The sequence below is a fragment of the Primulina eburnea genome, chromosome 2, assembly GCF_022965805.1.
Source record: "Primulina eburnea isolate SZY01 chromosome 2, ASM2296580v1, whole genome shotgun sequence".
Taxonomy (NCBI): domain Eukaryota; kingdom Viridiplantae; phylum Streptophyta; class Magnoliopsida; order Lamiales; family Gesneriaceae; genus Primulina; species Primulina eburnea.
Genome location: NC_133102.1, coordinates 6,500,216 through 6,635,125, shown reverse-complemented (window position 1 = coordinate 6,635,125; position 134,910 = coordinate 6,500,216). Strand labels below are relative to the sequence as shown.

The 134,910-nt window shown below is 33.4% G+C and overlaps 14 protein-coding genes, 3 long non-coding RNA genes and 1 pseudogene across 21 annotated transcripts in view; 13 read left to right on the top strand and 5 right to left on the bottom strand.

The window, feature by feature from the left end:
• The first annotated feature begins 27,167 nt into the window (after positions 1-27,167).
• LOC140822820 (probable boron transporter 2) lies at positions 27,168-33,005 on the top strand. The gene is made up of 12 exons (XM_073183716.1): positions 27,168-28,507; positions 28,932-29,014; positions 29,103-29,295; positions 29,366-29,504; positions 30,087-30,252; positions 30,427-30,593; positions 30,693-30,866; positions 30,979-31,074; positions 31,347-31,484; positions 31,588-31,907; positions 32,008-32,278; positions 32,503-33,005. The coding sequence occupies exons 1-12, from the start codon at positions 28,404-28,406 to the stop codon at positions 32,815-32,817; spliced, it is 2,166 nt and encodes a 721-aa protein (XP_073039817.1). The 5' UTR covers positions 27,168-28,403; the 3' UTR covers positions 32,818-33,005.
• Positions 33,006-43,224: 10,219 nt separating this feature from the next.
• LOC140822819 (GDSL esterase/lipase At5g62930) lies at positions 43,225-53,597 on the top strand. The gene is made up of 6 exons (XM_073183715.1): positions 43,225-43,376; positions 43,469-43,546; positions 51,327-51,467; positions 52,037-52,113; positions 52,664-52,828; positions 53,282-53,597. The coding sequence occupies exons 1-6, from the start codon at positions 43,278-43,280 to the stop codon at positions 53,454-53,456; spliced, it is 735 nt and encodes a 244-aa protein (XP_073039816.1). The 5' UTR covers positions 43,225-43,277; the 3' UTR covers positions 53,457-53,597.
• Positions 53,598-56,845: 3,248 nt separating this feature from the next.
• Positions 56,846-58,023, top strand: LOC140824043 (uncharacterized). Its single transcript, XM_073185645.1, has 2 exons — positions 56,846-56,911; positions 57,445-58,023. The coding sequence occupies exons 1-2, from the start codon at positions 56,846-56,848 to the stop codon at positions 58,021-58,023; spliced, it is 645 nt and encodes a 214-aa protein (XP_073041746.1).
• A 409-nt stretch (positions 58,024-58,432) lies between these two features.
• Positions 58,433-62,715, bottom strand: LOC140822818 (phosphoenolpyruvate/phosphate translocator 1, chloroplastic-like). Its single transcript, XM_073183714.1, has 9 exons — positions 62,168-62,715; positions 61,186-61,308; positions 60,930-61,082; positions 60,429-60,514; positions 60,235-60,319; positions 59,992-60,111; positions 59,768-59,836; positions 58,878-59,007; positions 58,433-58,782 (listed from the first exon to the last, which is right to left on the bottom strand). Exons 1-9 carry the CDS (start codon positions 62,525-62,527, stop codon positions 58,706-58,708), a joined length of 1,203 nt encoding a protein of 400 aa, XP_073039815.1. The 5' UTR covers positions 62,528-62,715; the 3' UTR covers positions 58,433-58,705.
• An 8,023-nt stretch (positions 62,716-70,738) lies between these two features.
• On the top strand, positions 70,739-73,488 carry LOC140822815 (uncharacterized). The gene is made up of 9 exons (XM_073183713.1): positions 70,739-71,609; positions 71,870-71,903; positions 71,984-72,053; positions 72,094-72,200; positions 72,303-72,392; positions 72,502-72,567; positions 72,652-72,743; positions 72,879-72,926; positions 73,068-73,488. The coding sequence occupies exons 1-9, from the start codon at positions 71,230-71,232 to the stop codon at positions 73,183-73,185; spliced, it is 1,005 nt and encodes a 334-aa protein (XP_073039814.1). The 5' UTR covers positions 70,739-71,229; the 3' UTR covers positions 73,186-73,488.
• A 4,764-nt stretch (positions 73,489-78,252) lies between these two features.
• On the top strand, positions 78,253-81,886 carry LOC140822814 (M phase phosphoprotein 10-like). Of its 4 annotated transcripts, none has more exons than XR_012116036.1 (10): positions 78,253-78,696; positions 78,937-79,326; positions 79,709-79,805; positions 79,946-80,056; positions 80,127-80,264; positions 80,792-80,860; positions 80,961-81,002; positions 81,171-81,239; positions 81,444-81,652; positions 81,737-81,886. XR_012116036.1 is itself a non-coding variant. In XM_073183712.1 (9 exons), the coding sequence occupies exons 4-9, from the start codon at positions 80,009-80,011 to the stop codon at positions 81,472-81,474; spliced, it is 456 nt and encodes a 151-aa protein (XP_073039813.1). In that variant the 5' UTR covers positions 78,253-78,696; positions 78,937-79,326; positions 79,709-79,837; positions 79,946-80,008; the 3' UTR covers positions 81,475-81,597. The 4 variants fall into 4 exon arrangements, 1 of the variants encoding a protein (XP_073039813.1); XR_012116034.1 differs by having other exon boundaries at positions 79,709-79,837; XM_073183712.1 differs by lacking the exon at positions 81,737-81,886 and having other exon boundaries at positions 79,709-79,837; positions 81,385-81,597.
• Positions 81,887-81,993: 107 nt separating this feature from the next.
• On the top strand, positions 81,994-82,521 carry LOC140822816 (uncharacterized). Its single transcript, XR_012116037.1, has 2 exons — positions 81,994-82,037; positions 82,142-82,521. It is a non-coding gene; the product is annotated as an uncharacterized lncRNA (long non-coding RNA).
• A 418-nt stretch (positions 82,522-82,939) lies between these two features.
• Positions 82,940-84,849, top strand: LOC140824042 (uncharacterized). The gene is made up of 2 exons (XM_073185644.1): positions 82,940-83,700; positions 83,748-84,849. The coding sequence occupies exons 1-2, from the start codon at positions 82,940-82,942 to the stop codon at positions 84,847-84,849; spliced, it is 1,863 nt and encodes a 620-aa protein (XP_073041745.1).
• Positions 84,850-87,096: 2,247 nt separating this feature from the next.
• On the bottom strand, positions 87,097-87,621 carry LOC140824041 (uncharacterized). Its single transcript, XM_073185643.1, has one exon. It carries the CDS (start codon positions 87,619-87,621, stop codon positions 87,097-87,099), a length of 525 nt encoding a protein of 174 aa, XP_073041744.1.
• Positions 87,622-90,254: 2,633 nt separating this feature from the next.
• Positions 90,255-93,348, top strand: LOC140824040 (M phase phosphoprotein 10-like; annotated as a pseudogene).
• A 107-nt stretch (positions 93,349-93,455) lies between these two features.
• LOC140822813 (uncharacterized) lies at positions 93,456-93,983 on the top strand. Its single transcript, XR_012116033.1, has 2 exons — positions 93,456-93,499; positions 93,604-93,983. It is a non-coding gene; the product is annotated as an uncharacterized lncRNA (long non-coding RNA).
• A 418-nt stretch (positions 93,984-94,401) lies between these two features.
• Positions 94,402-96,311, top strand: LOC140824039 (uncharacterized). The gene is made up of 2 exons (XM_073185642.1): positions 94,402-95,162; positions 95,210-96,311. The coding sequence occupies exons 1-2, from the start codon at positions 94,402-94,404 to the stop codon at positions 96,309-96,311; spliced, it is 1,863 nt and encodes a 620-aa protein (XP_073041743.1).
• Positions 96,312-98,557: 2,246 nt separating this feature from the next.
• On the bottom strand, positions 98,558-99,082 carry LOC140824038 (uncharacterized). Its single transcript, XM_073185640.1, has one exon. The coding sequence runs from the start codon at positions 99,080-99,082 to the stop codon at positions 98,558-98,560; it is 525 nt and encodes a 174-aa protein (XP_073041741.1).
• Positions 99,083-108,585: 9,503 nt separating this feature from the next.
• Positions 108,586-110,769, top strand: LOC140824037 (uncharacterized). The gene has a single exon (XM_073185639.1). It carries the CDS (start codon positions 108,586-108,588, stop codon positions 110,767-110,769), a length of 2,184 nt encoding a protein of 727 aa, XP_073041740.1.
• A 336-nt stretch (positions 110,770-111,105) lies between these two features.
• Positions 111,106-121,662, bottom strand: LOC140822812 (uncharacterized). Its single transcript, XM_073183711.1, has 5 exons — positions 121,604-121,662; positions 113,037-113,149; positions 111,777-112,032; positions 111,597-111,674; positions 111,106-111,399 (listed from the first exon to the last, which is right to left on the bottom strand). The coding sequence occupies exons 3-5, from the start codon at positions 111,952-111,954 to the stop codon at positions 111,365-111,367; spliced, it is 291 nt and encodes a 96-aa protein (XP_073039812.1). The 5' UTR covers positions 111,955-112,032; positions 113,037-113,149; positions 121,604-121,662; the 3' UTR covers positions 111,106-111,364.
• Positions 117,633-121,642, bottom strand: LOC140824035 (uncharacterized). Its single transcript, XM_073185638.1, has 6 exons — positions 121,604-121,642; positions 120,530-121,427; positions 119,115-119,596; positions 118,867-119,052; positions 118,265-118,756; positions 117,633-118,001 (listed from the first exon to the last, which is right to left on the bottom strand). The coding sequence occupies exons 1-6, from the start codon at positions 121,640-121,642 to the stop codon at positions 117,633-117,635; spliced, it is 2,466 nt and encodes an 821-aa protein (XP_073041739.1).
• A 3,461-nt stretch (positions 121,663-125,123) lies between the features above and the next one.
• On the top strand, positions 125,124-125,907 carry LOC140824534 (uncharacterized). Its single transcript, XR_012116365.1, has 3 exons — positions 125,124-125,316; positions 125,511-125,564; positions 125,693-125,907. It is a non-coding gene; the product is annotated as an uncharacterized lncRNA (long non-coding RNA).
• Positions 125,908-134,728: 8,821 nt separating this feature from the next.
• Positions 134,729-134,910, top strand: part of LOC140822810 (anthranilate phosphoribosyltransferase, chloroplastic-like) — an 8,907-nt gene continuing 8,725 nt past the window's right edge. Inside the window, exon 1 of one of the 2 annotated variants that reach the window (XM_073183708.1) lies at positions 134,729-134,910. This exon is cut by the window's right edge and continues 338 nt beyond it. The gene's annotated coding sequence lies outside the window, so the exon portion shown is untranslated. The other variant, XM_073183707.1, reaches the window with a different exon arrangement.

The window sequence follows — 134,910 nt, the reverse complement described above, 5'->3', positions numbered from 1 at the left end:
TTCTAACCGGTACTTCCACTTGCTCTGTAAAACCTTTTTACCTTCAGGAAGTTCTGACAACCTCCACATGTGATTGGATGACAGCAAATCCATCACATCTTCCATGGCTAACTCCCACTGTTTAAAGGTCTCATAAACATCCGATTTATTTTTCACAAAATAAACCCAAAATCTCCTGCTCGAATCGTCAACAGTAGTGCCATAATATCTTGAGTGATCTCCAAGGAATGTCACAGGAGATGGTCCACATACATCAGTATGTACCAGCTCCAAATCCGCCGATATCGGTTCTCTGACCTCTTTTGAAAAGCTCACCTTTTTCTGCTTTCCAAAAAATACAGCTTCACACAGCTTGTGCTCAACGATCTTTAATCCCGGTAGCTTTCCGTTTGAAACAAGCATCTTCATTCCCTTTTCACTCGTATCCCCAAGCCTACTATGCCATAGACTTGAATTAGCTCCAGCATCCACAGCCGCTAATTTATTTCTCAAACTGGAAGTCATATAAAATGTTCCAGTTTTCTTTCCTCGAGCAACAATCATGGCTCCCTTTCTCACTTTCCAGGAACCATCACCAAAGGTCACCTTATGGCCTTCGTCGTCAAGCTGTCCCACTGAAATCAGATTGTGTGTCAACTTTGGTACATGCTTTACTTTGTTGATTTTCCAGACAGATCCATTTGTCATCTTCATCCGTATATCACCCATACCAATTATTTCCAAAGGTTTTCCATCAGCCAGGAAAACTTTTCCGTAATCTCCCGCAATGTAATTATCGAATACATCACGATTACCAGTGGTATGAAACGAAGCTCCCGAGTCCATAACCCAAGAATCAACAGGGCTTTCCATGGATAATAGCAGAGCATCATGTACCTCCTCAGTAACAACATTAGCGTTGTTCTTTGTTGATTTGCAATTCTTTTTCAAGTGACCAGTCTCACCACAGCTCCAGCACTTCATATTCTTTTCAAAGTTGCTTTTGTCTTTTCCATTTCTTGACTTGGACCCACCATGCCATTGGTTTAAACTCTTTTCGCCACTCCTGCCCCTTCCTCTATTCTCGAGATTTAGAGCAGAACTTGATGATGTTCCTTCACCAGAATCCATCTTGCGAACTTCCTCGGCAAGAATTTGATCTCTGACATCATTAAATTGTAGCTTTCTTTTTCCAACAGAGTTGCTAACCGCTGCCCGCATTGGTTCCCAATTGTCTGGTAAAGACGCCAAAAGAATAAGTGCCCGAATCTCATCATCAAATTTAATTTCAACAGATGTTAGCTGTGAAACAATCGTGTTGAATTCATTGATGTGTTTAGCCACCGAAGCACCTTCTCCCATCTTCAAGTTGAATAATTTCTTCATGAGATGTACTTTGTTATTTGCCGATGGCTTTTCGTACATGTCCGACAAAATGGACATCATCTCCTCAGTTGTTTTTGCCTCCGCCACGTTATGTGCCACGTTCTTTGTTAGGGTCAATCGTATTACACCTAACACCTGTCGATCAAGAAGCTTCCAGTCATCATCCTCCATCTTTTCTGGCTTCTTTCCAGATAGAGGTTGATGCAACTTCCTGCTATACAGATAATCTCTAATCTGTAACCGCTAGAACGAAAAATCTGTTCCGTCGAACTTGTTGATTCCCGGTCCCGATCCATCATCTCCGGCCATCACTTCTCTAGCCTTAACAGAAAATCTAAAAAATCTTTTCTGATGTGGAAGATCAGACAAAGCTGCAACCACAGAGCATACTCAGAATTTTTAAGAATTTTCACAACAAGGCTCTGATACCAGTTGTTGGGGAATTACCCCCCCGAAGCGATGCCGATCACGATGATAATAGTACCCAAAAAAATTGCGGAATAAAACAACCAACAAGAACACAAAGATTTACGTGGTTCACCCAATATAGGCTACATCCACGGAGCACTGCAACTTTTATAACCGGGAGAAATATTACAACAAGTGTATACACCAATACACTCAATATCTCACGATCCCAACCCCGAGTATACCGAGAAAATATTTTCTCTAACTCACAAAAGAGAATTCCCGCACTCAAGAAAAAAATACTCCTTTTTTCTATGCACTCTCTTTTTATCAAAGCTGAAAAGCTTTTGATTTTGGGATACAATAACTGAAGGAATTGAGCTCTATTTATAACTCAATTCCTCGTTCAATTTTATAACAAAACCGATGTGGGATATGTGAGAAAGCATGTTTTATATTATTTAATTTAATGCGGGTCCCATCCCATTAAATTCGTACCTAACATTATAAACTTCAACGGACAATAGCAAGCGTAGAATACATTTAATTTTTTTAATTTTTAAAATTTACATTTTTTAAGCTAAATATCTATTATATAATTCAATTTATCTCGTTAATCAGGATATTTGTTAAGCTAAATATATCTAAGGTAAAAAATTGTGTGATACAGTCTCATGAGTCGTATTTTGTGAGACATGTCACTTATTTGGGTCATCCATGAAAAAATATTACTTTTTATGCTAAGAGTATTACTTTTTATTGTGAATATCGATAAAATTGACTCGTCTCACATATAAAGATTCGTGAGACCGTCTCATAAAAGACCTACTAATATAAAGGTGCTTGAAAAACAAAGTAGCCCTAGTGTTTCAAACCCTACAACTATTTGTTTTTCACTTAGAAGTTAGATCACAATAAAAAATAATAATTTATATGAATACACAAGTAAACACAAACACTATATATATATATATATATATATATATATATATATATATATACAGTTTTGTTATCCTGCACACCCACCGTGCACACCTCCGTGAGCACCTATGAGGTGTCACTCACCCATTGGATGCGCAATTTTTCTATATTCCATCACATCCAATAGGTGAGTGACACCTCATAGGTGCTCACGGAGGTGTGCACGGTGGGTGTGCAGGATAACAAAACTGTATATATATATATATATATATATATATATATATATATATATATATATATATATATATATATTGGAAATTGAAGATCTTATTAGTCGTGATAAGAACATGTAGGGGCCAAAAAAAAATCCAAAATTATAACCGTACAAAAATAGCGATAATTTATTTAAATTTTTGTCATTATTATTTTTTATCTTATTTAATCCCTATACCTAATTTAGTGATTAATTAGTGAATGTACATCGCCACTGAGAAGGGACCCCCGCTTTCTCTAAAAGGGCTAGCCAAAGAAAAGTCTATTAATATGAATAAAATAATAATTAACGTTTTTAAATATTAAAATTTCCCCTCTTTCAATGGATATTATTATATTATTATAAAAATGTACTATTATAATGGATATTATTGTATTATTATAAAAATGTACTATTAGAAAATGTAATTGACTTCTACTCAGCAAACAAATGGCACTACGGTCCACGCGATCAAGTATTTATACAAAATATGTTTACTTATTGATCCAAGGTAACTTAATATATATAGAATAAAAATATTCATTACGTTTTTTTTAATAAAAAAAATGCCGGTTCACCGCATTTTGAAAATACATAGATCGAATCACGAGTTAGATCTTCGCGTTAGTGTTACCATTGGTTCGATCGATTTTAGGAACGGTTAGATCTTGAAGGTCGAAAAATCGCTTCTAAAACTCTGATTTCTTATACTGCATGGTGTGAATCATGTGTGTAATTTACAAATCTACTGTTGTAACCAACTGTTTAAATTTTATCACTGATCCAATGTTATTTTTATGAATATATATTAGCAAAGTTTATGTAATTATGATAGTGAAACTCATTTTTCTAGAAGGGGAAATGGTTAATGTGCGACCTTTTTTCTGGTGAATAAAATCATGAAAAGTATTTGTGTTATTACTTAATTTTTTAAAGAAATTAAATCTTCGATGAGATATTCGAATCTAGGGATCAATTAAATTTGCAAAATTAAGAAGTTGGAGAGATGTATATATTTTATAATATAGTACCAATGTGGAATTTTAGGAAGTGGAATCGATAGATAAAATTTCACTTTTTGGCAGCATCAATCTTAATCCTCTTTATTTTTTTATTTTATTTTTGCAAATGGGCTATGTGTAATCCATGAAAGCCACTTGTCTAATCCCAACCAATAAAAAATTCACAGCCAAATAATTAGAGATCTCATCTATTTGCTAAAGCATCAGAGACATGACGTATCTATCGACATTTAGTCAATAAACTTAACCTAATTAACCTATTTATGTAAGTATTACCTCATCATTATGCAAAGTGCGTGTCGATTCGCCGAAATCTTTTTCAGTATTCGAAATTATCGAATTCGAGTACATAAATCTTGAATTTGTTAGAGTATATTTGATTTTACTGCTCTTCCTTGATATTTTGTTACTGATATTTAACGAGATCAGGAAACATTTGATAATAAATAGAGTAAAAATGGATACAGGGACGGACTTTAGTACATTTGTCCGACGGATATTTTTTTGAAACTAATATAAATATATCTATGAACTTTTCTATTTTGTAAAAAAAAAAATTATATAAAATATGTAGAAATAATTAGAAATTTATATTTTGCTTATTAAAAAATGTATTTCAGACTGTGTTTACCTGACTCTGAAATCCTTATTAGGCATAAATGAGTATCAGGACCGTTTCTAATTGGAGGAAAAAAAGTAGTCTGAAACGGGTAATTTTTTTCCCATAATTTTGAAAAAAATATATATTATATTATAATATATATTGACCCAATATAAATTAATTTATTATTCGTTGGCATGTTTTACTTAGTATCATAAAATTTTATTTTCATGTGTCCAGTATAATTTTTTTTTTATCATTCATGAGACTTTAGATAAATTTATTATTCATAGATCTCATGATAGTTTTTTTCCCAATATAAATTCTTTTCATATGCTCAATATAAATAAATTTTTTTATTCCCTAAATTTACTGTATAATACTGTAATTAGATTGATATAAAAACATATTTTCTAATTGATGCAGTGGATTACTTGAATAAAATGGATGGATATTTCTTAAATGCTCATATTACATATAGAATCTTGTTGACTATCATAGTTACAGTAGTAAATGCAAAACAAAGTTTATCAAAATTAAATCTCATCAAAAAATTTATTCGATCATGTCATAAGAAAAGATTGAATAAATTGACAATATTATTAATTGAGAAAGAAACACTGAATAATTTTATTAGTATTTTTAGCTCTAAAAATGTTAAGAGCGGGACATTGATTTAGATAGAGTGAATAAACAATCTGAATAATTACGTAAATTAATTCGGTTAGTTTAACATCACTAAATTTTAATTCTTGTCGGTTGGGTATCAGTAAACCGACAGTTGGGTACTGTGCCGGAAAAAGCCTACTAAAACGATTTGAACACCCAAAATGGCTGGTAAAATATCAGTTAGGCTAATAAACTGAAATTGAAAAAGTAAAATGCGGGAAATTGTTTTTGAATGTTCGGAGAATTGATAACTCCTGCGCCACTTCATTTCCACCCAGGAAGGATTCCACTTTGATAATTACATGTAATTTACAACAACTCAATTCAGTAGGGCTTATCTCTAGTCAACTGAAACTCCTAAAAATCTCACAACTTAAACAATATGATCAGCAAAACTCTTACCGTCAACTACAAGTATTGCTCAAGGAAAAAACTAGCACGAATTTGATAATTAATGATTAGATAAAAACTCTTTAAGTGTGTGTTGTAAAATACTTAGATCAGTCTGGCTTTCAGAAACTTGATATTCAAAGTAATGTGTGTGTGATTCAAAATTATGGAAGAGATTTAAAGTACATCCAAGAGATCTATTTATAAGCTTCAATTGCAACAATTGTTTTTTGAATCTGATAGTCGCTTATACATAGAGAGGTCATTGTGTCATGTCATCGAATTTTTGGACAAATAGTACGATTCGATAGTGTGCATGGACTCTAACATTCTAACGGACTGACTAGGCTGTGATCTTCAAAGAATGCTCTATAAATATTAAGAGAATATCCGATAAAAAGTTTGACTAATTGAGTAAAATGAATTGTTCAATGATCTTTGAATCAGTGGACTTTGATCAACATCTTCCATCATTTGTGCTTTGAGATCGGTTAGGCTGGGAAAATTAGTTAGAAGTGATTGTTCGGTTTCCCTTATGAATTCTATTCGATTAGGCTCTAAAAAGTTTCTTTTAGTTCAATAACCTTGTTAATTAACCAAAACTTAATTGATTCAACAAAAAATTTAAGAAATTTTGTTCTTTAGTGATCATTTCGTACATTTTTTGATCTTGTTACTCAATTATAAAATAAATATTTTGATTATCAAAGCTTAATTGATTCACAATATATCAAAAATTAACGATGATACTCTTTAAAAGTTCAAAAACTTGATATTATATATAAAAAAAATTATATTTCATTAAAAATGTTAGAGTAGTGAAAACTAAATATATAAAAGTAACAGAAAACTCAATATCAACCACTATGCCAAAAATCACTTTTTACTTCAGATAATATCTGAAGTAATAGGGTACTTAAGTGCCGAAGTATATGAACGTGAAGTAATAGATGTACTTTTTACTTCACATAATACCCGAAGTTGTAGTATTGAAAATACCGAAGTCTTTTGGCCGGTTTTGGGAGGAAAACCGATCCAGAATTGGACCGGTGTCGAAGTAATAAATGTGTTTTACTTCATCGATTATAGTGAATAATGAAGTAGTATATTATATAACTTCCTCTTAATTATTATTTAGCGACGGAATACATGTTAAAAACCGTCGCTAGGTTGCGACGGAATTCATGTTAAACCGTCGCTATATTGCGACAGAAGTCATTTTAAACACCGTCGCTAATGTGCGACGGAATTTATATCACAAACCGTCGCTACCTAGCGACGGGTCTCAAATGAGTTCCGTCGCTAATATGTTAGGTAAAATAAAAAAAAATTTAATAAGTCTGTGTTATGAATTGGTGCGGTAAAATATAAAAAATTTAATAAATCTGTGTTATGAATTGGTACAATCGTGTAAGAGATAAAAATTTTAAGTATTGTAAAGTGGTAAAATCGTGTAAGAAATAAAAATTTTAAGTGTTTTGAAATTGTAAAATCGTGTAAGTGATAAAAATTTTAAGTGTTGTGAAGTTGTAAAATTGTGTAAGTGAGAAAAAATTTTAATTGTTGTGAAGTGAAGTGGAATAAATTGGAGAGAATTTGTATGTATTTATAGAGAGTGGTGGAAGAAAGTAGAGGGAAAAATAGACGGGATTGAATTTTTTTGAAACTAGCGACGGTTTTAGTAAAAACCGTCGCAACATTTTAAATCGGCGACGGTTAAAAGGGAGGGAAATATATGCGGGGTGGAATTTTTTTGAAAATGGCGACGGTATTCTTTTAACCGTCGCCAAATTTTAAATCGGCGACGGTTTATTTTAACCTGTTGCTACTTTTAGCGACGGTCAAATAACAACCGTTGCTACAGATAGCGACAGTTTCTAAACAACCGTCGCTAGTTTTAAATATGCGACGGGTTTTATTTGACCGTCGCTAAATTTAGAGACGGGTGAAATTAAACCGTCGCCGATTTAAAATTCGGCGACGGTTTAAAAAACCCGTCGCATGTTTTAATCTTTTTACTTCATTAAGACGTATTTTCATTATTTTTTACTTCATCAAAATTTATATGCCGAAGTAAAATATATAAAAAAAATACAGTGAAGCCCGTGTTTTTAAACATCCGAAGTAAAATATATTATTTTACTTCGCTTGTGTTATTAATGAAGTTATTGGTAATATATTACTTCGTAATTTATTTTTGCCGAAGTAACGCCTGGCGAAGTAAAATGTCATTTTTCACATAGTGAACCGATATTAAATGAAATGATATGAAAAATATAGATAACTTAATGTAGTTTATATTTTCAAAAGATATCATAATCAAATTTGAATTTTAAAAAAGAAATTTAAAAGACTTCATACTTAATTTATTACAAAAATACAGTTGAAATTCATAAATCCAAACTCAAAATGAATCTGTTGAAAAATATATTTAAAATGTGTGTATTGAATATTTGAATGTTGAATATTTGAATGTTGAAAATAAGAGTTGTAAATATTGAAAATTAGTGTGTGATGATGTAGGTAATGATGTATTTTATTTTTGGATTATTTGCAAAGATTTCCTATAAATAGATCTCTCATTTGTGAAGAAAATCACAATTGAGTAGAGAGAAAAATATTATAAAGTGTGTAGTTTGGTAAATTTTGAGAGTTTGAGATTTTTACTTTTTACCATAAATTTTACTTTTTCACAACACGTTATCAGCACGAAGCTCTAAAAGTCCTACATACTTTTCCAAGCTCCAAACAGAAGAAAAAGGTAACAAAAGTAATTATATTTATTTTACTGTTATTTATTTATTATGTATTTATTTAATATACAATATAATGTTATTATTAGAAATAATAAAAATAAATTTTTCATAAACTTGTTATAAATCCTGGGAGGATGTTAAGACGACATCCCACACTCCCGGTAAGGGATACGACAAGTATAAAAGCCTATAAGGTTTTTAAACAAAATAAATTATGACACTCATTATAATATTATGATATGATATACATAATTATTTAAACATGTCTAATATTATATACATCATATTATTACCATAAAATTATACAAATACATACATTTATTTTTTGTACACCAACGGTCATAAACGGTAACAAACGACTAGTTTTTGCCCTATAAATATCATCTCACAAACACATTCAACACTCCAACTTTCTCTTCTTCTCTAAAAATTATTCATCATCAAATTTTTCGAAGAAAAAAGAAGATGGCTTTCTCAAGGATATTTTTAATTATTTTGGTTATCATACTCACGAGTCTTGTATTTATAGGAGAATATTCTCCTCGTGCGTTTTCTTTATTTTTACAAATACTTGTACTTGTTGTATATCCGTTACTTTGTATTGCAATATTTATTAACTAATAAAATGCATCGTAATTTTTTTAGTACCACCATGTCAAATCTAACAAAGCTCGAATTTGTTGCGCTCGACATCACAGGAAAGAATTATATGCCATGGACTCTAGATGTAGAAATGCATCTTGAGTCATTGGGTCTAAGTGAGACCATTAAAGAAAATGGCATATGCACGTCACAAGAAAAGGCAAGAGCCATGATATTTTTGCGTCGACATCTCGACGATGGATTGAAATGTGAATATCTGACTGAAAAAAATTCCATGACTTTGTGGAATGGATTAAAAGAAAGATTCGAACATATAAGAGAAGTTATACTTCCGACCGCCTGGGATGAATGGAACACATTGAGATTCCAAGACTTTAAAAAAGTCAGTGATTACAATCGGCGATGTATAGAATAATCTCGCAATTAAAATTTTGTGGACATGAGGTCACAGAATCTGAGATGCTTGAAAAAACATTTTCCACGTTTCATGCATCAAATATTATTCTACAGCAACAATATAGAGTACGTGGATTCGCGAGATATTCTGAACTCATCGCCTGTCTTCTTGTGGCGGAAAAAAACAACGAGCTATTAATGAGAAATCATCAGTCCCGACCCACTGGATCAACAGCATTTCCAGAAGTAAATGCTGTAAGTAAAAATGAATTTAAACCTCGGAACCAAAATCAAATTCAAAGACAAGATTTTGGTCGAGGTCGAGGTCGTGGTCGTGGACGTGGACGTGGAATTGGTCGTGGTCGTGGACGCGGCCGTGGTTTTGAAAATAATAGAGATAGTTATTTTTATAAATCATCTCAAAAGAGCGTCCCAAACCATCCACAGAAAAGGCATCATGAGAATACAAGTGTTAATGAGAATCACTCAAAAAGAATGAAAGTTCTTGTTACAGATGTGGTACTCCAGGACATTGGTCCAAAGTTTGTCGAGCCCCTGAGCACCTTTGTAAACTTTATAAAGAATGATTAAAGGGGAAAGAAAAGGAGACCAACTTCACTGAACGCAGTGACCGTTTGAGTGATTCAACTCATTTTGATGCTGGTGATGTTATGAATGATTTCTCTGGAAATGATCAACATGTTGGTGGGATAGAAATGAACAATTTTGATGCTGCAGATTTTCTCAATGATTTTTCTGAAAATGAACAATAGAGTGGTAGAATATAAATGTACAATAATTTGTTTTTCATGTATTCATATAATAATGTTTATTGTACAATTATGATATGTGTTATATTTATATATGTATTGTCATTAAATTTTAATTCATTGCATATTTTTTTGAAGTTCAAATATGGAAAATGCTATGAGCAAAGATGAAGTTTGCATACCTGATAGTGGTACAACGCACACTATCCTCCGAGATAAAAGATATTTCTTGGAACTAAAACCAACAAAAACGGTGAATACAATATCAGGTCCTGTAGACTTGATTAAAAGATGTGGTAAAGCACAATTTTCATTACCTAATGGTACAAAATTTTTGATCAATGATGCTTTATATTCACCACAATCGAAAAGAAATTTGTTGAGTTTTAATGATATATATATTCACATGGGTTTGATACTCAAACAATGAATGAAGGGAATGAGAAATACATGTGTCTTATCACATATAAATCAGGAAAGAAATATGTGATTGAAAAACTACCAATGCTCCCTACTGGATTGCATTATACACATATAAGTCCCATTGAATCAAACATGGTAGTTGATAATTCTTCAATATTAACAAATTGGCATGACCGATTGGGACATCCTGGTTCAACAATGATGCGAAGAATCATAGAAAATACACATGGTCCTCCACTAAAAGACCAGAAGATCTTTCAGAATAATAAGTTTCAATGTAAAGCATGTTCTCTTGGAAAACTTATTATAAGACCATCACCAGTCAAAATCCAAACTGAATCACCAATGTTTCTTGAACGTATTCAGGGTGATATTTGTGGACCAATCCATCCACCATGTGGACCATTCAGATACTTTATGGTATTGATTGATGCCTCCAGCAGATGGTCACATGTATGTTTATTGTCAACTCGAAATGTTGCCTTTGCAAGATTACTTGCTCAAATAATAAAATTGAGGAATCAGTTTCCCGATTATACAATCAAGAAAATTAGACTTGATAATGCTGGTGAATTTACTTCCCAGATTTTCAATGATTATTGTATGTCTATGGGAATCATTGTTGAGCATCATGTTGCTCATGTACATACACAGAATAGATTGGCTGAATCATTGATTAAACGTCTGCAAATGATTGCTAGACCAATGATTATGAAAACAAAGCTCCCTATTTCTATATGGGGACATGCAATTTTACATGCTGCTTCATTAATTCGCATCAGACCAAGTGCATATCATAAATACTCCCCAGTACAGCTTGCATTTGGTAAAGAACCAGACATTTCTCATCTGAGAATTTTTGGATGTATGGTGTATGCGCCTATTGCACCACCACAACGAAAGAAAATGGGACCTCAAAGAGAGGTTGGAATTTATATCGGTTATGATAGTCCATCAATCATTCGATATCTTGAACCTCAGACAGACGACGTGTTCACAGTACGTTTTGCTGATCGTCATTTTAATGAGGAAATCTTCCCAATGTTAGGGGGAGAACAGAAACATACCGAAAAGGAAATTACATGGTATGTATCATCATTGTTACATCTGGATCCAAGAACAAAACAATGTGAAAAAGATGTACAACAAATTTTACACTTGCAAAGAATAGCAAATCAAATACCATATGCATTTGCAGACACAAAAGGGGTAACTAAATCATATATACATGCTGCAAATGCCCCTGCTCGAATTGAAATTCCAAAGAAACAAATGGAAGATACTCATGATGTCATTAAACGCCTGAAGCGTGGAAGGCCAGTCAGTTCCAAGGATAAAAATCCTCGAAAAAGAAAATTCATAGAGAAACACGATGATCACAAAATAAAGAATGATGTTTCTGAAGAAACACATGAAGATCACAAAATAGAGAATGGTGTTCCTGAAGAAACACATGATGATGAAAATGTTCTGTCAGAACCACAAACTGACGAGAATCATGAAATCTCTATCAATTACATTAATACTGGAAAAATATGGAACCGAAAAGATATAGAAGAAATTGATGATATATTTTCTTATAATGTGGCAATCGACATCATAAATGATAATGAAGATCATGAACCAAAATCTTTTGGTGAATGTAAAAATCGGCAGGATTGGATAAAATGGAAAGATGCCATCCAGGTTGAATTGGATTCGCTAAATAAACGTAATGTTTTTGGACCTATAGTCCTTACACCTAAATGTGTAAAACCTGTTGGATACAAATGGGTTTTTATTCGAAAGCGAAATGAGAAAAATGAAATAGTAAGATATAAAGCTCGACTTGTTGCACAAGGTTTTTCTCAAAGGCCTGGAATTGATTATGAAGAAACGTATTCTCCTGTGATGGATGCAATTACGTTTCGGTATTTGATTAGCTTGGCAGTATCTGAAAATTTAGAAATGCGTCTTATGGATGTTGTTACAGCTTACTTATATGGATCACTTGATAGTAATATATATATATATATATATATATATATATATATATATATATATATATATATATATATATATATATATATATATATATATATATGAAAATCCCTGAAGGATTTAAGATGCCTGAACCACAAAGTTCAAAACCCAGAGAATGTTATTCTGTGAAATTACAAAGATCATTATATGGGTTAAAGCAATCCGGTCGAATGTGGTACAATCGACTAAGTGATCACTTGATGAAAAATGGATATGTAAATAATTCAATATGCCCTTGTGTTTTCATTAAGAAAACAACATTCGGATGCGTAATTATTGCTGTATATGTTGATGATTTAAACATCATTGGAACGAATAAAGAAATTCAAGAAGTTGTGTCATACTTGAAGGAAGAATTTGAAATGAAGGATCTTGGAAAAACCAAGTATTGTCTGGGTTTACAAATTGAACAAAAAGAGTGTGGAATGTTTGTTCACCAGACAAATTATACAGAAAAGATTCTTAAACGTTTTAATATGGATAAATCAAATCCTTTAAGTACTCCAATAGTTGTTAGATCATTAAACATAGAAAAGGATCCATTCCGTCCATGTGAAGAAGATGAAGATATTCTTAGTCCAGGAGTACCATATCTAAGTGCTATCGGTACCCTTATGTATCTTACAAATTGTACAAGGCCTGATAAATCTTTTGCCATAAATTTGTTGGCAAGATTTAGCACATATCCAACAAAGAGACACTGGAACGGAATTAAACATATATTCCGTTATTTACGAGGAACGACAGACTTGGGACTTTTGTATTCAAAAGATGCTAATCCAAGTATAATTGGTTATGCTGATGCTGGATACTTATCTGATCCACACAAGGCACGTTCTCAAACTGGATATGTATTTACTCGTGGAGGCACTGCAATATCTTGGCGTTTACATAAACAAACTCTCGTAACAACTTCATCAAATCATGCCGAGATTATTGTACTACATGAAGCAAGTCGTGAATGTGTGTGGTTAAAATCAATGACCCAACATATCCAAATTTCATGCGGATTATCATTCGATGAGAAGCCTATGATACTATATGAAGATAATGCTGCATGCTCAAATGAAAGAATGATACATAAAAGCGACAGAACTAAACATATTCCTCCTAAGTTCTTCACATTCACCAAGGAGCTTGAGAAGAATAAGTGTATTGATGTTCGTCACATTCAATCAAGTGAAAACTCATCAGATCTCTTCACAAAGGCACTTCTTGTCAATATTCAGAAAGCACATATATAATATTGGGATGCACAATCTACGAAATTTGTGAAGAATTGTTCATGTCAACAACAGGGGGAGTTTACGTGACTACACTCTTTTTCCCTTACTATGGTTTTTATCCCAATGGATTTTTCCTAGTAAGGTTTTTAACGAGGCAGTATAAAAACACATAATGAAGATAATCATTATGATCATCATCACAAGGAGGAGTGTTGAAAAATATATTTAAAATGTGTGTATTGAATATTTGAATGTTGAAAATAAGAGTGGTAAATATTGAAAATTAGTGTGTGATGATGTAGGTAATGATGTATTTTATTTTTGGATTATTTGTAAAGATTTCCTATAAATAGATCTCTCATTTGTGAAGAAAATCACAATTGAGTAGAGAGAAAAATATTATAAAGTGTGTAGTTTGGTAAATTTTGAGAGTTTGAGATTTTTACTTTTTACCATAAATTTTTACTTTTTCACAACAGAATCAAATATATAACCATATATATGATATTAACTTAAGTAAATGAAATTAAGATTCATGAAACTTATTTCATTTCTTAATAGAATTTAGTTACTTCCTATCAACATAAATATTGTTCATCAATTTTATATTTATAATATATTATTGTCAAAAATTTGTGTTAGACAATCTCACATGTCGTATTTTGTGAGACATATATCTTATTTGGGTAAAAAAATATAACTTTTTGTGCTAAGAGTATTACTTTTTATTGTGAATATCGATAGAGTTGACCCGAACGTTTCACAGATAAAGATTCGTGAGACCGTCTCATAGGAAACCTACTCTATATTATTACAATAAACATGTATTCATTACATACTTGGGAAAGGGAAGTCCGATTCTATCACCACAAATTTTTTTGAATAATATTTATTCCGGGGAATAAGTTGATTCAACTTTTTTCAGAGTTTTAAAAAAATCCGACGAACTGGATTTTTAAAATTTAAAATAAAATATAAATCGATTTTTTTTCGAACAGAGAAATATCGATATCGGGATTTTATATATAATACAAGATGGGGTAAAGAAACTTATCTTAATGGAATCATCATCTAATGGGGATATATGAAGAGAGATGAACCAATCTTATTAGAAAATGTTATCTTTCATACGTAGAAAAATGGAAAATGTTAGATCTTAAAAATGTCATCTTTGTAAAATACATATCGAGCTGCTAAATTGGATAACAATCGTATAAAAATTTATTTTTTGTCTTTTCAGTTTATTTGTCTCTGTCTATATTTGCAATTTGCATATATAGAAGGGGCTCCCTTTTCTAAATCGTGAATAAAAATTGATCGAGAACACGGCCAAATGGCATGGTGTGCTTGAATCTAATAAAAAAGTATACGATAAAAGAAGAAATGAAATATTAAATTGTGAAAATGGTCAGAGACCAGTTGATCTAGATGTGCACGAATAAGTAGAGATATGATGGAGAGGACAACAAATATCGATACCTAAAACATACATCTCATAATATTTCAGTAAGGAATATGCTCCACACAAAAATCGATCATGCAAAGCCAGATAGTATCAATACACGTCATCCCAAGTCTTACCAACTCGCTTACGCCCCTAGGGGCGGAAAGCTGTAATTTTGGTTTTATATATATTTAATTCTTTGCGATATTGATCTGTTATATCTTTTCAATTTTGCACATATCGGCATTATTTCGGAGTCATATAGATGTCGTATTGATAATAAAAATGAATAAATTAAAATTGGAAAAAAAAAACCCGCATAATATGCTGCAAATATACTAGACTCTAATGTTACAGCTTTCCTAATTGAAAATAAGACCAGAACTTCTCTTTCATTAATTGATGATGAAATATCGAAATTAAATGGCAATCCCTATACTTGACAATTAGAAAATCAAATCGTTCGATGGAAGAAAAGACGAAGTAGGCTGTTCAATTAATATGTAGGCGCAAAATAATTCAGTCGATTAAATGTTTAGACGATTAAATATAAAAGTCAAGGCTGATTAAAACCCAAGCATTGAACTCTACCGCATTTTTAAATCTATTCTTTTCATGAAGGAAAAAAAAAGGCACTTTCGTTCATAATTAATTTTCTAAAAAAAAAATGAATCTTTTCCTTTATTTCATATATCTATAACCTGCTAATTTTATATTTTAATTAAGTTAATTTAAGATGTTAATCCACATCACTATTTGCACTTTTTAGATTTAATTAGTTTTTTTCTCACAAAAAATGCCTGAAACAACATCGAAAAATGAAATTGGTATGCTAAGACTGTGAACCGACGACAACACGACCAAAAATTAAAACGTTGAGATTACAAGATCAAAATATAATTTTCTTATTCCATGTATTTATTTTCTACAAAAAATTATTATTATATATCATACATGCGTCATAATAAAGGAAAAACGAAGAGAGGCTATTGGCACGTACTCGTAGACCAAATTTAATTGAGCATGGGTGATAACATCAGCCCGAGACTTTTTTTAACATTAGTTTCGGGAGCAACTTGTTCTCGACGGTCGGAGAAATTATTTTCTTATTAAAATCAATTATTACACAAGATTTTGTTAGTCAGCTCTAATTAAATTAAATGTATAAACACCACCACTTGAAACACTATATCATTTTTTTTTGTGAATAAATAATTATAAATTTAGCGTAGTTGTTTGGGATGCATGTTTAATTTGTGGAAAAGTCTACGTACGTATACATCGACGATCGTACTTAGTATGTACTTGATATTGCAAAACACCACCATTTTGTGAGGGACCCTACAAATTTTGCAAGGTTCAGCTGCAACGTTCGTTGTAAGTGTAAGGATACGCTGTTGGAGATTTAATAAAAATAAATCTATAAATCATGTAATTGAATTTATATATCACTAACACGTCAAGAATTCATGTCGAGTTATCAGAAAACATAAATAACAGTAAACACGTACCAGAATCCATCGATTGATATAACATCGAAATTATGGATATTCCAAGACAACAGAGAATCGATCACCTTATTCTTGTCTTTGATGAGAGAATGAGATAGATCTAGAATATTTGTGTTGTATGTATTCTTGTTATTCCTCATGACTTGAGGGTCATAACCTTATATAACTTAACATTCTTCAATATATCATAGAAGATCTAATCGAGATGTGTTTTCTACACATAAGGTGGACCATACCAATTTATTTAATATTTTGGAAACACATAATTAATTAGATCATTTTATGACATTTATTATATAGCTTGTTCATATACAATTAATTAAATTATGTGAACTCACAAAATAATTCCAACATACGCGGCTTCAATAATTTCACCAAATTTGTTCAAATCTTGATTCTATGGTTTGTTCAAATCTTGATTCTATGGCAGTGTCCGCTATTTTCTCTGGCGTTTTGCTATTTTTAAAATTACATTTTTTAAAATTATTGATAAAATAAACCCATTTGGTCAATGCTTGCAGTAAGATATTAAATTAAAAGAAAAACAACTTCAAACAAAAATTTTAAAAGAATAACGAGACACCCTCTCCATGTTATTGTAATTTCAAAATGCGTGTGACGATAAGTTTAGTTGTCAACTCCGCAAACATATGTAATTAAAGAAAGCATGGATGTTTACCATATCCTTAATCACAAGATTCTTTCAAAAACTCCCTTACGTTTTTACTTCATAATATTGATCTCTCTTCGACGGATTCCATAATTATATAATCGGAGACACTATCTCAGATACTGTGGATCTTACATGTATCGATAAATGTCCACTGTTAGATCATAACAATCACATCAACTAAATATATCGGCAATAATTATTGTATTTTGTTAGGTTTTGATAACCCGAAGGTAGGCCGAATTCCAGTTCAAGTAATCGACAATTTGCAAGTTTATCGGATATATGTGACACAATTCCTTGTATAAACTTTTCGATTGGATTTTAATTAATGATTACGTCGCAAAGCTCTGCGGTCGAAAGACTTTAGGTGCATTACTTTAATTTCTTTATTTTTGAGAGCAAAATGTCAAAAGTTTGGTGCATCAATCTTCCAATATTCTAATGGGTTACTATAATATCATGCATGACCTAATATAATGTCAAAAGTCACGGACTCTTCTATCGAATTTCGATTTTAGTCTGTTACTTTTATTTTTTTGGAAATTTTGTTTTTTTCTAATGTTGACGTATATATAGTATCGCATAAGCAATCTCGATGAAAAATGACTAAATTCATAAAAATCGGAAAATAAAATATTAAACTGAAATTTGATACAAAACGTAACTGTGTGATCGGATAATGCAATTTTTCCATCAATAAATCATGATTGTACATGCTTGATATTTTTAAGTTTCTTGATATTTTTAAGTTTATATTTCCTATTAAAAAAATGTAAAAACTTGTGTGAGACGGTCTCACGAGTCGTATATTGTGAGACATATATCTTATTTGGATCATTCAGGAAAAAAGTATTACTTTTTATGCTAAGAGTATTACTTTTTATTGTGAATATCGGTAGGATTAACTCGTCTCACAGATAAAGATTCGTGAAACTGTCTCACAAGCAATCTACTCTTAAAAAAAATTTATTTCGACATATTATCCTAGTATTAATGTTGAAACCTAGACATAGTTAAAGAGTACATGTCATTTTATCTTGCATAACATGAAAGTATCACGGAAAAAGAGCCAAAGTTGGAATTCTATTTAATTTTAAACTAAAAATTAAATAAATGTCCATAAAAAGATTTAAAATAAATTATGTAAAATATATAAGGGTGTAAAATAACTGAATTAGCCGAATATAACAAAAATTTAACACTCGAATTAGTTCTATTCGAGTTTGAACACAATTTGAAGTTCAAAATTAAAGCTCAAATTCAGTTTAAATTAAAGCTCGAGTTCGAATTCGAGTTCAACTCAATAAATTCATAATATTCGTGTAATATTCGACTGCCGCTCAAAAATATGTAGTCATAATGCTCAAAATATTTTTATTCAATCTATATTTGAATCATATTAATAAAATATTAAAACTCGCAAACCATCGAATGAAATAATTGAGCTCACGTTTGACTGGAAATACGTTTGAATATATTCGAGTTCAGCTCAAATTCGTTAAGCTCGAAATATGGATCAAATATTTTTCGGGTCGGCTCGAAAAACTTACGAACCGACTCGATTCGTTTATAAAATAATGCTTAACCAATTATTTTAAAACGACATTTAATTTGTCCTTGTAATTAAAAAAATGTATACCAAGCCTTTTGTATAATTGAAATGGATAGATACATTTAATCATAAATGGATTTGAATAATGAGAATTATGATCAATTATTACTGACCACGATAATTGCTTCCTTTTCATCGTCTTAGGTTGCAATTTCCATTACGATTATAGTTAGTTCGACTCACTTCTCGTGGTCGAGAATCTAAAGTGAACGTAGAAAACACACACACACACATACACAAACATTTTTTATATTAGTACAAAATAAATATAATTTATGATTTATTTATTTATTTTTTTGGGGTGGGGTTGGAGGGTTAATTATATAATTTTTTTTTAAAAAAAATATAAGAAACATATAAGTGAGAATTCTCCTTTAAATTTATTATCACTGGATGTAGCCTAACTATACATTTATTATTTTTAGTGGTTAAATTAAACATGAGGAAGTTGAAACATTTAATTAATTCATGTATTAATACAAAAAAAGGTAGAAAATTAAGAATATGTCTCATGTGAGACCGTCTCACGAATCTTAATTTGTGAGACGGGTCAACCCTACCGACATTCACAATAAAAAGTAATACTCTTAGCATAAAAAAATAATTTTTTTCATGGATGACCTAAATAAGATATCTATCTCACAAATACGACCCGTGAGACCGTCTCACACAATTTTTTGTCGAAAATTAAATATAAAAATTTCAATAAAATTAACATAATATATATTTCACTAGAACTTTAAATTTGAAAAATGGAGCAGTTAACGTAAATAATTTAAAGAAAGAAATAAAGATGACAAAAACTTGTGTGAGACGGTCTCACGAGTCGTATTTTGTGAGACATGTATCTTATTTGGGTCATCCATGAAATAGTATTAATCTTTTTGCTAAGAGTATTAATTTTTAGTGTGAATATCAGTAAGGTTAACATGTCGCATAGATAAAAATTCTGAAACCATATAACAAGAGACTTACTCAATAAAAATCGACCCCCGGTAGACCAAGGGCCAAAATGAAGCCGACCCTATCTTTTTATACATTAATATACGAGCTAGGTGTCGTCAACCTACACGTACGCTTATATAAATATTGTTCTCTTTTCTTCTCTTTTCTTTTCGTTTCTTTTCGTTCAGAATATTTTTGAATCGTGCACGGGACGGGATGACTTAACTAAACCAATTCTGTACGGTTTGTTCAAATCGTTTAATTTTTATTATCACTTTGATTTCTTAAATATATGAAAAGTCTAATCTTATTTATTATTAATAAAAGTATAGTGTACAATTCAGTACATGACATAAAAATAATAATAATTATTATTATTATTAAAAGTTTAAAATACGATTTTTCTGCTGAAAAAGTTACTCTAACTTCAATTGCTGACCCAAATATATAATACATTGTTTATAAATGATAATTACTCACCACATGTAATTTTAAATAAATTAATTAGTAAACGTAAATTTCTTAATGCATCATTAACCATATAGGTAGAAATATTTTATTTCTGCGTATTCGGTCTATATATTTTATTTGACCCAATTAAAGAAAATTAAATTTTCTGGTGAAATTTTTTGAGGCAAGTTAATATTTTGTGTATCAAATTTGATGAAATTTAAATTATATGTTGTTAAAGTGATTTTAAAATATCAGTGTATTATTAAATTTCAAAATAAATTGTGTTTCAATTTATGCAAAAATAGTCGTCCGAATGAAAACTATTTTCTGGCCGAAATGCAAACACAATAAATGATTTTAAAGTGCATCTATATCTATGCGGAAAATAATCAACCAAAAAACAATATTATTTTATGGTAGATTTTAGGAATATATCTTATTCAAATACATTTATATCTATGTGAAAAATAATAGACCAAAAAAGGTTTTTTTAGCCATATTGCAGACACAATAGTGATTAAAAGTGTGTTTATGTCCATGCATAAATAAGCGGCTCAAATGAAAATTATTTTTTGTCAGATTATAAGCACATAATTATATGGTCTTAAAGTGTGTTAAAGTTATGTGGAAAATAGTCGACACAAAAGAAGATTATTTTCTTGCCAAATTGTAGACACATAATGTGATATTAGATTGTGTTAAATTTATGCGAAAATTGATCGGACCAAATGAATGTCATTTTCTAGCCAAATTTTAAGACAATATATAGTATTAAACATGTCATAGTTAGGGATGACAGCTTTCCCCATGGGTTTGGGGCCCCGCGGGGAAACCCGAAACGTGGATGGGGATCCCCGATTTTTTTGGATTTGGGTTCGGGTTTGGAGATTTTTTTGAATCCCCGATATAATTCGGGGCGGGTATGAGATTACTATCATCATCCCCGAAATCCCTGAACCCGTCCCGAAAATAATATCGATAATAAAATAATAGTATTATTATTTTTTAAAATATTAATAATAATAATATTATTATTATTATTATTATTATTGATATTGATATTGATATTATATCTAATATTAATAGATAATAATAACTTTTGGTTTGAGAAAATCTCCGAATTTGTCATCGTCTTGCCGATTTAATATTTTTGAAACGGGGACGGGGATGGAAAGTTAATCCCCGAAGTTTCGGGTTTGGGGATTCCCCGAACCCGAAAAAGCGGGGATCGGGACGGGTATGAGGGTGGGGATGGAATTCGGGGATGTGGATGGTTATGGCAAACCCGCCCCCGCCCCGGCCCATTGTCATCCCTAGTCATAGTTTTGGATTTATCTATGCATGTAATTGTCGGTCTAAAGAAAGATATATTGTTAGTCAAATTTATTATCAATATTTAATAACCATGATATTTAAGTGTATCATTTACAAATTGTTATTTATGCTCAAATACTAAATATCAATGTTGTGTTATGTACTTTTTATGGGCCCACCACCTGTATACGTATATTTGTTATGATTTTGTTCTATATATGCACATACTTTAATTTATTGTTAGTTTTTGTTCTATTTTGTCATAACATCTTTTATATTTGCTCATTTGAATTACCTTCAAATACTTAATAGTTCAAAGTTAAAGAAATGACAAGAGTATGTCATGATAATGTTCGACCGTATGGATTTGGACTATGCACTAAGGGAATATCGTCCCGTACTTTTGACCAGCGCAAGCATTACTGATCAAAAGGGTTTTTTGGGAAAGTGGGAGTGATCAAATCACATGAGTATGATGATTATGAAACATTCTATATATTTCAGATACTATATGGGGTGCAATTCTTAAAGAAAAAGATGCCAAAAAGTTTTTAACTCAAATAGCATATTGTTTTGCGGCAAACGAAAAAGTCGAGACAAGTACTATTCTGACTTAAATTATATCAATGTGGTACGAAGAGAAAGAGAATATAAAAGAGTACATGATGGAAATGTCGAATCTTGTGACTCGACTAAAAACATTCAAGTTGGAGTTTTCAGAAGCATACTCGTGCATTTAGTTTTAATCTCTTTGTCTGTGCAATCTAATAAAATAAGTTATAATACCCAGAAGGACAGATGAACTTTGAATGAGCTTATTGCACATTGTATTCTGGAGGAGGTAAGATTGAAACAAGATGTGATTGAAAGTGCTAACTTGAAATCTAATTATTAAGGTAATTGAATCAATAAGAAAATGAAATGAATTAATAAAGAAGGAAACTCTGGGGCTTCACAGCATATGAGGCAACATAAATAAGATAAAATAATCACTTGTTTTTTTTGCAAAAAGATTGATGGGTATGTGAAGAATGATTTTTCCAAATACGCCAATTGACATGCAAAGAAATGGTTGGCCAACGAGATGGTTGTCCACTGATGGTGAAATATGCATCATATGAAAAATGACAATAAAATTGTTGGTGTTTTAAAAACTTATTTAAGAATTATTTTTTATTTCTTATTATTTGAATTTGGAAAACAATTTTGTTGCACCGCATTTTAGACGAAATTTGATTTTAGTTCAATGTTTAGAAAAATCAAGTTTTTCTTTTACCCATGTGGTAATGAAACTTTTCAGTTTTCCGGAATTCAAATATGATTGGTATTGGTTCATCGATTGAATGCTTCATCAATTGAACATCATTGTTTTAAATAACATCAATGATATGCATGCATGTAATTATGAAATTAAATGTAAATTAATTTCATATTTTGACTTTAGTGGAAGTGAGTAAATGAGAAAGTCATTATTGAGAAGAATATATTGATGTTTATTTCCACACGTCTGGTAGTATAAATTTGATCATGCAGTAAGTTCGTTCGGATTTATAGAAAACACAGTTTAGATATTGTGTACATCAATACAATGTTGAGCAGATATTTAATAAACCCGATATTGAATCATTAAACGGGTTATACGGTATATAAAGTGAACTAAAAAATTTATGATCACATATCGGAGTTCTAAAATTAGGAAATAGTTGGATATTTGGACCCCGAATAAAGTTGCAGAGTTTTATCACCGACAATGATCATTGACCTAAGAAACCATTGATGATCAATTATGATAATAAAGCCGTTATATTATATTTAAAGAAAAATCGAAGCTTATCAAAGTCAAAATATATTGACATGAAGTTTCAAGTTGTAAGGAAATAGTTCAGAGTGGTTGTATATCAATTGAGCATTTTATTACAAATTATATAATCGTGGATGCATTTGTCATGGGTCGGTCACCCAAGATGTTTATGGGTATGTGACACACATTGGAGTTGTTCATATAGAAGATATGCATGGACAGTGAGAGTTTGTATTCGGCTTGAGCATTGACTCGTTTGAAATTATTTAAGTTTATGTGTAGATTAAAGTTTATTTGAATTACTCTTAAATAAAGTAATGACTTTAATCATGGTTTAGCATCTGGTTGAAAGTTTATTATCGTGCTCTCTGAGTCATTAGAAGACCAGTTGGAAATGAATGTTTTATTCTTGGAACACATTTATGTATTTTCACGCTACATATTCATATTCGATCTATGTTATTCATTATGCTAATACTGTGATAATTGATGGGTCTAGAGAATTGAAATGTAGCGATGATCACTTTGGTTCAATATTGGTATAATTGATTGACCATATTATTAAGAAATATTTTAGTTTAAATAACAAAAACTCAATCCAGTTTTGCATGTATAATATCTGGATAACTTATATAGCTCAAGTGGGAGATTGTTGGAATTATTTTGCGAGCTCGAATAATTTAGTTAATTGTACATAGACAAACTATCTATTAAATGATTCAATAAGGTAATATAATTAATTATGAGTTTCCAAAGTATTAAATAAATTGATAGGATCTGCTTTTATGTGTAGAAACTCATCTCAATTAAATCTTCTACAATGGGTCGAAGAATGCTAAGATATAAAAGGTTATGGTTTTCGAGGCACATAGAATAATACAGAATATACATGATACACATTCTAGACATCTCTCATTCTTCCATCTTAGACAAAGATAAAGTGTTCGTTTCTATTTTGTCCTGAAAGATCTATAACTATAATGCTAGATCAATCAATGAATTCTGGTAAATGTTACCGTTATTTATATTTTTCTGATAATTTGATACGAATTCATGGCCTAATGTGATATATGGATTCAATCACATAATTTATAAATTTATTTTTATTAAATCTCTAAGATCTCACACTTAATTAATAATCATTGAAGATACCAAAAGGAAACTTACATGTTACTCGTCCACTTTATCAACCAGATAATCTAGGAACTACATTTTTTAACTACGATGTTAAGAAGCTCAGCGTAATCACTATTTAATTAGATTTACTTTCATATCAGTTTTTATTTTCATTTTCTACTTTTTAAAATAATTTAGAAACAAAAAAATATATTTTCACATCGCTTCCTAACGTTGTAAAACCTATCATATTCGTGCATTTGTATACCTATTGGGGCAAAATTATTATTTGAATTAAATAAAATTAAAACTATTTGAATTTATATTTATTTCATAAAAAAATAAAATATATAGACTTTCGTTTTCCAAGCAAATTAGGAATATCACGAGAAAATTCAATTAAATAAACAAATTGTCTTGTCCTTTATTTAGTCGGTCTTTGAACGATAATACAAGGACTTTTTTTTTGAGTTTTGCAAATGTCTTTTTGCAATTTTGGTTCTATATATTGTCGAATTTCGGTATCTTTCTTTGTTTTGGGCAATTTTTTGGTTGCGCAAATACTAACAATTTTGATTTTGATGATAACAATACTTATTATTGTGTTTCTAGCATATTTAATCAAACGTGTAGTTGCTAGATCAAGTTGGAAGCTGAAACTCAAATTTAACCAAGTTGAAAATCAAGCGAGCTAAAGTTTTTTGATGATATCTCAAAACTCGGTGATGCAAATGACCAGCAACCAAAATGGATGAAAAAAAAATCAAATTTTTACAAATCATATTCCGTTCATTTGGGCTGATTCGGATGTTATCGAGACAAGCTGATAGTCGCAATATCAAGTTGAATGTTGCCGAAACAAAAATCAACTTGACATATGTAGTTCTGGTATTTTAGTCATATCTATAAGTTCGTTAATTGAAATAGAATGAATCAACATGCGTTACAAATATAAGACGATGATCTATAAATCATATTCACGAGTAAAAGTCTGAATCAGAGCTTAAGAAGGTAAAAAACCATGATGAACTTACTGGTTCTGAACATGATAAAATCAATAAAGCTGAAATCATCAGAGTTGAATTCAACGTACCCCAAATCACCAGATCTCATATCAACATATCCAAATCAGCAGAACAATTCGACAGCGATGAATCCAGCAGCGGTCGATAAAAATGGTCAGCAACACGAATATGATTGTTTCAATGTCAGAAATCGTACAAAAATTTTCCAAACAATTATATTATTGTATTCTAATGTTAATATAATTATTGGATACTATAAATACAACATCTTAGAGATCAAACAAGAGCTTTTGATGAAAATTCAAAGCATAGACAAAGTATAAGAATAAAACAAGCTAGAATGAGAGCAATCTCAAGAAGAGAATATGTAAGGATATATTTGAGAGATAAATACAATGTAAATGATTAAATCTTCACACACAAATCACTCACACAAAAGAGAGTTCGAACTTCAATAAATAATTGAATGATATTCTTTATACAAAGGCATAAAAAATCGTGTTTGTAGTCTTAGCATATGAGATGTTAAATATTATACGGATTGTGAGGTTGTGCCCTATAATCGAGAGTGTGCTAGAAGTTTTGATTAGTTAATTGATAAGTCCTAACTTGAAATGAGTTTATATAAGGTGTTGCAAAAATCAAAGTCTTCTAGTGAATCCTTCCTTACTAAAAAATGAGTGACGTGAGAGTTGTTAATCTCCGAACATTAATAAACGAATTTGTGAATATTTACTTTATTGATTTAGTTATTGTTGTTGTTTTTAGATCCATTTTTAAAGTATTTTATGTATATTTAAAATATCAAATTTTTGTATACAAAGTGTTTAATAAATACTACAATCACACTATTTTTATATATTCAACTCCATATATTAAATGTTTTACAAATATTTAAATCAGTTTTAGAGAGATTATATTAGCGTCTTCCGTTTGATTTGAAAATCAAACTCGAATTAATTATATGTGTTCAATATTTTAGCTATTGTAGCTCAATACTTGTCTCCAACCAATCCTAAGTCTTTTTTCGAAGTTACACTGATATATACAGTGTCACAACAACTCTCGATAAAAAGTAAAACTAACAAAAACGAGAACAAAATAACATACATAATCAAAATTACAAAGTGACAACATGACATACCTAAAATACAATTTTTGTCCAAAAAATTGTTTGAAGTAACCAATATATTAAATAGAATATATATTAGTAGAAGAACAAAATGAATACTAGTTAAGTAAACACTTATTATTATTGGATGAGAAGGGACAAATTAAATATTATTTATAAATAAAAATATATAATATTTGGGTTCCCCTTCCTGTCCGCTGCAGCTCTCTTCTGCACCCTGCATGTATATTCTCTCGCTTTAGACCATGAAATACAGCTAGAACAAAGTAGCGTATTAATACACTCACACGCCATTTTTGATTTCCTTATAAAATACTACTTTTTCCATCTTCAATTATTTTCTGTTTGTTTGCTTGCTTTGGGCATCACAAAGAGTTATTTATTCTTACTCACCGCTCCACTACCTTTGCTCACTCACACCAATTATCCCTCCTCTCTCGCAGAGTTGTTTCTCTCAAAATTTTTAATAATATTTATATAAAAACGGAAGGAAAAATTATAATAATACCTGCTGCATTTCTCTCTCTTTGCCTTGATTTGCTCATTCCTAGCTTCGTTTGTTCGTGTGGGTACATTGTGCGACTTTCGCTTCCTCGAAACCTCTCGAATCCCATTAAATTTAAGGTGTTTACAGCTGTGTTGTTTGATCTGTCCGTTTCATAAAAAGGGTCTTTGTTTCTGAGTAATGTAATTCTGAGGAGATACCATTTCTCAGATCTTACTCCCTCTGTTAATGCCCATTTGCTCAAAACTGGTTTAAAGAGTTTGATTCCTCTTCATGAATGATGGGTTCTCGCTAATTTTTCGGGTTTTTCTTGTTGTGCCGTTCTTCTTGGACTTGTGCTCAAGTGTTAATTCAGTCTTTTAGTAAATGGGGTCTCGCTAATTATTCCTGGAGTTCACTTTTGTCCCTTTTCAGTTTGCAAAATTTGAGACTTTTGCTGTAAGAATTTGGAGGTTAGGTATAATTGTTTCTACCATGTAACTGATCTTTAAGTATTCAATATTCCCTTTTTTCATCTCATTCTGTGAGAACTTGGCAGAGAGTATTTGACCTTTAATGTAAAAAAAAGGGTGCTGAATCCATGGATCTGAGCTTTTCCGAAGTCAACCGTTAGTTTAAGTTTCTAAAATAATGAAAGGAACCTGTTCATTTCGTTAATCGGAATTTTCGATCAGCTTTTAGTTCTTTTCTTTAATAATGTAAGCAGGCCAATATCCTTTCTCCGAAGGCTAATTCGTCGCTAACCCAATTCTTTTGTTCTTTCTAGTTTCCGTATAGATTAAAAGAAATGTAAAGTTTCTGATTTTTACATACAGTTATGAATTTGGACCTCTTGAAAGGTCCAAAGCATCCATAGTTACTTTATAGTCATTTTTTTGAATGATCAAATAGGTATTGTATTTATACCAACACATCTTTGTATTCTTGGATGATATTGACCTCTCGAGTCCCTTCAAATTTGTGTTTTAACGTCACTTTTAAATACTCCTTTTTGTCATATAAAAAAGAGAAAAGAATTGCTCTTGTAAGAGTAAATTTGGAATCATCATGGAGGAAACGTTTGTTCCATTACGAGGAATAAAAAATGATCTTAAAGGAAGGCTTCTCTGCTATAAACAAGATTGGATTGGTGGATTGCGTGCCGGTATCAGGTACCTGTAATTAACTATAGCTCAAATATAAATCCATCTTAATGACGCTAGTTATTATCTTTAGAGATGTATAAGTAGTTCATTATATGCACTGTACTTTTTCTTGGAGAACTGATTCTTGAAGGTTTTCCGATTTTCAATATTCTTTATTCTTGCTATCAATTTGGCGGTAATATAATGCTGTGGTTAATTTAAGTAATATCTACTGAAGTGAAGGAAGAAGTCGGTTGTTATCCTTTTAAGTGAAAAATATAAAATTATATGCGTAATTTTTCCAAAAGTTCAAGTTTGGACCCGTGGAGATCGGACCTTTTCTCGTCTAGGCTTCCTCTATGGAATTCCTAGGTCCATCCGTGACTTAATTCTTCCTTATACAACTTGAATGTGGATGCATGTAAGTTACTAACATATTATGGTTTTGAAGGATTTTGGCTCCAACAACATATATATTCTTTGCATCAGCAATTCCAGTTATATCTTTTGGGGAGCAACTAGAAAGAAACACCGGTAGGCTTGATTTTTGCTTCATATCATTGCTTTGCCATTATCTCGTATAAGGTAATTGTGATCCTTGACAACCCCCCAACTTCTGCAGATGGAACCTTGACTGCAGTGCAAACACTTGCATCAACATCACTTTGTGGTGTGATTCACTCAGTTTTTGGAGGACAACCACTGCTTATACTGGGCGTAGCTGAGCCAACAGTTTTAATGTACACTTTCATGTTCAATTTCGCCAAAGATCGCAAAGATTTGGGGCAGAAGCTTTTTTTAGCTTGGACGGGATGGTATTAAGTTTAAACTCTTGAATCTCAAGCATTTGTCTTTGGTTATGAAGCTTAACCTTCTCGTGTTTAGGGTCTGCGTGTGGACAGCACTTTTGCTTTTCTTGCTGGCCATCTTGGGGGCATGCTCACTGATCAATCGATTTACTCGAGTGGCTGGTGAATTATTTGGCCTCTTAATTGCGATGCTTTTCATGCAGCAGGCGATTCGTGTGAGTATCAGTGAAAGTTTCTCATCTTCCTTTTTTTGTTTACATTTTGTTTTTGAAGCGAAGCCTATTACAAATGAATATTTATTCGGCTGAGCATATTCATGTTGTTCTGCAAATAAACTAACTGTTACACCAGGGATTCTGCAAGAAAGTTTCTAAATTTTTAACTTCCTCAAAGGAAGTTAGAATCTGAATCCCATTTTAAGTCAACCTAATGATCTGAACAATGTGGTTTACCTTTGATTTGACCAAATAGATCAGAAAATAATAATTGATGAGCAATTCATTTAAAAATATTGGTCTTTTTGCGACAATCTGCTGATTTTCTCTTTTAGACTGAGTTTTGATTTATGGATTTCAGATCTACATATTTAAAATCTGGCATCAAAAAGTCGTGAGCTTTAGATGGTCTTTCCAACACATTTGTAGGCCCTATATCAGAGTATTCATAATTTCTCTAAAAAGTAATCATTCTAAATCAATTTACTGAAAATCACTCATCAAAACCAAATCCAATGATCCTAGCTGTAGTTGTCTTAAATTTTGGAAAGTTCTTAGCAGCCTTCTTGAATTCTCTTTTAGGGAGCTGTGGAAGAATTTGGAATTCCTCAAAGAGAAAATGCAAACGAAACTGCACTGTCACAATCCTGGCGCTTCGGAAATGGAATGTTTGCACTGGTTCTGACATTTGGCCTTCTTCTTACTGCGTTGAGGAGCCGTAAAGCTAGGTCCTGGCGGTATGGAGCAGGTTTGTTTAGACACTATAAATGAAATTACGAAAGAAAAAATCAATATTTTCATTAAAAAATATTCAAGTTTTTGGTTCCGTCTTTTTTTGTGCCCATGTCATAGGTAAGCACACTATTTTGTTATTTATTTTTCATATATTCCTAGTTTGCTAACTAGTTCAAATATAATGAAGGATGGCTGCGAGGATTTATTGCAGACTATGGTGTCCCGCTGATGGTGCTTGTGTGGACTGGTGTATCATATATACCAGTTAATGATGTTCCAAGAGGAATACCACGTCGACTTGTTAGCCCAAATCCATGGTCTGCAGGTGCCTACTCAAATTGGACAGTCATAAAGGTGCTTCAAATTAGATTTCCAATATTTTGAAAGATGAGTTTTTACACTTTGTGTGGTTTTTAATTTGAAGCATTAAAAAAAAATTTGGATTGTTGACAGGATATGATGAATGTTCCTCTACTTTATATTATCGGAGCATTTATTCCAGCCACAATGATCGCTGTACTTTACTACTTCGATCATAGTGTTGCATCTCAGCTTTCCCAACAAAAAGAGTTCAATCTAAAGAAGCCTTCCTCTTATCACTATGATCTTCTGCTATTGGGATTTTTGGTGAGTAATTGCATCGTTCTTATCGAGTAAACACAGCTTTAATAGCTACTTCACATACTGGACTTGAGTGTACTTCATAGTACAGCCTTTTATTCTCAATATTCTTGGTCAGGTCATATTGTGTGGTCTTATTGGCATTCCTCCCTCCAATGGCGTTATTCCACAATCCCCAATGCATACCAAAAGTTTGGCCACTCTGAAGCATCAGGTAATATATTTAACAATTGCTTTAGCGGAAGCTGGTGTCAGTATATATTTAGTACAATACGTTAGTGAAAAATGAAAAAATTTGATCTGGGGTGCACTTGAAATTTTTAGATTTCTTACAAATGATATAGGATTCTTTGTGATATTTACAAAATATTGGTAGATTGAACAGCTTTATTATCATTTTTCTTGCCATAAAAGTCGTGGTGCTAGTAGACTTGATATCCTTCAATATCGAATAATCGAACTTGTCTCAATTTCTTACTGAATCAGCTTTTGCGGAACAAGCTGTCTTCAACAGCTAGAGAAAGCATTAAAAAAAATGCAAATTTGTCCCAGCTGTATCAGAGCATGAAAGAAGCTTACAATGAAATGCAAACACCTCTTGTTTTTCAAACTCCACCTGCTCTGGTATGTTTTGAATCAATACTCATATTATACGTCTTTTGAGTGGCTAAAACCATCTACATATATGTAAACTTAGCACGTGTCTCTAATTCAACTCTTAACGCAGGGACTGAGAGAGTTGAAAGATTCAACAATCCAACAAGCTTCAACAAGTGGTTACATGGATGCCCCTGTAGATGAGTCGGTTTTCGACGTGGATAAGGATATTGATGATCTTTTACCCATGGAAGTTAAAGAACAACGCCTAAGCAATCTACTTCAATCATTGTTATCTGGAGCATGTGTTGCTGCCATGCCCCTTTTAAAAAAGATTCCAACTTCAGTCCTTTGGGGTTACTTCGCCTTCATGGCTATCGAAAGTTTGCCTGGAAATCAATTTTGGGAGAGAATATTACTGCTCTTTACTGCTCCTAGTCGACGATACAAGTATAGTTTTCCTTATAATTATTTTGTATTGTTTATTTGTATGTACCTTTCCATTCCCAGAGTAACTGATCATTTTCTGCATATTCTTGCAACATGGCAGAGTGTTGGAAGAGTATCATGCAACCTTCGTGGAGACAGTACCGTTTAAAACAATAGCCATTTTCACCTTGTTTCAGACGGTGTACTTGCTTCTTTGCTTTGGATTAACTTGGATCCCAATTGCTGGTGTCCTTTTCCCCCTGTTGATTATGCTTCTTGTCCCCGTACGACAGTATGTACTTCCCAAGTTTTTCAAAGGAGCTCATTTAACAGATTTAGATGCTGCAGAGTATGAAGAAGCCCCTGCCATAACTTATAATATATCCTTTGAAGTAAGTTTCTATGTGTATTTCTCTACCCATACTTACTAAATATCCTGGGGAGGATCCAAGATTTATAGGAGAGAGGCAGCTTGGTGGGAGATATATAAATTTTTTAAGAAATTACACACACAGTTTGAGTCACAATCCCTTCCCGTCATCTTACTTTCCTTCTGGATCTGCCCTTGTATATGTTGATGGATTGTATGTTTTATGTTTTTAACGTTAACGTACAGGATCAAGGCACACATGGACGATCCCCAAATATTGATAGTGCTGAGGTATTAGATGAAATTATCACAAGAAGTCGTGGTGAGATACGGCATGCTCATAGCCCGAAAATAACGAGTTCCACCCTATCACCCCATGAGGAGATGAGATCCGTTTACAGCCCACGTTTATCTCAGATGGCTTCGCCTCGGCTGACTGAAGTAAGAACCGAAAGAAGTACAAGATCAAGTGGAAAAGGATTCGAAATAAAGCAGACTCCAAGTCCACGTCCATCCCCACTCGGTAAAAGCAGTCACAGTTCATCTTCGTCTATGACCTGAAAAAAATTCTCTTGATAGATCCATCATTATAATCTCAGAATGGTTCTCGAGAGGTCTTGTGTAGAGTACTATGTTTTTAAGGTATTTTATTGGGTCTAACTTTTCAGAACTGTTTATTTTTGTATTTCAGTGTCACTACTCTATTGAAACTTTTGATCTCTATATGCTTATCGAAAGTGTTTATTAAAGCACATCATTCTGTCTGCAGCTCTCTCTTTTTTCTTTTTTTCATTTTTTTTTTTGAAAAGAACATATTTATATTAGCAGTCAAACAAGTCTGAAGATACAAAAGAACACAAGAAATAAAGGAAAACAATCACTATATACAAAATCATGTCTCAAGCAAGAGCGTCATGAGTCACTTGATTGACCGATCGCGAGCAATGTTGAATGGATGAACCATGTCATTGTCTCCGATCCGGTTCTTGTAATTGCACAATGGCGGACCTATTCTATTGAGAAGAGTGAACTCTTGCCAAGAAAAGTTTCAAGACGAGAAATTTTTATTCCGAAATTTGTTCAAAGTTACAAAACTGCTAGCGAAAGTTTTATGTTTCGAAGTTAATTTCTTTACAAAAAGCGGTTTAGAAAATAATATTTAGATATTATAAACGTGAATCTTACATGCACACAGAATTTTATATTTCATCAACACTGTATTATTTAATGTGAAATATTTATTACCTAAATCCCAATAGTTTCGAAATAAATTTTGAGCTCGCTCACATAAAAATTTTAAGAATATACGGCGGGTCGACTACCTTTTTTCTACTACATACACCTTGTTCCATCACTGTCTGTCTAATCACCCCCCCATGCATACATACACACATATAAATAAATAAATAAATATATATATATGTACATATATATATAGATAGTAATTATATTTTCCCTGGATACATTGAAACTTTGAGATGTGGCGATAAATTGAATTTGAAGTGATGTGAATGTCGTTTCAGCAATGAGAAACTCAGAACTACTTTTCCCTTTCACCGAGAGAATCTTATCTCATATGTTCTTATGCACTTTTGCTTTGCTTACCATAATATAGTTGCTCCTGTCACTTCAGGAGCGTGAAGTTGTTGATTTTGATGAATTTTGCTGACCAAATAAAAAAAAAATTAGAATATAATTTTCGAGTTATGTTTGGATTGATAAATTTGAGACAATGGACTTTAAATCCCTTGATTTAATCGACCGGACAAAATTAAAGTAAATTTCAAATCCACTACACATCAAATTACGCAGTTTTAACGTTATTGATGCGATTCGGGTGAAATGGGTGAGCCGGGTCGGGTGTTCCATCGGATCTGCTAACAAGATGATGAAAGAAACTGAGCAAGATAAATGAATCTGTGAGCTATAGCTTCCACTGTGACCTGCAGACAAGGAGATAACCACGTGAATGGGCGTCGTAGGGGTGTCCGGCGTGGCCACTCCGATGCTTAAGTCAGTGAATGATTCAAGCCAAGAACCAATGTAACCAAGTGATGGTTGTGATATTGGTGTGAATGAATGAATGTAAATGTAAAGAGAGAACATGATATTTATAGTAGGAGAAGTAATGATGACCTCGTTCTCCGTGCTACCTACTAATTATAGTAGGACGGCTGAATACACCATATATTCTGACATGTCAAATCTCATACTGGTCACATCCAGTCCACCTGATTTTGTCAACTCATCGGCATGGTGTCAGAGATGAGACATTCGTCTACATCCTATTCTGCTAGTATACTTGAGTGCGGCGCTCATATCGAGGTGGCTCGGATAGAAAGTTACCGAGAGCTTGTACGAGAGCCCGAGGAAAAGGTGTCCCGGATGTTCACTGGCCTGGCCTTCTGATGACCTATCTCCATAGATTCTCCCTGTCCTTGAGTAATCCCCTCAATGTCCTGGGTTGCTTGAGATCCGGGCTTCTGTGCAGATTTTCGCTCTCTTGGCCCGGATTTATCCATGACCCGGGCACTATACATGGCTCGGGACATCCCGGGCTATCAGTTATGAATATCAATGCAATAAAACTTTCTTCCTTTCTTATACAAACATATGGTCGACCTACTTCCCTAGCCAGAATATTCAGTTTATGTGCAACAATTCACTTGTCATGTCACCATTTGTCTTAAACTAAACCATCTATATACCTATTATTCGGTCCAACTATTTTCTTTTTAAAGTATTAATAGAGCACACATGCATGGTCTCTCTATATAAATATGCAACATATTTTTAATGATTTTTTAAATAATTTGTAAAACTAATCTTGTTGTGTACAACGAGAAAATATATAAGACTAATATATGTAAGGTGATATTAGACAACATCAACAATAAGACACGTCATTTTTCGGATTCATGAGCCTAATTTTGGCTTATAGTTGACACCCTAATAGATATTGCTCCTCCTGTCCACCCTTCAACTTATATGAGGCTTTGCTTCACCACAAATATAAAGAAATAAATTGCATATATAATAAAGATCAGAGATTTTGACCAGCTGATAATAAATGTTTAATCATAACAAATATTATGATATCAATTATTTATTAAGTGATGTTAATACTTGTATATATATAATTAAATTTTTTTGAGGTTCAAAATATTTTTGGGTATTGTATTATTTTAAAACCATTCATAGACATTTAGATTTGATTTATACTTGTGTATTCAACGCATGGTTCAACTATTCTGATATTTAGACAGTAATAGCTCTTCTTGTAAATTCTACGAAATTTCTTCAATATCTTAATCAGGTTCACGATCACTAACTTTGTTCCTCGTGTAAACTGCATTAGAAATCTACACGAAATTTACGTCGAGGTTAGATCGTTGAAATTCTTAAAATCCGACGGCGACAAGGCAGTGTTGTGAAGGAGAGAGTTCGGTCAAGAATTTTCAAGAAAAAGGATGGGGCTGAAATCTCCTTCCAAGTAGAGAGATGGAGAGAATCTAGACTTGATTTTTTTTATGTGTTTATTGTATATATTTGTGTTATGTATATTATAAACTCCTTGATAACACATAAATAAATATAATATTTCAAGCCTTCTATGATTCTAACATTATCAGGATTTTATATTTTCATTATTTTAAAAAAAATTCTCATAGAGTATTTTTTATACTTGAAAATATCATGCATAGTCAAATATTGATAATACATGATATATCTTTATATATGCATATATATTTATTTACATATCCATATATACATACACACACAGAGACATATATAAAATTAAATAACTATTATTTAATTAACTATTAATTAATTAATTCAAAATTAATTTAGAATATTTTATGAGAATCTTGTATATAGTAATCACCAATATTAATAGCATTTAGTAAATATATTCTAAATTCACTAAATAAATAATTGTAAATTCATTATAATCCTGATCGATGATCAGACAACGCCGATGTATCGATGATACAATTTTTGTTCATATAATGAAAAATGAAAATTTCGAACCACTAATCCATTTTGGCAGCTGTCAGTTTGTGAACCCTTTCAATATTCACTAAAACAGACAGTTCCATTCTTATCAGTTAATTAACAGTTCAGCTAAATTTCACGATTTTCAATAACATGTCAAAGCATAAATGTATCCATAACATATATCATCATATCAACATATATTTGTTCATTTCCTTTTATTGAATTCAGATAATTAGTTGTGAGTTTCGTATCAGCTCTAGCCTCTAATCAATGGATCCATCTATGTATAACCGCGGTACCCGACGGCGGGGACATCGGCGGCATTATTACCCATCCACTGAGCCTTAACCTTACAAGTTCGTGTTCGTGTTAGTCACGATCAACTCCCATCATTCAAAATATATCATCATATGCATTACTTATAAAAATCATGCATATACGTAAATTTGTTTAAAATCAAACATGCAACGTATTTTTCGTATTTTCATAAATATTCATATTCGTAACAACATATACATTTTGAACATGCAATTTTAGTGTTCAGGGCCCTGCTCGGACTGCTAACTCGACCAGGGTGCAAAATGACCATTTTGCCCCTAGAAACCCTGATTAACCATTTTACCTCTGGACCTCGAAATTTCGACCCGAAGCCAATCAAATTCCTTAAAACACCTCAAAACATGTGTATAATCATTTCCTAGATGTAAACTCGAGCCCATTCAATAACATTTACGAGTCTTTTTAAAACTTGGACTGGGGTCCTGGTCTTAACCCGATCAACCCGAAACTCAACCAAAATTTTTTAAACTTAAACCATGACTTGAACCTACATGACCAGCACTTAAACCCCTTGTTTCAGACCACCTAAGAACAGGGGCGGATCTAGGATGTGGAAACTGGGGGGGCCGCTTAGTTTATTTTGCGACGGTTTTTCAACTACCGTCGCTATATAGCGACGGTTTTTGAAAATCCGTCGCAACATTTGCGACGGTTTTGGTCAAAACCGTCGCTAAGCCAAAAAAAGGAGCCATCAAGTTTCGAACTCGGGCGGATCAAACGTTTATAATTGGCTTTAGCCACTGAGATACATGGACGTATCATTCATTTTGGGGGGGCCATATGTATATATATCTGTTTATATATTTAGTTTAAAAAAAATTAATATATACTAAAAACTTTTTTTAAATTTTTTGGGGGGGCCGTGGCCCCCGTTCGCCCTACACTAAATCCGCCCCTGCCTAAGAACCTCGAAAATGATCATACAACTGCTGGAAAAATTCTGCACTTGCACCCACCAAACCCTAGTGCACCTATCCTTCAAATAATCGACCCTAGCCCAAACACGACCGGACCAGCCCTAAACCAGACCACCCTAGGACCAAGACCAAGACGTGTTCCCTCTCCTAGACCGAACAACCCATGCATAAAGCCCTCATGCGCACAGACGTGCATGGTTCTACCAACGACACACGTGAGTCTCGTAATCGAGCCACACCTTCCCCGATCTACCATCGGCTCGCAACCACCCATGCATGGACCTCCCTAGACCACGAATTGGACCCACCAAGGTCCGCACTACGGCCTGGTTCAACCCTTCATGGTCGTGCCCTTCTCTTCCCTTTACCCAGTCGGCCCATCATAACTAGCACCCAAATGATCCGATCGGCTCTCCCTATAGCTCGACCCCTATCCTACTCCAGCACCTTGATACCTCAGATCTCGACATGTACAACTATAAAAACCTTGATTTCGCAGCCCCTTACGCAAACAAATCAAGAACGTGAGTTACATGTAAAGGAATATGCATATTTCGTGTCAAAATAGTATAAAACCTACACAACGTGATACATCTAAGATTTCTCATGCCAAAAACATACAAACCAACTTATATTTGAATGATGAGAAAAACGAGATATAGGTGCGCTTTTGCGTATTTACGCTAGAAACCTTTGAGATAATCGCGTAGAACTTGCACCTGAGAGACGAAGAAGGAATATGATATGATTTGGCCGGGCATGACGCGCTAAATCTTGCGATTAGAAGCCTCAAAGAATTCGGCATGGATAGCAATTAAGTTGGAAGATATTTCAATGTTATTCAAGTGCTAAATTATGAATAGAAAGTCAAATCAAAACCCCGGACCCGAGAGCCCCACGCTAGGGCTGCCAAACATTACCGCCCAGCGACAAAGACACTGTCCAGAAGATGAAGTCCAGAGAGTCTCGCGCTAGAGCGGTCAAACTTTACCGCCCCAACGTGCCTAGTCCAGAAGAGTTGGCGCTAAGGCGGCCAAACTTTACCGCCCAAGCACGCTGCATGCATGAAGAAATTTTTATTTACCTAATTTAGAGCCCAACTTAGTTAGGTAACTAGATTTTGTTATCTTTAGATTTTGTTAACAATATATGCACGAATTTTATTGATTGTAGACAATTAATTATTGAGTTTATACAATTGTTCTTGAGTTTTCTCTCAAAAAATAGAAGCTTTTGCTTTGTTCAAAATCAAACTTATCAAAGTTTATACTTTGTAGCGTTTATCGATTGTTCTTCACTCAGATTGTCAAAGACGAGTTCTTTGAAGGTTCGCTTGAATTTCGATTGTTTATCTCGTTAATATTTGTTGTCAAGTTCTTTGTAATTTAGATATGAATATTGCACAATTACTTGTTTCAAAAATATCGGGACAACACAGTCGTTTCTTTGTTTCATCGAATCGAGGGCGTGATTCCATATTCGAGCACGTTTGCTTTTCGTGGTCGAAGGATCGCATCAGAGTTATTTAAAAACCTTTGAATAATTTCGAAGGAGAGGGCTGGAATTTTCGAAAATGCTGTTACTGCTGGAAAATGAGAGGGGCGGCCGAAATGTTTAGCAGTAAGTGTAGGGTTTTTGAAGGTAGCTTTAATATAATAGTTAGTGTATAGTGAGCTCTTAATTAAAAATAATGGGATTAAGTAAAATTTTGGTCCCATTATGAATTAAATAAATCTCATTAAGCCCAAAAACACTCTCGAAAAATATTTCATTTAGGTATGTTTTTGAAAATATTGTCCGAACCTTCAAAAAGTCCTTCGATTTGCTAAATTTTGCGTACCGGTTCAAAATATGACCCGAGGAGTAAAAATACCCTACCAAGGCCCATTATCGAAAATCACTTTTAATTACACCATATATTAAATAATTAAAAAATTATTTAATAAAAATATTTTTCCTTAACTGTCTTCGGTCTCCATTCTTCATTCGAGCGCGAAATACTACTAAAAGCTCTAATAAATGAAACCTCGATAAACCGTGAAATAAAACACATATCCATGCAATAATCACGTATTTAACGCATCAAAATAATTAAACACATATCTTAGTAAAACCCTAGATTGTATGCAGTCAGGTTACGTAGCTCGAATTTCTTAGACCTTACATCTTCACTCATAAGCGATGAGTGAATCCCCAACTACAATTCATTGACTTCAACTTATTTCGAAACTACACCCAAACCTCGCCACATGATGACCCTCAATGGAGTCGGTAAACAGATTAAAGTGCATGCTAGTACTCAGAGCCTTCATGTTGTACTAGGTCAAAGGACTATTGGTGAACGACTATAACCGCAAACAATTCCGTTCAATAAATTATAACAACTGAAAAGTCCGATAGATTGTTGTTCAGTGCATAGTCAAATGATCACTCCTCTGTACGAATAAAAATCTCTATGCTCTTACAATGAAACATGACGTTTACATCACCGATAATAGTCTCAAGCTCGAGCGACTTTTATCCTAATTTTAGACGACTGAATCTGCTAAGAACCAGTTTAGAATATACAATACGCTTCCTAATCATGAGTTTCATAATCTTATGTTGAGACACAAATCTCATGTATATTCAAGAGCTTTATCTATGCAATTTGCATGAGTATATAGATAAACTAAATATCATTATTGAATAATACCATAAAATATTATTAAAATAAAAATTGTTTCACATAAAATTCAATAGAGCTCAAATCACAAATTTACTCGTTAGACACCTAATCTAACATTTTCCGATACTACTGGCTTTAGCGCCTTTACTTATGAATGAGGTCTGAGACGTTGAAAGGATGGGCGACAAGGGCAGGCATCAAATCAAATTTTAGGACACAGAAATTGGTGGATTCCATACACGAACACCATTGCTGTCTCTTAAAATATAAGGACCTCTGACCTAACATCTATTATTGCAAGTCCGATCCTTCGTACAAATATTCCCAACGTGATCTTCTCCTTTTTCTTTAATCATACCTCTTTATCTTCGCATCTCTTTACAAATTTTGGCTCACAAAAATTTATTACCAACTTTCATGTACATGGTTTTCCAAAAAGTACTGGTCAAAAAGTTTAGGGACAGAAATTTCGATTGGTCGACCTAAGAATATCGATTTGAAAAAGTAAAAAAATAATCTATGGTGAAAATTTTAAATGATGATGAATATTATATATATATATATATATATATATATATATATAACACTATAATTTTAAATAATTATATAACAAGTGGCTATAATTTCTTTCTTTTTATTTACAAATGGGAGAATGCTCGAACATGAGCCGGTATAAGACAAGTGGCTTTTGTTTTTTTGGACAGTAGTGGCTAATTTTTTTTTTTTTTTTTTTTCAAAACTGTCCAAAAGCTAGAATCCTAACGAGTTTTGGTTTATTGATTAAATGGTTATATACTCGAATACATACTATATTGTAGGAAAGGCGTTTTCTTCACGTCACATTTCTACTATAGAATCTAATTAATAATGGTGTTTCAATGTTTCACCTTTAAAGTTTACGAGAAAATCTGTTTTTTAATTAATTATATAAACCCTGATACAAAATATCTAGTTACTTCAAGATAAAGTGTCGGTGTCATCATTTTCAACGTCATGCCAACACTATGATGAAAATGACTGAAAATGAATTTCTTTTTTACATGTTAGCAGATTAAGACCGTGAATTGACAGTATAACTTGATAAAAAATAACCGAAAATACCAGTATGTGTATCCTAACTCTAGAATCCTATATATAAATAGCGATTGAGCAACCGATACATGAACTTCTTTTTAGATTTTCATAGGTTGCCTTGTAGAAATAATAAAAGTTGATTTTAAATTTGAATATCTTCCAATAAAAGATATGTTAGATGAGCTAAGCGATGGTGAATCATATGTGATCCATCCATTCAAACTTATAATATGAATCATTAATTAGTTGGTGGAGATGTGCATGTTTACCAGAATTATGAAATAATCAACCCTAATATTATTTGAGCAAAACAATAATATAAAAAAGGGGTTTTGTAGTGTAGGGATTAATTTAATCAAATGTCACATGGCACACATGTACTCGAACTAAGATATATTTCAATATTAGGGTTGGTTTACTTAACATGAGTTGTTAAAAGATTATCTGTCATTACTTTTTAAGTCCTCAATTTTTACTTAGAGTGCAACCATTTACTTTTTTATATTATGTTATTTTATGCATATGAAAACTTATGATTCTTTTTAAATATGAAAACTTATGATAAACTTTGAAAAAGAATTGTCCTGCATGACACAATTAGTAGCTTTACACCATAGCATTTAGTTCGTGAGACGAGATAATAGAAAATCTATAATATGGAGATCGGAAATCTCACATACATACACTTTTTGTGTAACATAATAAATGAACGACATATGTTGTTTCTCATATTTATAAAATTGTAAGGCATAAAAAACAAATCAAGTCAATTATATTTTCAGACTACACCACTGCCAAAACTTTTTCTCACCTGTCTGGATTAGAAAATTTGTAGCATGAATTAAAAAATAAATCTGAGTACGAAAGCTTGTTTGTAAAATGAGAAATTGGGCAACATTAAAAAAAAAAAAAGAAATAAGAAAATTTGAGAAATGGTCATATTGGAGAAGAATAGATAGAGATTTTGACGGTGCAATTTGAAGTAGTGGAAAGATTATTTTTTTTTTAAGAAAAACCATTAATTTTTTTAAAAAAGATCTTACAATTTTTATATTGGGCTCACATTTTACAGCATGTGGCGATCGGGCCAGAGTATTGCATTGTAAATGGGCTAACTGAAGATTGAAAGTCCAATGTAACACGTATTCTTGTATTCATAGATCTCACGGATATTTTCTTTGACACAAATATTTTACATAATAATTAATAAAAATAGTATATAATATAACAGTACTGCGCTCTTACTATAGAGTATATTAAATCTAATATGTGTGATTAATTATTGTATCGTACGAGCCAAAGCTCGTCTCGACCAAAGTTTGACCGAGTTCATTTCAGTAGTTTTAGTTGTTCGAGTGATTTCTTGACGAGTTCAAGCTTTGACGATTTAGTTTGAGTACAAATTTAACCTGAATTTTCTTAAATATATATTATACACACACACACACACACTACTTTTTACAATTTAAAGGGATTTTTTTGATAAATAATATTAAATTCGAATAAAGCTCGGGCTAAAAAAACTGGTTGTTGTATATTAGAAGTTATCAACTATTTGCTATAACATTTATTTAAAGAAAGATTCAATATTAATGTTTTACATTTGTTTTCTTGATAAGTTTTGGATTAATTTAAATATTTCACAATGTAGTTTTTCGATTGCTCTACCAATTAAATATTGTTTTTTATATGAAAAACTGAACCAAATTAAAAAAAAAAATCAATAAATGTGTGTAACTATAAGTAAGGATGTCAAAACGAGTTAATAGAGTGGATGGGTATGTCTTTTGGTGGATTCAAAATATATCGACTCAATATATCTCTTTTAGATGACGGGACGGACCAACACGATGAGATTAACTAATTTTATATGTAAATTGGTGGGTCGAAACAGATCGCTATTTTATATGCCGTGGACCGGGACTCGGCCCATTTTGACACGACTGTGCAAAATAATGATTTTTTTTTTTTTTAATGTTGTCGGCAACTGGAGAGCGCACTGACTATTGGCGTAGGCAAACAGAATGAGGCCCCAGGTGGTGTTGTTTGGAGACTCGCTGACACAGCGATCTTTTGAATCAGGGGGTTGGGGTGCAGCTCTTGCTAACATTTATTCAAGAAAGGTGGTTTCTTTCTCTGAATCTTCAAAGATTTTCATCTGGGCGATCTATTTGTGTATATTTTTATTTGGGTATGCAAATAAATCTATTTGCAGGTTGATGTAGTTCTTCGTGGGTATGGTGGATATAACACTAGGTGGGCTCTGTTCTTGTTGCATCACCTTTTCCCTTTGGTAATCGACATTCTTGACGTTTAAGTAATGTTCATCTGGTGTTTGTTTTTTTGCTTGTGTTGATGCCGGTTATTGTTTGATGGGTGTTCTTGGCTGGCATTTGTTTATTACCGTTGTTTATATTGTGATTTGTTCCCTTCGAAGGAATTTGGTTCAAGTATTCTTTTCCAATAGAGTTTGATTGTACCTTTTCTTTTAGTACAATTTGCGGGATCCTATAAGTGATAAGTTGATGTGGATTGTTTGCACTTTCACTTTGGCCCATAATAGAATGCATTGGAATGTGCAAAGATTAAGATGAACAAGAAATTATTTTATTTAATCTCACATCGATTTCATGATCAGCTGCGCACTTGTAAATTTGAGCGTTCCCCTCCTGACGAACTATCCTTTTGATTTCTACTTTCCACTTGAACTTCTATCCTGATCTTCTCGATTTTGTTGATTTCGACACAGCAAAACTATTGAGACATTGTCAACAATACACTGAATTCTGATAGGTGAATTGAAGCCATCTGAACTAGGCCCATTTACTGAATTAATTTTTGTGTTTTGAATTCGTTTTTAGTACTTATAAGTTATATCTTGACATTCGTCATTGTCCAAGGTAAGATTTCCTTCTGTGAGGAGTTCCATTTGCGATGACATGATAAAGGGAATACTTAAATTGTGGTGAAATTAGGTTATTGGTCACTAGCTTTCTTATTATGTTAGGTTATAAATTCAAGAGGTGTTCCATACCTTTTAGTATTCAGTACATGCAACATGCACTTTAATCCAGCTTCTCAAAGGTGATTGAATGCCGTCCAGAATGAGCGCTGCGGACGTCGGCTTCTCAAGAGGTCGGCAACATTACAAATGTCTCACATCAAATATGAAAACTATTAAAGAATAGCTTATAAACCCATGAGGTAATACCACCTATCAGACAAGTCTTTTGGGATGTTACGCTTCTTGAGTATATAAACTAACATATTATTATTTTTTTTTTGATAGAAAACTAGAATATTATATATTAATAATGTTTTGGTTTACAATTGATCGCGGATAAGAAATCCGCTTTCAACTAACTCCATCATCTTCATATTCTAAACTGTAAGACCTTCAAAACTAATGACCCGACCTAACAAACTTCCAATCTCTAACTACATCTGTTACACATAAATGACTGAATTTTTGCACGCTCGTCGTCCATATTGCAATTCTGAATTTTACTTTGTCCCATACATGATCGACCGACTCTTGTTCATCTTCAAATATTCTTCTATTTCTTTCCAACCATAAGGACCAAAAAACCCCATGAATAATGATCTGCCAGAATTCCTTCAGTGATGCTGGCAGTGGGCATTCGGAGTCAGCATCTAATAGATCTTTAGCCTGGTTCGGAAATGCCCATTGAACTCCCATTTCTCTTTGAACTTTGATCCATATACACCGAGCGAAAGAGCAATGTATTAGGATGTGGTCCTGGTTTTCTTCCTCCTGTCGACATAAGCTGCACCATTGAGGCCGTAGAGCACAACTCCTCCATCTTTTTTGTACCATGTCACATGTCGGCAGCTTCCCCAAAGCGACGATCCACGAGAAAATCTTAACCTTTTGTGGTACATTTACTTTCCAGATATATTTGAAGTGATTGAAATGTGGAAATTCAGAATTGTTGAAGAAAGAGCTGTAAAAAGACTTGACAGAGAACACCCCCGACGAATCCCCCAACCAAACTCTAGAATCCCCCAAACCTAAATTCAATCTAACTCCTTGTAAGACTCCTAACAGAATGACGAACTCTCTTAACTCCTCGTCGTTTAAATCTCTCCTAAACCTAATATCCCAAATCAATGTAGAAGAACCCCCCGTATTAAAGACCTGAAAGAAATGACTGATCGTTTTATTATTTGTGATAGAAATACGAAATAATAAAGGAAATCTGACCATAAATGACTCCCCTCCCTCCCATTTATCCTCCCCAAATCTAATGCAATTACCCTGATTTGGCACCCCTCTAATTAGTTGGTGAAAAGACTCGTAAAACCGAGAGATACACTTCCACGGACTTTTGAATGTCGTATTCTCCGCCAACCCCAGATCCCACCCATTTTCATGCAAACCGTACTTGCTTTTGATAATCTTTGTCCACAACGTTCCCCTCTCTATCAAACATCTCCACCACCACTTTCCTAGTAGTGCCTTGTTTCTGAGACTGATATTCCCCAATCCCAAACCTCCTTTTTCCTTTGGTTTACACACCTGTTTCCAACCTACCACATGACAATGTTTATCGCCTTCGTCACCATCCCACAAAAAATTCCTCATTAACTTTTCCAATTTTGCTGCCACATTTTTCGGTACTTTGAATAGGGACATAAAATAAGATGGCAAGGCGCAAAGGACGGACTTAATCAAAATGAGACGCCCACCTCTAGATAGATAGGCTTTCTTCCAGCTGGCCAATTTCTTCGACATTTTTGAGATAACAGGATCCCAAAACTCCATCTTTGAAGGATTCCCTCCCAACGGTAAGCCTAAATACCTGATCGGCCAAGACCCTTTTAATCCCCCAAAAGTAGCAGCCATCTCATCCACTTCCTCATCCGGGTAATTCAATCCGAGCACAACACTCTTTCCCATATTTATCTTCAGTCCAGATTTAATTGAAAAACTTTTGAGAATGTTTACAATGACCATCAAGTCCAGCTGTGAGCTTGCGAAGAAAAGAACATCATCTGCGAACTGTAAGTGTGAGATTTGCAGCTTATCCTTTCCAATTTCGAACCCCTTAAACTCATTAGCTTCCCTTGCCTTATCCACCATTCTTCCCAACACATCTACAACAATATTGAAAAGAAATGGTGATAGTGGATCCCCTTGTCGTAGCCCTCTTTCCCCTTTAATTTTCCCACAAGTTCTCCCTTTGACAAATATCGAGAAAGAGACCGTAGATACACATCCCCTAATCCACCTCCTCCATCTCTCCCCGAATCCCTTTTTAAGTAATGCCAACTCTAAAAATTGCCAGTCGACATGGTCATATGCTTTTTCTAGATCAACCTTAAGCACCCATCCCTTTTTCCGCTTTTGACGATATTCTTCCACCATCTCATTCGCGATAAGACAACAATCAAGTATCTGTCGTCTTTTGATAAATGCACATTGGTTTTCGGCTATGGTGTTATTCAAAACCCTTCTCAATCTATTAACCAGAACCTTGGACAGAATTTTATACAAGCTTGTTACCAAGCTAATAGGTCGGAAATCCTTAATCTTTCGCGCATCTTGCTTCTTAGGAATGAGACATATGTAAGTCTCATTAGTGATTCCATTCACGATCCCAGATTCATAAAATTCCGTGAACACCTTTGACACATCCTCCCGAAGTGTATCCCAATTTTGTTGGAAAAATGCCAAGGTGAATCCATCCGGACCTGGGGCTTTTGTTCCATCACATTCAAACACTGCCTTTTTAATTTCTTCCTCGTCAAACTGTTTTTCCAGTATCTCTGCCTCATCTCTGTCGATCGGTGCCCAATCCATGCCTTCTAAACCCATCCCCGTCTCTCCTGATCTTCCCCTTTCCCTATCTTCCTTCGAGAACAATTTCTTGTAGAAATTTATAATTTCAAGCTCAATTTCTTTTTCTTCGGTGATACATCTGCCATCATCCGCTTCCACACTTTCAATCAACGCTTTGTTCCTTCGATTATTTAATATAGCATGGAAAAATTTTGTGTTTTGGTCCCCTTGTTGTAACCAATTAATTTTCGCTTTTTGGCTTCGAATCTGGAAATTTGTGAATGTTGCTTGTTCCATTTCACATTTTACCACTCTTCTCTCATCATTCAATGCCTCTGTCCAAAGACCAGCCGATTCAAGACCCTCCAGTTCCTTGATTCTGTTGCTCAATTCATGTATTCTAACCCTTACATCTCCGAAAACTGCCTTATTCCATTCTGTTACCTCTCTTTTGACTATTTTCAGCTTCTGCATGAATCTGTAGCCATCCCACCCCTGAGCACCCTCTTTGTTCCACCAAATCCTTACTAAATCTTTGAATTTTCGATGTGCAAGCCATGCATTTTCAAATCTAAATGGTGCTGGTCCCCATCTCAGCTTAGTTGTATCTAGCAAGACTGGGCAATGATCCGATGTGAGTCTTGGGAGCACCGTTTGTCTGTAATTTGGAAATAACTTCCTCCATCCGTCTGTAAATAAAAATCTGTCCAACCGACTGCAGATTGGGATTACTCTAAAATTTGACCACGTGAATTTTGCATTTAGCAATGGTGGATCAAAAAGCTCCAACTCGTTTATCAAAGCATCAAAGCAGGACATGCTTGTAGTCATCGAATTACTGTTTAGTTTTTCTCCCAAATTCCTCACCACATTGAAATCTCCTCCTAGACACCAACATTCACCACATATTACTCTCAAGCCCGCTATTTCATCCCAAAACAATTCTCTGGACCTTGGCTTAACAGGCCCGTAAATAGCGGAAAACCACCAACTTATGTCATTGGAATTAGAAATCTTGATCGAAACCGAAAACTCCCCAATCAGATTGCTGAGGACTTTGACTATTCTTGGATCCCACATGACAAGAACTCCCCCCGATCTACCCGCCGATGGCAAACAAACCCAATCGACAAATCTTGATTTCCAAACACTTGCCACAAATTTAGTATCTATCTTTTCACGTTTTGTTTCCAAAAGAATCACAATGTCCGGTCTTTCCTTTTGAATTACTTCCCGTATTAGTTGTCTTCTCCTAACCGCCCCCCCCTCCTCTGATATTCCAAGCGCAAATCTTCATCTAAAACAATTTGGACCCTTCGAAGTGGAACCTCTTTCATAACTAATTCCGCATTGAAGTCTATACATTTCCCTCTTCAAACGACCCTTCTGCTGCATTTCTCTTTCTCCTACATTTTCATCTATCCCAACCCCTGCCCCTTGTTGTTGTAGAAAGTCCTTAACCTCCCCCTCCTTCGGTGTTTGTGTATCTCTGGTATTACTAGACTTTTCATCAACATTACCTACCCCACTCCCTATAAGACCACTAGACTTACCCAAAGAAATGGAAGGAGATGATAGAATTGCATTTAACGATACGTAATGATATGGAAAGAAAGATTGATTACCGTTAAGTATCTGTCCCATTTCAGGTTTCATATTTTCTCGTGGATCATCGTTTAAATTGCTCTTTGTATGCGTTGGAGTTGAGAACAAAACCTCCAAATCAGCAGCATCATCTTCAACCTGTTCAGGTTCTTCTGAACTGAAATATCCCACACTTTCTGAGTCGATAGAATCAAACTCTCCTTCTAGCAAATCATCGTGTGAATTATCAAACTCAATGTCCTCCATGTCTTCCTTCTCATTCGCTTCTTCTTTGCTGCACAGGTACTTGGCATGAATATTTTGAGTAACACTTTCCGGTACTATCTGTGACTCAGATCTCTCAACCTCTTCTGGATGGCTTCTTCGGCGATAAGTTTTCCAGAACTGCTGAGGTTTGTTGTTGTTGAAACCGATACCCGGCCGCTTGTCACAATTCTCAGAGTTTTTGCTTTCCATGGATCCAATAGAAGAGCTTTTAAACTTGGTTACATCTTTAGGATCTATATTCCTTAGAATTTTCAGCACCTTTCCTGCCTTCATTGATTCGGATATCCTCGTGGATGTTTTTTGTGATTCTTGTGGAGAATTTTCCCTCTGATTTGCTTCTGAAATGCCCCTCCTGCTCTCCGGCCCACGTACCTTTGTTGGTGCCGCATCAATCTTTTCTTGTAAATGTAGGACCTCGAATTTTGTGTTCCCCATGTTGTTTTTATTATCCCCATCTTCAAACCTTGCTAAAGTATTGTAAATATTATTGTTTCCCCAACCTGCCAATATCTTCTTGCCATTTACGACTACTTGAGCGTAAGTCTGCTTTTCATATTCTTCGTAACCTTTAGAATCGAATGTTTCCACCCGGATTCTAATCTCTGTAAGTCTTCCTTCCAATGGTATGCTCATCTTTGTTTGAATAAAACCACCTTCAGTTCCTTTGACCTTAATCCTCGCTGCTCCCAGCATCCTGAAATGAAGAGTATCGGGGCTGATGGCCAACAATCCCCCACAAAGATCCCCAATAATTTTAAAATTAGTAGGTGACCATAGTTCCCAAGGTAGTTCTCGTATCCATATCCAACTATTGCAGCAGCTTTCAACGGAGTCCGATGTATTAATTCCTGTGGACCATCTCTCAAATTCCAAAGACACTCGTGAATCAAAATATCCTTTCTTTAAGTTTACGTAGAAGGTATACTGTTCCGCACTCGAGGGCCACCATAGAGCTTTGTCAGCTTGAAATGGAAATAGCTTAATATTTGATGTCGTTGATTTCCGGAGCACTTCTTCGATTAACTTCCACGAAGAAGTTGCTCTGCCTCTGGTAACGATAATAGCCTCCTTCCAATTCTTCTTAACTTGATTCTTGTTATTGACATCAGACTCTGGTTTAAGATCTTCTCTGCTTTGCCTCTCCTCCAAACACTTCTTCTGTTGATTCATTCCCGACATTGGATGTTTTTTGCCGTAAATAGTTCCTTTCTGAACGAATTGCCTGTGATAATCTCCTGATATCAGCTTGTCCAGTGCCTTTGATAATTTAATCCACCCGATTGCTTCTTCTCCACTTGGTACTATAGTAGTGAGCTTTTTCCCCAGCTTATTGAACTTAGACAGTTCAATAAAACTTCCACGTTTATTGTTGAACCTATGTATCGTGAAAACCGCATTCCTACCTGAATCTGCGAAAAGACAAGGCTGCTTGATTTAAGTGAATAAATTCTCTGAAGGTGAGAGTAATCCACCTAGCCTCGTCGCGATTAAAGTCCAGCATATAGCAAGCATTTCTAGTTCTTTCGGACCACCATATAGATCTGCCGTCGGAGCTCGTTCTCAACGTGAACGTTTTAAAATCGATCTTGACTGTCTCATCCCTATTAATGGATCGAGAAGTGAGGAAACCGTCCCTGAATTTTGTAAACTTATTTGCAAACATGACGACCCACCAGCTTACGACTCAAACCGGAAGAAAAAAGGCGAATTTTGAAAACTGGGTATTTCGAAATTTTGGAATTTTGATTTTTTGAAAAAGGAAAAAAGAAGGTGGACCCGCCGACGGCCGCCGACCGGCGCCGGCGACGGTGGAGAATGAAAAGGAGAAACTCAGAGGTTTAAGAATCTGGGTTGATTAAACTAACATATTATTTAATTTCTAGTGATTAGAAGAAAACTGTTTTGATGATTAGTAGTTAACTAATTTTATACTTTTGGTTAAGTAGGCCTTCCATTATGATATTACTTTCATATCACACTCTGTTAATGCTGCCACAAAGAAGCTAAATGAAATAAAAAACTATTAACTTATATCTGCTGTCTTCAACTGATTCATCTGGGAAACAAGGAGTGTGATCTCGTGTTCTTTAGTTTTTGAGAGTTTTCATTGAGAACCTTGCCTGTAGGCTATATCTGCAAGTGGTGCTGGCCCATTGAACTGGATTTTTCCATTTTTGTCTGCTCAGTTCTACTGCAAAAAGTATGTGTATTAATGTGTTTATCATATTAACAAAGATTAGATTATGAGACACCCCGGAGGAAATAAGTAACTTCGTTGGTTCTCTCATGATCACGTCAAATGTGTGATGCTGATGATATGCTAAAACTCAGTAGGGGACCCATTTTTTTATCTTCTTATTTTTAATGAATTTTTCTGATGCTTTAACATCTTATGCAGGGATCTGCAACACCTCCTATGGCTGTTACCATATTTTTCGGGGCAAATGATGCTGCCCTATTAGGAGGCACTGGTGAAAAGCAGCATGTGCCCATGGAAGAGTACAAGGAAAATCTTAGAAAAATGGTTCAACATATTAAGGTTTTATTCTCCACTTTCGTCTGTGCTCAATATTCTTTACTTATGTAGAGAGAACATCCTAATTGGAATCTTTTGCAGGTGATTGTGAGCAAAATAATACCATATATGTCCTATTATTCATCCAAAGGGAGCACAAGTTTCTCCAAATATTTTTTAAGATAATTATCATTATTGAGAAATATCTTTGAAGAAGTTTTATGCAATTGAAAGGACTTGTCTTGTATAACTTTTCCCTCGCTTAATTAGCAAAGTGAAAAATTCGCGACTCTTCACATTTCTTTCATCATTTATTTCAATAATTTTCTTGAAACTGATTAATATTTTACTCTGTAAAATATGCTGTCTATTCTGGTCTATCAGAGAAAAGCTAAATCCTTGGCGATCTTTAGTTTGTATAGTAAACTGTTTACAGGAATAACTGATCATGTAGAAATTCACATTATATGCTTTTAACCTGGTGTACATAATTAAATATTGATAATAAAAGAATTCAAGCTACAAGTTTTAGTTGTCCAAACACATACTATATCAGCAGTAGCATCACGATTCGGTTTTAATGATAACTGCAGATTTGGTCTCCCAGGACACTTGTTGTGATCGTATCTCCACCTCCCATTTATTTAGAAGGGCGTAGAGAGTTTGCAAGGTATCAAATATTTTTATTTAGCATCTTTCCACAGTCCTTTTCAGCTGCGTGAAAATTGTGAATTGTAAGATTTGCAAATATCCCTTGAGCGGATTATTTTTCTTAATGTTTGTTACAGAGGCTAGAAAGTGGAATCTATAAATTATGGTACTTATAACGCAACATTCACTTTTTATTAATCCAACCTCATAAAATCAAATTTCCAAGAACGAGTTTTAACTTCTTACTGGCTTGGGCCCAGCAGCCGAGGATGGATCACTTCGTTTTTGTTGAAGTAGTCAGATTTTACTTCGCCTTTAAGTTTTGTTTCATGAAATTGTGTAAATAGAATCTCGAGGCATGATTTGGACCTTAAACTTCCTCTTTATTATAAGAGCTATAGTCCTTGCATAGTGTTTGTTCTGTTATTTACTAACTTGCTCGGGCTTTTAGGGGAAAATGGCCGTTTTCTTTATTTTATTTAGAAAAGGAGTAATGAGTTGTATCCGAGGACATCTTGGCTGTGTAGTGCGTAGTTGGAATTAAAATTTATGTTCTATAACTTGAGCAGGTCTTTGTACGGTGACAAGGCATCAAACATGCCTGATAGGACGAATGAAGTGACAGGAGCATATGCTGAACAATGTGTTGGTTTAGCCAAAGAACTCGGTATCCCTTCGATTAATTTATGGTCCAAGATGCAGGAAACCGTGGGTTGGCAGGAAAAATTCTTAAGGTTTGTTCATCTAAGTCCTATATAACATGAGTCTGATACTAGGACACATACTAGTAAAATCGAGCCCAAATGTTACTCACTTAAGTTTAGCTTTTGTAGTGCTGGACTCCAGCTCGACTACCTGTCTAATTACTTGAGGACTTGAATTGTTATATTCGAACTCCAGTCACGCGAATATTTAGGCAATTGATCTCAAAAGGGTTGAAACTTTTTTAATAGCTTGAATTGGCTCAACTGTTACTTGATGGTTCTTGAATCTTTCTGAATTAAGTAATTTGTCAAATAATTTATAATGCAATATAATCATGTAACATCTGAGCATCTCGACGATCACTTGATTTTTAATTACATATGCTTGATTTGGATCAAGAAGCTCAGGTCTTGGCTTGGTGCACTTACAATGATGATCTCAGATCAAAACATTGTGGAAGTAATACCCATGTTTTTTTACAGTGACGGCTTACACCTTACGCCTGAAGGAAACAGTATTGTTTTCCAGGAAGTTAATAAAGTTTTCGAAGAGGCCGGATTCTCGGCCCTGTCGTATGATTTCCCCCCTCATGCAGAGATTGACGGAAAGAATCCTGAGAAAACTTTCCTCACCAACGCTATGGGGTGCAATATATAGTTCATTTGTTAAAGCCTTAAAGCCAACTTCTTTTCAGCATATGCCTTGGATTTGTTGTGTCCTGTCTTGTATTCATGCTGAGATTATACATTTGGTATATAATTAACTTTTTTTATTTTTGATTCATAATTTTCTTTGTTATTATTGTTTTTTTTCCCAAATTTACTTTCAGGTAGAGTTTGGATATGGAAATTGACAAATTGTAGCTTGAAGAACACTAAATAAGTCCGGTTTTTTTAAAACATTTTTATTAAAAAAACAATAGTGGAAAAACATTTGTATAAATATTTGGAAATGTTTTCTGTTTTTATTTTAAATAAAAGTTAAAGCAAAAGTCCCATTTTTTTTTCTAGTTTTTATAAAAATGTATTTAGTCTATTGACTTATCCAATCAAGTGACTCTACAAATATACAACACAGATTATCTTAAGTTAAAATGTTATATAGAATAATAGAAATTTCCTGATTATTTTAAATTTATTTTGAAAATTTAAAATTCTATAATTTCCAACTTTTGGGTCGTCGGTCTCCATGACAATTATTTGTGTAAAAGGATGTTACTCTATGAATGTTTTTTTTTTTTTTTCATATTTCAATATCATCATATCATATTAGTTTTTTTATATATTTTTGGAATTTGACATATATTTTGTAAAACAACGAACTAACATTTGAACATATAATATGGAGAGAAATATTTAAGTGTAGCATATAACAATCCTACAAAAATTATGGTAATATTTATGAGATAAATGACAAAATTAATAAATCTTAAACCAATTTCGGAATTAAAACACTTTGAATACCAATTAAGCAATTCTGAATTTAATGTCATTAGTAAGCAAAGATAATTTTTACGGTTACCACCTTTAATTTGTCAGCATTTCTTTGCTTCTAATTAATGTTGGGGGGAATCACTAATCACCACATTCAAAATTCAACAATTTTTAGTATCTAATTTTTAACATGTATTTACATGTTTCAAGAATAGTGGCCCATCATACATTTGGGCGATGTTCCCCTTCGAATAAATTTTTTTTTATTGAAAAAGAATTATACGTATAAGAGAAGTTAAATAATAAATTTAATAGGTACACAAAAACTAGAAAGACCTTGTATTTATACCACTAATTAATTGATTTAATTAAAGGTTTTAAAGTTCTTAATGAACAATTTCCTTACAAATTATATTGATTTTTTTTAAAGTCAAATTATATTGATTAAGAAGATAATATTCACAAAATTAAAAGAATAAAACCATATTTTTAGAACATTTACTTATATAATATTAAAAATTGTAGGAGACGATTATTCTACTTCCACATTGTTGTCTTAATGCAACTTAATTACATTTAGTGGTCAATTAATAAATTCTACTCTATCTTTATCTTTGTATTTCGTTTACTTGATAAGCATACATACATACAGATACTATATATATATATATATATATATATATATATATATATATATATATATATATATATATATAATTTTCTTAAATAAATAATAATCTTTTAAATTACGATAAAGATAAACTGCTCGTCTAAAAATATTTGAAGTAAAACAATTATAAACAAAGTTTGCAAAAAGATAAACGTCTAAACAACGTAAACAATCTCGTGAAAATCATAGTATTTGAATCAACTTACATAAAATTCTTAAAACATAGGCGGTCCTCGGGTTTAGCCTCCTGCACAGATCGAGCCGGCTCATTGGTCCCCACTCTTCGTCTCCTCATACTCATTCTCACCTGCATCGATCAAGTCTAGTGAGTCTAAAAACTTAACATATATAAACTAGAAATAATAAGTAGTATATAATAAAACCACATGCATTTTAAGTAGAGCTTACATACTGAAACTTGAACGTAATAACATAAACATAAACATAGACGTGTCATCATCGTAAACTTTTCATAAACATACTTGCATCATACATACTTAAACATGCATAAACTTCTTCATTTTACGTAAAGATATGTTTTAAAGCAAGTGAGTCATACATAAATGTGTCTGATCAGAATAAACCACAGTACTGGGCTGGTAGAGAAAATCCACTACCACATACATGAGATCCCCGGTCATGTTTTACCGGATGGATTGGTCACTGGTCATGCTTTACCACTTTCCAATCCTGATCTAAACCCGGTCATGCTTTATCGGGGTGGAGAGGTCACCGGTCACGTTCACCGACTTCCAAACCCGTTCACTCGAGACTTGACCTCATTTAATTGTCGTACTAAACCATGACATCAAACCCCAAAACAATCTCTATATGAAGTGAGAACTTTTCCCAAACATGAACTACATAAACCTTAAAATAGTGGTTTAAAACTCATGGTTTAAACCACTATTTTAAGGTTCATGTAATATATATATATCACCAACTGTACTCATTTTTGTGTTCATCTAATGGTGAAAACTAGGTGAGCAATATGTTGAAGTAAATCAAAATATATAAATTTCTTTGACTAAAGTCAATCCCCAGCGTCAGATCAACCACCGACTCAATGGTCAAGATGAATTTATGACAACATTAAATGCCCACTTTGTTCCTAAATAAATACATAAATTCGATGGAATTCCGACAAAGATTTGGCATTCTTCTTCATCCCTTCAAGTGCTCGTCAATGGAGTCCGTGTCAACGTGTGGAAATGACCATGATGACCCTTTACCAATTTGTTCATCGAACAATATTATTGACTTGAAACTTGAAATGTCAGGCCAAGATTTTTGCATGGAGAATTTCCCGTCCTCAGCATCAAGGAGTTACCTCCAAGACTTCAACCATCTCGATCATTTTTCTGTGAATTTATCGCCGTTTGAACCGTATATGGGGATCCGGATGGATGATGGTTTCAATCATTTTGATCCTTTTTTCCACTATTCTTCTTCTGATTTCGTGTTATATAAGAATGATCACGAAAACTGTAGAACTAGTACTGTTGCAGCGACCGGTTTGTTTCTGAATTTTTTGAATAAGAAGTATACACCAATGGAGGTCGAAACATCCATAATCTGTCAAGATCATAAGCCATTATCCTTTGTTTTTCATGATGATCAGAATTCACGTATTTCCACTGGCAATGCAACCGTAAGTGACAAAAAAGATGCTATTAAAAGAAGCGAAAAAGTGCGAACTCGGGATAGTGACATCAACGAGAGTGAACCAACATCGGCTAAAAACTCGGGCAGAGGCCGGAAGAAGACCAAATCAGCCAAGGGCAATGGACCACTGAAGAAGACGAGTAAGAAACGAGTAAACAAACTCGATCCCAGAAACTTACAGAAACGTGATAATTCTTTTTTAAGCTAAGGTCTGAATTATTTGTTATGTGATTGTGCAGACTTTTGATCCAATTGGTGGAGAAATATGGAGTTAGGAAATGGTCACAAATAGCGCAAATGCTCAAGGGGAGAATAGGCATAACCACTTGAGGCCTGATATCAAAGTTGGATTCCATTATTCCTCATTCTTTTAAAATTACTTTTTTCTTAAAAAATATATATTCTATATTAATCAGGCTCTGATATATAATCTAATTCAAAAAATTCTATTCTACATTCCATAGTTTTCGGCTTCATATCATTTCAAACGAAAGAAAGATCATATTATATCATCAATGTATAAATTAAAACAGTCATTTCTCTTTTAATGAAAAATAAGAATAATATCCATGTAGTTATCCTTTTTCTTTTTATGTATTTTAGAGAATCAAGATTGGCTCCCCAATTTCATAATAGTGATAAGGATTCGTGAATATTGAGATTCATCTACATGCTTTTTAATTAAGCTTGTTTTCTCGTAAATTTTGCTCGTGTAGTCTTCAGGCAAAGGTATGCAGTCTCTATGTATCTGTGGTGTACATAGCTTTTTTTCAAGATTTTACGTAAAGAAATGGATTTGTATTATCGCTCTAAATATAAAATCAATTTATACATTAATAGAATAATTAATATATTTTTTGCAATTGCTTACATCCAGAAGGACATATGGACAGAGGAGGAAGATAGAATTTTAATTGAGGCCCATGCAGAAGCAGGTAATAAATGGGCAGAAATCACCAAAAAACTACCCGGGAGGACTGAGAATTCGATCAAGAATCATTGGAATGCAACTAAAAGAAGACAGTTTTCGAGACGAAAATGCAAGACAAAATGGCCCAAACCAATTTCCCTCCTCCAAAACTATATCAAAAGCCTTAATTTCGAGAAAGAGAGCAGTAGCAGATCAAGAAACACTGCACAAACCGATCATAAGGAAGGCCTGAATGTTTCTTCATCACGGAAGTTGGAAACTCAAACAGAGTTATGCCCAGTTGGTCAGATGGTGCCTGAATATGATTTTGATGAGATCCCAGAGTTCAGTTTTGATGATGATCATGACTTAATTGACGATAGAGGTATGGAGTCGTTTATTGGTGATATACAGAGAGGTCATCTCTCAGAAATTGATGATGATCTGTGTTTTGATGTGGAGTTGTCATTTGATCTGCATAGTGGAGCGAAGGAGGTTGGTTTTTTTGACGACAGGGATATAGAGTTGATGGAATTGATATCTTGAAAGCTAAAATTTCCAAGGGAAAAAATCTTGACAGAATGCACCATAATTCAGCGTATAGCATTTGGGAACCTGAAAATGAATTGACCCAGTTAGATTATAGAACTTGGTTTAATGGGACTATGTTCGTTTTTCCTATTTCCAAAATTTGAATTAGTGAATCCTTTGGCGCACCTCGGTTTTGGCATGTATTTATATGGGTTTCATTTCCTTATGAATATAAAATCACCATGGGAGTTGAAGACAGACTCAAACCATGTTAGAAAAAGTACATGATAGAAGGGAGTCAAGCCTGACCTTCATATCAAAGAGTTCAGATTGTCACCGAATCTTATTACCGTCAACTTACGAAACTCACCTGGAATCTCAAGAAAAAATCTTGCAGGATTCAACAGTATCAACAATCTGTAAATCATTTGTATGCAAATATATTCTCGGATGTGGGTAAGAAGTAGCGAACTTTTTCGATCATTATTGTCTAGTAATTTAAGTTAAATCAACAATCACAACAATCATTATGGATTTCCAGTAAAGAATCAAGTCATACACATAAATGGGGAAATAAACATAAACCGAATAGAGGAAAATGCAATGTACTAACACAAGAGTAAGTGATCACATTAATTGCATCTAAATCTAAACCCCCAACATTACCAGGACATCAAAATTTGGTAACATGAGGCCTTCAGGCAGTTTTTGCCTTCGGCTTAATTCCCTTCACTCTCGAGTATAGGAACACTCCAGCAAGTGCTATTCCGGTACCTGCACCCAAAAATATGAAGGGTTGAGATTTATTTTGGATTCATCATCTTCTGCGATTACAAAGAATTATGAATTTATGAAAAATAAAGCTGTACCGATGGAATTAAGAGGTGAAACAGCTGTGTGGAAGAAGAGAACAGAGCTCACAATCACCACCACACGCTTGACACAGTTCCCCACAGAGTGGGTTACTGGAGATACACGTTGCAATATCATGTAAGAAACCTGCACAACCAGATCTTATCAGCATTTTCCTCGTATCAACCAATCATTTATCTTTAAATTTAGTATAATAACATCATAAATTAGGAGTAAAGGAGATCTTAAGCTCTAGAAATGAAAAACATGCAGAATTATGGCATCTTTTCAAGATAATGTGTTTATCCACCATGTGAATTTTGAAAATATTACCGACTGTTAACAAAAGATGGTAAGTCGCCCCATATTCTAGCATGCAAATCAATCCATTCAAACTAATTGGCATACTTTATTTTATTATTTTCAGCTCATAAAAAAACAGAATGATCCATGCACACAGTCCTAATTGTGATGAAAAAAATATTGCATGGTCCATCACCAAGAAGAAGAAAAATCATTGGGCAAGCAAAGAACTTAACTGTACGTTTAGTTTGTGTTCCATATCTTCAGTAGAAACATTTTTTGATGCGCAACTCTCAGGCTGAACTTGTTAACACTTTGAACTATGGCTATAATTTATTAATTAAATAAAGAGCAGATTTGTTCGTAATATCCATTACCAAGATTTTTATGGTTCCTTCAATTCAAAGTTTGCAATTTTTTATGTGAAGCGAGTTTATTAAAGAAAATAAATGCTGGTTTGAAGATTACTAGAATGCAACTCCGCTCGCACATGCCTGAAAATTTTATTGAGTGCTTAATTTGGAAGGGTACCCTGCTAAGCAAATTGTCCACATGAAACTAAGCAACGGGTTTACACAATGAAAGAAAACTCTCCAGTGCTAACCTGCTGATATGCATGGAAGCACAGAGCTGCCAGAATCGACCTAATGCATATTTCTTTCACATCCAACCCCTGTTGACAAACGAAATAAAGTAAAAAAGAAATCTCCAATAGAAACTATTCAAGTCATATAAAGCTTTAAACCAAAAGAAGAAAGATGCTCTTTTAGAAAAACAGGCAGAATAAAATATGTTAAGAAGCTTTTACTTCTTACTAAATTCACTTACAGCTGCCTGAATGTAAGAAGGCATAAACTTGATTCCTTCCGTGAAGATAGTAGGAAGCACCATCAAAAAGAATGACATAATAGTAATGACTGCAAAAAGAGAAATGTTGTCCAAGGATTCCTGTATCAAGAGAAATTGAAGCTAAAGCACCATTTCACAAAATTTATCAGTAGAATAAGCTAATTATTTCTTCTACTGTCTAAATATCATGTACACAAAGTATTATTTGATTTCCAAATATACCTCTTTCTTAACCATAAACTTTTTGCTAAGAACATTGCGAGACTGGTTTGTCAAGTTTGAGGCCATTGCACTCCAAAAGCCAGCCCTTCAAAGCAAAGATGGCAAAAACTCCATAATATGATCCTGATAAAATTTTGATACCAGACTGATTCATGAAAGCAATTGATTGACAGCATTGAGTCATGGTTCTTTACCAGTTAAAAGAGACCTCGGTCATTGATGCCAAACCAACTCCACCAACAACTGGTATAAGTGAGAAAACTACCCATACTGTAGGAAACTGTAAAAAGCGGTGCCAATTAAGGAAACATTCAGTTAAATTGAAAGCATGCTTATATTCGAAAAGATTTGAGTTTTCAGTCAATGGATTAACATGTATACTTAGCAAGTACAAGACAGGTTACGAGGAGAAAAGTTCGGAAAAAAGTTATTTTTCTCTTCTGCCAGGTTACCAAGCTATTTAATGAATCACAAAAATGTGCTGCAAGTGAAAGAAAAAAATGTCTTCTTAACAATGCAATATTAAGTATCAAGTGTAAAGTACAGATTATTTTTAAGACATGTAGAAGCGGGATGATTGATGCTTGTTTAAACAGACAACTGCTTTACATGTCATAAAGTTGCAAACTTTTGAATCACCATACAAAAAGCTTGTAACCACAAAAATAAATAAAAAAAATAACTGAATCCTGCACCTCCCCCAGAAACATTGCAGAGAGAATAACTGAGAAGAATGGCTCCATAGCTTTAACTGTGTGAGTGAATGAGACAGCTACTTTTCCAAGACTCATGTTAGTGAAGACATTTCCCAGCGTATGCGCCACTGCGAGAGGAAGAATGGCAGCAAGCTGCAATTGATTGGTGGATACAATATTATAATCCATCTCTGCTATCACTGTACTTAATGAGGAAAACGCAGAACATGTATTCTTGAACGGTTCATTAAAGTACCTGAGCACCACTGATTTTAGGCCGCTTGTAAATATTCAAGGTCCACATCAAAATGACAATTACAGTCCCAACAGCAAATTGAAATAGTGAGACCGTCACTGGGTAAGGATAAACTTTGAGAACCTGATATAAACAAGCTTCATCATAATATATCAATGCTTAATGATTATCACGTATTGCACGGTGGATAAGGTAAAACTGGAAATTTAAACATGCAATTATTAAGAAAGCAATGATGATTCCGCACAAATTCCATGCCACAAGATAATCTGATGATAGTTTTTTTCCAAATTCGCTTTCATCCATGTATCTTCTCATGAATGGCACATCAAAATCAAAATTTGAAACAATAAGAACTTCAGTCCCAAGTAAAGCAGCTGATACAAACAGCAACAAGAACTTCAATTCCAAAAAGAGCAGCTGATATTTAATATGCAAGGGAAAAGAAGCGTGAGTTAGTTATTTTGTCTCTTACGTTCTCAGTCCAGCGAGAAGATGAAACGGAATTTCATGTTCCAGTGCATTTTCTTTCATTTGATAGGATTCGTTGGGCACTCTCAAACTCTACTTTAGAAAACTTTAAGCATGAAAGAATAGACATGAATAAAATGTTTGCAGAACATATTTTAAATAAAATATTCGGAAGCAATATACCCTTTTGCATCATATATTCAGCTAATAGTTTTCAAAAGTGCTATTGACATGCTTCCGATACTTCAACAACATCATGGATCCAAACAGCGAGTGGATGTACGATGAGAAAACTAAAATCGTGCAACTTTTTCAACACAAAACAGAAATTTTAAGCATACAACCACTAAATCAGAATTTCAATAACAAAATCGCTCCCCATATTAGAAAAAGGCATCCCACAAAGCAAATTCCAAAAAATATATCGCAGACAGTTATCTCTGCGACCTACAAATTGCATAACGCTGCCCGATCTAAAGAAACTGAAAAGGAGATGTAAACAACTAACTACCTGCTTGTTGTAGATGTTGAAGTAGATGTTAAACAAGTACCAAAATCCGAACAAAATCCCGAGCACCAAAATATCAGCGCTCTTTGATTTCGGGCTTTCAGCTGCTTCCCCACTTTCCACAGTAGCCCGAACCGGAACAACATCTGATCGAGTCACTGGATTCTGACTGGGAACCCACCCACTTCGACTCAGCGAGCAGGAGATATGCGCCGAAGGACCAGACGAAAACATAGATGCGGATACGCTCGTGAGACGGCGGCGTTTAGAGTACAGAGCGAGATGCATGGGATTGAATCCATTGTTGCGGGGATCATTGGAGAGAGAACTGGCGGGGGAGAAGGAAATCGCGGCACTTTGCATGTTTCCGGATCAAGGCAGGATTTGGTGGAGGAAGGAGTTAGTGTACATATGGCGGGGGTTGGGAGGGTAGGTGGTGGTGGGGTACGCCGGAAGCTCCGTCGATCGAAGAGGCTAGCGATGTGTGCAGACCGCTAGAGTAGTTTCACACACAGTATATTCTATTCTCATTTCAGGGGGGCGGTTCGAGATTCTTTTCATTCGTGACCTGGAACGACATGAATTTGTCCTAATAAATCGACTACATTCGTTGTCGTTTTCAATTGATTGATACATTCGAAATTTGATAGCCACCCATATTTGTTTAAACAACTTGTTAACCTATACTTAGTGTTATGTTGTGGGTGTGATATGAGTCGATACAGTATGTATTTAAAGTCAAAAATATTATTTTGACATAAAAAATAATATTTTTTATCGGACAAATCGAATAAAAGATTCGTCGCAAAATTAGACACTGAGATAACATTATAAATTTTTTTGTGATTTTGTCATAGTGTAGCTCATATGTGCATATGATATTTTAATTGTTATATTTAGTAATTATGTAAGATATTGTTTGAAGTTGTACATTATTAATCAATTGATAATTTATCTTATCTAATTTCATGTTTATTTGGTCATATTATTTCTACATATACTAAATATGTATATTACATTAATCAATTCATTAAATTTAAATTACGATATTATCATTTATAAATAATATTATTCATATGTTATTAATTATTAAAAAGTCAAAATGATAATTTATCATATTATCTCAAATTTAATTAATCAACCTAAACAAACTATTATTTATCAATCAAACCAAATACTATATCACTATTTTTTTCATTTCTTTTATAAATATATTGGATTAATTATTTATCTTATCTTTAACTTCAAATGATGTCTATATTTATATACAAACACACACACACACACATATATATGTGTATATATATATATTATATATATATATATATATATATATATATATATATATATATATTGTGTTGTTAGAGTAACTATATAAATTAACCACATTATGTTTCAAATGATTTCTAATTGTTTCATTTTATGCTTTAACATAGAGGATATTATATGTTAATTTTGTCGGGCACGAACCGTGTGTTTACGAATGTTGGGACGAAATACATACTAAAGTAAAAAAATCAGTGGTGCTAATTTGATTTCATGATTTTTAATTAATATAATTTAAATATATACAAAAAATTAATATAACAATACAATTCGTTATTAATATATGTAAAATGGTGTAAGATCTGAAGTAAATAGATTGGAGATGAATGTTGTATTTGGTGCAGAAAGCACACTATTTTAGTGTAAAATTTGCACCAAAATAGATTTTATAGCTGGAGATGACCTTACATCAAGTGCAAGTTGTGCAACTCGCAGGTAGTTCAACACAAAATCTTAATATATCCAACAAAATTATGAATTTGAATGATTTTGTGTTAGAATTATTGAAAGAGAACTGCAAGCATGCATCAGAGATTGGCAAGCCGAGGAGATAAGATAGCAAGTGGAGTAGATAAAATAAGTGGAGTCGTTTTGAGATTTTTGGGGCGAGATTGACACATGTTATGTAAATTGACTTAATGACTAACTTGAACAAAATTTGTAAATATTTAAAACTAAATTGGGAACTCCGAAACATTTGGGGCGAAATCGAGAAAGAGGCCAAACATCTAAGATTGAACTGTATATCATCACTTTATCAAAAGTTATAGCTGGTGTTTCCCATCAAAAACAATTATTGCAAACAACAATCAATCTCTCGACAATTGTACTGCTTGTAATTAATAGGATTGAACCCATGACATTGACTATAATACAACTGTAAAACCGAACACTTGTTTATTTGTCAAAAGCTATAGTTGGTAGTAAATGTGCAACTCAAATATTTTAAACTGTACAGTAGCTCATGCACCACGTTTCGATTGCTCTATATTACAAGGATAATTATTGCACTCAATAAATTGAGTCTTTCTTCAATTAATTAAAACCATTATATTGACGTAAGGAATCAACTCAAACAAATTTTTGAAACGTTTAGAACTAAACTGAGAATGCCAAAACATTTGAAACCGAACTTAAAAACGGGTCAAACATATTAGAGTGAACCGGATCTTTCCCAACTATCATATCATAATTTAGAGGGCAAAAGGTTTTGATAGTGATATATGTATTTAGTAATTCACGTCATTTACTTTACGTTAAAAGTAAAACTTTACGGTAAAAAATAAAAATCTCAAACTCATAAAATATAATTAAGTTTATAAATTTTCTCAACTCAATTGTGTTTTATTTCACAAATTGAGAGACCTATTTATAGAATTTTCTTCAAAAATAATCAAAAAATAAATATATCATCATACATTAATTTTCAATATTTACAACTCTTATTTTAAACATTCAATAATTTCAACTCTTATTTTCAACACTTTAAAAGCTTATTGTGAGGAATAATTGTTATAGCAGAATTATTGTTTCGAGATTCTATATAATTTCATTTAAGTGAGATCCATAGACTTTGTCCATCATTTAATTATTTTTGTATTTCGCTTAATTTTATTTGAATGAAAAAATATCATTAGCTTCAAATAATTAATCTCTCTCTCATTTTGACATAATTAATGAAGAATAGATCTCTTGTGATATAGTCTCACGAATCTTTATCTATGTGATGAGTCAAACTTACCGATATTCACAATAATAAGTAATACTCTTAGAATAAAAAGTAATCATTTTTAATGAATGACCTAAATAAGATATCCGTCTCACAAAATACGACCCGTGAGATCGTCTCACGCAAGTTTTTAACGAACTCTTATTGTCGATTTGACACCCCAATTGCATCTATTTCTAAAGAATGTAGTAGACGATAAATTTACATCTATTTAATGAAAGAACACTTGTTATGTAAAATATGGACCTTTTTTTAATTGGAGCAGGTGAAAATGGCTAATGAATTTTAAGCTAGGTAATTGTAATTTATTTGGTTGGGATAAGGAACCAATAGTTGAACTGATATTGTTTTTCCAATTTTTTTTTCTAATTCTTTTTGTATTATTTGTAGGATGGGACATTAATATATTTGATTGATTTACATGAGTTGCAAGATAATGCAGTTATTAAGAGATTGATTGTTGAGAATCAATATTTTCTTAGTTAGGAAATCAATCAAATTAAACACGAGGTTTTAAGTACTTTTAATATTTAAAATATTTGAGTTATATCATTACTACTGTCACCTGCTATATATAATTTTTAGTAAAATAGCAAATGATTTATCCAAACCAAAATATAAATAGTCGAATTACTTATTCATTATTACGAGGTGCAACATATAACACCAAAAGTTGTGGCATTTTATGGACCTAACATATGTCACATATCTCGCGACATAATATTAAAGATCCAAACCCTGTATTTTCGGAGGAAGAGCATGAAGCTTACACTGTAACGACGGTCGAGGTGTCTACAAACAAAGCATAGTTCCTATACGATGAGCTCCCGTAAAAGTATAATAGATTTGCGATTATATTTTACTCAACATAAACATTTATTACATCTCAACCATATATGCTTTATATAACTTCAACGAAAACTATTAAATTGCTTCACAAAAATATTATAATTTTTTCAAAGTAGAATAGTTAAAGCTGCATGATTAATCTGTTCCATAAAAAAACAAGAAGAAAAATAAAAATAAAAAATAAAATAAATAAACAACCGCAGAGGTGCTTATCGCATGTCAAGCTGCTTTACCATGTTTGTTCTAAGTTGCTTGTTTTCATGATACATATTATTTTTTTTTCTCTTAATTTGTTAAATAATTAAGAGAGAAGAAAATCAATCCAAATGTTTAAATATTTCACTCAATTCTATGTAATTAATATTTTTTTTTTATAAAAAGCATTTTAGACCAAATTAAAATAATATTCTATTATCTATTTAGAGAGTATTTTCAATCACTAAAAAAAATTTATTCTTGCCTTTTTACTTTTTAATATCAATTTTATGTGTTTCTTGAATCAATATTATGCTCGTTTTTATATAATTAATTGGAATCCAGAGATTGTTCTAAAAAATGATTATAATAAGAAGTTAGTTTTAGAATCACTTATGTATCAAACAATTTATACTTATGTTTTACAAGTTTTCATTTCTTTTTTCAAACATTACCCACATCACTGTAAACACTCTCGTAACAGTTTACACACGAACGTAACACACACATATATACATACATACATATATATAGGGGCGGAGCCACCCTTGGGTTAGGGTAGGCACAAGCCCCAACTAACTTTTTTTAAAAAAAATTAGTATTTTTAAATTTTAAACTTTTTTCAACCCATATTAAAAATAGAACAAATTTTTTATCATTTTTATTTTAAACTTTTTTAGTTTCATGTTTAAAAATTAAAAATAAAATAACTCCCACAAATCATAATTCATTAATGTGTATTTGTTAGTTTATTTTCATATATTATGAAATTATGCAAATTTGAGATAAAAATTTAACGACTCTAAAATTATAGAATATTTAGTTGTGATTATTCGAGTTGTAATAATATTGTTTTATGATGTATATGAATTTTGGAGTTTGATATTTTACCCTAAAAATTTATTGTTGTAGATTTTTGGAATAATAATCAATTGGCTGAAATGTTTGATGATTATTGATGTGTAATTATTATGGAGCTTGTTTTGTGATTTTTCTATTTATAATAACTAAAAATTGAATAAGTATGAAATTTGAAAAATAATTTTTTGTTGTAAATTTTTTAAAATATTGAATTTTTCTAGTTAAGCAACTCATGAAATGAAAAATTAAAATTGTCAAGTTATTTTTAAATTAAAAAAAACATATATGAACAAATAACGGATAAACATCAATTACAATCTATGAATGAAAAAAATATCAATTTCAACCAAAATAACAGGACAAGATGAATTAATTTGAAGATTCGGTTCGGTGCTAAGGTGCAATAATTATCCCTACTAGATAAAACGATTGAACCATGATGGTTGGGCTGCTGTATGATTTTAATTAATATTTAAGTTGCACAATTACCACCAGCTATAACTTTTGGTAAAGCGGCAAACATTTGGTCCTACATTCGGTTTATTTCGGTTTAAATTTTTTAAAATCTAAGTTATTTGGATTCGATATCAGTTTTTAATATAAACTATTGGTTAACCTAACAAACTAAGTTTTTATAAATAAAATTAATATTATTAAATTTTCTAATAAAGTTTGTAAGGATATATATATATATTACAATTTTTAATAAAATTTATCAAACAATAGTACTATACTTAATTTTTTTTATTAAATAAAATTTAAATTCATTTAATACAATTTTTATATTGCACTTTTCTTTTTTACTTAAAACATGATTATTTTTTTAAAAAATTTCTAAAATTTCGATTAATTGTGTTACTAACCGAAATAATCGATTTTTTTGATTTGGTTTGTTAGATTTTCGTAGTAAAGTTCGGCTTGTCGGAAAAAAATTTCGGTTAATTCAATTTTAGAAAATTATGTTCGATTTTAACTGAATCTATTACTGTCTAATACATGATGAAGCCAGCATCAGGTACTTATGAATCCTGGTTACGCTTATATATATATATATATATATATATATATATATATATATATATATATATATATATATATATATATATAAGTGTTGATGGAGGGAACAAGAGCTGTGCCACGAAGATTTTTCGTTTGTGATGGGAACGAAATACATGAGAGTTGTTAAATAGCTTTGTTCACATTATTTTTGCCTGAAAATTGCCATCTATGTGTTCTCGTATCACGATTTTTTCCAGCATTCTGGAGATATTGAATTCCTTCATCTCATCTTCTCCAAATTTTATAGTGGAAAAATCGCAATCATCGTGAGCTTCTAAGATGCTTCGAATCGAAGGTGTGTCCTCTCATCTTACTTGTTTATACATTTATGACTTTGAATCTTTACATCCCATACTTGTTTATATATATATATATATATATATTTATATATATATATATATATATTTATATATATATATATATATTATATATATATATCTATGTAAATCCATTTGTTTTTCATGGCTTATCTTTTCAATATTCGAAATCTGATTACATTGCTGTACCTTTGTTGGGAATCAGATTTGTTTTAGAGAACTTTGTCGAACATGAATAATAATTTGGAATTCAACAATTTACAGTAATATTGGAAAATGGGTATATGTTTATGTGCATTTATTCAACTACCAAAATCTATATAACAATTTACAATTAATATTGGAAAATAAATTAATACTTCTTATGACTAAATTTAATAATAGATTAAAATTGCAAAATAAAAAATAAATTCAAGTAATTAATTTTGGACAAACTTCAGTATGGAGCAATTAGATACGATTAAACCTTCAAAATTCATGGTTCTTTGCTCTTGTGCCAGAAATATGCCAAAGATTAATATTCTTTTCACTTCTTGTATTTATACATTGAAAATTTAGTAAAAGAGACCAAATGAAATTATTTAATTCATTTCAAGATAATTAATTCTATATGGGTATAAAATCAGATTTTAAGAGAAAAATTTAGAAAATATTTTAAAATGAGAAACATGAGATAGACAATGCTTATAAGTTTGCTCATGTTATCCACTTTAATTTATTTTGGCTTTAGCAGATATTTCATGAGACAATCTCACGGATAAGTCGATCCGTTCCATATTTGAAATGAAAAGTAATACATTTTAAATAAAAAAAATAATATTATTTCATAGATCAGTTTAAATAAGAAATCTATATCACAAAATTGATTTATAAAACAATCTCACAAGAATTTTTGTGTTTTGACTACGCGACAAGTGGCTGCGAAGGAATATTGGGAGTAAATATGCACAAATTTGTATAGCTTGTTAGATAGGCCAAACGCATATACATATATACCTATATAATAAGGCTTTGCTTAGGGGTCACGTCTTGACAAAATGCACACTGCGCGTTGCCCTCTACCATGCAATCAGAACCAAACCTAAGATTACGGGAAATTCTTTGTGGGAAGACGGGCCCATTCATTCAATGCCAAGAAATATGGATGTTGCTAAAAAGAAGTTCCAAAAACTCTTGTTAGACGGATGAATCAATTTTGTGAGACTGATCTTCTATTTGAGTCATTAATATAAAAATATTATTTTTTATCGTAAATATGTGCAAGATTGATCTATATCATAAATAAATATCCGTGAAACCGTCTCACAAAATACCTAATCAAAAGAAGTTAGGTTGGCTAAACAACTAAGCTTCATTTTTAGAAAAATAGATTTTACTAAACAAAAAAAAGAGGTGAAATTTTGTCTGTTAATTCGACTTATAAGTTTTGAATTTATTTAGGTTAAGATACATTTGCTCGTCGTTTTGTCATTCTGTCTGTTGGTTCGTGGAAATGTTTAATTTCTATCTCTCAGTGAGCTTTGCTATCCCATTTTACAAAAGGTGCTGGTTATATATTTGACCAAAGACTGGTCCAAAAGCAAATGTTTTCTCACTTTTTAGTCCTTTCTTATTTTATTTCTCTGGCTTGTTGTGTGTCTCTGCTTGAGAACCAAAGGCAGAGTGCTTCAGTTTAAAAATCCATGCTAATTCTCTTTCACAAATGCTTTGTTCCCTCCCAAGAAGCATAAATTAATTTGCTTTAAAACAGAATCAAATAACACAAAGAGTAACCTGTAAAGAAACATAAACAAAGGCTAGCTGCTTCTGTACAACAAAAGAAGACTATGGATTTCGTGTTATTTGATTCTGACTGAGGCTGCTTATGTTTCTTTAGTATCCTTTAAACTAAATGTTTAAATTCTTTTCTGATTGAGATAGATGATTGTTATGATTAGATATCGAACCCCCGAAGAAATCGGATATTTTAAAAGTTTTTAATCGATTTGATTTTTTTTTTATTTGATAAAAGATGAAAGTGACACTTAGTATATGTACCTGTTTGTTGTTGGGCAAGAATAAAAATAAAAAATGTGGAAGCTTGTGATCAAAGCACACATCCCTTTATGATCCTCTCTCTTCTCTTTATTTTTTTTCCCAAGTTTTTCACTGCAAAACATTGAAGCAAAGCACATCTTCTTAAACATCCCCACGTAATGTTGGTTCCTTCTGTAAGTATTCCATCTTTTCTTAGCTTACAATTAAGAACCTTGCATTCTTTTCCAATCTCTCGTTCACACTTACACACATATATCGAATATTTTGTAATTTTTTTGTACAGAAATTGCCATGAAAGTTTGGAATCTCTTCTTACTTCAGAAGTTAACGTAGGCCAATTTTCTGGACTTGATTTTTCTTGAATCTGTCATAAAACTAAAGTTCTTGATTCCCATACTAGACTTGGTGTGGTTTCTTTTAATCTTCTTGAAACGTTGCCGTGGTTATGATTTGATTCTTGCTCTTCGACTTTGAGCTTTGCAATTTTTCAGTCTTATTATTCTCATTTTTTCGTTCTTCCTCCGTTTGAAAATTTTCACTAATTGTGGAATTCCATTCCATTCAGATTAATCGAGGGATAGAAAAAAAGGTTAACCATTTTGAACATCTGCTCCATTTTACTCAACAACCCAAGTGATAATTTTCCCATTTGAGGGAATTCTTTATAGAGAAATTAGAAACACGAAAGGTAAATGAGTTTCTTTACATTTATAACAGGATCCACAAAAAGTACATGGCAACCAGCCATGACTACCGATACAACCACAGCAGCATACTGGCTAAATTGGAGAGTCACACTCTGTTCAATATGGCTTTTAATGTCTATTGTTTTTGCATCAATTCTTATCTCGAAATCCGAAGGTCGTCGCAAAACAGAAGAAACAAATGCACATAACCAACAAAAAGATTCACCTGGGGTGTTGTATGAAGATGAAGTGTGGAAGCCTTGCCTTACAAGTATCCATCCAGGATGGCTACTTGGATTCAGAATTTTGGCCTTCTTAGTGCTTCTGTTAATGCTGATACTGAATGTTGCTGTGGATGGAGGGGACATTTTTTACTTCTATACTCAGTACGTTTGTTCTATTTCTTGGTTTGATTCTTGTCTAATATAGTAGCTTATGGAAGTCGTCTTGATATTATTCGGGGATGGAACCAGGAAATTCGAATAAGGGAGTGACAATAGGTGTAGTATATATAAAATCTTAGGGGGGAAAAACTTGAATTTTTCGACAAAATCGAGGGAACGGGGAAGTAGCTACCGCCTGTTCCTTCATTAATGGATTTACCCTTTCTATCATTTTAACGTTTCACAAAATGTTTCCTTAACAGGTGGACTTTTACTCTTATTACCATTTACTTTGGGGTAAGTGTTCTCCTTCAAACAAATCAAGAACCAATGCTTGTGTTTCTCCAGTTCCTAATCATAATGACATGGTGTTGTAGCTCGGATCATTACTTTCGATTCACGGATGTTATCGATACAAATATGAAATCAGCAGTGGTGATCGCTTTGATACTGAGCATGGATCGTACAGAACCTCCACAAACTGAACATAATTCCAATGTCTTGAATGCAACAAAAGGCATGGAACTCAACGAAGAGCATCGTCACCGTAAAATCGCAGGTTTTTGGGGTTATCTATTTCAAATAATTTTTCAGGTAAATCTTGAAAGACACTGCTGGTATGTATATATACTTGAACATATATTCTTTGTAATGAATGAAATGTTTATAATATTTCTCCCACTTGTGTGTTTGAAGATGAATGCAGGAGCTGTGATTCTGACAGATGTTGTGTTTTGGTTCATAATCGTTCCGTTCCTTACAATCAAAGATTACAATTTGAACTTTGTAAGAATTTATTCGATACAATTATTCCATATCTAAATCTATCTTATACTGGAAGTAAATGGTCTTGTTCTTCCTCTTATCTGAACAACATTCGAATTCTTTTTTTCAGTTGATTATAAACATGCACTCTATCAATGCTGTTTTTCTGATTGGTGACACTGCTTTGAATTGTTTGGTAAGTGAGAAATATGTTTTATTTATATGATAACAAAGACAAACCCAAAAATCTAATCCATTGTTGTGATCTGTATATTTTCAGCGATTTCCCTGGTTCCGAATCGGGTACTTTTTTCTCTGGACATCAGTCTTCGTTATCTTCCAGTGGATTGTCCATGCTTGCATCTCAATTTGGTAAACTTTATATATTTATATACCATCCATTTTTTTTTGAGTAAATATATACCAACCATTTATTTGAATGAAAAAAGGTTTTATATACACATATGGCATGAATTTATAACAGGGAAGTTTTTTCTCCTGAAACAGGTGGCCTTATCCTTTTCTTGATCTGTCATCTCCATTCTCTCCATTATGGTATGTGGCACTTGCCTCACTCTTATCCAATCCAGTAAACTTAACTAAACGAGCAGAAAATGTAATTTTATAGACAAAATTTTCAAAATAAACATGCGAATGACCTACCGTAAAACCGGCCTCTCATATATTGATTTGCAGGTATTCAACTGTGGCGCTGATGCACATACCGTGCTACGGCATTTTCGTGTTGATAATGAAAGGAAAACACTTTTTGCTGTCAAAATGGTTTCCCCATTCTTATAGGTGCATGAAGTGATCCATGCTGATAAATTCAAACTCAAGTACATAGGCAAGATTTATCAGATATATATATAGGTACAAGTTTTGCACTCGAAGTGTACAAATTTTTCGACATTGAGCTAAAGAAATGAGTGCAAATCAAAGATTTATGTACATTTGGAGGGCATCTGGGATGTGTAGCATACAAAAGAATTACTGCTGTTTGAAATAATAGTTTGAGTCTATACCTGTACATGTAACTGTACTTGGTGCCAAGGTAGAGTTTTCTCTAGTTTGAATGCCTCTGTTTACTTCCTCCAAACTAAAATATTAAATATTTGGATGGTAAAATATAAGTTTAATTAAAAAATATATCTGTTCCATCGGCAATGTCGGTTGAATCCCACTGTTGAGAGAAAAAAATCCACAATTTATTTCACCTTTTTAATCCATTTACATAAAAGTTTTGCTTGAGATATAGTATTGAATGTTTAAAATAATTTAGATAGTTCTCAATATAATAAACCATTGAAAATAAGAGTAACTATCTCGTGTGACGGTTTTACAGAGATATTTATATAATATTTTTAACATAAAAAATAATATTTTTCATGAATTTCATCGGATTGAAGATTTGTTTCATAAAACTGATGTGTTATCATCTTACTGGAATTTTTGCGTCAATTATAAATAGTTAGAAGATGTACAAACAAAACATTTCAATATTAACAATTTATACTATATTATTAAGTTTGAGATCTTTAGAATAATTAACTTTTAGTGTCATGATCTGTTTTAATAATTATATATATTAATAAAGTGTTAAAACTTTAATGTAAGTCAAATGTAGCTTAGTTGATATAGTCTTTGTTTCATAACCATCAAGTTGGAAGTTTAGTTCTTATTTGATTTTTTTTTTCTCTTTTTTATTTATTTATTTTTTGATTCATATCAAAATTACAATGTAGTTTCTCGCTATTTCGTATAATTATATTTTGATCTTCATTTAAATAAACAAAATGAATTATAAAAATATTATAAAAGCATGCAACGTATGTGTCGATGCTACTAATAACTATATTTTTTTATTTTAAAATTTCCCTAAATGCTCAAATACTCTTGTTCCAAATATAAATTACTTTGTCTTCTTAGGGCACCCACATTGGTGCATTAATGGGTGTTATTAACGCCCATTAATGTTCATGCACCAATGTGGGTGCATGAATTATTAATCTTGGTTGACATGGCAGTCGCAATTGGCGATGATTTTTGAAAAACCGTCGCAAATAGCGACCTTTTTTGAAAAAATTTCGAAAGTAGCGACGCTTTTGATGTTGCGACCGTCGCTAGTTAAATAAAATAATAACAAAAAAGCACTATAAATACAAATCAAATTCTACAAATTTATTCATTCAACCAACACATTTCTACTCATCAACCACACTCAATGTATATTCTCTACCATTCTCATACTTCTATTTGTAGGTTCAATATTTATTTCTTTAATCCTTATTTGTATACAATGTCTCATTCTTCGATATTTGGTGATCGATACCTGAGAAGGCCAAATGCTGATGATATTCAACGTCTTCTTCAAATGCACGAAGAGAAACACAAATTCCCTGGCATGTTGGGTAGCCTTGATTGTATGCAATGCACTGGCAGTGGAAAAATTGTCCAGTTGCTTGGAAAGGGTAGTTTACCAGAGGTCATGGGTCGCCGACAATCGTACTTGAAGCAGTCGCATCTCAAGATCTATGGATATGGCACGCATTCTTCGGGGTCGCGGGTTCACGTAATGATATTAACGTGTTGTACGAATCTCCCATATTCAACAATATCTTGCAAGGAAATGCCCCGGAGATCAATTTCACAGTTAATGGTACTCATTATACGAAGGGTTACTATCTAACGGATGGAATATATCCGGAATGAGCTACTTTCGTTAAGGCTTTTACTTGTCCGGAGGATCCTAAAAGGAGATTGTTTAAGGAAAGACAAGAGTCTGCAAGAAAAGATGTTGAACGGGCATTTGGAGTGCTCCAATCTAGATGGGCGATTGTTAGAGGTCCAGCTCGTTATTGGTACAGAAACAAATTAAAATATATTATGTTAACATGCATTATTTTGCACAACATGATTGTTGAAGATGAGGGGTGTAACGTGACAAATTGGTCTAACGACGAAGGTGACGAACCCGCACAATCTGTCCAAGGCTCAAACCGAGGATTTCATGATTATCTCCGTAGAAATTCCGAAGCACGTGACTCTCAAGTACATCACCAACTTCGTGCCGACTTAGTTGAGCATATTTAGACAGAGTACAACAACAATTAGTGAAGTCAGTTTATTACAAATTTCAAAATGTTTGATTTAAACAGTTGTTTTTCCATTTTTTAAATAATATTTTAAATAAAAGAGACCAACTTTTTTTCATTTATTAATAATATTTTAATGAATATTGGAATTAAGTTATTTTTAAAATAATAATAATATTTATTTTTAGTAATATTTGTTGTAAAATTTTAAAAATATTAGAAAGATATTGAAATAATTAAAAATAAAAAAAATGAGTAAGTGGACAGTGAGACCTATAAATAATGAAAGTTGATATTAAATGAATGTGGGTGTGTGTTAATAATGGGAAAATGTTAATGTAATGAATATGTGGCTCGTGGACCCCATAATTTTTGATGAGATGTAGAGTTATTAACATGGATTAATTCGAACGGATGCGGATGCCCTTAATGCTCATTTATTGTCATCCATTTATCAGTTAGTAATGGTTGATAATTGATTATATATCGGTTTGGTTTTTGTGAAAATAACTCGAATCAAACTAATTTTATCGGTTTTGTAAAACTGCAACTCAAATTAAACTATTAACAATTAAAATCAAAATTTAGTTTGATTCGATTCGATTTGGATGTTTTTAACTATAATTTTTTAATGAGTATGTCTCTTGTAACTTGTGAGAGGGTCTCACGAATCTTTATCTGTGAGATGAGTCGACCCTATCGATATTCACAATAAAAAGTAATACTTATGTTTGGTTGAGTGGATTAAATAAGGATAGATTAATAGTCAAATATTTATCGTTAAAATTTTAAGATGTTTTAATAATTATTTTGACCCGATTTAAGATTCAATTCTATTAATCAAATAGTTATCCATAAAATTTGATATTAAACCGTGTCAAAATGATTACTAAAACAACTTAAAATTTTAACGATAAATATTTGACTATTAATCTATCCTTATGTAATCCACTCAACCAAACATACCCTTAGCATAAAAAAATAATAATTTTTCATGGATAACCCAAATAAAAGATCTGTCTCACAAAATATGATCTGTGAGACCGTCTCTCACAAGTTTTTGTCTTTTTTAATTAAAATTTTAATTATTTTTAAAAATATTTTAAAATTTCTAAACTAGTAAACATATATTAAAATATTTTCACAGTATAATAGATGATAATAACCTTACAAATTTCCCATAACAAAATATAAATTTATAAAATAAAAACTTCCTAGGTTTAATTTAGGGTTAAAATTAAAATTTGTTGTTTTCTTTTGTTTTTGTTTTTGTTTATGTATATTTTAATATATGTCATATGAGCCACGTAAGAGGGTATTAGTGTCATATAAGTACTATATGGCGGTCTAAAGCAAAAAAAAAAAAAACAAGTTATTTGATGAAAACCAAACTATGACAAGTTACAAAACTAAAATTTAACATACATTAATACTATCGGCGAATTATTGATTTCGAGAAAAAAAAAAACAAGTATTTTGATTAAAAAAAACAAATTTTGACAAATTACCTGATTAAAACACAAAATAGATCAATTTATAATACTGAAATTGTAATTTTCCCACGTTTGAAATTAATCTTTAAAATTCGAAGTATATGATTTGAGCCAATAAATGATACTATAATAACAATAATTTCATATTTTGAAAAGTGATTAACAAGGAACAATTTCCCATACTTTATGTAAACCAACATATACCAAACAAACACCATTATGAGTATATTATATTCAGTGAATCTCAAAACAAAAATTCCAATAAAATTTTGTTTGAGCATTTATTGGAGCTATATATCTCGCATGCACGTGTGTCTATATATATATATATATATATATATATATATATATATATATATATATATATATATATATATATATATGTGTGTGTGTGTTTATGCCTGGAAGCCATCTCCGTTTATAAATATGTCTATCAATTGAGTGAAGAAAATTTGATAAAGTGTGTGGTTTAATATATTTTGTGAGTTTGAGATTTTTACTTTTTACAGTGAATTTTTATTTTTAACATTTAGAACATTATATTAGCATAAAAGTTATTAACCTAGAATATTCTAGAACGTATCAAGGGTGGGACATGTAGAAAGAGAATAAAGCATATATTACTAAAATTAAAATTAATCGGATAAAAAAGAAAAATTAAAATAATACGACCTTGATACTTCAAAATGTGAAGAAAACAATTTGGTTTTTTCTTTTATTTTTGTTTATATATATTTTAATGTATGTCATATGAGATACGTAAGAGAATATAAATGTCATATAAGTACTGTCGGATGGATTTAGTGGTTTAGATAAAAAAAAAAAACCAAAACAAAAAAAGTTATTTGATGAAAACCAAATTTTGACAAATTACAAGATTAAAAACCCAAAATAGATCAATACTAACTAGCGGATTTAGTGGTTTCGAGAAAAAAAAGACGAAAAAAACAAGTTATTTAATTAAAATCAAATTTTGAATAGTTACTTGATTAAGACACAAAACAGATCAATTTATAATACTGAAATTGTAATTTTTCCACATTTGAAATTATTCTTTAAAACTTGAAGAACATGATTTGAGCCAACAGCCCAACACTATAATAACAATAATTTTATATTTTGAAGAGGGATTGTAAACCAACATATACCAATCTGAGTATATAATTTTCGGTGAATCTCAAAACAAAAATTTCAACAAAATTTTGTTAGAGCATCTATTGGAGATATATATCTCACATGCATGTGTGTATATATATATATATATATATATATATATACTGGAAGACCATCTCCGTTTCTTTTCATCTTCTTGAACATCAAGAGAGGCGAGAGGAAGAGCCTTTCTTGTTTGTTCTCATCAATCGGTTTTCTTCAAGCTTTTATTTTCCCCTCTAAAAACCCTCGTTTCTCCCCAGTTAGAACACAAAGATTTTGTGCGTACTCCACAATTTTGATAAAAGTAGATATTGGACAAAGATTACGCAAGAAGAAATGGAGTTCTGTAAGAGGATTTCAAATACTTTACAACAGGATTTCGAATACTTTTTACAAGATTTTGTGGAAATATGATCTGCACCAGGACCATCATCTTCTTTGATGATGGTCCTTGTGCAAATCATATTTGCCTTCGTAAATACCGGATGCAGATTGGCTACAAACGACGGCATGAATCTATCTATTCTTCTGGCTTACAGATCCATGTTCGTTGCCGCTTTCATTGCATTTTTTTTCTGAAAGGTTTGCATTATATGTTTTGTCTTTTAGAATTTTCAGATTTTTTAATGTTTACGTAATCACGAAAGTAGTCTGGGATTTTAATTTGTGATACAGATTCGGTTATGAATCAAATCTTAGATAGTTCCTATTTATCTAAAATTCCACGGGATTTTCTTTTGAATCTTTATGCATGCATACTTTTTCTTTTGCTTGGATTCTGTACTATAATTTCATAAAGAGTTTTGGTATTTTTTCTTCAAGAAAATTAAATTTTCAAAGGACGGGGTACTTGGAGGAAAATGAGGCTAGAGAGTACGGCTTAAAGAAGGAGAAAAAGGGTAACAAGAGGAAGAGAGCTGAATTGATTGATGCAAATGAGGATGAAGTAGATGAAGAGGTTGACGGAGGGGAGGACGCGGATGGAGGAGATGATGAAGAGGTAGGCGTTGTAGTAGGATGTATCTGGGAAATTTTTGAGGATATTACTGTTTGCTAAACGAGCTTTTGTTGCCGACTAATAATGTTATGTGAGTATGTGACACGATTATACAGAAAGGGTCTTTGAACTGATGTTTTTCTTTGTGTATGTGAACTTTTGGAGCTTGCCGATGATGATGACGTCGACGATGAGAACAAGATGGAAAATGCAAGGTGTGACTATCTTTTTCTCCATATTCTTGTACCTGCACGCTCTCTTTTCTCCTGGAATTTATGTGTGTACATCAAGGATGAATAATGATACAAATCAATAACATGAAAAAAGAAAGCAATGGCTACTAATTGAATGTGATTCAAAACTTTTATGTAAGAACTTCTAGTTGTTTGACGGCATGCATTTGTGCGCAATGTGTAGTCATACTACGCAGCATGTAGACAGATTATTTTCACAGTTTTTCCTTAAAAATTTTGAATTTATGAGCTGCTCAACTGTTGAATTACAGTTGGTGAATAATTGGCCTGGAGGCTTGTTTAACTTATTCTTGTGTATACGAGAGAACTTGAAGGTGACATATCTCTCTGTGTGTTGACTTAGATATGAGGACTTTTTTGGTGGTAAAGGAACTGGTCAGAAGAAAAGTTCTACAAGCCATGGTGCTTTACAGGGCTCAGATATGGGTGATGAAGATCGAGTAATCTGCGTTCTCTAAGTTTTTCTCTTTGTGTATGTGCGTGTTCAAGATAGAAAAAGAAATGATTGATGTTCTGCAAAAATCAATTGCTATCAATTGATGTTCTCATTCTTTTTTTTCCCTGTTCTGATGTGCTGCAGAAGAAACAAAATCTTTATACGCATGAAAAAGAGTAAGATAATCTTCGTGCGAAGATCGAAAACATGGAGAAAGCAAACTTAGAACCCAAAACCTGGACAATGCAGGGAGAGGTAACAAAATCTATTTCTAAAGAACTTTAGCTTATTGTTTTGGTTTGGTTTATGAGTTCTGTGGGGCCAGATCACTGCATCTAAAAGACCAAAAAATAGTGCGTTGGAAGTTGATCTAGATTTTGAGCACAATGTGAGACCTGCACCTGTAATCACAGAAGAGTTCACTGCATCTATTGAAGAAATGATTCAGAAGCGTGTCCTTGAGGTAAATTCAATTTTATTTAGTGTCCGAAATTTCATGTTCTGATATGAATTTGGGGGTGCTGAGAGCGGCAGTTTTTTCCTTGTTTTTTAAAATCTCTCCTTGTATTAGTCCTGGTCAGTAAGATCTCTGTTGTTGAGAAGTCATCGTGGTAAGGGGATCATACCTTCAGAAACCTAAAAGGCTTCTAACATTCACATATCCAACCTCCCAATAACATTTAGTCTGGAATCGAATGTATGTTCAGTTGAGGAGAGGCACGTGGGTTTTCTTTACTTGTCTACTTGCAAGATGAAATGAGTGGTTACGTTTTTGTGTCGTCAACACCACCTCATTAATATCCTTTTTCGAGCTGGGCTGGGATGGTGTTGTCTGCAACATCGTCTCATGTATTTACTCGTTCTTCATTTTCATGTCTTTCGGCGAGATGTTTTACCCATTCAATTTTGACTTAATTTTGATCATGCTCTCTATTTCTGTTGTTTTGTCTTTTCATACTGAATGGACATTATTTCTGGTACAATATATAGGCCCGATTTGACGATGTGCAGAAGCCTCCTGATTTACTCCACAATGCACCTAGGGAAAAAAGGGAACTGGTAATTGCCGACCCTTTTGTTATTATTGTTATCATTAAAGTTAATTTTATCCGAACTATACGAAATTTACATTTTAAAAAAATCAATTTTACACTTGCAGGATGAGAATAAGAGCACAAAGGGACTTGCTGAAGTTTATGAGGCGAGTGTTTTCATTTGCAAACTTGGCAACTTATCATTTACTTTTTGCATGATTAATTTCTTTTTCAATGTTAGAGAGATGTATTCTGATCTGTTCACTACATGATTCCTTTTTTTAATCCATATTTTGCCAGAGTTTCTAAACAATCTTGCTCTTACTTTTATGTAGGATGAATATGCTCAGAAGACGGTTCTAGTGTCAGTGGCACTGTCATTTTCGGATGAACGAAAGAAAGAAGTGTGTCTTTAATTTCTCCTATCTTGTTACCATTTGTTGCTCACTAATTTTTTTTCACTTCATTGTATAACACAGTGTTTCAACTTGCTGCACCTTTGACTTGATGTAGTGGCTTCAAACTTTGTCATTTTCCTTTTTGCTGCAGTATATGGATAAGTATTTCCCCTTCTTTCATAAAAGACTTATACCTTTCCATGGTCTCAGGCAACTACGCCATTCAAGAAACTGTGCTTGAAGTTGGATGCTTTATCCCATTTCAATTTCACTCCCAAACTGGCACTCCTCCAGCATTCTACACCAAAATTTTTCCCATGTTTAAGCCTCTTTCTGAACATTGATTGTATTTAAATAATATGAACAGGTTTGAGGATATGTCAATACAAGTAAATGTGCCTGCCCTTGCAATGGAAGAGGTGAATATTCTGTATTCAGATTTTCCGTGTTTGCATTAATAGAAATATCCAGCAAATCACTTAGTATCATGTTTTGTGTTGCAGATGGCTCCACTGGCAGTCTCTGATGCAGCTATGCTTGCTCCAGAAGAAGTGTTTAGGCAAAGGGGACGTTAAAGACGAAACAGAACTAACAAAGGCAGATAGGAAGAGGAGAAGAGCAAATAAAAAAAGAAGATTTAAAGGTTAAACAGCGATTCGATTATCTCACTTGAGTTGATAGTGGACTTTATTCAGTACACATAGTCCAATCTAATCCCTTTATTTCGGAAAAAAAATTGACCGTGTTCAATCTATAACAGTGACCATGAAGGCACATCAAGCACATCTGTGAATCGAGATGATGGTATTTTCCTAATTATCATGATTAATTTTTACATATGTGTGTGTATGATTCTTGTGGAGCCTGTGATTAATACTCATTGTCACTGCTGCTTCATTCGATGACAGGCAACAAAGATAAGTAAATGAGCTGTAGGATTTCTTGATGGAGTGGTTCGAAACCCTTCATATGCTATGGTTGCCTTAGACTTGAATATCATTCACCAGAGCATAGATAAACGACGAAAAATCATGGGCAAGTAGAACAAAGCTAGAGATTTTGGTGACTCAGGGAGTGTGATGAAGGATGCAGGCGGTATATGCTGTGTTCTCCAATGGCGATATTTGTCTTATACTCGGCCACCATCCGCTTTACATGTTTATTGACATTCCCTTAGAAATTTACCGATTGATACATTTAGTTTGAGAAGTTGATACTCTGGGATGAAAATACGCCGAGGGAAATTCTTAATGACGACGTCAAGTAATATAAAATGATATTTTCGCTATTTTTTTCGTAACTTTAGTTTGTATTCGTTGAAATCCATGGTTCTTTATTTTGAATGTCGACAAACTTTCAAAGAACTCAACTCGAGTTCAAACAATAACCCATTTTGAGCTCGAAGAGAACGCAAGTACTAACCGGAGCTAACCTCCTGCTCTAATATATATTTTAAATTTAAAATAACATCCAGAACAATCTCAAACAATCTCAATTCGATTGATATAAACTACTCATATGCTCATCGATTTTTCAATGCAAAAGCCATTAAGACTTGGGTTTTTTTTCTTTAAATCAAAGAAGTCTGAATCTGTACCCCCAGATGTTGCTGACAGGTCCTTTTCGAGTTATGCTGAAAATGTCAGCAGGGTTGTCAGCAGGCACTTCAAATCATTGTAGTGCACTTTATGCCATCTTTGGGGTCCATGAATGATAAAGAGATTCTAACAAATGTCATCGGTTTAGGGATTTTAGTGATCACCATCAATGCTAATGTGTGGATGCAACTTATAGCGCTGGAGAGTTATGAGAATCGCCAATCAAGAACTGTTTTGCTAGCTGCCACGATTTTCTTGCTTGTTTCGTTTCTTGCATTAGTTTTTTCAGCTATCATGGTTCCGACCACAAAACGGTTTGTCGAGTCAAAGTACCAGGAAATGCATAAAGTAGCTCTGAGGGGAGAGATATCAGTGAGGGCTGGAGAGACGCATGATGAACACAGAGGGCGTGTGAAGAAATACTGGGTGATGGTAGAAACTGGCAGTCCCCAGTTCGTGGCGGCGCATTCTGTAGTGTCCATTGCTTCAAGTGCAATATGTTTTCCGGCTGCCATAATATTGGTGGAAATGACTTTTTGGGATTTTTCCTTGAAAGCCATAAGAGGAAACTACCGGGACTCTACAATTTCATATGGAGACTCCGTACGATTGATATATATTTTCCAGTTGTCTGGAATGTGTGTTGGCACATTGTCTGCTGCGGTGAAATGGTTCTTTTTTCTCCACACGAAGTGCTCAAAGAATACAGACAGAAGCTTCATTAAGAAATTGGAGATCGAAGCCTTTTGGATCCAGAGGCTGGTGGACTGGAGAGGTAGCTTGTCATCTTTACATATCCGACACTACTGGTGTGGAAAATGTCTACTTGCTGCAAAAGTTGGGATTCTGGATTTCTGTATTGGTGTTCAGTTTTTTATCGCTCTATCCAGCAAAATAATTGTTTTTATTTCTGTAGAACTTCTGTGTATACTTTTATGGTGCTTAAAACACACAAAAAAATCAAGACTCGGCATCCATCCCATGCTACTTCTTCAAATGATCACATGGAATCAGAATCGGGTCACGGCGCAGAGCAGGATATCCAGCGTTTTGTTATTCTACTTGACCGTAAGGAAAAGCTGTCAGAAGTAACCCTGAAGCGCATCTGCAACCGAGCAGATAAGATTATTCAAACCGGTACAAGGAAGAAACCTAAGAACCTGAAAGAACTCCTAAAAAAAAGTGTCAACTTTAGGGGAGTAGGAAAATTCGACCAATTTCAAAATCTACATTCTCAAGAACCACCCAGTTGCTGGACTCTAGCTGTGGTGACTCTGACAAGCATCGCCATTGGACTTCCCCACATTGAAAACCACAAAACTGATCAGCTATTGAGAAGTGTGAGAGAAGGTATGGCCCTCGCAAAACTTGTAGAGAAAACCCTGAAAACAAATGAATTTGTGAATATCAGAAATGCTGCAGATGTTACTTGGGTAGGAGTCATACTATACAGAAAGTGGCAAGACATGAATCTACAGAGGAAATCCTGCGAATACAAAAACAACAAGGAGATCCTAAACGAGCTCTCCAACAAAGCTGAAAGGATTTTGAGTGTGTTCAACGCACAAGTGAATGAATTCGACTTGGAAAATTCTCTTAACTGGCCAGTTGCGGTCGTAGCTGCTCATTCAATGTACAGAATCAGCCATACTATTTTGCTTTCCTTTGAAGAAGAAAATGAGCAACCAGATGAGGAATTGTTCGAGCAATTATCCTCCATGATCGCAGATGTACTGGCAGCATGCCTCACCAATTTACCACGTGCTATAACAGCCAAGTATCACCGCAATGCCATTGAGAAAAGGGAGAAGAGCATGCACAAAGCACTTCTCCTTCTTGGCCAAACAGAAGATATTGTTGAATTTCTCCAGCAATTTGAACGGCCTTCTCTGGATCCTGAGAAAGCTGTGTATATTGACGAGTGGCGAAATCTATTAATTCCACGACATGGTGAACATTCAGCCCCCTCGGTTTCAACTTCAAGGAATGAAACAGGGACAACTCCAGCGGCAAACTAAGAAATTTTAGTTTTATATTCGAGTCTTGAGTCCATGCTGCGCAGCTAATTCACTACCAACTTCTTTACCGCGGCAAACGATTCACATCATAATCATGAAGATCAGCTCACAATGTGCAAAACAATTCTGTAGTGGCATGTATGTATCTGTGGCCATCTAAATAGCATAGTAGATGGATGGTATGGTAGAGAAATATTTGCACCAACCTTCATGTCTTCTTCCCTGCAATTTTAAGTTATTGTCTTCTAAATTTTGTCACCGATAGATGAACATAAATTGAATCAAACAAGAAAAAACCAACCTCATGAATTGGAGCAGTTTTTCGTCGGTCATAATTTAGATGGATTTTAAAATCATCCAAACTGAAAAAATTGGTTAATTTTAACATTTAACTTAAAAAAATAAAACTGAAAAAGACCACCGCTCGGGGCCGGTTTAGTGAAAATCTGCTGTCTTATTTACGGATTTAGAAACCTCAAATTGATTTGATAAATTCCAAGGAGAAAGCTTGCTAAAATAACACAGATATGTTGTATTTTTTTATACAGTGTCCAAAAATATATATATCCGAGAACAAAAAAATAGAGACAAAAACTTGTATGAGACGGTCTCACGGGTCGTATTTGTGAGACGAATCTCTTATTTGGATCATTTATGAAAACGTATTACTTTTTATTGTGAATATGGATAGGGTTGACCCGTATCACAGATTAAGATCCGTGAGACGGTCTCACATGAGACTCACTCAAAAATAGATGTCCCTTCATTACATTTTTGCATTTTCAATGTGATGTCCAACAATCTCCCACTTGGGCCACATAAGTTATCCGGATATTGTACATGCAAAAACTGGATCGAGCTCTTGCTATCTAAACCAAAATATTCCTTAACAATCTGGTCTATTAATTATACCAATATTGAACCAAAGCAGTCATCGCTACATTTAAAATCACTAGACCCATCAATGATCACAATATTAGCATAATCAATAACATAGATCAAGTATGGATGGATGTGTAGCATGGAAATATAAAAATGTGATCCTAGAATAAAACCTGCATTTCCAACTGGTCCTCCTAATGACTCAAAGAGTCCAATAACAAACTTTCAACCAAATGCTAAACCGCAATAAAAGTCATCACTTTATTTCAGAGTAATTCAAATAAACCTTAGTCTGTACTGAAACTTAAATCATGTCAAATGAGTCAATGCTCAAACAGAATACAAACTCTCACTGTACCTGCATATTAACTATATGGACAACACCAATGTGTGTAACATGCCCAAAAACATCTTGGGTGGCCGGCCCATGACAAACGCTTCCGCAATTACAGAGTTCGCAATGACATGCTCAATTGACACACAATCACGCTGAATTTTTTCCTTCCAACTAGAAACTTCATGTCATTAACTTTTGACTTTGACAAGTTTCACTTGTCCTTTAAATATAATAGAGTGGCTTTATTGTCACAATTGATCCCCAATGGTTTCTTAGACCAATGATCATTATCGGTGATAAAATTCCACAACTTTATTCGGAGTCCAAATATCCAACTATTTCCAAATGTCAGATGATCCGATGTGTGAGCATAAAATCATTAGTTCATTTTATGTACCGCATAACCCGATTAATAATTCAATGTCGGGTTTCTTAAATATATGCCCAACATTCTATTGATGTTCACAATATCTAAACAATGTTCTCTATAAATCCGAATGAGATCACCATATGATAAAATTTATACCACCACATATGTGGAATAAACATCAATATATTCTTCTCAATGTTGACTTTCCAATTTACTCACTCTCACTAAAGTCAACATATGAAATTAATTTGCATTTAATTTCAAAATTTCATGCATGCATAATGTCAATGTCATTTAAGATATTGATGTTCAATTTATCAAGCTTATCAATCAAGGAACTCATACCAAACATATTTGAATTTCGAAAAACTGAAAATACCACATGGATAAAGAAAAAAAAATTGATTTGTCCAAACATGAAACTAAAAACAAATTTCGTTTTTTTTTCAAATTCAAATACCAGGAAATAAAAAACTCAGTTCCTAAATAAAGCTTTAAAAAACACCAACAGTTTTATTGTCATTTTCCATAAGATGTATCTTTCACCATCAATTGACAACCGGCTCCTTAGGCAACCCTTTCTTTGCACGCTAATTGACGTATTTGGGACAATCCTTCTTCACATGCACATCAGTCCTTTTGCAAAAAAAACAAGTGATCACTTTATCTTTTTTCTGTTGCTCCATATGCTGTGAAGTCCAGAGTTTCCTTCCTTATTGATCCATTTCATTTTCTTACTGATGCAATTACCTTGAGAGTTAGATGTCAAGTGAGCACTTTCAATCACATCTTGTTTCAATCTCTCCTCCTCCTGAACACACTGCGCAATAAGCTCATTCAAAGTCCACTTTTCCTTCTGGGTGTTATAACTTATTTTGAATTGATTAAATCGCGCAGGCAGAGAGATCAAGACTAAATGCACGACTATGTCTTCCGACAATTCCAACTTGAATGCTTTTAGTCGAGTCACAAGATTTGACATTTCCATTATGTACTCCCTTATGTTCCCTTTCTCATTGTACCACATTGAGACAAGTTTAATCAGAATAGTACTTGTCTCGACCTTTTCGTTTGCTGCGAAACGATCTGTTATTTGAGTAAGGAACTTTTTTGCATCACTTTCTTCAAGAATTGCACCCCTTATAGTATCTGGAATGGAATGTTTCATAATCATCAGACTCATGCGATTTGATCACTCCCACTTTTCCAAATAAACTTTTTGATCAGCAGTTCATGAACTGGTCAAAAGTACGGGGCGATCTTCCATAGTTTAAATCCATGCAGCCGAGCACTATCATAACATGCTCTTTCCATTTCTTGAAGTTTGAGCCATTAAGTACTGGAATGTTGTTCAGATTGGCAGATATAGAAGATGTTATAACAAAATAGAACAATAAATTATAGTCCATGCATATATTTAAATTAAATAAATCACAAAATATAAGCATGCAGATGGTGGTGGGCCCATAAAGAAATACCTATCACAACATTGATATTTAGTCTTTGAACAAAAATAACAATTTGTAAGTGGTACCCTCAAATATCATAGTTATTAAATATTGATAATAAATCCGGCCAACAATATGTCTTTCTTTGGACCGACAATTGCATGCATGGATAAATCCAAAATTATCACATATTTAGTACCACATATTGTGCTAAAATTGGCCAGAAAATGACCTTCCTTTGGGCCGATCATTTTCCGCATAAATTTAACACAATTTAATATCATATAACGTGTCTACAATCTGGCAAGAAGATAATCTTCCTTTGGACCGATTAATTTCTGCATAGTTTTGACACGCTTTAAGACCACATAATTATGTGCTTATAATACGGCCAAAAAATAACTTCCTTTGGGCCGATTATTTTTTGCATATATATAAACACATTTTTTTTGTCACTTACTAAGTCTGCAATTTGGCCAGAAAATAATCTTCTTTTGGGCCGATTAATTTCTGCATAGATCTAGATGCACTTTAAAATCATCTATTGTGTTTGGAATTTGGCCAAAAAATAGTCTTCCTTTGGCCGACTATTTTTCGCATGAATTGAAACACAATTTATTCTGAACTTTAACAATATCTACATATCTCAAAATCACTTTATTAACATGAAATTTAAATTTAACCAAATTTGAGATACAAGATATCAATTAAAATTTTCACAAGAAAATTTAATTTACCTTAATTGGGCCAAATAAAACATAGAGACCAAATATTCAAGAAATAAAATATTTGCACTTATGATTATTCATCCACAAATATTTTATCGAAATAAACAAGGACGATAAAATAATGAATAATTCCATATCAATTTTATTTCATGCAATTAAATTTTGAAATGGTCGAATTTAATTTTCACAATCAGAATTGCGGAAGTCAAAATTTAATAAAGGTCAAAATTCTGGATTTCAAAATTTGGACAACCAAACAAAGCCTTAAATTAAAGCAAAATCAATCCCGAAATTCGAAACCCTAAGCCCAACTCACAAGACAGCCGCCACCACCACCTCCGGCCAAACCAGTCGGCGACAACCATGACCAGCCGTCGCCTTACCACGGCCGACCACCTCCATACCATCTCCGACCAACAATCAGACACAAATCGATCTAAATCAGCAAAAAACGGACTGAATTCGCGCGGATAAAAGTTCCTAGATTAGGTAAAAAATTCGATCCTTACAGAAGCTTTTGCGGACAATTAATGGAGGGTTATTGAGAGCCTGAGTGTTGCCGGATATTCGTTACATTCACTCAAGTGAAAACTCATCAGATTTGTTCAAAAATGCACTTTCTACGACAATATTCAGAAATTATATATATAACATTGGGATGTGAAATTTACGAAATTTGTGAAGAATCGTTCGTGTTAACAAAAAAAGACGAAAAAAACAAGTTATTTGATTAAAACCAAATTTTGAATAGTTACTTGATAAAGAAACAAAATAGATCAATTTATAATACTGAAATTGTATTTTTTCTACATTTGAAATTATTCTTTAAAATTTAAAGAACATGATTTGAGCCAACACTATAATAACAATAATTTTATATTTTGAAAAGCGATTAACAAGGAACTATTTCCCATACAAAATTATACTTTTATGTAAACCAACATATACAAATCTGAGTATATAATATTAAGTGGATCTCAAAACAAAAATTTCAACAAAATTTTGTTAGAGCATCTATTGGAGATATATATCTCACATGCATGTGTGTATATATATATATATATATATATATATATATATATACTGGAAGACCATCTCCGTTTCTTTTCATCTTCTTGAACATCAAGAGAGGCGAGAGGAAGAGCCTTTCTTGTTTGTTCTCATCAATCGGTTTTCTTCAAGCTTTTATTTTCCCCTCTAAAAACCCTCGTTTCTCCCCAGTTAGAACACAAAGATTTTGTGCGTACTCCACAATTTTGATAAAAGTAGATATTGGACAAAGATTACGCAAGAAGAAATGGAGTTCTGTAAGAGGATTTCAAATACTTTACAACAGGATTTCGAATACTTTTTACAAGATTTTGTGGAAATATGATCTGCACCAGGACCATCATCTTCTTTGATGATGGTCCTTGTGCAAATCATATTTGCCTTCGTAAATACCGGATGCAGATTGGCTACAAACGACGGCATGAATCTATCTATTCTTCTGGCTTACAGATCCATGTTCGTTGCCGCTTTCATTGCATTTTTTTTCTGAAAGGTTTGCATTATATGTTTTGTCTTTTAGAATTTTCAGATTTTTTAATGTTTACGTAATCACGAAAGTAGTCTGGGATTTTAATTTGTGATACAGATTCGGTTATGAATCAAATCTTAGATAGTTCCTATTTATCTAAAATTCCACGGGATTTTCTTTTGAATCTTTATGCATGCATACTTTTTCTTTTGCTTGGATTCTGTACTATAATTTCATAAAGAGTTTTGGTATTTTTTCTTCAAGAAAATTAAATTTTCAAAGGACGGGGTACTTGGAGGAAAATGAGGCTAGAGAGTACGGCTTAAAGAAGGAGAAAAAGGGTAACAAGAGGAAGAGAGCTGAATTGATTGATGCAAATGAGGATGAAGTAGATGAAGAGGTTGACGGAGGGGAGGACGCGGATGGAGGAGATGATGAAGAGGTAGGCGTTGTAGTAGGATGTATCTGGGAAATTTTTGAGGATATTACTGTTTGCTAAACGAGCTTTTGTTGCCGACTAATAATGTTATGTGAGTATGTGACACGATTATACAGAAAGGGTCTTTGAACTGATGTTTTTCTTTGTGTATGTGAACTTTTGGAGCTTGCCGATGATGATGACGTCGACGATGAGAACAAGATGGAAAATGCAAGGTGTGACTATCTTTTTCTCCATATTCTTGTACCTGCACGCTCTCTTTTCTCCTGGAATTTATGTGTGTACATCAAGGATGAATAATGATACAAATCAATAACATGAAAAAAGAAAGCAATGGCTACTAATTGAATGTGATTCAAAACTTTTATGTAAGAACTTCTAGTTGTTTGACGGCATGCATTTGTGCGCAATGTGTAGTCATACTACGCAGCATGTAGACAGATTATTTTCACAGTTTTTCCTTAAAAATTTTGAATTTATGAGCTGCTCAACTGTTGAATTACAGTTGGTGAATAATTGGCCTGGAGGCTTGTTTAACTTATTCTTGTGTATACGAGAGAACTTGAAGGTGACATATCTCTCTGTGTGTTGACTTAGATATGAGGACTTTTTTGGTGGTAAAGGAACTGGTCAGAAGAAAAGTTCTACAAGCCATGGTGCTTTACAGGGCTCAGATATGGGTGATGAAGATCGAGTAATCTGCGTTCTCTAAGTTTTTCTCTTTGTGTATGTGCGTGTTCAAGATAGAAAAAGAAATGATTGATGTTCTGCAAAAATCAATTGCTATCAATTGATGTTCTCATTCTTTTTTTTCCCTGTTCTGATGTGCTGCAGAAGAAACAAAATCTTTATACGCATGAAAAAGAGTAAGATAATCTTCGTGCGAAGATCGAAAACATGGAGAAAGCAAACTTAGAACCCAAAACCTGGACAATGCAGGGAGAGGTAACAAAATCTATTTCTAAAGAACTTTAGCTTATTGTTTTGGTTTGGTTTATGAGTTCTGTGGGGCCAGATCACTGCATCTAAAAGACCAAAAAATAGTGCGTTGGAAGTTGATCTAGATTTTGAGCACAATGTGAGACCTGCACCTGTAATCACAGAAGAGTTCACTGCATCTATTGAAGAAATGATTCAGAAGCGTGTCCTTGAGGTAAATTCAATTTTATTTAGTGTCCGAAATTTCATGTTCTGATATGAATTTGGGGGTGCTGAGAGCGGCAGTTTTTTCCTTGTTTTTTAAAATCTCTCCTTGTATTAGTCCTGGTCAGTAAGATCTCTGTTGTTGAGAAGTCATCGTGGTAAGGGGATCATACCTTCAGAAACCTAAAAGGCTTCTAACATTCACATATCCAACCTCCCAATAACATTTAGTCTGGAATCGAATGTATGTTCAGTTGAGGAGAGGCACGTGGGTTTTCTTTACTTGTCTACTTGCAAGATGAAATGAGTGGTTACGTTTTTGTGTCGTCAACACCACCTCATTAATATCCTTTTTCGAGCTGGGCTGGGATGGTGTTGTCTGCAACATCGTCTCATGTATTTACTCGTTCTTCATTTTCATGTCTTTCGGCGAGATGTTTTACCCATTCAATTTTGACTTAATTTTGATCATGCTCTCTATTTCTGTTGTTTTGTCTTTTCATACTGAATGGACATTATTTCTGGTACAATATATAGGCCCGATTTGACGATGTGCAGAAGCCTCCTGATTTACTCCACAATGCACCTAGGGAAAAAAGGGAACTGGTAATTGCCGACCCTTTTGTTATTATTGTTATCATTAAAGTTAATTTTATCCGAACTATACGAAATTTACATTTTAAAAAAATCAATTTTACACTTGCAGGATGAGAATAAGAGCACAAAGGGACTTGCTGAAGTTTATGAGGCGAGTGTTTTCATTTGCAAACTTGGCAACTTATCATTTACTTTTTGCATGATTAATTTCTTTTTCAATGTTAGAGAGATGTATTCTGATCTGTTCACTACATGATTCCTTTTTTTAATCCATATTTTGCCAGAGTTTCTAAACAATCTTGCTCTTACTTTTATGTAGGATGAATATGCTCAGAAGACGGTTCTAGTGTCAGTGGCACTGTCATTTTCGGATGAACGAAAGAAAGAAGTGTGTCTTTAATTTCTCCTATCTTGTTACCATTTGTTGCTCACTAATTTTTTTTTCACTTCATTGTATAACACAGTGTTTCAACTTGCTGCACCTTTGACTTGATGTAGTGGCTTCAAACTTTGTCATTTTCCTTTTTGCTGCAGTATATGGATAAGTATTTCCCCTTCTTTCATAAAAGACTTATACCTTTCCATGGTCTCAGGCAACTACGCCATTCAAGAAACTGTGCTTGAAGTTGGATGCTTTATCCCATTTCAATTTCACTCCCAAACTGGCACTCCTCCAGCATTCTACACCAAAATTTTTCCCATGTTTAAGCCTCTTTCTGAACATTGATTGTATTTAAATAATATGAACAGGTTTGAGGATATGTCAATACAAGTAAATGTGCCTGCCCTTGCAATGGAAGAGGTGAATATTCTGTATTCAGATTTTCCGTGTTTGCATTAATAGAAATATCCAGCAAATCACTTAGTATCATGTTTTGTGTTGCAGATGGCTCCACTGGCAGTCTCTGATGCAGCTATGCTTGCTCCAGAAGAAGTGTTTAGGCAAAGGGGACGTTAAAGACGAAACAGAACTAACAAAGGCAGATAGGAAGAGGAGAAGAGCAAATAAAAAAAGAAGATTTAAAGGTTAAACAGCGATTCGATTATCTCACTTGAGTTGATAGTGGACTTTATTCAGTACACATAGTCCAATCTAATCCCTTTATTTCGGAAAAAAAATTGACCGTGTTCAATCTATAACAGTGACCATGAAGGCACATCAAGCACATCTGTGAATCGAGATGATGGTATTTTCCTAATTATCATGATTAATTTTTACATATGTGTGTGTATGATTCTTGTGGAGCCTGTGATTAATACTCATTGTCACTGCTGCTTCATTCGATGACAGGCAACAAAGATAAGTAAATGAGCTGTAGGATTTCTTGATGGAGTGGTTCGAAACCCTTCATATGCTATGGTTGCCTTAGACTTGAATATCATTCACCAGAGCATAGATAAACGACGAAAAATCATGGGCAAGTAGAACAAAGCTAGAGATTTTGGTGACTCAGGGAGTGTGATGAAGGATGCAGGCGGTATATGCTGTGTTCTCCAATGGCGATATTTGTCTTATACTCGGCCACCATCCGCTTTACATGTTTATTGACATTCCCTTAGAAATTTACCGATTGATACATTTAGTTTGAGAAGTTGATACTCTGGGATGAAAATACGCCGAGGGAAATTCTTAATGACGACGTCAAGTAATATAAAATGATATTTTCGCTATTTTTTTCGTAACTTTAGTTTGTATTCGTTGAAATCCATGGTTCTTTATTTTGAATGTCGACAAACTTTCAAAGAACTCAACTCGAGTTCAAACAATAACCCATTTTGAGCTCGAAGAGAACGCAAGTACTAACCGGAGCTAACCTCCTGCTCTAATATATATTTTAAATTTAAAATAACATCCAGAACAATCTCAAACAATCTCAATTCGATTGATATAAACTACTCATATGCTCATCGATTTTTCAATGCAAAAGCCATTAAGACTTGGGTTTTTTTTCTTTAAATCAAAGAAGTCTGAATCTGTACCCCCAGATGTTGCTGACAGGTCCTTTTCGAGTTATGCTGAAAATGTCAGCAGGGTTGTCAGCAGGCACTTCAAATCATTGTAGTGCACTTTATGCCATCTTTGGGGTCCATGAATGATAAAGAGATTCTAACAAATGTCATCGGTTTAGGGATTTTAGTGATCACCATCAATGCTAATGTGTGGATGCAACTTATAGCGCTGGAGAGTTATGAGAATCGCCAATCAAGAACTGTTTTGCTAGCTGCCACGATTTTCTTGCTTGTTTCGTTTCTTGCATTAGTTTTTTCAGCTATCATGGTTCCGACCACAAAACGGTTTGTCGAGTCAAAGTACCAGGAAATGCATAAAGTAGCTCTGAGGGGAGAGATATCAGTGAGGGCTGGAGAGACGCATGATGAACACAGAGGGCGTGTGAAGAAATACTGGGTGATGGTAGAAACTGGCAGTCCCCAGTTCGTGGCGGCGCATTCTGTAGTGTCCATTGCTTCAAGTGCAATATGTTTTCCGGCTGCCATAATATTGGTGGAAATGACTTTTTGGGATTTTTCCTTGAAAGCCATAAGAGGAAACTACCGGGACTCTACAATTTCATATGGAGACTCCGTACGATTGATATATATTTTCCAGTTGTCTGGAATGTGTGTTGGCACATTGTCTGCTGCGGTGAAATGGTTCTTTTTTCTCCACACGAAGTGCTCAAAGAATACAGACAGAAGCTTCATTAAGAAATTGGAGATCGAAGCCTTTTGGATCCAGAGGCTGGTGGACTGGAGAGGTAGCTTGTCATCTTTACATATCCGACACTACTGGTGTGGAAAATGTCTACTTGCTGCAAAAGTTGGGATTCTGGATTTCTGTATTGGTGTTCAGTTTTTTATCGCTCTATCCAGCAAAATAATTGTTTTTATTTCTGTAGAACTTCTGTGTATACTTTTATGGTGCTTAAAACACACAAAAAAATCAAGACTCGGCATCCATCCCATGCTACTTCTTCAAATGATCACATGGAATCAGAATCGGGTCACGGCGCAGAGCAGGATATCCAGCGTTTTGTTATTCTACTTGACCGTAAGGAAAAGCTGTCAGAAGTAACCCTGAAGCGCATCTGCAACCGAGCAGATAAGATTATTCAAACCGGTACAAGGAAGAAACCTAAGAACCTGAAAGAACTCCTAAAAAAAAGTGTCAACTTTAGGGGAGTAGGAAAATTCGACCAATTTCAAAATCTACATTCTCAAGAACCACCCAGTTGCTGGACTCTAGCTGTGGTGACTCTGACAAGCATCGCCATTGGACTTCCCCACATTGAAAACCACAAAACTGATCAGCTATTGAGAAGTGTGAGAGAAGGTATGGCCCTCGCAAAACTTGTAGAGAAAACCCTGAAAACAAATGAATTTGTGAATATCAGAAATGCTGCAGATGTTACTTGGGTAGGAGTCATACTATACAGAAAGTGGCAAGACATGAATCTACAGAGGAAATCCTGCGAATACAAAAACAACAAGGAGATCCTAAACGAGCTCTCCAACAAAGCTGAAAGGATTTTGAGTGTGTTCAACGCACAAGTGAATGAATTCGACTTGGAAAATTCTCTTAACTGGCCAGTTGCGGTCGTAGCTGCTCATTCAATGTACAGAATCAGCCATACTATTTTGCTTTCCTTTGAAGAAGAAAATGAGCAACCAGATGAGGAATTGTTCGAGCAATTATCCTCCATGATCGCAGATGTACTGGCAGCATGCCTCACCAATTTACCACGTGCTATAACAGCCAAGTATCACCGCAATGCCATTGAGAAAAGGGAGAAGAGCATGCACAAAGCACTTCTCCTTCTTGGCCAAACAGAAGATATTGTTGAATTTCTCCAGCAATTTGAACGGCCTTCTCTGGATCCTGAGAAAGCTGTGTATATTGACGAGTGGCGAAATCTATTAATTCCACGACATGGTGAACATTCAGCCCCCTCGGTTTCAACTTCAAGGAATGAAACAGGGACAACTCCAGCGGCAAACTAAGAAATTTTAGTTTTATATTCGAGTCTTGAGTCCATGCTGCGCAGCTAATTCACTACCAACTTCTTTACCGCGGCAAACGATTCACATCATAATCATGAAGATCAGCTCACAATGTGCAAAACAATTCTGTAGTGGCATGTATGTATCTGTGGCCATCTAAATAGCATAGTAGATGGATGGTATGGTAGAGAAATATTTGCACCAACCTTCATGTCTTCTTCCCTGCAATTTTAAGTTATTGTCTTCTAAATTTTGTCACCGATAGATGAACATAAATTGAATCAAACAAGAAAAAACCAACCTCATGAATTGGAGCAGTTTTTCGTCGGTCATAATTTAGATGGATTTTAAAATCATCCAAACTGAAAAAATTGGTTAATTTTAACATTTAACTTAAAAAAATAAAACTGAAAAAGACCACCGCTCGGGGCCGGTTTAGTGAAAATCTGCTGTCTTATTTACGGATTTAGAAACCTCAAATTGATTTGATAAATTCCAAGGAGAAAGCTTGCTAAAATAACACAGATATGTTGTATTTTTTTATACAGTGTCCAAAAATATATATATCCGAGAACAAAAAAATAGAGACAAAAACTTGTATGAGACGGTCTCACGGGTCGTATTTGTGAGACGAATCTCTTATTTGGATCATTTATGAAAACGTATTACTTTTTATTGTGAATATGGATAGGGTTGACCCGTATCACAGATTAAGATCCGTGAGACGGTCTCACATGAGACTCACTCAAAAATAGATGTCCCTTCATTACATTTTTGCATTTTCAATGTGATGTCCAACAATCTCCCACTTGGGCCACATAAGTTATCCGGATATTGTACATGCAAAAACTGGATCGAGCTCTTGCTATCTAAACCAAAATATTCCTTAACAATCTGGTCTATTAATTATACCAATATTGAACCAAAGCAGTCATCGCTACATTTAAAATCACTAGACCCATCAATGATCACAATATTAGCATAATCAATAACATAGATCAAGTATGGATGGATGTGTAGCATGGAAATATAAAAATGTGATCCTAGAATAAAACCTGCATTTCCAACTGGTCCTCCTAATGACTCAAAGAGTCCAATAACAAACTTTCAACCAAATGCTAAACCGCAATAAAAGTCATCACTTTATTTCAGAGTAATTCAAATAAACCTTAGTCTGTACTGAAACTTAAATCATGTCAAATGAGTCAATGCTCAAACAGAATACAAACTCTCACTGTACCTGCATATTAACTATATGGACAACACCAATGTGTGTAACATGCCCAAAAACATCTTGGGTGGCCGGCCCATGACAAACGCTTCCGCAATTACAGAGTTCGCAATGACATGCTCAATTGACACACAATCACGCTGAATTTTTTCCTTCCAACTAGAAACTTCATGTCATTAACTTTTGACTTTGACAAGTTTCACTTGTCCTTTAAATATAATAGAGTGGCTTTATTGTCACAATTGATCCCCAATGGTTTCTTAGACCAATGATCATTATCGGTGATAAAATTCCACAACTTTATTCGGAGTCCAAATATCCAACTATTTCCAAATGTCAGATGATCCGATGTGTGAGCATAAAATCATTAGTTCATTTTATGTACCGCATAACCCGATTAATAATTCAATGTCGGGTTTCTTAAATATATGCCCAACATTCTATTGATGTTCACAATATCTAAACAATGTTCTCTATAAATCCGAATGAGATCACCATATGATAAAATTTATACCACCACATATGTGGAATAAACATCAATATATTCTTCTCAATGTTGACTTTCCAATTTACTCACTCTCACTAAAGTCAACATATGAAATTAATTTGCATTTAATTTCAAAATTTCATGCATGCATAATGTCAATGTCATTTAAGATATTGATGTTCAATTTATCAAGCTTATCAATCAAGGAACTCATACCAAACATATTTGAATTTCGAAAAACTGAAAATACCACATGGATAAAGAAAAAAAATTGATTTGTCCAAACATGAAACTAAAAACAAATTTCGTTTTTTTTTCAAATTCAAATACCAGGAAATAAAAAACTCAGTTCCTAAATAAAGCTTTAAAAAACACCAACAGTTTTATTGTCATTTTCCATAAGATGTATCTTTCACCATCAATTGACAACCGGCTCCTTAGGCAACCCTTTCTTTGCACGCTAATTGACGTATTTGGGACAATCCTTCTTCACATGCACATCAGTCCTTTTGCAAAAAAAACAAGTGATCACTTTATCTTTTTTCTGTTGCTCCATATGCTGTGAAGTCCAGAGTTTCCTTCCTTATTGATCCATTTCATTTTCTTACTGATGCAATTACCTTGAGAGTTAGATGTCAAGTGAGCACTTTCAATCACATCTTGTTTCAATCTCTCCTCCTCCTGAACACACTGCGCAATAAGCTCATTCAAAGTCCACTTTTCCTTCTGGGTGTTATAACTTATTTTGAATTGATTAAATCGCGCAGGCAGAGAGATCAAGACTAAATGCACGACTATGTCTTCCGACAATTCCAACTTGAATGCTTTTAGTCGAGTCACAAGATTTGACATTTCCATTATGTACTCCCTTATGTTCCCTTTCTCATTGTACCACATTGAGACAAGTTTAATCAGAATAGTACTTGTCTCGACCTTTTCGTTTGCTGCGAAACGATCTGTTATTTGAGTAAGGAACTTTTTTGCATCACTTTCTTCAAGAATTGCACCCCTTATAGTATCTGGAATGGAATGTTTCATAATCATCAGACTCATGCGATTTGATCACTCCCACTTTTCCAAATAAACTTTTTGATCAGCAGTTCATGAACTGGTCAAAAGTACGGGGCGATCTTCCATAGTTTAAATCCATGCAGCCGAGCACTATCATAACATGCTCTTTCCATTTCTTGAAGTTTGAGCCATTAAGTACTGGAATGTTGTTCAGATTGGCAGATATAGAAGATGTTATAACAAAATAGAACAATAAATTATAGTCCATGCATATATTTAAATTAAATAAATCACAAAATATAAGCATGCAGATGGTGGTGGGCCCATAAAGAAATACCTATCACAACATTGATATTTAGTCTTTGAACAAAAATAACAATTTGTAAGTGGTACCCTCAAATATCATAGTTATTAAATATTGATAATAAATCCGGCCAACAATATGTCTTTCTTTGGACCGACAATTGCATGCATGGATAAATCCAAAATTATCACATATTTAGTACCACATATTGTGCTAAAATTGGCCAGAAAATGACCTTCCTTTGGGCCGATCATTTTCCGCATAAATTTAACACAATTTAATATCATATAACGTGTCTACAATCTGGCAAGAAGATAATCTTCCTTTGGGCCGATTAATTTCTGCATAGTTTTGACACGCTTTAAGACCACATAATTATGTGCTTATAATACGGCCAAAAAATAACTTCCTTTGGGCCGATTATTTTTTGCATATATATAAACACATTTTTTTTGTCACTTACTAAGTCTGCAATTTGGCCAGAAAATAATCTTCTTTTGGGCCGATTAATTTCTGCATAGATCTAGATGCACTTTAAAATCATCTATTGTGTTTGGAATTTGGCCAAAAAATAGTCTTCCTTTGGCCGACTATTTTTCGCATGAATTGAAACACAATTTATTCTGAACTTTAACAATATCTACATATCTCAAAATCACTTTATTAACATGAAATTTAAATTTAACCAAATTTGAGATACAAGATATCAATTAAAATTTTCACAAGAAAATTTAATTTACCTTAATTGGGCCAAATAAAACATAGAGACCAAATATTCAAGAAATAAAATATTTGCACTTATGATTATTCATCCACAAATATTTTATCGAAATAAACAAGGACGATAAAATAATGAATAATTCCATATCAATTTTATTTCATGCAATTAAATTTTGAAATGGTCGAATTTAATTTTCACAATCAGAATTGCGGAAGTCAAAATTTAATAAAGGTCAAAATTCTGGATTTCAAAATTTGGACAACCAAACAAAGCCTTAAATTAAAGCAAAATCAATCCCGAAATTCGAAACCCTAAGCCCAACTCACAAGACAGCCGCCACCACCACCTCCGGCCAAACCAGTCGGCGACAACCATGACCAGCCGTCGCCTTACCACGGCCGACCACCTCCATACCATCTCCGACCAACAATCAGACACAAATCGATCTAAATCAGCAAAAAACGGACTGAATTCGCGCGGATAAAAGTTCCTAGATTAGGTAAAAAATTCGATCCTTACAGAAGCTTTTGCGGACAATTAATGGAGGGTTATTGAGAGCCTGAGTGTTGCCGGATATTCGTTACATTCACTCAAGTGAAAACTCATCAGATTTGTTCAAAAATGCACTTTCTACGACAATATTCAGAAATTATATATATAACATTGGGATGTGAAATTTACGAAATTTGTGAAGAATCGTTCGTGTTAACAAAAAAAGACGAAAAAAACAAGTTATTTGATTAAAACCAAATTTTGAATAGTTACTTGATAAAGAAACAAAATAGATCAATTTATAATACTGAAATTGTATTTTTTCTACATTTGAAATTATTCTTTAAAATTTAAAGAACATGATTTGAGCCAACACTATAATAACAATAATTTTATATTTTGAAAAGCGATTAACAAGGAACTATTTCCCATACAAAATTATACTTTTATGTAAACCAACATATACAAATCTGAGTATATAATATTAAGTGGATCTCAAAACAAAAATTTCAACAAAATTTTGTTAGAGCATCTATTGGAGATATATATCTCACATGCATGTGTGTATATATATATATATATATATATACTGGAAGACCATCTCCGTTTCTTTTCATCTTCTTGAACATCAAGAGAGGCGAGAGGAAGAGCCTTTCTTGTTTGTTCTCATCAATCGGTTTTCTTCAAGCTTTTATTTTCCCCTCTAAAAACCCTCGTTTCTCCCCAGTTAGAACACAAAGATTTTGTGCGTACTCCACAATTTTGATAAAAGTAGATATTGGACAAAGATTACGCAAGAAGAAATGGAGTTCTGTAAGAGGATTTCAAATACTTTACAACAGGATTTCGAATACTTTTTACAAGATTTTGTGGAAATATGATCTGCAAATCATATTTGCCTTCGTAAATACCGGATGCAGATTGGCTACAAACGACGGCATGAATCTATCTATTCTTCTGGCTTACAGATCCATGTTCGTTGCCGCTTTCATTGCATTTTTTTTCTGAAAGGTTTGCATTATATGTTTTGTCTTTTAGAATTTTCAGATTTTTTAATGTTTACGTAATCACGAAAGTAGTCTGGGATTTTAATTTGTGATGCAGATTCGATTATGAATCAAATCTTTAGATAGTTCCCATTTATCTAAAATTGCACGGGACGAGATTTTCTTTTGAATCTTTATGCATGCATACTTTTTCTTTAGCTTGGATTATGTACTGTAATTTGGTTTTGTTGCGACTACCATAAAGACTTCTGGTATTTTTTCTTCAAGAAAATTAAATTTTCAAAGGACGGGGACGGGGTAAACCAGCTTCCAGTTATCGCACCACACCAACCATGAAACACGGAGATATCGAGGGACGTGCAAAGATTGGCCCTCGGAGAAGATTCAGAGTGCCTCACCGGAAAATGAGAGGCAGCGGAGTTGACGGAGGTGCGTGAAGCAGATGACACCACTGGGTAATTGGTATAAAAATATTGAACGAACAAATATGTAATTGCAGTGTTTTTAAATAATTAAATCTAATTGAGTAATGACATTTAAATACTTTTTATTGCATTATTTATTTATTTTATTCACTTTTATTATATTTTCCACACAACATTAACCATCTTATCTAATCTTATTATATATAAATAAATCAATTTATATCTCGCATTATAAATGTAATTTTATTTAAAAATTAATTGATTGAACTCATCCGAGTACTTGTGGTCAATTATGTTTAATTGATCAAAATATATATTAAATTTTAAATTATTTTTGTTGAATCTACATTGATTTATTTAAATAATTTTATTTAATTTTAGATTAGAAATATGTTCTATATTCACTTTCATGTCAATATATACTTTTATATTACTAAAATAAATATGCTATATAAATTATCTATATTTTACTAAATGGATACTATATCAATTGCCTTTGATCTCCAATATCATATCGAAATTTACATCCCTAAATACAAAATAGAAACAATAACAGAAACTCAAGCACTAACTTTTTTTAAAAAAAATAATTTAATATAATCACGTTTCACATAAAATTTACTAAATGTATAAATATATTTTAAATTCAAATTTAATCCATTTATCTATATATATATATGAAAGCATGAATAATTTGAAATGAGCCTGTTTTAGTACGGTGGCCGGTCACCAAAAATATACGTGTATTGTTCTCAGCCCTCTACCGCAACAAACAAAATGAAGAAACTTGTGGGCCCGGTTGATAAGGCTGAGCTCCTCTTTTTTCTTTTCCTTCTTTCTAACATTCTCTTCACTTGTTTATTATTTCTTGAGTTGCGTTGCTGATAATTTTGTACTATTATATGTTTGAAGCAAGAAGGTATAACAATACTTTATTCAGTAACTCACTGTAAAAGAGTTTCTGCAGTCAATTGCTTCTATTCTTAATAAGTTCGTGAGAATGTCAGTAGTTGTTTGTTAGAATAATGCATTATTACGAGATTGTAGAAATAAGCATTCTCAGAAGTAACTTCTTTTGTTGTGCGCTCAGAGCTCTCAAATTAACTCTTTTTTGGTTGTCAAACTGTATGTATGAATTTCGGTATCTAGACCTGCTATTTCATATAATGATTTCCTTCTCTCTTTAAATAGTCATGGCTATCTAGGTATGCTAGCTTGAGCTATCTTACATGTCCTTAAGGAACATAAAAGAGATAATTAGAAGATGAGATTTGTGGCCAAAGCTGATATGTCCTTAAGTATTATTCCCTTGCATGTATGAAAAATTGTTGCTCTATTTCTTCCAGTGTAATGCAAAAATGTTAGAAAATGCTTGTTTATCTTAACTTTGTTTGAATAAAAAAATTTAGGTAGGAAGAAGTAAACCTTCATGTGGAGAAGTTGTTGATGCTGTTTCATGTGAGGGAACCTAATGGTAAATGTAGCTGCTTTTTCAGCAATGATGTGCTCATGTTAGTTGTTGTGCAAAAGATTTTTGTTAGAAATATAGTTTCTGACTTGAGAACTTATTCACTTACATTCCAAGTTAAATCTTCCAGGTGCTTCAACTGGACATCCTGAAATCAATAAAGACATTTCTGGGTTAGTAAAAAGGTTCAAGCAGAGGAGAAGTCGAACCAATAACCATGCGTCAGACAGCCTTTCTGATATTGATGATGCTGAGGTATATGCTTCATTAATTCATACCCATCAATTTTGCTTACGTTCTACCACTTTAGTTAAATGTATGCATCCATTTTTACAATTGCTCATGTTCAAGTGCATTTTGTCTCTTTGATAAATTCTTCTTTTATATCTAAGCCTTTTTAAAGTCTCTTTCCAATAATCATTAAATTCAAGTTCTATTGGTGCCTAAATTTCTGGAATACTGTCAGCAACTGACTGGTCCTTACATTTAATGCTGTTTAGGTTAGTAGATATCTCAACACCAAGGAGGAGATGCTTTATAAAAGGATGTTATGGGAAGCTATCAATGGAAAATATGTAAATGTAATTTCTCATTCCTTCTTCTCTGCCTCTATTCTTTTTCATTGCCAATTTAGACATCTGATAAATTTCTCCCAAAGAAACAGGATAAGGCAGCTGAAAGAAAGAAAGGTGCCCCACTCAAGAAAGCTGCTAGCTAAAACCATGGAGAAAGTGAAGTCAACAGTTAGTTTATGCTTCACGATGATATTTTTCATAGTTTGGAGCTCCATTCTATGATTGCTCTGTAATTCATGATAAAAAAGTTGCAATCTTATAATATATTCATGGAATTAGTGGTATTAAATATCATGATGCTTATATATTTTTACTTATATTGCGGTGGATTGTGGATTGTGTTTTTTGCCAGTTTTTATTATGTTACGAGTATGACAGAATTCTTTTCTTCGGAGGCGAAGTTCAAGAATTAACTATGAAGCTTTGAAAATTCTAAATGAAGAATTGGTAAGCATGCTTTTTTATTTCCAAGATAGTTTTCAATCGCCAAGTAATTCTGGTAATGCATTACTTTATTTATTTAATTTGTATACCAATAAAGCTCGTCGGCATGTCTATGAGTCTTAAACAAAGAATGCACATGCAACATGGCACTGGGATTTTTGTAATCGATATGGAGATGAAAATCACAGCAACGATTATTTTTTGTTCGATTAGGATGAAGTCTTTTGGAAAAATTAGTTGGACCGGCGGTACCATTAGGCATACGATTTAATTGTTGATATGCTATGGGTGAGTAGCTATCATGCACGAATTCTAATAGAATGGTGTACTCGTTATCATGATTTGTCAGATGCAAAAATAGAGATATTCGTCAGATCAAATGTGGTGGTGATCATTTTTTTTTTTTATCATATCCAATGATATTATGTCTTGCCAGCGATGATACTTTTAGGGCCAATTTTTAGTTATTATATAGTTATTGCCAAACGTAAATTTTATAAAAAATGAAAATTAAGTATGACATTAGAATCCTTGAAAGAGATGATATAGATTATAAAACTCAAATCCTCGGCTTTATTAATATATAATTAGATGGTGGTAAAACTGTAAAACTATCTTATCAGTTTATTTTATTTTCATCCTTTAAATTTCTTTTGATTTCTTTTTACTCTTCCTTCCATGAAGTATTGGCATGGTGCAAAACATGTGAGTAATTTTATAGTGTCAACATTAATTTGACAATGTCATAAAAATATATAGCTATAAAAAGAGTAAAGAACAATAAAAAGCAAAATGACGGGACCAAGATTCCATTAAGAAATGGCAGGACTAACGACCAAACGCAACCTTAGTTTTTATGTAAGACTATTATAGTCTATTGTATTCAATCCACTAGGAATTCTTCAACTATCTCTTTTCCCGAATTTTAAATATCAGTTTTTGGGAATAAAATATGAATTCCACCTTTGAATATATTAAATTGTTGATTTCAATTTTATATAAAATTATTGTTATAACATAAATTATTATTTTTTTTTCAAAAATTTAAATTGATCTTGATATAATGTCATTATATATTTTTAAAATTAATAATGATATTATAACTCAAAATTTTGTATTGATATACTAAGTATTTGCAAATAGTTAAGAAATATAATTATGAAATTTTCTTTTATAAAATTGTGGTGTTGGGATTGAATGTTTAGTTATTTGTGGCGTTGCTGTAACTATAAGCACAAAGATCAATCCTTAAGTCATTCATTACCTTCACAAATTTGAAGATGAAATCTATTAAGTATATTTGTCAAGGTGTGACATTTAACTATGGGGTTCTTGTAACATTTTTATCTATCTCTCATATCAATAATACTAAAAGATAGTTACTAGTCTATGCTGATTGTTTTAGAGTAGCTGCGAACCTGGGCAAACACCTCAAGCATTGAGGTGATGATACCTAGTGTGTATCGAATGCCGGATTTGCTAGTTAAAATTAAAATTATATGAGATTAGAACAATGAAAATTCATTAGTTCTGACAAAAGAAGGCATTGAATATGACATAAATTTTTATAGTTTCGGTTAAACTTTAATTTTTTTTTGTTAGATATTGTGTGAATAATTTTAATGAATTAAAACTATATGAATAAAAAATAAATATAACTATTTTTTAAAAAAAATTAACCGATTATTTATGCCCAAACTATTTTCTCCTATGCTCATAAATCTACAAATTATCATTTTTTCACACAATTTATCAATTAATTACATTAGATATTAATTATATCGTTATTTTTTTCTAATTAAGTATTTGCAGATACAATTTCATCAGCTTAACTGTTAATGATGATTAACGACGGTGGGCCTCTCCTCTGCCTAGGGGTGGGCGCGAGTCGGGTTTTCGGATTTGGGTATCCGAAATTTCGGGTGCCCAACAAGTCGACACCAACCCGATCATGTCGGGTACCCGAAATGATCGGGTATTTTCGGGTACCCGACAGTCGGGTATTTTTTTTTTTAAAATACATATAATTTTCACATTTCACAAAAAAATCACGTCATTATATCGAGTTATAACTAGTCATTATATCATATTATGACTAGTAAATTAAAAAAACACATGTATTTTTCACATTTCACAAAATATCGTATCATTATATCATTTTATGATTAGTCATTTGACTTCACACACGTGTTATGACTAGCCACAAAAAAATAGATGTATTTTTAAATGAATAGACGTATAGACCCATAAATTTTTTTTAAAAAAAAATTCGGGTACCCGATACCCGATCGGATATCGGTATAATACCCGAATCCGAATCGAAAATTATTTTCGGGTAAATTTCGGGTATCGGGTACCCGACAAACCCGTTTTTTAAAAATATACCCGACCCGATCGGGTCGAAACTAAAAAATCCAAAGTTGAGTTGTGGGGAAAAAATCCATCAGTTTCCATGAACACACACACTAATTTAGCGGAATCATGAAGACCCATGTGACAAAGTGACCTCAAAAGCAAATCAAAACTGGATTTCCAGTGAATGATATTCAAATTAATCCTCAAATACTAAAAAAATCTAAATGCCGAACCTGGGTCTTTCAATCTATAGCTTAAATGATGAATTACGTCAAGAGCTACGAACGGATTCAAATTTTTGCGAAAATAATCAGAGTCAAAAACAGAAAGGGGCTGAGAGTGGTTAACCAAAATAGTGCCTACAACTTTAGTAAACCAGAGAGTTGATGCAGCAGCGTAGGATGGCTCTATGGAGGAGTGACCGTGGAACAAAAATGTGGATACAACCTTGGGAATGAAAACCCTTTGAGCCAAAAATTGCATTATTATCATTCAATGCAGGGATCGTTGACACAAGCAGCAACGAATCCACGACTCTCTTCTTCTTTCCACTTTCATTTTGTGTGGAGGAAATGCAAAGATTAAGTTAATCATAAAAGTTTAAGCAACACAGAAATTAGAAGAGTCAATTCGGATGAGTTGGGTCAGGTTGAGCAATAATACTATTTAAAAATTGCTCGAACCCGAGCCCCAGGTTGACCCGAACCCAACCAACCCAACCCGAGCATGGATTATATCTGATTTTGACACCCCTAACTTAAATCCCTTTCAGCCTTGACACAATTATCTTGATGCTTTCTTGTTGTCTATTAAAGATGACATCAATTGGTGCATTGAACGAGAAATGGAATCCTCCTCAAAGCTTAGTCAGCGTTTGTTTCTACTTTTAGAAAATGATTTCATTTCTCGAGACCAATCACACGCTAACTATTTTGGAATTATTTGCTCGCAATATATTTACAACTCACTTTCACATTCACAATTTATTCAGCAGAAAATAATCTTTGAAAATACTTTTTTTTAGAAAACCAAACGTAAACTCTGAATTTCAAAACAATGGGCAAGGGGGGTCAATATAATTGTCCTTGACGAATGAATATAACAGTTGCTTTTCGTATAATATGTGGATCAGCCATGCATTAAATAATATTGCATGGGACAAATACAATTATTGTAATATTTTGATACAAATGCAAGTAGGCCCACATGTTTAAAAAGCTTATTCACAGCAGTGAAGAAACAACTCAAACCCATGAGAAGTTCGAATTATTAGATAATTTCTTCATTTGAATACAGAAACAAATACACCCAAGTTTTTTCTTAAATGGTAAATGGTAATTATTCTCAAACTTTAAAAGTCCGATTCTTTCTTCTTTTTTGGTCATCAAAAGGAATTTTGTTAGTTCCCATACGGTAAACCGTGAGACAAGATAAATGTTGTGTTCATACTTCATACAATGGTAGACTAAGACAGCCAATCCACACCTAACGATTTGGACTTCTCAGTATTTAAAAGCATATAATAAGTTTCATACGTCTGTTCAATTAAGCGTGTGATACTTTATTGTCTATTTTATAATATCTATTCTCCTTTAGTCGGTTATCAAATTCATTGATCACTACAATCTTGAAGTTTGACAAAGGAGCCAAGAATTGGCCAAGAATGGCAGCAGCATTAAAGTAAACCAATCGAGAAATTTTTGACTTCCATTCAAAAAAGAGACGGCTTACCTCAAAGAAGACAGTGGCGGGCCATGCCGGGGAACTACACAGTATCTGCTGCAGACGTGGAGAAACAGCTGGATGCACCGATGCCATGGATTGGCATGTATGTTGCTGCAGCATCTTTCATCTGTACGCTTGGGATGGCAGCCGATACATTCCGTGGATTCCGAAGCAAGAAGTACTGGTTCCCAAATAAGTTCTTTTCACTCAACGCCACTTCACTGACATTGCTGGCCGTGGCGATGAAGCTGCCTCTGGATCTTACTACACGTATGTATGCTGTCACGGATAGGTTAGCGAAGGTTAGTAGCTTGATTTTCTTGTCAACGGCTATGGGAAATTTCATGACTTGTTTGGGATCCATGGATAATAAAGACATCGCGATGAATGTAACAGCTTTAGGAATACTTGTAATCACAGTGATAACTAATGTCTGCATTCAGATAATTCAAATGAGACATTTTCTCAAGGGTAGAGAAATGTTTGTTGAAGAACTTGTAGCTGCTACTTGCATGCTTCTTTTGCTTGTTATGATTGTCTCTACTGCTGTAATGGTACCGACTACCAAACGATACCTGGAATTGAAATATCATGAGATGCTAAAAATGGCTTCTGATGAGGAAATCTTGGAGTCCGTAGAGGAGGGAAATTTTGCCTACGATAAAGTGAAATTCACGATCCAGAAGTATTGGGTTATGGCAGACACTAGTAGCTCCCATTTTGTTATTGCACGATCCGTGTCCTGCACTGCTTCGGGTGCCCTTTGTCTGCTAATTGCTATCGTTTTGGCACAAGCTGAGGTTCGAATGTTAACTGAACATTGTGAGATTATTAAAAGTGCTTCTAAATATGGATGGTCAGTCAAATGGATTGTTCTTACTCAGTCCGTCGGTGTTGTGGTGGGTACCATCACCCCAGCGTTCAGATGGTTTGTTGCTGTAGATTTCAAATGCCGTGAGAAAGGCAACAGGAGTTTCAAAGATGAATTCAAGATAGAAACTTACTGGACACAGAAGTTGGTGGAGTGGAAGGAGAGCTCGTTACCTTTGCAAATTAGAGATCGAAAGTGGAGGAAAGTTGTCCACGATACCAAACGAATTATTCTAAATTTTGTGATTAGAATTCAGGTTCTCGTCATTCTAACGAGCAAAACGGTTCGGCTAATCTCAGTTTGGTTCACCAGACCAATCATCTCGTTTTTCCGCTGCATCAAGATGTTGACGAATAGATCGGAGTCTGCTGCATCACGTGTTCATGGGATATCTGAATCAGAACCAGAATTATCCAAAGGGAGAGATCTAAACCGCTATGTTCTGCTACTACCTGGTGAAGGAGAGTTGCCTGAAAAGATCATAACATACATCCAAAATGAGGCCGAAAAACTGACCGAGAAGGGTAAGAAGCAGCAACCCAGGAACCTGATAAACCTTCTCCATAAAATTGGCAACTTCAGAGGCGTGAGAGACATTGACAGGTATCAAGTCCCAAGTCTGCATTCTAAGGAACCTCCCGGGTGCTGGTCTTTGCCCCTGGTTTCCTTGACAAGTATAGCAATTGCACTTCCTAATATACCGAAGCATGAAGTCAGTACACTACTGAGGAGCGTGGACGAAGGCTTATTCTATGTAAAACTTATAGAGAAAACCCTTGATAAAAAGGAAAAATTAACTAACCTCAGAAATGCAGCAGATGTCATTTGGGTCGGAGTTGAATTGTATCGCAAGTGGGAAGGCAAGGATCTCCACGAAACATCTCGCAGAGGCGAAAACTTCAAGGAGACAATACAAGAACTCTCGAGTAAAGCCGAGAGGACCGTCATGGATTTCAAGAGAGACTTGAAAGATTTCACAATGGAAAATCCTCTTAACTGGCCGGTTAAGGTTATAGCTGCCAACTCAATGTACCGTGTCTGCCGAAGAATTTTGTCAGCATGTGAATGTGATGATCACCAAACAGATGAGAGATTGTTCGCACAATTATGCGTCATGATTGCAAACATAATGGCAGCTTGTCTTACCAATTTAATGCACGTCATACTCATGAAGTGTCACCGTAAAGACATGAAGGAGGAAAGTATCCGTCAAGCAGCTCTCCTCTTGGGAGAAGCCGAAGAGGTTCTTGGAATCATCCAGCAACATAGAGCACCAAGCCTGGATCCAGACGAATCAGAATTTATTGCAAAGTGGTGCAACTTAATCAAGCAGAAAAAATAGATTTCAGACGTCCGGACCTCTTTTGTGTACATAATGTGCCAGAATGAACCTTTGGTTGGTTATTCGTTCACAAGACAAATATGTGAGACGCCATTTGAGTGAGATTCACAAGATCAATTAGTTCAGTGACACAATAGTTCATTCAACGAGAACAAAAAAAAAGTTCTAAGATTTAATTTTTTTTCGTTAAGAATGTTTTCCATCATCTAATCGTGTACAGTCAAATCATCAGCTGATCAACTACCAAAACATAAGGCAGCAAAATCCTTAGCTATAATAAAATTAGTTTTTGTAATATGTTTAATGAAAGTTTCTTTCCTGGTACCCTAACGTGCCATGCTTGTGCTGTTGCGCACAAGTTCAATTGAGGCAGACTTGATTCAAATTTTATATTTCAAATGTCAGAGTGTCAATTGTTTAAGTTCTCTTCAATCTTCTCGGTTGCACCACCAACCCCACCATTGGAGTCGTAGAATCACTAACTTCAGAAGTACTTGCCAGTTTGCCTTCATTTGCTTTCTCCATAAGTTTTAAGTGAAGCCAACCTTGATAAAAACGAGTTCAAATTTCTTCATCAGTCACTTGCACACAGAATCTACAAAACCTTCACATGGCCAAATGAAACCACATCTGTGAAAAGAAATGCACGAGGAAGGTCTCCAGTGACATACACAAGGTAAAGATAATGCTTAACGTTTACAAAAGTGTATTTTCTTCGATAAATATATGGTCACCATCAGTTTAGGGTGAGATGGAGCAAGAGAGATGATGGATGAGCAGTATCACGTTTACTACTTGGAATATTTTGGATTAGGAGAAGGATTTACCAATTGGGAAGCCAAATACTGCACCTAACACCGAACCCAGCACCACATTCCTTGCATGCGAATAGAGTGAACCCGGCACTGGAAATAACAAGAAAAAATTTATTCTTGAACAGGAAAAGGGCATTTTGAAAATGTTATTCCTCAAAGCTATTAACTTGTTACAAGACTAAAAAAACTTACTTATAAGGCCAAATGTAGCTTCAGTGGCAGAACCAGCCCCAACTACATTATAAACATCATGAACCCCTCGTTTTTCAGCAAAAAAATTCTGCAAGCCACAAAAGACAGCGGTAAACATGCCAAGGCAGACTCCACCAACTATTGACCCTCGAGTAACTCGTACAAATCTTTTCTCCATTGCATCTCGCGTAACTCAATATTGTTCCTGCTTATCTGGAGTACTTCCAAGCTTTAACATAACTTCTGCATCTTTGCTCAGTTGAAACACAGATGTAAAGATGTTCTGTCAGCAAGTCACTATAAGAAAAGATTTACTGAACAGATCCCTCAAAAGCAGACTCTCAGTACAATAAAATTTAACGTAGTCATAAATGATAATTCAAAAACTCAAACAACACTTAAAGCAGCAAATTTCCAGAAATTTGAAGTTCTAGTCATCTTTAACTTAAAGCAAATGAAATATGACAACAGATCAAGAAAAAAATTATCACTATTCTGTTTCAGAATTTAATCCATAAAAATCATTAAAAACACATACACACATCAATAACTTTATGTAAATCAGCATGCATAATTGATGATTGATGCCATCAATCCTCAAGCCCAGAGAAAACACATTGGGCAGAACTCAACTATTAAGAAGGACTTGCCAAGGAATGTGTGGAGAAACAAGAGCACATGGAAACAAGTAACTTGGAAAGTACGTCTAAGAGGGGTGATTCTATACTACACCATGTACAAGATGTTCGCGCGGACACCTCACATAAAAACAAAAAAGTTCTGATGGATCCCACATTTTTGTTTTGATTTGAGATGTTCGCGTGAACATATTGTACAAAAAATGCATCGGGAGTTTTTCTCCGAATGTAGCATAGAATCACTCGTTTAAGAGTCAGCAAGCCACATATGCAGTATCTACCGCTTAGGATGTCACACAAACATAAAATTATAAACTCGGAATTCTTCCATTAAATGAGGTTGTGCAAAGAAAATGTTTTTTAACTGGACAACTCTTTTTCCTTCTCACAAACTGATTGAACTTCCGTAGAAAATTAAATAAGAGGCATAGCAATTAAAGCAAAATTTCCCACCAATAAAACTTCATCAGTTCTTGGGGATACCAGTTCATACCATATAGAAGTATAAGGTCTTAAATTCGTGTATCTTAAACAATAGCAAATGCCTCGAACTGGAAATATTCAGACTCGACAATGATAATTTCAATCGAAAAATAGATCCTACTTTGAGATGCGTGCTTACAACAGAAGCAAATGCCTCTTTGCTACTTTGCTACCTCCATATAACATTCCAGCAAAAATTCCAATGACAGTTGGTGCACCCCAGTTGACGGTCCCAACCAAGTTTGTAGTTTTCTATCCACGTTCCAGAAAATGAGATTAGCCCTTTGAAATACGAGAAATGTGTATACAGATAAGAATTTCCACCACCTTTAAAAAAATGGAATTCCTAGTATCCTATCAACTTGTAAAAAAGGTAAAATCACAATGTAAGCCTTATAAAATGAAGCTCAAAAACAGAAAACCGGTATGATCAAAAGCTAAATTTCATAAGCTTAAAGGTAGGATCACATACACAGTCATTCAGATGACTTAGAAAGTGACTATATAATGGAATCGGGGCCTCAAAATCAGAAGTACAAATGCGAGTATATGCGAAATTTATTAAATATAAGGAGATCCAAAAGTTTTAACTTTTTCAACTCCTGTTTAAAACTTCCCCATGTCATTTTAAAAGGGTAATATCAAAATGGGAAGATGAATCTCATTGTACTATCGTCATCCTAAAGATTCTATTGAACGAGAGTTGAAGGAAAAGATAAGGAGAATATTTCCTTGTTTTCCTTACTTGAAGAATGAATGTTCAACAATGGTTTATACATGAATATACACTTACTAACAAACTAACAACCACTTAACTGTTATATTAACTAATAATTAACTGTCAAAGCTTATCTAAGTTTCATGTTAAGCTAATACGCCCCTTCAAGATGGACGATATGTGTCTTTGATAGCCATCTTGGACATGAGAGCAGACAAAGAGGAGAAAGGAAGTGGTTTCGTGAACATGTCGGTGAGCTGGAGATCGATCGTACAGGCAGAAGTTTGATTACCCCAGCACCTATCTTTTCCCACACAAAATGACAATCGATTTCAATGTGTTTGGTGCGTTCATGAAATATTGGATTATTATCAATGTGGATGGCAACATGATTGTCACAAAAAATGGTTGCTGGAGAAGATAAAGTGACATGAAAATCCTTTAATAACTGCAATATCCAAACCAGTTCACTGGTGGTTCCTGCTAGAGCTCGGTATTCGGCTTCAGCTGAAGAGCGAGAAGTGGTGGTCTGCTTTTTAGCTTTCCAAGATACAAGAGAATCACCAAGAAAAACGCAGAAGCCCGTGACAAAGCGTCAAGTATCAGGGCAGGATGCCCAATCAGCATCCGAATCACTTTAATCTGAATTGATGACGAAGCAGAAAAAAAGATTCCTTGGCCAAGGGATGACTTAAGTTACTTGAGTAAGTGGTGAGCTGCTGTCAAATGTGCGGAACAAGGTTGAGCAACAAACTGACTCAACTTATGAACAACATATGTGATATCAGGACGTGAGATGGTGAGGTACAAAAGACGACCAATGAGGTGTCTATAAATCGCAGCATCGGCAAGTAAATCTCCTTGATCAGTAGACAGATGCATAGTTGGATCCATGGGAGTATTTGTAGGCTTGCCAGCAAGAAAGCCAGTGTCTTCCAAGAGTTGTAGCGTGTACTGTCGTTGACAAACAGAGATTCTTTCCGTGGAACGAGCGATCTCCAAGCCTAAGAAGTACTTCAGTGGGCCTAAGTCCTTCAGCTTAAATTGAGTTTTGAGAAACATTTTGAGAGAATTTATAACATGCTGAGATGGGCCAACTATGATGATATCTTCGACATATACTGGCAATGCGATGAAAGAGGAGTCTGCTCCTTTGGTGAACAGAGTGTAATCTGATTTGGATTGAGTGAATCCAAAGTTAAGCAGAGAGTGAGAGAACTTTGAATACAACTGTCGAGAGGCTTGTTTGAGGCCATATAAGGACTTATAAGCTTGCAAACCAAGGGATTATTGGTAGCAGATTTTGAATCTGATGCCTTTGCATAGCTTAGTGGCAAATCCATATATGCTTCTTCAAATAAATCACCATTGAGAAACGCATTATTAACATCGAGCTGTACCAAGTGCCAATCATTGACAGTAGCAAGAGCAAGAAGAATCTTGACAGTGGCAAGTTTTGCAACGGGTTAGAATGTTTCAAAAAAATTAGCACCTTCTTGTTGAGTGTAACCTTTTGCCACTAGACGAGCTTTGTAACGGTCAACTGATCCATGGGGTGCATACTTGGTTTTGAAAACCCAACGGCATCCAATGGTATGTTTGCCCTGAGGTAGTGGTACAATGGACCATGTGCAATTGTCTTCTACGGCCGATAGTTCATCCTTCATAGCATTAATCCACTGAGGGCATTGCACAGCCTCATGATAAAACTTTGGTTCGATTTGTGCAGAAACATTGAGTGCAAAAGCTTTATGTTGCTGTGATAGAAGGTTGTATGATAGATGATTGCTTAAGGATATTGAAATGAGGACTCAAAATGTGGAGTTTGCATCAGCAAATTACAGTGATAGTCTCGAAGGTATGACGGGGCTGAGAAGTCCTGGAAGAAGTTCGAACCTACACATTAACTTGTGAGGGTTGAGACTCAGATTGGATGGAAAGATTCTCAGCTGTAGAAATTTGAGGATCCTTAGGTATATTCATATTTGGAGCATTCTTATGTGGGCCATCGAATGGGGGAATGTCTTCAAGCACTGGCTCAGGCAGCACAAGGTCAGGAAATACATCTACCAAAGGTTCTGATTTGTTACTCGAATGAAAAGGGAACATGTTCTCATGAAACATTACATCTCTTGACACAAAAATCTCTAAAGTATGAACATCATACATCTTGTAACCCTTCATTCCAGGGGGATAGCCCAGAAAGACACACATCCTTGCTCGTGGTTGGAACTTGTGTCTAGACGCATGAAGCGTGGAAGCAAAGCCTAGACAACCAAACCCCTTGAGGATTGAGTAATCAAATGTGTTCTTGTATAAAAGCTCATAAGGAGTCTTGTGTATAAGCCATGGAGAAGGAGTTCGATTAATCAAGAACGTTGCTGTTAAAACACATTCTCCCCAAAGTCTAATGGGAACTTTCGACTGAAAATACAAAGATCTCTCCACATTCAGTAGGAATTGATGTTTTCTTTCAACTACCGAATTTTGTTTTGGTCTTTGCACACAAGAAAATTGGTGTATCATGCCTTTTGTGTGAGCCATATCTGTGAATCCCAATTCCTTAGCATTGTCAGTCCTAATGGCCTTAATCTTACTGTCAAATTGAGTCTCCACCATAGTATGAAACCGTGAAAAAATTAGTGATGCATCAGACTTGGTTTGCATGAGAAAAACCCAAGTAAAACATGTGCAATCATCCACAAGAGTGAGAAAATATCGTTGATTATGTATGGTTGAGGCATTAAAAGGTCCCCAAATATCACAATGTATCAAATCAAAAGGAGATGAAGACATGTGATGGTTTGAAACAAAAGATAACCTTCTTTGTTTAGCTAAAGGACAATTATAGCATGGTTTAACATTGTCAAATGTAACCTTTTGACACTTAAGTCGACTCTGTAAGCATTCCAAAATCTTGTTGGAAGGGTGTCCTAAGCGATTGTGTCATTCTTGAACTGAAACTGTGTTTGTGGGTAAGGGTGATCACGGTGCGGTTTTGCGGTTTTTTAAAAAAAATTCAAATTGAATTGCCATATGCGGTTGGTTAGTATTTTGAAAAAATAATCGCGGTTTTACATGAAGAATTAGTATTACAGTTTTTAGCGGTTGCGGTCTGTTTACGGTTTTTTTAATGAAAAATATTAGAACATATATTTTAATATATTTGAAAACAACAACAATATAGTGTCTTCAAATATAAATTATAGTTCAAAGCATATAAAGATAAAAATAGATAAAACAATAATCAAGATTTAAAACTAAGTTAATAATTTAACAACACAACATATTCACAACAAAAATGACATTTATACTACTTTATCATTTTTCTACTTTCAAACTTGAAACTAAATATTGTAGCAAAAGAAATAAATACTCTAATAAAATATTAATATGAAGAATAATTAAGAAGAAGATAAGTTTTATTTGTAAAAATAATAATTTTGAAGAGAGTTGATATTTAATGAATGACAACTTCTTAATTTGAATATATTGTTTACAAATTATTATAATTCTAGGCCAAATATTATGGCAAGCGGTTTAGGCGATGCGGTTTGGTGCGGTTTTTGCCAAAAAAAAAAAACGAACCACGTATGCGGTGCGGTTTACGATTACTATTTTTAATCGCGGTTTTTTTCAAATATTATGAAAAACGGTGCGATGCAATTCGGTTCAGGCGGTTCGGGCGGTTAATAAAAAAATTTGATCACCCCTATTTTTGGGTGAAAGTTTGAAAAAAGAGTCAAATACTCTGAAACACTCCTTTGTATTTATCCAAAAAACTCCACTACTTTACAACTAGAGTTTACAATCCTTATATAGAGATCCCTACGTAACAAATCTAAATAACATGATATAACTACCTCCTAAATAATAGGATTGTTTGTTACATAGCGATAAGACTAAATCTACACCTAGAGTTGTAACAAATTTTTAAATACACGCCAACACCCCCCCTCCCTCAAGCTAGACTGTACAGGTTGTACATTTCAAAGGTTGGCTTGAACAAAGCTTTTGTTAGGATGTCAGCAGTCTGTTTTTGGTGGAGATGTGTTTCACTGTGAGAATTCCTTGGTCTATCTTTTCTTTGATGAAGTGTCTGTCAACCTCTACGTGCTTAATTTTGTCATGGTGAACTGGATTGCGGATAATGGAGATCGTTGCACTGTTGTCGCAGAATTCTAGAATTGGCCCTATAGCCTCCAGCTCAAGTTCTTTCAAGAACATTTTTATCCATAAGCCTTCGCATGTTCCAAGAGCTACTGATCGTAGTTCAGCCTCAGCACTACTTCTAGCTACAACGATTTGTTTCTTACTACGCCACGTGACCAGATTCCCCAGACAAAAGAACAGTATCCGGACGTAGATCGTCGATCTATTGGAGATCTAGCATAATCAGCATCAACAAACATCTGTAAATCTCTGCTTTCGGTCCTTCGAAACAAAAGGCCTCTACCCGGATTCTCTTTTAGGTACCTCAGAATTTTGTAGAGGGCCCTTATATGAGTTTCTGAGGGAGAGTGCATAAACTGACTTAGACAACTGACCGCAAACCCAATATCCGGACGTGTATGTGAGAGATGAATCAGCTTGCCCACTAGCCGTTGATAACTGCCCTTGTCAACCTGTTTCTCATCTTAGTTAATCACCAATTTCAGATTTGCGTCCATTGGAGTATCAACTAGTTTTGAGCCTAACATGCCCGTTTCTTTCAACAGATCGAGAGTGTACTTGCGTTGAGACATTGAGATGGAGTCTTTGTTCCTAGCAATCTCCATTCCGAGAAAAAATCTGAGATTACCGAGGTCCTTCATATCAAATTCCCTTGCTAACTCAGCTTTAATTCTCTGCATCTCGAGTTTGGCATCCCCGGTTAGAACGATATCATCAACATAGACTATTAAAATAGTAATACCGATTGATTGTCGTTTGTAGAACAACGTGTGGTCAACTTGAGCCTGCTTGAAACCTTGGCTTTGGACAAATTTCATAAATCTCCCAAACCAAGCTCTTGGTGACTGTTTGAGTCCGTATAGGGACTTCTTCAACCTACACGAATTACCTTGGTTATTGCTAGTGTTGAAACCAGGAGGTAGGTCCATGTAAACTTCTTCTTCTAATTCCCCATTTAAAAACACGTTCTTCACATCAAGTTGTAGAAGTGGCCAATCGAGATTAACAGCGAGAGACAAGAGAATATGTATGAGATTTATCTTAGCCACCGGAGCGAAGGTTTCTTGGAAGTCAATACCTTGAGTTTAGTGTATCCCTTTGCGACTAGTCTTGCTTTGTGCCGTTCAACAGTCCCATCTGAATTGTATTTGATGGTAAATACCCATTTGCAGCCTACTGATTTTTTATCTTGTGGTTTCTGAACAATTGTCCAAGTTTCATTCTTCTCAAGAGCTTGGATTTCGTTAAAATAGCTTGTTTCCACCTGTTATCACACCATGCTTCCTCAAAGTTCTTTGGAATCTCTGTGGTGGCTAGTTGAGATACAAGGGCCTGCATAGCTTGGGACAAGTGTGCATAACCGAGAAAATCTGAAATGGGATGGTTAGTGCAAGAGCGTTTCCCTTTCCGTAATGCTATAGGAATGTCAATTTCAGAAATTGTGAGATCCTTACCAGGAACCGGGAGTTGTGCTTGGTCATGAGAGGTGGCGGGTTCTTCTATTTGCTGCAAGTTTTTTCGTCTCTCATAAAATCTGTCATATGGCTGTATTTTTGTAGTACCAATTGGATTTGAAGGAAGCCGTTGGGAGATTTCAGGGGGTTGATTTTGTGGGATTTGTTGGGTAATATTTGGTGGATTTGGTGCTGATATACTAGGATCAGGTTCCTGAACATCTTTAAGTAGAAACTCCCAGTCCACTGTTGGAGAGTGATTTGAAGCCCAGAAAATGTCATGATCTGCTGCATTTTCCCAGAAATTTGCGACACTAATTATCCCCCCCGGAAGCTGATTTATGGGATAAAATGCTTGATTTTCAAAGAATGTGACATCATGTGAGATCAAATATTTTTTTGTAGACGGACAAAACACACGATATCCTTTTTGTTTGGAAGAGTATCCTAGGAAAATACAAGATAAAGCCCGGGGGTCAAGTTTTCTCTTAGTGGGACAAGTATTGTGGACAAATGCCTTACACCCAAATACTCTAAGGTCTAGTTCTGAGTATATACGTGAAGTGGGAATGGATCTAAGAAGGGTTGACAAAGGTGTATTAAAAGCAAGGACTTTTGATGGTTAGCGATTAATAATATAGCACGCAATTAAGATTGCGTCTCCCCAAAAATGTTTAGGAACATTAGCAGTAAATAAAAGTGTGCGTGCGACTTTAAAAAGATGACGATTTTTACGTTCGGAAATTCCATTTTGTTGAGGTGACTCAACACAAGAGCTTTGATGTAATAGACCATTTTTTGTGATAAATGCATTCATGACAGAGTTGAAGTACTCAGTGCCATTGTCAGTACGAAGGACTTTAATGGTTGTGTTAAATTGATTTTTTACCATGGTATAAAATGAGGAAAAAATGTTTGGAACTTCCGATTTTTCTTTAAGTAAATAAACCCAAGAGACACGAGAATGGTCATCAGTAAATGTAATAAAGCATCTTTTATTTGAATGAGATGCAATCCTCAATGGACCCCATAAATCGCTATGAATAAGTGAAAAAGGATGTGAGGGCTGGTATGGTCGAGGAAAAAAAGAAATTTTTTTGTGCTTTGCAAGTTGACAAATATCACAATCGAATAGTTCATTTTTCAAGAAAAATGCAGGAAACAGTCTTTGCAAATATTGAAAACTTGGATGACCTAAACGACAATGAAGGAGCTTTATTTGTTGACGCCTAGAAAGAGTAGAGGAGGATCCAACAGCCGCCAGATGTTTATTTTTAGAAGAATCACCTTGCTGAAAATAGTAGAGACCCGAGCTTTCCTCAGCATTCCCAATCACTCGGCCCGATCTCTGGTCTTGAAAAAAGCATCGTGAGGGTGAGAAAATAGCATTACAATTCTGATCCATCGTCGATAATAAATTACACGAGAAACCAGGCACATAAAGGACGTTTTTCAAGCATAACGAGGGACCGACAGAGACTAAACCAGTCCCGTGAATTAGCAAGAAAGAACCATCAGCAATCTTAACAGTGCGAGGAAAAATGCTCGGAGAATAAGTAGTAAAAAACATTTTGCTACCTGTCATATGATCAGAGGCGCCTGAGTCAATTATCCATGGAGCTTTTGATGGAGCAGAAGTTGAGTTCAAAGGATTACCGATTGAGGCCATAAGAGAGGCGGTAGGAGTAGATGAGAAAAACTTGCTTAATTGATCAAGTTGAGCATCAGTGAAGAGGGCAGGAGGCGGTAGAGCCATCGCGGACTGCGTAGATGCCGTGTGACCTGAACTGCCGCACATATGCTTAGGAACCCAGCCGGCTGGCTTCCCATGTAGTTTCCAACACTTTGATTTTGTGTGATACGGTTTGTAGCAGTGATCACACCAAGTTGTTGGTTTCTTGCCCTTCTCATCACCTGCCCGAGCCGCCATAGCCGATGAATCAACGGGTGAAGGCGCGTTGGGGCTGAGCATTACAGATTTGCGATGTTCCTCGCGACATACTTCAGCAAAAATTTCATCGAGAGATTGTAGAGGTTTCACGCCAAGAATTATACCGCGAACTTCATCCAAAGTGGGATTGAGACCAGCAAGAAAATCATATGTACGCTCCTTCTCTAGCATGCGACGATGAAGACGTGCATCAGCCGGATCTTTCCAATCTTGAGGTTGGAACAGATCTAATTCCTGCTAGACACGAGTTAGAGAATGGTAATAATCATAATACGCCGTAATTTTCCTTCGGTTGTCCGAGAAAGAGATTCTCATATTCAATGGCATAAACGACGCCACCATTCCAAATTTCAACTTAATTATGCATTAAACTAATCAATGAATGGGGAGATAAGGGGTGCGAATCTTACAGGGTTGACGCTCTCCTCTTGATTCTCATGCGTCTCCATGGCTTTGTTCAATGGAGAAACGTATGTACTATTTATATCTATTCTGGAAACGGATTTTGCGTTTTTCAGCTTTGCCCTCAATTTTGTAAAAGAAAATGAGACTGCGTTATTTATAATAAAAATTTATATTTTAATATAAAAAAAATAATACATTTTAGCAAATCAAATAGAATATTTGTTATTGACCGGTGAGACTCTCTCACTTGTTGTTTATGTTTGTGAATTGTGACATGATTTCACAGTTTTTTATTTGTAAGGTTAATAATTTCACTCATATTTACAATAAAAATTAATGTTTTTTGATATAAAAAATAATATTTTTATGAATTTCTCAAATATAATATTCGTTATTGAGCTCACCTGAATTTTTGTCGAGTAGGTCTCTTGTGAGACGGTCTCGCGAATCTTTATCTGTGAGACGAGTTAACTCTACTGATATACACAATAAAAAGTAATACTTTTAGCATAAAAAATAATATTTTTTCATAAATCACCCAAATAAGATATTGGTCAGACAAAATACGATCTGTCACACAAATTTTTGCCATTTTTGTCTCATGTCTGTAGAATTCAGTTTATGGGTTTAATGGTAATATTAATATTGTTGGGAACTTCCCTTTATTCCACGTTCTTCTTCTCCCTCACCAAGCAACAATAACTGCAATTGGTTTATAGTTTTTTGAAAGCTTCCCCAGTTCTTCAAACCACCGATTCTATCGAATTTGCAGATTTCAGAAACTATTTTTTTTTATTGTCATCACCTTTAATGCAATTAAAAACCGTAGGATTCATGTTTGTTTCTTTGTAGAAGACTTGTTTCGTTTCAGGTATGAGCTTAACTTACTTCAAGATGCTTATTTTTTGTTATTTCTTGTCACGTCTCCTACTTTCTTTCCCCTTAATACATTTTCGTCTTTTCGTGTTCCATACTGTCATTCCCATCCAGGGACAGAGTCATGGCTGTAATTTTAAACTTTAGCATCTTTAAAATTTTAAATTGATCTACTCGCACTAATATCATATTGTTTGGGCTAAAAATAATTAATTATGGAAGGTCAATTTAATAGCAAGTCCAAGTTAATTCTGAATCCCAATTAAATAAGCCCATAACGGGTAAATTCTTAATCGATTCAAAACTGATCACTGAGTGCGGAGAGAACTGCTCAACATTTAGAAGAAAATGATCGGCAAACGCAAGGGAGGAGAGACACACAACTCTACACAGACAAAATTCTGTAAAAAGCTCTCTGCTAAATTTCCAATTTTCAAGCAATAGTTTTTCAAGCTTTCTAGTATATTTCTAGCATTTTACGTCTTATATCGTTTTAGATTTCAACAACTTTATAGTTTATATTTCTATAACTTGTAAATTCCTACAGTTTATTGAAAACATAAACAATGCCAGGGATTTATTCCTCGAATTTTCAATAGTTTTCTTTATTTTGGCATTGCATTTTTTTAGGAGACTTAGAACTGACGGTCGAATTTAGAATTCACGTCGCTTGAGTTTTTAGAAGTTAGATTTTATCATTTTCACACAAATCGGTGCATCTTCGCACCTGGCACGCTCGCAAATATCAAATATTGTGCAAACACACATATTATTTCAAATTTGTACAAAATTTACATATATATTTTTTTAAAAAAAAAATATTGAACAACCCAAACTTAAAAGGAGCACGTGGCTCTACCCCTGTTCCCATCACTTTCAACCAAGTTTGTTGTTGTATTTCTACTGATTTTATAAAATATACTACCCGAGTTCAATCTAGTTTCACTTCCGATCAGTTTTTTCGAAATGTAATAATTTTTTAACAACAATTTATTTGTGTTTCAACAGATTTGAAAAACATTGGAAATCCAAAGAATCTCATCCATGGCAGTGTTGGGTAAGACATTGTTAATTCATCAAATTAGATCTCTAATTTTTATGGTATTTAAATAAGACCACTATATTTTCTATGCACTCGCGATTTATTTTGCTTTTTTTTTCGAGAAAAATTCAGGTATATATGTAAGCTCACGAGTTTTTGGAGAGTTTGTGTTTTCAATGGGCGATCTGTTACATATTGATGATGACTTGCAAGATAATGTAAATAGTAATTTTATATTGTTGTATCATAGGAAAGTGAACAATCAATTCATCAACTGATTTTGTTTTTCCTAATATCATCGAGCATGTAAATGGCGCACACTACATGGTGGATATAGCTATTCATACTAACAAAAATATAGATATCGATTTAATCAGTGAAATATTCATTTTAAAATTCCCTAGACTAGGAAAAAATCACACATCTTGGGACTCCGTAAAAGATGATAATAATAATAATCTTTTCCAAGAGGAATTTTTAAATTTTCTTTGTCCAAATGATTTGGCACCTTATTTGATACATTTTGTCTCACATCTTAAAATTAAATATTTAAAATAAATTTATAATAGGCTTACAATGGACTTTTATAGTAACTTGGGTTAATCATTTTCGTAAAACGATTACGAATACTAAATAGTTGCTATAGGGGCCCATTGTACAGTCACATAGGCACGGGCCTGTGCTCGAGACGTGACATCTCATATAATCACATTGAAAGTAGGTTGTCCAAACATGCTTTTAAGGAATATTGTATTACCCGAACCGTGACCATGCAATGAGACAAGATTAATATACCGCAATCTTGGAAGAAACTTCATAAATACGCAAATCATAAGAGATCTTCACAAAAGTATACTATATTTTATACATCGAAGGTTTTTAAAAAGTGAAGAAAATTCGGGATCGTCATTTGAATTAACACGTAGACAATTCCTCATAAGATTAAGTTTTGCTCTCACAATAAACAAGGTCAAAACAAATGTTGGTATTTTCTTGAGTAATCATGTTTTTAGTCACGACCAACTGTATGTGATACTTTCATGAGGAGTTGCTAAACAATTTACAAAAAAAGATGGAAAAATACAGAATCAATTTGGCGTATATACAAAAAATATATTTTATATAAAGGCATACTGCTAGGAAATGGATGAGAATAAATTATTGTAAGATATTATACCTTTTTATTATAATAAAACAAAATTTATACTAGAATTTCGTACAACTCATTTTTTTTGTTTTGGGTTTATGGATCAACACTAAAACCTTTTGATGGACTTCGACGATAACGAAACAAAAGATATTCATGTTCTACAAATAGATGCTATTATTATTTGTAGCGAGTTAAAATATTTTTTATGTGTTTGACACTTAAATTATCATTCAGCGAGTTAAAATATTATTTTACTATATTAAATGACACATTTATACTTATACCAATTTATATTTTAGAGCTTTGTTTATAGTATAAAAAAAAAATTGCTTCTTTAAAAATTGATACGTGAGATTATCTCGAATCAAATAACTTGTCCAAGTATATTTAAATTTTAAACCAAGTGATCCCGTGGTCTTTAAAATTTTGGGATCATACAAATAGTTTGACAACATATAGCTTGGCCCCGTTGAAAGTGGGCGGTCCGAGAGAATGGGCCTATGGTATTCAGGTGAAGTATTCTTTGCAAGGGAATGGTTCCTTTTGTTTGGCCTGCGAAGCCACTGGTGGATCGTGTGGCTATGACATTGATAAAAATACAGATGTATGCATGTGTGGAGGTTGGAATTCAACAACTAATTGTGATTCAGGTTACCTTTTAAAATTAAACCATTTCTTTTATATATATATTTATATATAAATATATATATATATATGTATGTATGTATGTATATGTATATCTATATGTATATCTGTGTGTATTTCGTTTAAATCATCGTTGAATTACTGACTGAATACGATGTTTTGTTTTTGTAAGAACAAATAAAATAATTTACATTTGCAGAGTACTCTGCTGCATCCCAGAGAACAATATGGCATTCAAAAGTTGCATTAGCAGGTATATTCAAATTTACCATGTCCTAATTTTTAGGGAAATAATTAAACTATGTTTGAGGATTTTAAATATTTTGTAGTCAAGTCTGAAAATATATTAAACTTTTGCCTAATTTGTTTGTTTATGTGCAGTGTATGTCATGAGAATAATTATTAGGAGAAATTAGGCCCACATGGATCATCACATGGCAGTGGAATCCCATGAAGATGGATTTGCAAATCCGTTGACGAAGATTGGGCGAATGGAACGAAAATGGAATATTTTTTTTTTCTTCCTTTTTTTTGGCCTTTTCCAAATTACTATTTGATGTTAAATTGCTCAGGCCTCGATGATTGGTTATTTTAAGTAATTTTGTGTCAGAGAAATTGTGGAAACATTGAAAATATTTAGATTAAGAGCTTTAGATGTGTTATTTTAAAGATTTTTGGTAATTTAAAGCTGGATTTTTCAAAAAAAAATTGTGGACTGATATTATTTTTTGACCGTAGAAAAATCATGACATCGTTAAAGACTTGAATCATATAAGGTGACGTATGATAAATATACATGTTTATACTATTTTTTTAAAAAAAATAATACAGTATAATGTATTGTGTGTCAAGAGATGAAAATATAAATGGTTGGTATCAGGTGCGATATAATAAGATATAAATATGAAAATAAAATATAAAATTGAACACTGAGATTTACGTTAAAAATCTCAAAAATTATTACGATAAAAACTATAGACAAAATGAAAAGATTCTATTATAATATTTTGTAGATATAACATCTCATTGTGTTTTGTTTCCAAATATATTACACAATCTCTTAATACATGATAAAACTACCTCACATATATTATAGAAATAGATAGGAGGAACTCAAGAATCAGACGACTACTTGAGGCCGAGATGCTAAGAACGAGGATAGGGGGTTCTATTTATAGAGCTTATCGTACATGTGAAACAGTGTATCGGTAGTTTCCTTTCATCTTAATTTTTCAATAAAATCACCTACCTCGTTTAATTTCTTGTATGCCACCAATCATTCCTTTGTCAAAAATTCTTTCACTTGGAGATTTGATTGATCTTCAATCTTGTTATTCCCTACTATTTACGTTTTCACTAGAATACTTGAGAATCTATACCACTCAAACTTATCAGTGTTCACAAGCTTGATGTTGATGTGGATGATATGTTGTTAGCAGGCCCCAACAAAGATCAAGCACTTTCACTTGTCGTACCTCATGTAAAGTGTTAACAATGTCATTAAAAAATTTATTTTGATGGTACCGATCCATGCGATTCAAAGGCATGATCATTTTCCATGAATACAAATCCTCTTGAGTCGGTTCATACAGTTCAAACCATTCTATCCAAAACGTCATGTTCCACGTTGTTCTTGAATCCATAATCCATGATTAAAAAAATTTGTGTCTGTCTTCTGCAATTGTTGATGCTTCGTTGAATAATATTTCACCATCATCTGAAGTATTGACCACATTTTCTTGAAAACCCTTGTCGATATTCGTACATTCTTTATTGAAGTGCCTTTTGTCGCCACATTCAAAACAGTAAATATTTGTTTTCTTACTTCTCAACTTTGACCTACCTCGCCTTTGGCTCACACTGAAGTCATGGTCATAAATCTTCCTCTTATCATTGGTAAAGTTGTTGTCTGCTTCGAAATTACCAATATATCTTCATTATTCTTGCACCAGATTTCTTCTCTGAGAACCAAAGTTAAGACATCGTCGAATTTTAGAGAGTCCATAAGGATATTGTTGGTTAAGTTGATGATAAGTTGATCATATGAATATAGTAGAATTTTAAGTAGAAGCTCCGCATGTTCATTTTTCTATATTTTATGCCACGTAGAGGTGAGTTGGGAAAATAAAGTATTAAGCGTATCTGTCACGTCCCGGGACAGGGGTTAGTTGACACCGGCGTTGCTCTCAATTTACATTCGAAAACAACAAGCCTCAGAAGTACAAAATTCAGAAACCAGTCTTTTATTCATAATAATCATTGTCTTATACAAACTCAATGATAAATGTTTTACAGCGGAAATGTAAAACCAGAAAATACAATGTCTGAACAGATGCAGCGGAATATAAAATATAAATCGGGATTGAGAACAACGATCTTCATCATTAGCCCCAAAACTGATGTTGCTCCTCTTCTTCTAACAACTCTTCATCGTTCTTATCTAAGATGGGTTTGGTGAGTGAGTGATATGATTGTCACTCAATAAGCGGGGGCGGGAATAACTCCAATTTTCGAAATCATTTTCATACAGAAACAGTAATACGAATAATATACAGAAATTTTTATTTTCATAACAAAAATCAGTATTCAATATTCAATATTCAGTAATCAATAATCAGTATCCAGAAATTTAACAAGTAAGCACTGAGCATGTTCGTGAATTTCATGGCTAAATTGATATCAGTCCCCTATATGTTCTCTCCTTTAAGGGGTGAGGCCAGTAATCAGTAATTTTCAGAATATATATATTTCTACCATTAGTTCACTAAGTTTCAGTGCTTCAAAATCAGATATCAGAAATCAAGAATATACTTTGCTTTAAAACAGAAATCATCAAACGGGTTTCAAAATATTTATACATAAGCGCACTTACCGTAATAATTTGCTTGAAAGTTTCGGTTGCAGTCTTCTGGAATCTGGTTGCTCTTTCTACTGGATTTTACAGCTCGAAAATAAGCACTCTCTTAGCTCGAAAATTCAAGTGATAATCTCAAGATTTGTGTAACCCAATTCAGAGGATAAGGTTGTTATTTATGGGCCAAAATCTGACTATTAGTCTTCCAATTAATGACCATAATCTGCCATCAACATCCTTTATTTCATATTAAATGTTTCAGTTTCAAGTCCTAAGCAGAATCAGTAGCTCTCTGCTGGAATCTCGCTACTAAACTCTTCTGTTGCTGGATTTTAATTTGTCTGCTGGAAAATACACACTTCTGAAATATTAGCTTCTGCTGGAAATTTTGAATTGCTGCTGAATATTGATAGCTGCTGCAAAAATGCTCGCTGCTGGAAATTGCTAGCTGCTGGAAATTCGGGTTCTCACAGTGTTGATATGATCGATCATCAATGAGAATTCTGCCATCTGAAAGAGTACGAAGCTTTCTCTTTAGAAAAATCTTGTTATATAGTGACTTGATCTTGTATATTTTTGTTAGAGTGTCTCATATATATTTTGCTACCTTTAGATATTTTACATTACTTCGTCTATAATGACCAAGTGTAAATTGACAATAATATTGTCATTCATCTCATTCCACTTTTCATCGTGCGCCATTTTCCCAGACTATCTCCAATCAAGTAATTCTCATTTCTTAAAACTATTTGTATCTTCATTTTCCACAACATAAATTGATCTCATTAAACTTTTCTATCTCGTATATGCTCGATATTTTATATACAACAATTTATTAGTCTGGAAAAAATAATCTCAATTTTTTTTTTATTTTGATAACCAGTCTAGGCTACAATTACAAAGCATACTCATAATTTTTTTTAAAAAATTAAACTAAAGCTCTGATACTAATTGTTGGTCTCAGGTGCAACATAAATAATAAATTTGGACACCAATATGTACGCAAAAACCCCTAAAAATTATTATGATAAAAAAACCACAGACAAGATGAAAAAATTCTACCGTAATATTTTTTAGATTACAATATCTTACTATGTTTTTAAATATAACACACATTCGTAATATATGAGAAAACTATGTCACAAATATTATAGAAATAAATAGGATAAACTCAATAATCAGACGAATACTTGAGACTGGGATACTAAGAATAAGGGGATGAAGCTCTATTGGTATATAGCTAATCATCCATGTAAAATCGCATATCGATATATAGTTCCTTCCATGTTAATTTTTCAACAAAGCCACCTACTTTATTTAATTTATTATATGACACCAATCATTCATTTCACGACGTAAATAAAAATGATTTCATATCTTTTAATATCCGTTGGAGATTTTTTTTTTTTTTGTTCTTTCTTCCATCACAAGGTCAAAGTTGTGATGTATAATATTTGTGAGTAAGTATCATGTGAGACAATCTCATGGATCTATATATGTGAGACATATCGACTTAATCCATATTTAGAGTATATATAATATTTGACATAAAAATAATATTTTTTTATAGATTGACTCGAATAATATATCTGTCACACAAAAATAATCTATGAGATGATCTCATGTGAATTTTTTTTAATGTTTGTTTATGAAAATAATGTTGATCAATAACTGGTTATAGAATGGGTGGTAGGTTGTAGAGAAAATATATTGTATTCTGTCGTATCAATGAATGGGGTAGGTTTTGATTTTTATAATAATGTTTTCTTAAAATTTTGTGTATAATTGTAAATTATATATGTATATATAAATGAAGGGATATATAAAATTGGGGTTAGTTGCAACATCAATCTCGCTAAAAAAATAATTTAAAAAACACTCAAGATAAAATTAATAGAAATTTAGATACTATTTTAAAAAAATATCAGATATAAAACAATTAACCTATTGATATTTTTTAGGAGATTTTATGATTTGTAGACTTTTCATATGACGAATTAATGCAATTTTAGTCCTATAAAAATATGCATTGATTTTCAGAAAAAGAAACAAAATATGACAATAGGAACATCGCCTGGTTCATAAGATATGATAGATAAAAAAAATACGGATATATAATATGAATCGAGTAAGTCTCTTGTGAGACGGCCTCACGAATCTTAACATGTGAGACGGGTTAACCCTACCGATATTCACAATAAAAATTAATACTCTTATGGTGTGTTTGGTTGAGTGGATTAAATAAGGATAGATTAATAGTCCAATATTTATCGTTAAAATTTTAAGTTATTTTAATAATAGTTTTGACCCGGTTTAAGATCCAATTTTATGGATAACTATTCGATTAATAAAATTGGATCTTAAACCGAGTTAAAATGATTATTAAAACATCTTAAAATTTTATTGATGAGTAATCACTCCTCATCACATGTTTGGTATAAATATTGGTACTCTCAATTATCTTGTGGGCTATCACATGGCCCGTGTATGGCCCGCACTTTACATATAACATGAGAGATTAACTATCACATCTTGTCCAAGTAATTCTTTATACAACCGAAAGACAATAATATATAATTCTTATTTTACCCTTTAATAACAAGTATGAATTTATAAATATGATTTAATAATATATATGATAAGAATTCGTTAATATTACCTCAATTTTATTTATTAATTTTCAATCATTGATAAATTTATTTTTAATTAATTTTTTTTAAAATAGATATTTAATTAAATTTTAACTTTTATTCATGTAAAATTCATTAATATATCCGGTTATTAATTTTATTTCTATATTGAGGTTTACATACCCGTTATTTATATGTTTGTTAATAATAATAAATATATAATAAGATGTAAAATAATAATAATAAATGAGAAGATACAAATTAATATCAATAATAAAAAATTAAATAATGATAAAAAATTTAATTAAATTAATAAGAAATTATTGAATGATAAAATTATTGAATAATTATAATTATAATTAATGATGAAACTATAACTAAATTATTGATTAAAATAATATATCATTAATTATAACGAGAATAATTATTGTATAAAAAAATACTTTTAGAAAATAAAGAAAATTAATTTTTATTATTACTATGAGGATTTGTATAATAAAATAAAGTTATTAATAAATAATAAGAAATAATTTTTTGATAAATAATAACAGTTACGAATCGGAAGAAGAATAATTAATAAAATAAAAATAAATTAGTAACAAAATAATAAGAAATAATCAACGTAAAATTAAAAAATCATTATAAGCAATAAGAAATAATTATATAATAAATATTAATAAGAAAAAATAAATAATGAATGATATTTAACGAATAGGTAATAAAATAATATTAAAAATAATAAGAATTAATCAAATATTTTTTAAAATTATTTATTTGTTTATTATTATTATTATTTTATTTTCTATTATTTATTTATTTTTTGTTTATGTTTATTATATTTAGGTAAAGTGATTATATGCACATAGCGAGGATATTTTGGTCATTTCAAGATAATACACAAAATTAATCCATAGTTTTAAAATCATACCAAACATCATATATTTTATCTCACTATATTATTTATCATCATCTCACATTTTTTAATCACTCTAATTACTAATCCTTTAGTTATCCTATTCTACACACCAAACATAACCTAAGGCATTGTTGGTGTGCATGATAAAGGGGGATTGATTGTTAATCCTTCACTTATCATGTGTTTGGTGTGCATGATTAAGATTGTGATAGGCCCGTTCAGCCCGCACCCAGCCCGCACATATGCATTATTATCCTCATGTGGGTGATTATATAATCCTTTGGGGGAGAAGGGATTATATTTAATTAATTTAATTTTTTCTTTAATATTCTAAAGTTTAAAATAATTATAGATTCAAAATATTTAATAATATTTAAATATAATTTTTAATTTGACTAATATTATAAATAATTTAATTATTATTGATCATGTTTTTTATTATTATATTATTTTTAACTGTAATATTATAATTTTTATTAACTATTTTTTATTATTCAAATTTGTATTAATACTTTAATTATCACAATAAATGCATATTTATATTATTATCAAAATTTAATTATTTTTTATAATATTAATCGGGTTTTTATTTTTTTTTTCGAAAATTGGAATTAATGAAAATTTAATAATTAATATAATATTTAAATTTTATTTATAATTTTTTAAATCAATTAATTCTAGATATTTTATTTATTTATTCAATCATTTTAAGAATATATTACTAACTATGATGAAGGCATTTTAGTAAATAGTTAACAAAAATAATCAAGCAAGTTAAACTCATGCCAAACATCATATAATTTATCATAATGTATTGTGTATCCTTACTTTCTATTTTATAATCACTATTATTATATATCATTTACTTATCCTATCACACGAACCAAACGGTGCCTAGTATAAAAAGTAATAATTTTTCATGGATGACCCAAAAAAAAGATCCATCTCACAAAATACGACTCGTGATACCGTCTCACACAAGTTTTTGTCATATTAATAATAACAAATATATATAAGAAGTTTATATAATGTAATTATTTATTAGGCAAAAACTTGTGTGAGACGGTCTCACGGGTCATATTTGTGAGACGGATCTCTTATTTGGGTCACCCATGAAAAAGTATTACTTTTTATGCTAAGAGTATTACTTTTTATTGTAAATATGAGTAGGGTTAACCCGTCTCACAGATTATGATCCGTGAGACGGTCTCACATGATACTCACTTTACTTATTATTATATGTATGATGTTTAATTCATATTTATTTTATCAAAAATTCCAAACAGTACCGATGTATAGAATTTTTTTAGAAAACATAGGATAATATATTTTGTTGAATGAGAACAGATAAACAAAATATATAATTTCATCACAAAAAATCGTATAAGATTGTTTCATGGTTCGATTTTTTGAGACGATTTCTGACTCAACGACTCGTGAAAAAGTATTACTTTTTATGTCAAAAATATTATTTTTTACTACAAAGATAGATTGAGTCAATTCGTCTCTTGGATATAAATAACTGAAATTGTTTCACAAACGATCTATTCTAATTTCATTCCATTGAGTCAAGTTGTTATGTGAATATAAATCAATGAAATCATTTCACAAAGAACCTATTCTAATTTTGTACATTAACACCTATTATTGTGGCTCAGAAAAATAGTATATTGTAAATTATCTAATAATATGCCATTAATTCCTAGCAAGTTATAGCAAGGTCGGACCACTATTTCATACATTTCCTAATTATCCATCCATCTGCCTAACTTTTTTCGTTGGCTGTCCACGTCATTTGAATTTTATATCATGGAAAAATAATTTTAAAAAAATCAAATTAAGATTATATCTTCTTTTTTTATATCTTAGCGATTCATTGTTTTAAGAATTCCGTGTTAAATTTGATTTGTTATCTTATGAGATGGTCTCACGAATCTTTATATGTGAGACATGTCAACCCTACCGCTATTCACAATAAAAAGTAATATTCTTAGCATAAAAAATAATATTTTTTCATGGATGACTCAAATAAGAATTCCGTCTCACAACATACGACCCGTGATACCGTCTCACACAAATTTTTGCCATTTAATTTGTTTGCTTAGTGTCACACTCCCATAACATTAACGCAGCGTTTGGTTGGGCGGATTAGGTGTGATATGTACGATTTTTATTTAACCAGCTCAATCCTTCATATGAGTGATTATGTGGTATTACGTGTGATAAAATAATATCTCCTTCCTCCGTAGGATTATTAATCCATCCTCTATCCCTACTCTCTTTCCAATTTTACCCTTCTTCCTTCACTGCTATTGAACCACCTCGGCTGCCGGACCGCCGCCGCCGCCGCCGTCGTCGTCTGACATACGCCGGACCGCACCACACAGCCTTCGCCGGAACGCCATCGCCGCCATCGCCGGACCGCCGTCACCGTCGGACCACCGCCGGACTGCCGTACCGCCGCCGCCGGAGTGGAAGAAGAAAAAAATAGAGGAAGGACAATTTTGTCCTTTCATCAAAAATTTCAAAATTATCTTACACTTAAAAATCTTACGAAACATACTATCATATATTAAATATCTACGATAATCATTTTCTTTATCATTTATATACTAATAATTAGTTTATTTTATCCTGCAACCAAAAGCAGCCTAAGTGTTCTAAATAAATATTTGAAAAAAGATAGAAACCCGTAATAAGAAGTCTTGTGATCAATTAAGTCTCTTGTGAGACGTTCTCACAGATTTATAACCGTGAGATAGATTGACTCTATCTATAACCATCATGAATATATTTTTAGCATAAAAAATAATATTTTTTATGAGTTAGATGTGATCGCTGATTCGTCTCACAAAATTGACCAATGAGATCACTTTCGTTGCGATTCTATTTTGATTTTGGAAAGGGACAGCCTGTTTCTTTTGGTGAATATATATATATATATAATATATGTATGTATGTCCCTTCTTATCACCCCATTTACGTGATAAGTTGCATAAACCTCTCCAAACAGCGGGAACAAAAAATCTTGATGACGATGAAATTTGCATTGAGAAATTAAACTTTAATTTTTAAAAGGAATTAAAATTATAATTTTGAAGAATAAAGGGCCCCACATACGTGTAATCTTATACTACGTCGATTCCGTTGTGAGTCAACCTCCCTAATTTAGGTTCTGAAAATTCCAAAAACCTGAAAC

Excerpts from the sequence above, each read along its gene's own strand:
- LOC140824039 (XM_073185642.1), top strand. The coding sequence starts at position 94,402 with ATGAATGATAAAGAGATTCTAACAAATGTCATCGGTTTAGGGATTTTA. Across the intron at positions 95,163-95,209 it reads GATTTCTGTATTGGTGTTCA|AACTTCTGTGTATACTTTTA; the intron begins GTTTTTTATCGC and ends TTATTTCTGTAG.
- LOC140824038 (XM_073185640.1), bottom strand. The coding sequence starts at position 99,082 with ATGAGTCTGATGATTATGAAACATTCCATTCCAGATACTATAAGGGGT.
- LOC140824041 (XM_073185643.1), bottom strand. The coding sequence starts at position 87,621 with ATGAGTCTGATGATTATGAAACATTCCATTCCAGATACTATAAGGGGT.
- LOC140822818 (XM_073183714.1), bottom strand. The coding sequence starts at position 62,527 with ATGCAAAGTGCCGCGATTTCCTTCTCCCCCGCCAGTTCTCTCTCCAAT. Across the intron at positions 61,309-62,167 it reads TCAACATCTACAACAAGCAG|GTTCTCAAAGTTTATCCTTA; the intron begins GTAGTTAGTTGT and ends TGTTTATATCAG. Across the intron at positions 59,837-59,991 it reads CTTCTTACATTCAGGCAGCT|GGGTTGGATGTGAAAGAAAT; the intron begins GTAAGTGAATTT and ends GTTTGTCAACAG.
- LOC140824037 (XM_073185639.1), top strand. The coding sequence starts at position 108,586 with ATGCCGGGGAACTACACAGTATCTGCTGCAGACGTGGAGAAACAGCTG.
- LOC140824043 (XM_073185645.1), top strand. The coding sequence starts at position 56,846 with ATGGTCACAAATAGCGCAAATGCTCAAGGGGAGAATAGGCATAACCAC. Across the intron at positions 56,912-57,444 it reads ACTTGAGGCCTGATATCAAA|AAGGACATATGGACAGAGGA; the intron begins GTTGGATTCCAT and ends GCTTACATCCAG.
- LOC140822815 (XM_073183713.1), top strand. The coding sequence starts at position 71,230 with ATGAGTTTCTTTACATTTATAACAGGATCCACAAAAAGTACATGGCAA. Across the intron at positions 71,904-71,983 it reads TTATTACCATTTACTTTGGG|CTCGGATCATTACTTTCGAT; the intron begins GTAAGTGTTCTC and ends ATGGTGTTGTAG. Across the intron at positions 72,927-73,067 it reads TCTCCATTCTCTCCATTATG|GTATTCAACTGTGGCGCTGA; the intron begins GTATGTGGCACT and ends ATTGATTTGCAG.
- LOC140824042 (XM_073185644.1), top strand. The coding sequence starts at position 82,940 with ATGAATGATAAAGAGATTCTAACAAATGTCATCGGTTTAGGGATTTTA. Across the intron at positions 83,701-83,747 it reads GATTTCTGTATTGGTGTTCA|AACTTCTGTGTATACTTTTA; the intron begins GTTTTTTATCGC and ends TTATTTCTGTAG.
- LOC140822812 (XM_073183711.1), bottom strand. The coding sequence starts at position 111,954 with ATGGAGAAAAGATTTGTACGAGTTACTCGAGGGTCAATAGTTGGTGGA. Across the intron at positions 111,675-111,776 it reads AGCTACATTTGGCCTTATAA|TGCCGGGTTCACTCTATTCG; the intron begins GTAAGTTTTTTT and ends TGTTATTTCCAG. Across the intron at positions 111,400-111,596 it reads AGTATTTGGCTTCCCAATTG|ATGTGGTTTCATTTGGCCAT; the intron begins GTAAATCCTTCT and ends TTCTTTTCACAG.
- LOC140822820 (XM_073183716.1), top strand. The coding sequence starts at position 28,404 with ATGGAGGAAACGTTTGTTCCATTACGAGGAATAAAAAATGATCTTAAA. Across the intron at positions 29,015-29,102 it reads GCAACTAGAAAGAAACACCG|ATGGAACCTTGACTGCAGTG; the intron begins GTAGGCTTGATT and ends CAACTTCTGCAG. Across the intron at positions 30,253-30,426 it reads GTCCTGGCGGTATGGAGCAG|GATGGCTGCGAGGATTTATT; the intron begins GTTTGTTTAGAC and ends AATATAATGAAG.
- LOC140822819 (XM_073183715.1), top strand. The coding sequence starts at position 43,278 with ATGAGGCCCCAGGTGGTGTTGTTTGGAGACTCGCTGACACAGCGATCT. Across the intron at positions 43,547-51,326 it reads TGCATCACCTTTTCCCTTTG|GGATCTGCAACACCTCCTAT; the intron begins GTAATCGACATT and ends CATCTTATGCAG. Across the intron at positions 52,829-53,281 it reads TGGCAGGAAAAATTCTTAAG|TGACGGCTTACACCTTACGC; the intron begins GTTTGTTCATCT and ends GTTTTTTTACAG.
- LOC140822814 (XM_073183712.1), top strand. The coding sequence starts at position 80,009 with ATGGAGAAAGCAAACTTAGAACCCAAAACCTGGACAATGCAGGGAGAG. Across the intron at positions 80,057-80,126 it reads CCTGGACAATGCAGGGAGAG|ATCACTGCATCTAAAAGACC; the intron begins GTAACAAAATCT and ends CTGTGGGGCCAG. Across the intron at positions 81,003-81,170 it reads GACTTGCTGAAGTTTATGAG|GATGAATATGCTCAGAAGAC; the intron begins GCGAGTGTTTTC and ends ACTTTTATGTAG.
- LOC140824035 (XM_073185638.1), bottom strand. The coding sequence starts at position 121,642 with ATGGAGACGCATGAGAATCAAGAGGAGAGCGTCAACCCT. Across the intron at positions 118,757-118,866 it reads AGGGATACACTAAACTCAAG|AACGTGTTTTTAAATGGGGA; the intron begins GTATTGACTTCC and ends CTTGATGTGAAG. Across the intron at positions 118,002-118,264 it reads TGGACGCAAATCTGAAATTG|ATCTCCAATAGATCGACGAT; the intron begins GTGATTAACTAA and ends TGATTATGCTAG.